Below are 143,152 nucleotides of genomic sequence, written 5' to 3'. Positions count from 1 at the left end.
AGATGTCCTCGATGCCTGTCAGAAGGTGGTCCAGGAACTGAAATGGGCCCAGGGCCAGGTCAAGCCTCACTACTGGGCTCCTTCCCTACGGAGACTTCTGAATGGGCCCCCCCCCCCCCCCGCCCGCCCCACCTTCCACTCTAGTGTAGCTCTGCTCAGCCCAGCCCTGTAGTTCCAGGAGCAGCCAGGAGGTGGCACCAACACCTCACTCATCCTGAACCCATGGCACCTCAAACCCTCTGCCTCTGGGGCCTGGCTGAGCCCTCTTCCCTGAACCCACCTGTGCCCAATGCCTGCAATAGGTTCCCAGTAGAGGTAGAGATAGCATGACCCCCCCCCCCCCCCCGGCGCTCCTGGCTGCCCACACCACACCTGCCTATGGCACAATATGGTGACCTCAAGGGGCTGAAAGATGACCCAACACTGGGATGAGGGACGAAGGAGCTGAGTGAGGCAACGGACATGAGGCCTGGCTGCTCCCCAGCTCCCTGAGCCTTTTGCAACCGAGCGCCAAGGCCCAGCTTCCAGTACCTGTGTGTGGATTTCCTCGTTGATAGAACGCTTTGTTTCTTGCTTTTTCTTCACAGCCAACAGGTCTACCAGGGGCCGAATGGTCATGCCCTGGGGGGCAGGTAGGTGTCAGGCACTCCAGTTCTGCTACCCTGGCAGGGAGGCCCAGCCTCCCCTGCCCCCACCTGCAGAGCTCCTGAGGCTGGTATGCCCTCTGCTCTGAGGTCCCCAATCTCCCAACCTCCGTGCCAGCCATCGTATAAAGGCAGGTCCTTAAGGGCTGCTTCTTCCTGAAGACATGAGCCCATCCAGGGGAATGACTCCCTTAGCCCGGGCGAGGGGTTGGAGGGCCTGGGTTCAAATGTGGGCTCCGCCACAGGCATACTTTGCAAGCCCAGAGAAGTCAGGCCTGGCTGATAGGGAAAACTACTTCTGCTCTGCCTCCCTCACAGGACTGCCACTGATAACCTAGTAAGAGTGACAGCAAATTTAACTGCATGTTTTCCAGGTGCCAGAGCCAGCTGTGATTTACTAGTATTAGTTCGTGAATACCCACAATGACCCTAAGAGGTAGATCTTTCCATTGTCCCCATTTTACAGACAAGGAAACTGACATAGAGGGTAAGTAACTTTCTAAGGTCTCTCAGGAGTAGTAACGCTGGATTCAGACCCAAGCAGGAAGGCCCTCCCTCAATGCTGACTTCATTGAAAATGGGCTTGGTAAACCATTACCATATACAACTGCAAAGTTAAGGTCATAAAATATTTTTGAAGATGGAAACAGGGCAAGCGGGTGAAAGAGGCAGCCCCCTATCCTTATTAAGGACAGAAGGTAAATCTAGCCCCAGGAGGATGCCGCCATATCTTTTTCTTTTGAGAAGGCAATGCTGTTTCCCAGCTAAGGCTTTGCCACGATTTATATCTAGGAAAGACAGAGGGGATAGAAATGGAGGCCTAGACAGACCATTTCTCACTTGCCCAAAGTCACAGGTCAGGTAAGGTGGAGCAAATTTCCGCCATCCAGGCTGGGTTTCCTTGGGGATTCTGAGGGGTTTGGGGGGACTCTCAGCTAAGCCAGGTTCATTTAAATGCACAGAAAATAGACCAGCAAGGCTGGAAGGACTCTGGGATCATCTAAGCTGATGCCCTCACTTCACAGATGGGGAACTGAACCCAGAAACGGGAGGAGGGTCTTTCCCAGGGTCACACAGGGGCAGCACAGCTCGGGCTGACTCCAGACCTCCTGCTGCCCAACTCAACAACCTTTCTAGCTCCCCCCGTTGTGCTATGATTATCCCATTTTACAGGCGCAGAAACTGAGATCCTAGGACATTAAATCACTTCCCCAAAGCCCTGTAAAGAGCCTGTGGGCCTGCTGACCGCACCCACTTCTCTCAATGCCGTCTGGATCTCTAACTAAGTTAGGCAGCATTCTGGCTGCTCTACTTTCTGATCGGTTGCTCACTATCATAATTCCCCCTTCACAATTAAGGAAACTGAGGCCCAGAAAGGGGGAGTGGCTTGCCCAAGATTGCACAGCAAGTGATCAGTGGACTAGAACCCGTGGCCCCCTCTCACTGGCAGACCCAGGGTCCCCAGGCAGGGCTGCTCCGCCCTGTCCAGCACCTGCACAAAGACGGTGAAGAAGATGACAGTGATGATGGCAGTGAGGAACAGGTCACACATGGGGAAGTGCTTCTTGTCCAGGAGGTAGCCCAAGGAGAAGGCGATGGCCCCTCGCAGGCCTCCGTAGGCAATGATGAACTGGTCTTTGGGGGTCAGCTTCACGATTCGGAACTTGTTGATGAACCAGGTCAGGCCCAGCACACCTGCCAGGGAAGGGCAGGAAGAGTGTCAAACTGTCCCCAGCCCCTCCCGGCTTCCCCGCAACCGCTCTGTCTGGAGGAAGCCTCTGCGAGTACATCCACCCAGCGCGCTCACTTCCTGGGTCCCTCAGCCAACAGCTGGGTGGATCCCTCAGAGGGTTTCCCAACCTGGATGTGCTTTAGAGATATCACAAGGCCTCCGGTGGCTGGATGTCAGAAGGGGGGTGGGAGAAGAGCTGAAACAAGGCTGGCCACATGTTGGTATCTATTAATTATAATGGGTTCATGGGCTCAAATTTTCTGTGTGCTTCAAATTTTCCATAATAAAAAAGTTTTCTTAATTTCTTTTTTTTTTAATGCTTCTTTATTTATTTTATTTTTTTTTTAAATTTTTTTTTTTCAACGTTTTTTTTTAATTTATTTTTGGGACAGAGAGAGACAGAGCATGAACGGGGGAGGGGCAGAGAGAGAGGGAGACACAGAATCGGAAACAGGCTCCAGGCTCCGAGCCATCAGCCCAGAGCCTGACGCGGGGCTCGAACTCACGGACCGCGAGATCGTGACCTGGCTGAAGTCGGACGCTTAACCGACTGCGCCACCCAGGCGCCCCATATGCTTCTTTATTTTTGAGAGGGAGAGACAGAGTGCAAGTGGGGGAGGGGCAGAGAGAGGGAGACACAGAATCTGAAGCAGGCTCCAGCTGTGCTGACAGCTCAGAGCCCAATGCCGGGCTCGAACTCAAGAACTGCGAGATCACGCATGACCTGAACCAAAGGTGGACGCTCAACCGACTGAGCCACCCAGGCGCCCCTAAAACGTTGTGGGTATTTTGGGGTTTTTTGTTTTTTAAATGCAAAGACTTGGATGCAACCTCAAGCATAGAACCACAATCTCTGGAGGATGAGGCCCTGGAAGAAAGGGGATTTAGAACAGTGTACCAAGTGGATGTGACACCCAGTCAGGCTTGGGGACCAAAGACCGAGTCTCAGAGGAGAGGTGAGTGAGACCCAGAGGGGGAAGTGATACAGTCTCTGCGGTGAGGCGTGTCCGGAAGGTATAAGCAGGACCCAAGGACTGGAGGCCTGGTCCCTGGGTGTGGCCCTGGGCTGGCGGCGCGGCCAGATTTGGAGGAGCCGTCCCCAGCTTTCCAAGGGCTCGAGTCACCAGCGCCACAGGACCACGCAGAAAACATTCACAGATCCGAGCTCTGGGGCACAGGCTCCCCGAGGCCCCTCTGTGCACTCACACACGACTGTCTTCCCAGAGGTCACAGACTCACCGTGAGCATGGGCTCCTCTCGAGGACCCATCGTGGTCTCAGCGTGGCAGAGAGGGGCAGGGGAGCACCTGCTGCACAGCCAAGCAGGGGCTCTCCACACAGGGCACCCTTCCCTCCCCCCCAGCCGACCCCCTGCCCCCACCGTGCACGCTCGCACACACACCTCCACCCGGCTCCAGCCCAGGACCTCACCCAGCACTCGGGCGATGAGGCAGAAGAGCAGGGTGCTGATGACAAAGGTCCAGTTCCAGTGGTGGGAGCCAGCCACCGTGGAGACGCCGAGGAAGATAAAGATGAGGGTCTCACTGACACTGCTCCACATCTTCAGGAAATATTTGATGGTCGTGTGGGACTTGTGGGAGATGTTGGCCTCCACGTAGGGGCGCATCACCACTCCCGAGGCAATGAGTCTGGGGTCAGAAAAGAGCAGAGTTCGGGGCTCAGGCGAGCTGCACCTTCCCAAAGCCCTTCCACTGCCAGGGAGGCTGAGCGATACCCATTTGCTGAGCTCCTCTGACGGGTCGGGCACTCACGGTGGGCTTCACGCGACTTTTCCAGCTCAATCCTCTCACTCAACCCTCAGACACCGTCATGTTTTTGCATTTTTCAGCTGAGGGACCTGAGAGTTAAGAGACACTTCACCCTTCCACTGTTACCCAGCCAGTGAGTGGCAGAGCTAAGATGCAAACTGAGGTCTGCCCGACTCCAAGGCCTGTGCCTCCTCCCCAAGGCCGTGCTGCCTCTCTGCCTAACAGGAGTCAATTACACATGTCCGTGGCCTTGGCTTATTACCCTGGAGTGCGCTGTCTCACAGATGGGGGTCTCCACAGTAGCTGCCCAAGCTCTCCTGGCCTGGGGTCCATACCTGAGCTCTGCTCCTGCTGGCCTGGCCTCCTCAAGGTCACCCTGAATCCTGTGATCGAACCCGGCCTCTCCACTTCCAATGTCCTGCTCTACCGGGCACACCTCACTGCTTCTCCACCTTACCCTGACTGCAAGGCCCAGCTGAGGCCTCAGGATCTCTACGACTCCTCACAGCAGTGGAAGCCCCAAGCCTCCTCGCTAGGGCTACAGAAGGGCACAGTGAATGCAGGAGCCTGTGTCTAGCTACAACCAAGGAACCCCCTTGGAGGCCAATGAAGGGAAGAAGTAGCAGGGCTGAGGCTTTCCAGAACTTTAAACTCAGTGCTTCCGGGGGCAGTCCCAGGACCTGGAGCCTGGTGCGTGAATCTTATCCCTGGAGCTGGAGGCTGGGCGATGGGGAGCTCCCTTGTGTTGGCAGGCCGTGCCCCCCACCCCCCCCCATGCCACGCCCAGACTCACGCCATGATACCCGACAGGTGGAAGAGCTCGGCTGATAGGTAGGCCATGTAGCTGTAGAGGAAGACGAAGAGCGGCTCGATGACACGGATGTGGGAGGTGAATCGGGACGTGAAGGCTGCGATGACCCCGTAGACCACGCCCACAAACACCCCGCCCAGGGACACCACGAAGAAGCTCAGGAAGCCAAGGACGATGTCCACGATGCCCACTCGGTCGTAGTTTGCAAACTCCTCAAAGAGATGATACAGGACCTGGGGAGGACGTGCAGGCTGGTTGGCAGGAGGGCAGGGCCCTGGCCCTCCAGCTCTCTGGGGTCCACCCCAGGGTGATCATGTGCCTTCCACTGACCACGGCCACAAGAAGAGGCCACGTGATAGCGGAGACACGCTAGTGCCAAGCAGGTGGTCCAAACCACTGGGCCAGGGGCTCGAGGGCCTCGCTTCCGGCAGGCAGCGTGCCATGTTGATCAAGAGCACAAACTCTGAACCCAAACTGTCTGGGTTGAACAGTGGCTCTGCCGTGTTCTAGCTGTGTGCATGGGGCAGATTACTGTCTCCCTGTGCTGCAATCTTCCTAGCCATAAAATGGGATTACAGTACCAACCTTACAGGACTATTGTGAGGACTAGTTAATAAAGGCAAAGTGCCCAGGACCATGCCTATCACAGTGTTGGCTATTCCTGGCACTAAGGGGCCTCTCTCACTGTCTGACTTGGGCAGGTCATGTCCCTGTCTGGATTTCAGTCTCTTCTTCAGCCTAAATCAGGGAGAATTCAGACAATGAACTAGAACAGGACTTCTTAACCTGTGAAAATTTCTGAAAATATACACAGGCAGGCCATACCCGCCTTGGATTCTCTGGAGGTGGGGCCCAGAAATCTCTACTCAACAAGCTCTTCAGGGGGTTACCGTGAACGGCCAAATTCAGATACTATGGAACTAGAGGCTTTCTAAGGCTTCCCCACCTCCTGGACTGGGAAAGAAACAGTCACTGTAATGCTATTGTCAGATGTTTAAATGGGACTTCATATATTGTAAAGCCCTTGGACAACGGTCACCCTGCTTGACACACAGCAGCCTCATGAGGTAAGCAAGCCAAGGATGCCCACTCCTTTGCTCAACTGGAGCCCACAGTGGGGGAGCGACTTGACACAGGGCCCCCAGACCCCATCAGCAAAGCCAGGCCCAGAACTTACTCCCTGACAGCAGTGGGCAGGCCCTCCCCAGCAGGTACAGCTCTGAGGATCCACCCCCACTCAGGTGCCAGCTCCCTGGCTACCAGGCCTTCTCCTAGACAGCTGTGCCAGGAAACCAGCTGGAGTTTTCAGGCCTGGGGGTGCTGAGGGAGAGGGAAAAGGACCTGAGGGTTACTGAAAGGGGACTCTCCAAAGCCCCCAGTACCTAGAGACAAGGAGGCCTAGGTAGGAGTGGTGACTGTTCCAGGGCAAAAGCCTGAGACCATGGGACTCAGGGGGAGCCTTCAGCTTTAATGTCGGGAACAGGGCACTCACGTTTGTGGCCAGAGCTCCAGAAAGGGTCTGACTTGGGGCAGACAGAAGGGGAGATGCCAAGCACTGGCCAGTCTGCAGTGCTGCCTGGACCATAGCTGTCTGGGAGACAGGCAGGGCTCCTGCAGTGGACAGCAGGTGCATTCTTAGCCCTCGGCTACCTAAACTCACTCCTGGCCTGAGGAGGTTCATGGGTCCTCACAGTGCACTACCTGGGCCAGTGGGGCAGGTGAAGGGCGAGGTCCTCCTCTCCCATCTGGCTATAGACTAGAGAGGCAGTGTAGCATAGTGGTAAGTGTGTGGGCTCAGGGCTCCGACTGTGTAGATCTGAACCCCAGCTACCTCATTTATCAGCTAACATGACCCTGGATGAGCTCCTTAACCTCTCAGTATCTCAGTTTCCTCACTTGGAAAAACGGGATAGTTACAGTGCCAACCTCCCAGAGTTTCTGTGTGGATCAGATGAGGCAAATACATATTCAGACAGGAAGTACTCACATAGGAAGTGAGCTTACTACCAGCACTGCCACCACCTTGGGAGGCATGGCCAGATGCCCAAGTTGGCCAGACTGCGGTATCCACTTGACATAAGCAGGCCCCACTGCTCCCCGATAATGCCAACCTGAACCCCAACACCCAGATCCAACTGGGGAGGGCTTTGACTTTGGTACTTGCTGGTAAGCGTGCCTTCTGTAAGAACCCTGGGAGGATGACAGGCTGGGTACTGCAATCCTTGTTACAGATGGAGAAACTGAGGCAAGAGCTGGTGCCAGAAGACCCAGCACTGAGGCCTGCCTGCTTAGACCAGACTGCTGCTCCCCCAGCCCCACAAGGACCCGATGAAGGCAGCAGGGGAGGAAGAGGAAGCTGAGGCTGCCGGGCCCCCCCCACCCCGCTGCTGTCTGTCTCTTCTTTGAAGTGCGGCTTCCTGAGGGGCTGGGGTGGGTGAAGAGGGAGCGTGTGTGTGAGCATGCACTGGCGTGCAGGTGTCCTTGTGTTTTCCCGTGTGTGCAGTGCTCTCTGAGGGGGCCAGCTAGGAGAATTGGAGTGTTTTCACAATATGTGAGTGTGCACATACACATACCTGTTTCCTGAGGAAACCAGCTGGGAGGAAGGGCATGTGTGACCACATACAGCACAGCCATGTGCCAGACTCTGTGTTGGGGGTGTCTGTTCTTTACTAGATCCTGGGAGGAAAGCAGTATCTGCTCTGCCACTTTGCAGCTATCAAAGGTGAGGCCCAGAGAGGTATGGTGATTTGCCTAAGGTCAGGTAATAAGCAAGTGGCCAACCCCAGACAATCTATTTTACTTATCACCTTCTGGAGGGTTCTTTTTTTTTTTTTTTTTTTTGATAAATTTTATTTTTTATGTTTTTAAAGTAGGCTCCATGCCCAATGTGGGACTTGAACTCGTGACCCTGAAATGAAGAGTTGCATGCTCCGCTAACTGAGCCAGCCAGGTGCCCTTTCTGGAGGTTTTGAGGGCAGGGTCCCTTTCCACCACTGCTGCCCCCAAACTGCACACACCTAATTATAACTTAAGACCCAGCCAACATAAAGCTGAAATGGCCCTCATAGACTAAATGGCCTATAAAGGACAAACTGAAGTCTCAAGAGGATATGTAATTTAACCAAGATCACATCACGATCTGAGTCAGGGACAGAGAATATGCCCCGGGAAGGCCAAGAGCTCAGGTCCGGACGTCTGACAGACCTGACTTCTAACCTTGGTTCTATCATATGTTAGCCAGTTGTTTAACTTCAGCGAGCCTGATGCTTCTTCGTTTGTAAAGTAAGAAGCACCTCCGAAGATCATCATCAGGATTAAATGAGATAATCCACACTGAGTGCTCAGAGTGATGCCTGGCACAGAGTAAGCAGGAATGGACATTAGCTGTTTGGCTACTGTGATTAGCGGGTGGATGTGGGATTCACTCTGGACCTGGATTCATGTCTGTGCCCAATGTGCACGTGTGTGTGGCCACTGCCCCTCACCACAGTGACGGCGTCATTGAGCAGGGACTCCCCAAAGACAAGGATATGCAGCAGCTCATTGATGTGAATTTCCTCAAAGACGGCCAGCACGGCCACGGGGTCCACGGCTGAGATGATGCTGCCAAAGAGCAGGTTGTCCAGAAGGCCAATGTTGTTGATCTGCTCGCCGCCCACCAGGCACACGGCGTACATGAGGCCGCCCAGGAAGAAGGCATTCCACAGTGTGCCCACCACGGCGAAGATCAGGATGGTGCCCAGGTTCTCTGTGAACTGCCGCAGCGGCAGGAAGTAGCCCGCGTCCAGGATGATGGGCGGCAGCAGGAAGAGGAAGAAGACGTCGGATTGCAGGAAGGGGGGCGTCTCGCCCACGCCCTTGATCAGGCCCCCCACCAGCAGCCCCACCACGATCAGCAGGCAGCTCTCCGGGACGATGCTGGAGATAGTGGGGATCACATGGAAACCTGCGGAGGGTGAGAGAACAGGAGGCCATGGTCTTGCGGCGAGCCAGGACGGAAGGTTGGGGACAGGGCTGGGGACAGAGGAGCAGCTGGTGAGAGGGGCACAGGCTTGGTCTCGGAGGGCCGCTCTGTTAACTCTCTGAGCCTTGGCTTCATCATCCGTAAAATGGAAGCAGTAATACCAGCTTCACTGGGTTTGCCGTATAAACTGACAATGTTTTTAAAGTGTTTTTTCCAAAGGATATACAAGATGCTATCTCTGGCTCTGTCATAAAATAGTGGAAAGAAGCAGCTCTGTATGCCTCCGGAAGACAGAAATCATACATTGATTACCGAGGCTCCAAGTATCTAAGGGCATTAGCTACACCTGAACCCAAGTCAGCTTTCTAGGTACAAGTTCAGGGTGGCAGATGTGAGCTCGAGACCAGGCACAACAATCTAATGATTCTGTCTGAGGGAAGGATGTGAGTTCCCCATCACGAAGGTGTTTAAGCAGAAAGCAGACAACCGGTTGGTCAAGAAATAACACAGGAGATAGAAGGAAGCACAGAAGAATCAAAGAACATCAGCACAGAAAGGAACTTGGGAATCAAACCACCTGACGTCTGCAAACCTACAGAATGTACACAGTGACCCCTAACTCCAGATTCGTGTGCTTTCCTGCTAAGCCCAGAGAGCTGCTCAAGAAGCCAATGGTGATCAGTCCATTTTGCATGTGAGACAAAACCTATATGCCATCCTGTTTTCTAGCCTAATCCCATCCACTTTTTTTTTTTTTTTTAATTTTTTTTTCAACGTTTTTTATTTATTTCTGGGACAGAGAGAGACAGAGCATGAATGGGGGAGGGGCAGAGAGAGAGGGAGACACAGAATCGGAAACAGGCTCCAGGCTCCGAGCCATCAGCCCAGAGCCTGACGCGGGGCTCGAACTCACAGACTGCGAGATCGTGACCTGGCTGAAGTCGGACGCTCAACCGACTGCACCACCCAGGCGCCCCCCCATCCACTTTAAAGATAGAGCAACCGAGGCCCAGAAAGGGGAAGGGACTTGCATGAGGGCACACGGCAAATCAGTAGCAGAACCAGGACAGAACCCAGGTCTGACCCCCGTAGCTCCCATCAAACTCCTAAGTTCTAGAAGTCAATCCTCACTCTCCCTCCTCCTCATCAAGGCATGAACATGCCCCTCTGCCTGTCACCCTCTCCCCAAGCTAGCAGCAGTGGTCCACACTGAGGCTCCAAACCCAGAGCTAGGAAGTAGCAAAAATCCCCTTCTGAGAGGTGCTCCTTCAATGCCAGGTTTGGTCCCAAGCTCCCTAAGGGTTTTGGGTTTATTTTTGGGTGGGGAGGTGGGTGGAGAAGACCCAGGCATCTAACCCCATGTTGAGTACCATAAAACCCAGGGTAAGCTTGGTTAAGAGAGTATGACGGTTTGTTTAAGGTGAAAGTTCTTGCTCCCGTCCCCTCCCTAGCCTGTAATCTGTGCAGGCAGATTCCCTATCCATTTATAATGAGATCCCCAGGGCTAGGGACATAGTAGGAACTCAGCAAGTATCTACTGATTTGAAAATGCACAGGGCTAGGCCATTACTGACATAATTCCTGACAACCCATCTGGCCAAGCTTTGGCTCTCATTACCCCTGAGATCCGTGGGAAGGAGAAGAAACATCCCTCCTCATGCCCAAAGCCCCTTCTGCTCTCCAATACCGATCTGGGTAGTGCCAGTGTAGCTACAAGTCAAGACTCATCCTCAAAACACTAGCTAGGCCCAGAACCGTTGGTACAGTGCCAAGCACCCAGGAGACACTCAAAACATGTTAGAAAAAAACACGTCTCCATTGTAGGTGAGGAGAGAACCCCAAAGCCACCAGTACAATTCTCTTGACTTCAAAACAGACCTGACCAAACTCACCTCTTGCTGAAAAATTCCCCAGTCTTTGTAGTGTCTAGGAGTAACACCCGGTGTTCAGTTGGCTGGTGCAATGGAAGGGGCATTTCGCCCAAATGAACCACATCCTCTCTTGTCTATAGATCTTTGCCTGGTCTAGTCTGTCTCTCCAGAACGCCATTCCTGTACCTCTATCCCCATGTGTGTGGCTGATGCCACATGCTTCTATCCTCCTGCGGCTCCAGGAAGCATTCCCTGACCATCCCTGTCTGTTCACATTAGGGCAGGAGTCCCTCTCTGGTGCCTCCCCTTCTCGAACCTTCAACCCACAGACCCTGTCCAGATTTCTCTCTCTCCCCGGCACCCAGCAAGGTCAGACAACCCAGGCAGGAGCAGTGGAGACGGGACAATGGTACCACACCCAGAGACCTGCACTGCCCTGGAGGGGAGATAGGATGGCATGGGACTTTGGGGGAGCAGAGCTCCTGCCGGCCACCAGGAAGCTGCTCCTCAAGGCCAGGAGTCCAGCTCCAAGTCTAGCCAGCTGACCTTGACATCCTGCCCTGGAACTGAGCACCAACAGCTAGCTGCCTTAGGAGAAGGCATAGTCTAAAGAGACAGCCCAGGCAAGCAGACGACAGCCTCCACCTCCATCTAGCACATTAGGCTTTGAAAATTCCTCCCTGCCCCCCCCCCCCCCCCCCAATGCTATCAGTCCGTTCCACAAATCTTTCCTGGGACCAGGAAGTGCCACACCATGCATTGGAAACCCAGAGAGGAGTACCACATGGGAGGACGGGGTAGGGGGACATGCAAAACAAGCCAAGAGCAGTAACGTGAAGAATGTTCCTTGTTCCTAAAGATGCACTGTGAGCCAGGCGCTGTGCTGGGAGCCTGGCATATAGCATCTCTTTAGTCCTCACGACAGCCCTGTGGGATAAGTATTGTCCCCATTTTGCAGAAGAGAAAGGTGGGGCCTGGCAAGATTCGGTGGCTTCCCCAGAGTCTAAGGGAAGAATTCTACTCTAGCTTAGAATATCTGTAGCAGAGAGAGCTAATTAATCTTGTACTGAAACATGGGTATTTTCTCTGAGCCCAGGCTGGTGCTGTGCACTGGGGACGCTGAGGTTACTGAAAGTCAGAACCTTCATGAAGAACTTGTGGGAATGGCCATGCTTTACTCACCCTTGGGACTTTTAGGCCATCAGGCCTCCCTTGCTAGGCTAGGAGACAACTGGCACTCCTATTTGATGGAAGAAAAGCTAGAGCTCAGAGGAGGCAGGACAGGTCCCAGCTACCCAGGATCACTAAGTCTCAGGCCTCCTGACTTGAGTGCAATGCACTTTCTTCCACATAAGCTTGCTCCCGGAGTACCTGGGACTGGAGCCATGTTCCCAGAGTGAGTCTCCCCGGGTCTTCCTGTGCTGGCCTTGCCTCTTGGTGAGCAGACCCTGATGGGCAAGGACAGGGAAGGGCCAAGCCCAGACTGAAGAGGAAGGTCTGGGATCCACACTTGGCTCCTTACCCCTGGTAGGTGGTACATTACTGGAAAGCAGTTTCCAGTGGGGAGGGCGCAGTAGTACGGTGTGGGGAGGGGCATGAAGGCCTGTTCTGGCTTGTCCCTCTCCCAAGGCCCTGACTCTACCAGCTGTCCCCACCCTGTAGCCCTAGAGATCTCCTCAAGGTGCGGGAAGTTTGCTGACACCACGTGTGGTGAAAGGGAAATAGTCAGGCCCCAATCCCCTGACAAAGGCCCAGCACTGAGGGGAGATCCCAAGATGCCAGGAAATGAGGCTGGACTTCCAGGGACCAAACTCTGTGGCAGCAGTGATATCACCAGGATGGAATCTGGGGTGGGGCAGAGGCGGCTGGAATCAGATCCAGAGCCAGGAGAGTGGAACAGACCCTGGAGACCATCCAAACCCTCTGCCACATGGTCAGGGAAACTGAGACTCAAAGACAGCCAGTGACCTGTCAGTGTCACGTGACCATTCCACGGTGAGAAGCCAGGAAGCTCCAGGCCCAGTGATCTCTCAAACCACGTGGCCTCCCATGAGGGTGTGGAAATTCCACATCCCTGGGCCACAGGGCAAACCCACGGACATAGTTCTGACCATGGGAGGGGAGAGATGTTTCCCACTCTGTCCAGTGTAGGTGGCAGATGGGCAACTGCGGGGACTGGGGGGCACACACACTCACCCACACTCTTGCTCTCCTACACTCTTACAAACTCCCTCTTACACACTCACCTGCACACAGTCTCTCACACTCACCCACAAGCTCTTGCACTCTTACACACTCCCTTTTACACATACTCATCCTCACTCGAGCTCTTATACACACTCCTCACACTCACTCCTTCTTACACATACCCCCTTACTCTCACCCACGCTCTCTTACACACGTATCCACACTCCCTTACAGCTCTCACACACATTTACTCCCTCTTACACACTCACCCACACTCTAACTCTCTCTCATAACACACTCTTACACACATTCACACACTCTAGTTCTCTCTCATACACACACACACGCACACTGAGCAGACACTGACCGAACTTCAAAGTGGTGAGGGGCTCCCGGTGCCTCTGCAACCTCCACGAGAACATTTGATTTACATCTCCTGGGACGGTCCCCATCTGCTGAGACTGGTGCAGTGGAGCAGCAGGCAACGCTGTTGTACGTCACCCTCGGTTGCCAGGGTGACCGGACACCCCTGATCCCGCTTCCCGCATCTCGCCCCTGGCCTGGCCAGTCAGAGGGGAGTGCCGGGAAGAGGGGCCTCCTTGGGCCACCAGTGCTGGTCACCAGGGACCCAGGGGTGTGCGAGGGGCTCTGCCGCCCTAGTTCCGGGCCTGAGGCCTGCTCTGGGGCTGCAACTCGGCCAGGTCCCGAGGGATTCCTGGTTGCACACGACTCCGTTTCTCTAACTCCCTCTTCAACTGCCCCAGCAACCAGTCTCAACTCCCGTCCTGAAAGGTAATACCTCCCAATGAAAGCCTGGCGCTCTACAGTTTACAGCGGTGTGCTCTCATACTTTCCATCTCGTTTGCACCTCACCACAGCTCCGGGAGGTCACAATGACCATCCCCTCATTTTACAGATGAGGAGACCGAGGCACAGAAAGGTTAAGCAACTTGCTCAAAGTCAAGTAGCTGATAACTGACTCAAACCCAGGCAGCGTGGCTCCAGGGTTTGTGTTCTTAGCCACTCAACACATTATCTCTGGTTTTATTCTTATTGTGTTTCTAAGGGGAGCATCAGCACCCAGGCCCAAAGAGGCCCGAAGTGGCCCTGAGAAGGCCAGAGACGGTATTCTCTTCACGAGCTCTCCTCCAGGGAAGTCTTACCACTGCTCCCCTTTCACTCCAGTGGCCTCGTAAAGACCTTGGGAAATCCTTTCTATCGTCTAGGTCTGTTGCCTCCAGGAAGCCCTCCCCGTGTTAACTCAGCCAGAAGGGCTCAGTCTTACCCACTAAACTCCTAAGGTAGGAGGTGGGAATTTTCAGACTGCTCAGCCCCTGCCTGCCTGATCTGTATTCAGCTCCGGTCTCCGCTGGGGCTGGAGGCTCCTTTGGGGTAGGAGGGGCTCTGATTCTTCTTTAATCTGATTCTTTCCACCTACAATGTCAGCTATGAGGACCAAGGAAAAAGGTAAACAGACCAGAACACACTCCCCACTGCCCCAGCTGCTTCACAGCCAGACCAGCAGAGACAAAGATATGTGGCACTAGTCTCTCCTCCCTGGGTTCCAATCAGGGCTCCCAGCTGGGCAGCCTTGGGCATTTATGTTTTATCTCCTATTCTCAGTTTCCCCATCTGTGTAAAAGCCTATTTCAGAGGGTTTATGGAGTACAAGAGGAAATAATCCAGGCAGAGAATGCCAAACAGTGCTTGGCACTCACCGTTAGCAAAAAGTAGTGACTGCTTTTACTATTATAATTTTCTTCAAAACCCAAGTATAATGTGAATCGCTCTACATTATCATGACGTGTCAGTGTAAACTTGTCCATCACTGGGCCTTAAGCTCCCCGAGGGTGGAAATTCTCTAGAGTCATCTGGGACTCCAGCTTCCAGCATATAGTAGGCATTAACTACTTGTGAACTGAGATAAAACTGACTTTTAGATGTCAGGAAAGAGGAAAGAGGAAGAAGGTGGGGATGGCTACATTTGATTTAGGGTAGGTGTTGCTCCCAGGGCAGGGACCATTTGGATTGGGCTTTGAAGGATCAACACAAGTCTGCCAGAGAGTGAGAGAGAAGCAGAAGGAATGTCACTCTAGGATCTGTATCCTCTAAAGAGCCCAGGACAAGTATCCTGCACATAGCAAATAAATATACAGGTAATGAATAAATGAAACATGAGGAAAGAGAAAGACAAAGGGGAAGGCAGGCTGACTTCAACGAGCCTCTGCCAATATCCAAGTATGAGTGTCGTTGTGAAGGTTAAATGTTACACGGTACACGTTACATGTGTCTCTGAATCTTGGTCCTTCCTCTGTAACTGGGGTGATGATGCCACCCTCAGGGTAGCTGTAAGGGTCACTGAGATCATTTATTTATAGCTCCTGGCCTATAGGAGTCACCCAATGAATGACAACTTATAAACATGTCAATCAATAGTGCCCACTCAATAATACTGTATTTGATCATGATTCACTTTAAGATACAATCTCTACACGGAGAAGAAAAAAAACACTCACTAGATAGACGCACTTAGAGTGTCTGATGCAAGGTGTGGGGCTGGAGCCTTTACGTATCTCCTTTCATTTCCCCTCTTTAAAAAAATTTTTTTTAATGTTTATTTATTCTTGAGAGGGAGAGACACACACACAGAGCGTGAGCAGGAGAGGCGCAGAGAGAGAGGGAGACACAGAATCCTAAACAGGCTTCAGGCTCTGAGCTGTCAGCACACAGCCTGACGCAGGGCCCGAACCCATGAGCTGTGAGATCATAACCTGAGCTGAAGTCGGACACTTAACCGACTGAGCCACCCAGGCACCTCTCATTTCCCTCTCTTGTATCCTGACCCTCATTTGATAGATGAAGAAACTGAGGCAAGGAGAGGTGAACTGACTTGTCCAAGGCCACCTAGAGCTGGCAAGTGACAGACTAAAAATTAGAACCCAGCTCTCCTAATTGCCAGTTTTTTGTGTGTCGTGCTGCATCAGTGAAAACAAAGCTTGTCAGGACCAATGGGAAGAAGATTCAAGTTTGCCATATGCCTCCACTGTGGAGGGAGCCATAAGTAAGTCTGTTCCAAGGGTGATACTCAGGAAAAGGGGGTTCAGGGAATGATGGAAGTTTCCTAAAGGATGTGGGACTGAACCTGGGCCTCATGGGCAGGAGACTGGAGGGGGAAGAGTGTGAACAGAGGAGAGAGGGGATCTCAAAAGTCTTTCCAAGGGCCCTGAAACCTCCAGCCGGCCTGGAGATGAGACTGTGCAGGGAAGGAGACAACACTGGCTCACAGCTGGAGTGGGCAGGTCACAAGGGAATAGAGTCAAGGGGCCCCAGCTGATGCCGCAGGCCTCAGAGGGTCCCCTGACCCTTTAGGTCTGGCCCCCAATGACCATGACCCGGCCTTGAGCCAGGTTATACTTCTACCCTGCTTTTCATTCCCACTAGCCTTTTCCCGGGTCTCAGGGACACACATCAGCAGCCCCTACCCCACCTCACCCCACTAGGGCAGTACTTCTTGGTACCCAGCCCAGCCTCCCCAATCACCTAAGCGCCCCATAAACATTTGTGGGATGCATTTCACTCCAGCAGATTCTCCCCATCCCCCACAGGAAAGCTCGGGATTGAGAGTCCCTGTGCAGTGAGGTAGAGGATGAGTCACACGGCAGCGGCAGCGGCGCCGCGCCGGAGGTGGGGGGGAGGGGGATAGGGACAGGGACCAGGGACTGGCAATAAACAGTCGTGTGTGTTGACAAGATATAGAGCTCCAGCAGGCAGCAATAGGACCTGGCAAGCCAGAGGTTCCCAGGCAGCCAGTAAGGATAGCAGCTCAGGGGGGTGGGGTAAGACCTCAGGCTCCAAAGACCTGTGGCTGGTTTGGGTCCTTGGCAGGTATGTGTTACACATACTGTTTCTTTTGATTTTTTTCCAAAATGGAAATCTATTGCTTTGGTGATTTTAAACAGAACGCTTGGTCAATGAAAACTTTTCCCCAACAGGATATAAGTGCATTAAACAGGAAGAGGATGATCTCCCAGTGATTCTCCTCCTTTCCCTTTCCCTGCTGTACAAGACCCCTCCCCCTTAAACCCACACTGTTAACAGTTCAGTGTGCAAAATTCCAAACTTTTCGGTACCTATAGTTTTAGAATTTAGTATAAATGGTATTCTGTATACTGTGCTAGAACTGCTTTTATGGGGCAGGGACCGCACCAAGCACTTTACTGAAGCATCATCTCCCCCTAATGCAGTAGGCACTACTATTATCCCCATTTTAAGATAAAGAAAGAGAACATCAGAAGGATGACTGCTTACAGGCCCCAAGGTCACGGAGCCAGGGCCATGGAGCAGTGTTTCAGACCCAAGATTACCTTACCTCCTCCCCAGCCATCCCATGGAGCCGTCTCATCATATACATGGCCTTGCCTGTGCCACAGTATATTGAACAGTCCCTCCCTGATGGCATTGGGGTGGAGGCTGGCTTCCATACTGAGATCCTCCTTAAGAGCCCCAGGCAGGCCTTGCCCCTGCGGCCGGCAGTGAAACCAGAGGGCCTCTGCTTCCATTTCCTCTGTACCTTCCCCTGATCCCATTGTATCACTGGCACCAGAAACATCTAAACTGTGTCCCTTGCAGAGGACGCCCTCTGGGCTCCCTGAAATTTCAATCATGCGGGGTGGGGGAAGCAAAAGCACAGAATGCTTTAGCTGGAGAAGAATCTGGGCTCAGTCTGGATTCAAGCCACCCTCCCATTCCTTTCCGGGTGCCCAGGTGTGCGTCTTCCACTCCCCCACCCATCCGCATCCCTCCTCCTGCCAGACTGCTCTCAGGACCTGCAGGCCCTACTCGCAGAAGCTCCTAGCACCGGTCTGCCCACACCAGAGGCAGGCGAAGAAACAAGAAGCTCGATAAGAGAGGTTCCATTTCCAGAAACTTTAGACCTTGGGAAAACTGGATTTCTCTTTTCTTTTCCTTTAGTGAGGGTAGGGTAGGGTTTGCAAAATGCAAATTTAGGAGAAAAACTGAAATCGAGTATAGCAAATACCTGTTGTTCTTAGTGTCCCTTCCAGTTGAGAGTCCCTTAGCTTAGAAGCTTAACAATTAGATCCGTTATATAGAACTTGAACTTGCTCACAAGATCATCAAAGCAACATAAAGAGAAATTCTGCCATTTCCAGGACAACAGCCCTGCGGAAAGCGAGGCCCAGCGTCCCATTTTCAGCTGCTCCAGGGGAGGGGGGGCAGCTGTGAAGGGAGAACAAGACAAGACTTCAGAGGCGCCGTGGGAGAGAACAGCACCCAGGGAGGCATCTGGGGCCCCTTCTACCCCTCCCAGCTCAATCAGTGCTTCACAGCCTCTCGGGGTGGTGATGAAGAAGGGGTGTTGGGCACCCCTCAACTTGGGCTTTTTGGGGACCTTTCAGAAAGGCCAGAAAGACACTGATGAAAGAACATGACCCTCAGAAGACTGAGCTTGGAATAGGCCTGAGAGGATGAGGAGGTTTCCCAAAGGGGTGGGCATGGGTGACCCTTAGGCCGGTGTGTCCATGTGCACGTGGGGTGGACTCTGAGTGGCAGGGGCACAGGAGCTGAACTCTCTCATTCCTCCACCTCCAAACACGCTCCTCCTACACTGTTCCCCACCGCTCCAGTATCATTCAGTTGCTTGGCCCCCAAACCCTAGAATCATCCTGACACATCTCACACCCCACATCCAACCCAAACTCTTGTCTGGCTCTGTGGCCTCCTTGCTTTTCCTTGAGCACGAGAACAGTTCCACCCCAGGGCCTTTGCATTTGCTCTTCCTTCCTCCTGAACCACTCTGTGCCACATAGTTGAACAGCAGATTCCTTCCCTCTTTCAGGTCCTTGCTCAACTGCCACCTCCTCAGGGAGGTCTTCCCCAGGCCTCTCTATCCACTCACCCTGCTTTATCTTTCTCTACAGCACCCGTCACTTCCTGACGTCTGCATGTGCTCACTGATGGGTCCCCCACCCAGAACACAAGGTCCGCTGTTGAATCTCTAGCACCTGGAGTTGCGCCCGTCACACAGTAGGTTCACAATCAGTATTTACTCATCGAGATCATCTCCTGACTCAATGACCTAACAAGGGTGTTGTGGGGACCACGTGAGCTCACAGATATGAGAGCACTGAGCAAACCATAGGCTTTGTCAGGTGGGTTACTGGAGAAATACTCTAGCTCCTCCAGCAGCTTTCCCTAAATACCCCACCAGGGAGGAAGCTTGTCACTTTAGAGTCTGGAATCTTGTAGCCCTCCACACTGTGTGGTTGGCGGGGCGTCTACGCCTCCAGACTGCTCTCAAGGACAGGACCCTGTCCTAGTCATCTTTGACCCACCAGCACTTAGCACAGAGCCCGGCACATGGCAAAGACCAAAACTTGTTTGTTGAGCCTGTGTGACTGTCCAAGGGCAGAATTCAGGTCTGATTGAACCTCACCTCCAGGTTGTGGCACTAAGCTCCAGTGCACCAAACGCTGGCTGAACTGGCCTGAGCCTGAAGGCAGGGCTGGGGTTGGGAAGGCACTGGGAGAGCCTTCTGGGCAAAGCAGCAGCATATGGAAAGACAGAAGGTGTGGGGAACAAACATGGTGTAAGTAGTGGGTTTCTATCGGGCACAGGGGACAGTGAAGACTGGAAAGGAAGTGATGACTTAGGTAGGCACAAAGCAGCCATTTGTCTGGGCAGCAGACAACAGGTGAGGAAACAGAAGGTCAGTGAGATCCAGACACTCTCAAGATCACATGGGTAGCAGCAGAGCCAGGTCACAAATGTGGGACTGCTGCCTCCCAATCCAGTGTTCAGCCAGGGTCACTGAAAGGCTCTGGTCTGGGACGGTGTGAAAGTCCTGCCTGCAAGCACCTCAGGGAAGAAGGGATGGGAGACGGGCCTGGCAGTCTAGGCTTAGCACCCTGGGGTGGGGAGAGCTGTCCAACTGCAGGGTTGCTAAGTCTAGGTTCCAGGAGCGGCTTCCACTGTCTCCTGCAGACGCCAGCAGGATGGGTGAGCTCACCCCCAGGTGCCCCAAGAGACCAGAAAGCGACATTTGGGGGAGGAAGAGCCCAAGCCGCAGGAGACCTGGGTTCCGGCCCAGACCCTGTCACCAACCCACTAAGTGCTTTGAACAAGCCCGTGCCTTACTCTGGCCTTAGTTACCCCATTCTCAGAGGCATGTTGAGAGCCTTTCCAGCTCTGACATCTGACCGATGAGCTCTGCTGCTGGACAAAGCACTTCACACTCACCATCTCTGTCCATATGCCAACAAGCACGGTGTCTGGGCCCAGGACAGTCTTCATGCGGAGTAAGATAGCACGAAGCACGGGCTGGTGTAAAGGGCCCTGGTCTGCCAACACAGGAGCTGGCTTCTGTCCCAGTTCTAAACCCGAACTTCTCTGCGATCTCTGGCAAATCACAGTATTGCCCTGCGCCTCACTTCCTTCCTCTCCGGCATGGGGATAAGCAACGCTCATGGCGCTGGGTGGCTGTGAGAAAGAGAAAGACCTGTCTTGGACGGAGGGGCGGGATGGCAAGGGGCCTCCCTGTTCCCGGGAAGCAGAGCATGTCTGCCCTCCAGGGCTCAGCCCGCTCTGCGGCCCAGCACGGTTGCCTCCTAGACATGGGTTCCATGGGAGAGCACAGTAGAAATATCAAGACACCAGAGGGGCTGGGGGCCCTCTGCTGGAACAGAAGTCACTCACTGGCTCACACTGGAGCCAGGCCTTAGTAAGAGGAGGACCCAGCAGTCAAGTGACAGCCATAGCTCTGGAGGACTGAGGCCGAGCAACTGGGCCCGGGCCAGGGGAAGCTGTCCCACACGTAGGCCGGAAGATCCTCAGTGAGATGGCTGGGAAGGGTGACATCTGGAAAAACAAGCAGGGGTCCAGTCGCCTCAGGGATCTGTCCAAGGTTTCAACCCAAACTCAGCCAGCAGTGAGCCTGTGGTTAAGAGCGAACATGGTCAAGGGGCGCCTGGGTGGCTCAGTCGGTTGAGCGTCCGACTTCAGCTCAGGTCACGATCTCGCCGGTCCCAAGTTCAAGCCCCGCGTCGGGCTCTGTGCTGACAGCGCAGAGCCTGGAGCCTGCTTCAGATTCTGTGTCTCCCTCTCTCTCTGCCCCTTCCTCACTCGCGCTCTATTTCTCTCAAAAGTAAATAAACATTAAAAAAAATAAACAAGAAAAAGAGGGAGCATGGTCTTGAGAACCGGCAGCCTGGTTTCCTGGCTCTGCCATCTCCTAGCCAGGTCTCCCTGGCAGGCACTCAACCTCTGAGAGTTAGGTGAAACTCAGTTTCTTCATCTGAAAAGCGGGCTCATAACCACTTGTCTCACAGGGCTGTTCTGAGGATCCAATGAGATTATGTGTCGGAGCAAACAACTGCCAAAGAAAGCACTCAGTGGAAGGCACGGCTCCAATCTCCGAGCCCCTAGTCCCCAGGCCCAGAGAGGGCCTTCTGGCACCAGAGCACACCTGCCAGGGAGGGAGCTGGACTCAGGAGACGGGGCCACACTCTGAGAGAGCCCCTCTGAAACAGGGCTTCGTACCCTGTCCCTGTCATCATTGGTTCCAGGCTGAGCCAAGCTGGCAGAAGCCTGCAGGGGTGCTGAGGGGAAGTGGAGAAGAGGTGGGGCGGGAGGAGGGGGGGGAGGCAGAGGGAGGCTGAGAGGAGGCAGAAACCCTCTGGATCCCCACTGAACCTGTTTCTTATCCCCTATAAAATCTATAAAACTGCCTTCTAGGGCACCTGGGTACAGGTCGCAGGAGCTGTGGATGTGGCTGAGCCAGGCAGCAGCAGGTCCCAGAGGCAGGTTGGCAGGGTGGGGGGTCAGAGCTTCCCCTGAGCAGGTGCCCAGGGGATGCCCTGAAAGGCTCCCACACACTTCTGAAAACAGCCCAGCTGGCTGAGCATCATGAGGAGGGAGACACAGAGGGCACACTTGGAGGGCCTCTCCCTGCCCACTGGGACAGTTTGTCACCTCAGGCCTCTAAGAGCCAGGAGATATACTGAGTGGATGGGAGAGCTGAGCATGCTCAGAGGAGGCTGCCCTTTAGAGGACACTGCAGAGAAAAGATGAGGACATGGCTGGCTGCAGGCCTTGGTCCTGGTGCCAGGAAGGCCCAGGGCTCCAGGAACAGCAAAGGGAGGTCAGGCCTCTCCCGGGGCTCAAGAAGAACCTCAGCATGAAGCCACAGGAGGTTAGAGGAGACAGGGCCTTCCGAGACCATTCCAATCCAACCCCTTCATTTCCTAGATGCAAAGAATAATACCCAGAGAGGGCAGGAACTCGGCAAGGTCACATGGCGAGGTGTTGGCAGAGTCGGGATTTATTCACACCGAGGACTCATACTCCAAAGCCAGTCCTCACTTAGAACACAGTGCCGCCCCTCATCACTCCCACCTTTTCTTTACAACTACCTTTTACCGGGCACTTCAGTGTGATGTGTCTGCACACCTTAAGCTGCATGAGTCCCCGAAAATCTCTGGTATCACATCCTTATTCTGAAGCTGAGGAAACCGAGCCAGGGAGAGGTGGAGAGACTTAACCAAGGCCCTACTGTGGGGTCTTTCTGACTCCAGAGCCACGGCCCGGCATGCTTCCTCCAGCTCTGAGCCCTGGCTTTCTGTCCTGCCGTGCTCGGAACAGGAGGCACGTGTCGCTTCGGCTGTCATTTGCTTGCTACGTGACCTTGGGAGTGAGACACTCACCCACCCTAAACTCCTGGTTCCCTCTAAGACCCACCCCCAGCAGTACCAATATGCTCTGGTTCTGTGTGTGCTCTGCCAGAGGAGGGAGGACCAGGACCTGTCTGTTACCCTGGGGAAGAGGAACAGAAATTTCCAGAGGCACCTCTCAGGCCTGGGGTGAGGCCTACGAGGCCCCTGCTTAACACCTGTGTGCACTGCCTTGGGGGACACAGTGCAGCCCACTAGTCACATGCCAGCATGGGAAGGGAGAATTGTCATCAAGCCCCGTGCTTTCTCATTTGGCCCCAGCGATGCCACGAAGTAGGCACTGTTTCTATTTTCCAGAGGAGAAACTGAGGCTCGGAGTTTAAAGAACTTGCCCAAGCAGCACACAGCCAGTAAGCAACAAGACTGGTACTTGATCCCAGGACTGCTTCATCCCAGAGGCTGAGCTCTGCCCTCACACCAGGCTGCTGGATAGGAAATGGCCCATAACTGCTTCCTGCTGCCACTCTCATCCGCAGGCACAGGTTCCGGAGTCCAGCCCCCACGTGGCTATGCGGTGAGGGCCTGGATGACGGCAGGCGCCCATCCGTGACGAGCCGAGCACAGAGAGGCAAGATACAGGCAGGCTGAGAGGCGGTCGGCCTGCCTACTTGCCTGCCATCGGTGTGCTCCATATAAGTCACTGTCCCATGCCCAGGAAGAAGCAAAAAAGGCTTCCAACAGCACCTGCTTCCACCTAAGCTGGGCCCATCATATGACTCTGCACACGGCACAGAGGTGGGGATTCCTGTGGCAGCAGGAACCAGGAAGCAGCACTGCAGGGCAGAACAAGAAAGGCCCAGAACTCAGGCTGGAGCCCTGGTTCTGATCAGCTCAGTCGCCGGCTTCTTCATGAGATGGGGACATTGATGATCATAGCACTCACTGAGGGCTCCTTAATCCTCAAACCGTCCAGTGAGGGAGGCACTATGACACTCACATCACAGATGAGGAACCTGAGGCTCAGAGAGGCCGGGCTACTTGGCCAAGGCCACCAAGCTGGTAAGTGGTAAGGCCGAGCAGGAGTCAAGTCCAGGAAGCTGACTCCAGAGCTGACAGGTACTTGTCCTCCAGGGCATTTCTCAACCAGGTTCCTCACCTGAGCCACAGGAAAAATAAGGTGGATAATCATCTTCTCGACTCTCCAAAGGATGGGCCTAACCGGACTGTTTCAGAATGTTCAAAGGAGCAGGCTGGGGGTCTTACTATGGTACTAACTGTGGTTGTTATCAATGGAAAGGAAAGAATACTAGCCCTGAGTGCCAGTCCCCATGTGCCCTAACTCTGGGCCTTGGGTTTGCTCAACCATGAGGAGAGAGGGCCAGGTAACCTCAAATGACTCTCTCACCCTGGTTTCCTAGGATTCAAGGTTGCTCGGTTCCACCACTTTCTTGTGCATGTGACCCTGGGCGAGTTAGTTAACTCTCCAGACCTCAGGGTCCTCATTTATAAAATGAGGGTCACCTCCCCTCACCTCACAGGGTCAGATGAGGCCCACCCAAGATGCTGAAGGCAGAGGGCCCAGAACGGTGACATGCAAGGCAAGAGCTCTGGCACATGGTGGCGGTGCCTCCTATTCTCTGTGCAGGACGTCTGTGATATCACCATTCACTGCCATTTGAACATGTGTCCCTCTACAACCTCGCCCTGAAAGTGGATACAAGGGCTCACACTCCACCCTGGACCAACAGGGCACTCCCAGTGGCCCTGCCCAGCAACCTGATATCACTGCCATGGGTGCTTTCATAATGAGCTGTGGCTCCAAAAGAGGCGGGAGACGGAGCACAAGGAGCCACTTCCGCCTCTGTGTGCCTGGTACCGAGTGTGGTGGCCAAATACGGGGGAGAGTGGGGCCCACCTGGGCCGGTACAAATCTTATCATGCCAATTCTTCCGTGGGAGGAGCAGGGTGAATGAGGCACAGGCCCCAGCCCATACTGGTCAGGGTTTTGTTTCCAGATTCCTGACCTCAGCCTGGGCCATCGGCTCACAGGCCTGGGGGAGCCCTCTCTATCCGTTTATAAAGGCTGGGAGGGTGAAGGCTCAGGAGATCCAAACACCAAACTACAAGAAGTCTCAGAGACTACTCACCTCCAGGCTGTCACCTGCAGGAAGGAAGAGCAGGGGTGCTTCTTAGCGGGAGGCAGTGAGCTCTGTGGGAATGGACAGAGGTCCGGGTTTGGGGGCAAAGTTAGGATAGAAAAAGTGCTGTAGCTTGGACTGGGACAGCATCTCCTCTGCCCCACCTGCCTGTTTCCCCACCCTCCTGGACCAGAGGATGGTGGACACCCCCTCCACTGGGAAGCTGCAGGGCTGATGTCCCCCTTGGTTTGATTCTGGCGCTGCAGCCTTCCCTGGGCCACGGTTTCCTCACATGTAAGGCAGCGGGCTGGGTTAGCCTCTCAGAGGCTCCTCTGGTTCTGACAGCCCGTGATTTTGCAGAATAAGCAGCATACGTGCGTCACCTCCCACCTTGTACTTTCTACCTTACACTTTCCACTTTGTACTTTGCTATATGTTATCTCCTACCCTGATATTGATCTTTCCTATATGTTATCGAATTTAGAATTAGACTTCATGGCATCCTTTTATGAGGCAGGTGTGGGTTCTCCTGCGTTAAAGAGGAGAAAACAAAAGCTCAGGACATTTAAGCCCAAGAACACACCCAGGCAGGGCACAACAGAGCCTGCACTTTATACCCAGGGTTCCAGAATCCAAACCCTGGGTTCCACACGGAGGAAAGCCTGCACTTCACGCCCAGGGTTCCAGAATCCAAACCCTGGGTTCCACACGGAGGAAAGCCTGAGGGCAGCCCTGCCAGGCCTGAGTGGAAGGCCCCGAGCGACTGATGCAGGAGCTCATTCCAGCCTGTCCCTCTCGATATTGCTCCTTTAACGCAGATAAGGAGACTCTTAAAAAGTCAGACTTAATAAAAAAAAAAAAAAGTAAGTTGCAAAAGAGTATAAACAGTATGATTACCACTTTAAAATGATTTTTATTAAAAAGAACTTCACACAAAGCTAGGGAAAAGTCCAGGCAGACGCTCAGAACTGTGAAGTGATCAGCTCTAAGGAGCAGGTGAATAAAAGGGATAGGACTTGCACTTGGTTCTTTACATACTTAGGTCGCGTTTGAATTTTGTTTCCTTTTTATGAACAACAAGACCTGGGAGGAAATTTGTCTGAGCATCTGCTCTGAGTCCAAGCTCAGTATTAAACACTTTATTATAGGGGGCACCCAGGTGGCTCTGTCAGTTAAGTGTCTGACTCTAGGTTTCGGCTCAGGTCAGGATCTCGTGGTTTCGTGGGTTTGAGCCCCGCGTTGGGCTCTGCGCTGACAATGCAGGGCCTGCCTGGGACACTCTCTCCCCCCCCTCTCTGCTCTTCCCTCACTCAGGTGCGCTTGGTCTCTCTCTCAAAATAAATAAATAAACTTAAAAAAAAGAAACACTTTACTGTAATAAATTATTTCATTTAATTTTCACAAAACCCCATGGAGTATAAGAATGTTCATAGCAGCTTTATTCATAACTGTCAAAAACGGGAACCAACCCAAATGACCATTAGCAGAAGAGTGAACCACCATGGCTTATTCATAGAAGGCAATGCTGTACGGCAACAGAGAGAACAAACTCTCATTCATGTGACGACAAAGAGGAACATCCCGAATAAGGTGAGCAAAAGAAGCCAGACACAAAAGAACACCTGTTGTCTGACTCCAGTCATATCAAGGTCAGGAACAGGTACCACAAACTGATGATGACAGGAGTCACAACAGCGGTTACCTCAGAGGAATGTGGGGGTACAGACTGGGAAGGGCAGGAGGGGACCTTAGGAGGGTACACAGATATCCTCTATCTTGATTTGTTAACATGGTCGCAAACATTTATAAGTAATCACTGAGCCATTCACTTTAAGAGTAGTGCACTCTACTGTATTCATATATGTATGTTATTCCTCAATTAAATAGAGGGAGGAAAAGGTTTAAAAAAAGACATGCAAGGGAGAATTATCTACAGAAAAATGATGTTCACAGGTCAGGTACTCAGCCTAACATCCCACAGCTAGCAGTAGTGCAGCTGGGATTCAAAGCCAGGTCTGCTGGACTCTGAAAACCTTAAGCCACCAGACTCTACTGACCCTGACTGCACCAAAGGATGCCCTGAATCTCCACCATCCGGGCCCCTGCACAGGCAACCTTGTCTCTGCTTGCTCCTCACTGCTGATCAATGGTGGCTGTGGTTTAGTCACCTGCTCACACTGAGTGGAACCTAGCTCCCTGGAAGCCTCAGCATACTGAGAGCTGCTGTTGAACCAGCAAGGCCGATGGGGAGCAGAGGCCAGGCCTACAACTAAAACTTCGGGCCTGCAGGGAGCTGAGATAGGAGGTGTGCTGTGTGCCTGGAGAGGGTGTCCGGTGCACCCACTCGCCATAACAGGCCCTGGCCCACAATGATGGAATTTCAGATGTGGAAGGACAGCTGAGCAGCAGAGCTGAGCCTGGACTTGGCTCTGACACTTGGACCAGTGCTGAGGCTGCTGGGCCACATTGCCTCACAAGGACTCAGAAAAGCTGATCCCGCCAGTCAACATCACCCCTCTTTCCCACCAGGGGAGCAGAAGAACTTTGAGGAACCTGGCTCCCCGGGAGACACCCACTCTGATTTAAATTCCTAGCCTGCTCAGGCTCCCCTCCCTCCTCCTTCCAAGGGAGCCACCTCCTGCTGCTAGGCATGGATCCCGCCTCCTGCTACATCCTTTTCATTCTCCCCCCAACTCCTACACAATCCTTGTCCCAAACCATTTCCTGCAGTTTCCCATCTGATCAGTTTCTTAGGAAGGATAATTATCTATGGAGGGAGGAGGCGGAAAATTCCCAGAGCCAAGAACACTGTGAGAAACTTCATCTAGTCCATTCTCCACCTGCTGGGAGAACCTTCATCCTAAACACAGGCTGGTCGTGGTCATGCCTCACCCCAAACTCTCTGCAATTCCCATCACGAGAAAAGTGTCCACACTCCTCTACGCCGAATCAGAGCCCTTCTCAATCTTTCCCAATTTCGACTCGGGCCCTCGTCACCACTACATTCTAAGTGGCAGTGCCAGAACCGAGACCCGTCTGCCACCAGGGCCCACACTGCATTGTGCTGCCTGCCTGTGTCACTTCAGCCTGTCTTGTATTGTAGCTGTTTACACGTCTGTCTCCCACACACAGCTGTCAGTGCCACAAGGGTGGGAGCCACTGCCCACACTGCTGACACACAGTAGGTGCTCAGAGGCGAGCTGAAGAGCAGGTGGGAGCCAGGGGCAGCCGCCTCACCTGCAGAGGGAACAGGGGGCCGTCCCGGAGGGAATGGTGGAGGAAAGAAGACCCACACTTATACCATCACAGAGGGGCTCCGGACTAGGGGTTGGGAGACCTGAACTAACCCCAGCTCTGTCACCTCCCACTGCGGCCTATGGGCAAGTCATTTCCTCTCTGGCTCTCTGCTTCCTCCTCTGTGAGATGAGGGGGTTGGGCCCGGCTCCGTTACTGCTGGGTGCTCGCCACAGCACTGTCAATGACCGTCCCCAGGTCTACGTGCCAGGCCCCACCCCCACTGCTGCAAGAGCTGGCATCCCAGTCTAAGCCTCTTGACCCCCAACCCCCTTCCTTATCTTTCTCTGTCTCACCTCCTGGATCCCTCACTCTGTCCCTAGATCCCTCCCGACAATAAAGTCTACTTCTCTGATTCTAGGCCTGGTGTTTCCGGACCCGGCAGTCCCCCAGGCCGCGTGGGATCATAGGATTCGGCAGGGAACAGGCACGTCACAGCCCTGGTGCTCAGCCGTGCCAAGGCTCGCACGGGACAGGTCCGGTGACGGCCTGCCTGTGGGCACCGGGGTGCGGCAGGGGAGGAGAGGGCAGGAGTCCAGCAGGGCCTCGCGTCCCCACAGCCCCTCCCTTCCTCACGTGCCTTCATCCCCCCCTGCTCTGCCCTGCTCCCTATTCACCCCTCCCTGGCAATGACTCTCCCAGGCTGGAGCTTCCATCCCACCGCTGGCCCGGCCACAGGAGCCTGTTTCAAAGCTTCACACCTGCTGCTCTCACAGACCTGGGCCGAGTGGCTGTGGGCCAGGGACCTGCTTTGCTTGGTTTACTGTGGCCAGCCCGAAGCCGGAGCCAACCCTCTATCTCTAGCTCCCAGGCTGCTCTGCGCATCCCTCCCCAGGTCAGACCATGTCACCCTGATCAAAAGCCTTCAGTGGCTCCACATAGCACCTAGATTCTCACACCACACCTCCTTCCCTCCCTCTCTCTCTACTCCAGGTTCCTCAAATGTGCCCTCTCCAGGGACGCTGGTCTTTGAAAGGCAAGCTCCTTCTTGTCATTTGCTCAGCTCAGAAGCCACCTCCTCAGAGAGGCCTTAGCTAACCATCCAAAGTAGCACATCTCTCTCCTATCTATTTTCTCCAGGATACTTATCACTGCCTGACACTGTTGTGTCTACTGTCCAACACCCCACACTGCCCTGTGAACCCCCTGACACCAGAAGCCTCCTTGTCTTGCTCCTGGCTATGTCTTCAGTACCCAGAATAGTGTCTGGCATGAGAGGAGGGGGGGGTTCTACACATTAGACTCGGTGGCCAGGGAGGCCTCTCTGAAGAGAGGACACCTGATCCAGGACCTGGGCAGGGAGCTGGCCTGCGGCAGCCTTCCAGGCTGGGGAGAGCAAGTGCGGAGGAACAGGCCTGGAGAGGCTCGTGCACTTGAGAAACCCAGGAAGACTGGAGTGAGTGAGGTCAGGAGAAGAGCAGCAAGGAGTGAAGCTGAGAGAGCTGAACACCACACCTCTCCTGGATTGGATTTCACCCCAAGTTCATCAGGAAGCAACTGAAAAGTTTGAAGCAGGGGAATGGTGAGTTCTGGTTTACATTTCTGAACGATGCCCCTGGCTGCTCTGTGGAGAGCTGATTACAGGCAGAGGGGAGTGCAGCCAGGAGACAATTCAGGGGGCCCCTGGAGTCACCCGGTTAGAGATGCTCGTGGCTTGGACAGGGAAAGCAGAGGTGGAAATGGAGTGAAGGGTGTGTGATCGATGTGTGCGATCGAGCTTTCCAGAGGGCTGACCAGCCCTCTGCTCTGGCTGGAGTTCTAAATGCCTGGGAATCTAGCCTAGCCCACCCACCCAATCTTATTTCTCACTGACCCCCAGCCCAGACGTCCCCCGCAGCTGGTGGGCCTTCCTCTCTAGCCCCTTCTTTCCCCTTCCTCAGCCGGGTGCCCGCTCACACCCACTGTTCGGAGCCTCGGCTGGTGCCACGACCCTTGCCTGACCCGCTGCTTCCCCTCCCCTTGTCAAGGCCTTGTGAACGCACCTGCACAAAGGCCTCTGCCCCCTCATTCCGGCCACATCTCTTCTCTCCCTGAAGTCCTCCTGGGCTTTGAGGCAGTGGCACAGCTTCACTGGGCACTTTTATTTGCTCTTTCACTCCCGGAGGTGGCTGTAAGCTGGATAAAGGCAGACACCGGGACTCGTACCCTTCAGGGTTGCCGTGACACTCAGACAACCATGTACCACGTGGAGCCCTTAGCACAAGGCCAGGCGCTCGGCGGGTCTCAAACAACCCAGCTGCTTACTCAACAACCTGCTTACTGCCTCCATACGGCAACATCCAACACTGGTGCTCACGGCCCCGCAGGGTGGCTCAGCTTCTCTGCCCAGCCGGCCAGGCAGGTGAAGTATGTGTGGGGCTGAGGTTAAGGGGGTGAAAAATGCCCCAATGGGTTTCACAAGCAAAGGTCAATGGCTCCGCATTATCTACGGCTCTGCATTATTCACGTCTCCGTGCCTTTCTCCAGCTCCACCCTCCATATGAGCAAACTCCTGCCCAACCTTCAAGGCTCAGCTCAAAGCTCTGGCATGTTCTCTGATCCACCACCCACCCAAAGCCTCCTGTGCACCCACAGCCCTGTGGGGCCCTGCTGTGGCACTTCTCAGCACATCCCAAGTGCTTGTTTAGACCTCAGCCTCTCCCGTGAGGCTGGGATTATATTTATTCCTCTTTCCGTCTTCATTCAGCACAGCCTTTATGAGGCATGAATCAGTGTTTGCTGAATGTGTCTCCCCCTCCCAACTAAAGACCAAACCTCAGACATTTCAGCTCAAGATCTCATCTACATGCCCACCCCAGTCCTGGTGACATTCAGCATTGCCCGGTGCCCCCTGGCTCTCATGACTGAAACCACCTTCCAACCATAGTGGCAACTCCCATTTCGGAGCGCTTCCGGTGTGCCTGGAGCTTTACACACATTATCCGTTTCACTGGAGAAACTGAGGCTCGGCCAGGGCGGCGCAGTTACAAAAGTGGCAGCACCTTCTGCCCTGCACACTGGCACAGTTCACCTGGTACCTCATCAGAGCTGGGCCTATTTTAAAAACCATCATCTGTTCTGCAAAATTTAGTGCTTTTATAGCTACATATCAAGTTGTCATACAAAATCGTGCTTTGCTCATTAAATGCTTCAAGTGATAAGTCTTGCTACTACAGCTACATGGTGAAATGACTGTTTTATAGGAGAAATTGCACAGGACTTGGAATGAGAAACCGTGGGTCTGGCTTCGGCTGTGCCATAGTCAGGCCATCCGCTTCTAGGCAAGGCACCTAACCTCTTGGGACCTCAGTGTCCTCATTCATAAAAAGGAGAAGAACAGCATCTCCCCAAAAGGTTTCCTGCTGCATCTGGAAAGTGCTCTCGCCACCTTAGGAGTGTGCTCATTAAAAGGATAAACATTATTTATCCATAGCTGCCTCACCCCTGCGCTTAGCACAGCACTGGACACACAGCAGGGCATCAGTAAGTCTTGCTGAGTGATTATTCAGTTGCTGGGCGATTCAGGAGTCAGAGAAAACAAGCCAGCATCTCTCTCCCTCCCGATCCTAGAGGGACTCCCAAGTGCCATCATTTATCGCGTGTTCGGGATGTGCCAAACTCTGTGACAACCATCTTACACGGGTACTCTCCCCAAATCCTTCCGACATCCTGCCATGTGTTACACCATCACGGTTGCAGGTGATCAAACTGAGACTCAAAGAGGGGAAGTGACTTACCCAAAATCATGGTGCCATGAAGTGGGAGAGCCGAGATTTGAACTCGAGTCTGTGGCGCTTCAAAGCCTGTGTTCCCAACCACCATGTTTCCAAAGGGAACTGCTCTAGGATACTCCTCTGTAATCCCCAGGTAGAAGCTTCCGGATGTGCCCAGTAAAACCTGTTTCGCTCAAGCATCTCATCTAAATCCTACTTATCCTTCAAGGGTTAGTTCAACTGTTACCTCCACACAACCCCTTCCCCCCACCCCCCACCGCCGTCCTCAGGTGGGAGGGTCTTTCTGCTTCCTCTAAACCCTCATAATTCCATCTGCACCTCAAATCACACCCACTTTCTATTGCCTGAGTGTGCTGTATCTATATGGCCTTTCTCAGACCAGCCCCTGATTCCTCAAAAGAAGTAGTTCTCGTGCATCCTTGCTTGGTCCACCAGCCAGGCTGGCCAGGTGAGGCTGGGCCACTCCTGCTGCCTGCTCCCCTCCTCCACTGAGCCGTAACGGGAGTCTCGGTCTGTGCTCAGCGAGGTGAGCTGGCTCTGCCTCAAGCAGGCGTCCTGCCTACCTGGTATAGCATCCGGATTCCTGTAGGCCCTGGCCCAGGTCCCAAAAGATAAGATCTTGATGCCTGGCTTGATGGCAAAGATGCCCTAAAAGCACAGCACGCAGGCTCAACGCTGGCTTGGTTCTCCTGCAAGGGCCCGTGTGGCCAAGGCCAAGTAGCTTCCCTGCCAGGAACAGCTCTCGGACAGATACTCCAGCAGGAAGTTGCCCTTCTTAGGCTTAAACGGCCCATCAGAGTTACCAGTGCTTAGGAACCAAGAACCAAGCCAAAGACCACAGCCCCTCCTCTTGGTCCAGCTCTTACTGCCCAGAGCCCCCCGGGTTATTAGTTAACAGAACGGGGAAAGCCCTCCCTCAGCCATTAACTCATGTGTGGCTCTGGGCACAGCCTCTCTGGGCCTCAATTGGAAAATGAGAGGATGGGACCAAAACATCTCCATCTCCCCTCGGGGCCCGGGGGCCACAGGTCACTTTCTACCTCTAGTATTCTACAGGCAGAAAAATTTCTCTACTTTACTCCCAGAAACAGGGTGAGAGCAGGAGATAAGGGATCCTCAGTCCCGGCAAGAGCAGAGGCCAACAGGGGCCACCTAGCACTGTGCCCTCAAAGCCTAGCACTGCGTCCCCTTCAGAGGGGATCCCTTGCTTCTGCTGCTTCCCCTAACAGAGGCTCAGAGGTATGTTTGGGCCCTAGCCACTTTAGGACAAAGGGCCAGAGGCCTGAATTACCTCCTGGGGTGTGAACTGGACTTACCACGGAAACCTAGCGGACTCCAGGGGCAGAAGGAGCCCAGCACCTTCCCCACCTACACAGGAGGGCAGCTACATCTGCTTTGATGCCCAACCCAGAAAAGCTTTCTTCAACTTTACAGGGTCAATTTCCTTTCTCTTCTCCCAGGACACAGCTTACTCATTCTGACTGGGTTCATTCCCCTTGCCTAGGAGTTCTGCGGTCCCCCAGGCAAACTCCACTCATCCCAGGGTTAAGTATGACACTTTGCCCAAGGAAAATCCTTTACCCTTCTTCCAATTTGCACAAAGTGCCAAAGCTCTTCAACTTTGTGGGGCCACACACCCCTCGGAAAAGCTGTGGCTACTACTACTACTCCTCTGATAAAAATACACATATACAATGTCTGCAGACTATTTGAGGGGTCCCCAAACGCCATCATAGACTCAGAAAGAATTTTAGGGGCTCCTCGCTGGCTCAGTCAGTGGAGCATGCGACTCTTGATCTCAGGGTTGTAAGTTCAAGCCCCATGTTGGGTGTAGAGATTACTTTAATAAAAATTTAAAAAAAGGAATCTTAGAAATCTAGATCCTAGAAGAAAAGCCAGTCATCCAGTCCATTCTCCCACCTAAGCCAGAATCCCTTCCAACAGCAGCCTTACCAAATGATGTTCCTCTTCTCTGCCTGGCTCATTCCTCAGAACTACCTCCTTCAGGAAACCTTCCCTCATGTTTCCTCCTCCCATCCAATGTCCCCAGCATCTCAGGCTGAGCCACGTACTTTCCCACTTGTGATTTCTCCCTTTCTCCAACAACACAGCTGGCTCTCTGCGAACCCATTCATTTAGTCCCATAACCCTGAGCTGGAGTTGCAGGAGACCATGACCCTGTACTTGAGAATTCTGTACTCTTGAAGCCAGGGCTAATAACAGTAGTGGCCTATCTCCCAAAGGATGGGCTGTGGAGATCCCCCTCCCAGGGCCTCACGGTCTGCCCAGGGCTCACCACACCAGGGACACCCCTGGGATGACTGCCTTTCCTGCTGGAAAGTCCTGAAGAGCCTCTTAACAACTGAAATCGACGGACAGGAAAACTAAGGCCCAGGAAGGCAAAATGACTTACCATAGGTCAACATGCATGAAAGAGGCAGAGCTGGACCTAGGACCCAGGTCCCAGCCTAGAACTCTTTTCTTTTACACACGTGGCTTTATGAAAACTAAATCTGCCCTCACACTCCCACACTCATATGTGTATAGAGAATTTATGAAAACATACACAAGAAAGTTAACTCTAGAGAGCATGACAGTCCAGTAATCAGAGAAGTGAGGAGGGAAATTTTTACTTTTTACCTTAGTACCCTTCTGTCCTGTTTTATTTTTGTTTGCTTTGTTTTGACCACAAACATGTTTTATTTATTCATATTTTAAAAATAAATCTGCCACAGAAAGGAGATTCTGGCCCCAGCCCACTCCCAACACACATAAAACAAAGAGAAGCCATAAGTCAACCTGTCTAGGCATAACCATAAATTAATGAGATTGCCTTCTTGCATGGTTTATGGCCACTGGTCTCATCCATTCACAGTCACAGAGCAGTTGATGGCTTGAAGAATCTTCCCAGGAAAAGCTTAATTCAATTAGGGCTCTTGACAACTCCCTGAGGAAGCTCTGGTATCTTGCTTTTACTTACACAAATCAAGGGCAGATGAACAGACCCACACTCTCCTGGAGAGACCCCACCCAGCCCACAGAGGTTGCCCTTGCAAGACCCTGCATTAGAGCCAAGCCCATGGAGGTGACAAGGGAGGGAGGGAGGTGGCCTTGAAAGCACCACTCACACACAGGCTGATGCCTAAAAGCGCTCTGAGTGTCACTTTCGGAGCTCAGTTAAACTCCTGGCCTGGCATTTGGTCTGATAACTAGCCTCTCCAACCCTTGCTCTCCTTCCCCTCTGAGCAAACTGGTTTCCTGTCTGTCCCATGCTTCAGTCACATGGACCCCATCTCTACATGGAAGTCAATCATGCACTCCTCCATTCTCCAGATATTCAGGAGCCCTTAGTCTGTGCCAGGTACAGATGAGAAAGCAAACAAAGGCCCTGTCCTCAAGGGGCTTACATTCTTACGGGGATCATGCTAAGAATAACTCTCTTGGTCCCACATCTTTATCTCGTTCCTCTCCATCCTTCAAGACTGGCCCAAGTTCCACTTTGCCTGAGAAGCCTCCCCTACTCACTCCTGCCCCCAGAGACTGGTTGTTCCCTGAACTCTGCCTGCCCAGAGTCTGCCCATCCCTCGGCATGGACTGACCATTCTCTCCTGAGCACACTGGAAGCCCTAATGAGCAGGGCCCGGGGTTTCACTCTTCTTGGTTCCCTGATGGGCCACAAGCTAAACGCCTGGTGGCTGATTTTGGCCGACCTGCTTCTTCCATCCCGGCTTGAAGAGACAAATTAATTAGCTGCTCTCAGTCCTGGCTGACCAGTACAAAGACACAGCCTTTGTGAGCTTTGCTTGGCATACGGCAAGTGCTATGTAAGTGTTAGCTATTTATTATTTTGGTGAGCTCGTGGGCTCTGCCTGACACACAGCTGTGAGGTCACTGCTCTGCTTTCAGTGGCCTGGTCTCAAATAGGCTGAGTTCTCTGGAAGTGCCAGACTGGGCTTAGGGGCAAGTGTCCCCCCCAAGGGACTGAGAAGGGGGCCTGGGAAGGAACAGAACCGCTTATCCTGGACCTCACTCCAAGCTGCTTAAGGACATATCTTTTCAGAAAAGAACTCGCTGGGGGTAATTTGGGGAACTCCAAATTCTCAGCAAGTCAGTATCAAAACTCAGGGGTCAGGTCTGGCCTAATAGACCCCCAAACTGGCCCTGCCTGTTAGATGAGCTTTAGGGGGGAAGAAAATGAAGTCAGCATGGAAGGGGGGAGAGCCCACTGATCCAGGCCCAACTCAAAACTTAGTTCAGTTAAAATTAGATTAGCCCATAAGATTAAAAATACCCACATATAATCACGGGCTGTCTAAAAGTATCAGTTGATGTTTATCGGCATCTAAAGAGATGGTTTGGCCCAGGGCGGTGTGTGCAGACAACCTTGGGGAGACATGTCTGACTCAGACGTTTGCAGGGGGTGTGAGTTCTGCAAAATGAGGCCCACACAGGTGACGGATGACTCAGGAATAACCCAGGTCCTGGGTTTGCTGAGTGAGCCTTCTCTCCCCACCACAGAAGGAAAGGGGGCAGGTGAGGGGATGATGGAAGGAGGCAGGCCAGCCAGCTCAGTACAGGCTGGCATTCCCAAGGGAGCCTGAGGCCTCTCCACTCCAGTTCCCTGCCTCTCCTGTGTTTCTGAATGCCAACACCCCAGAGAAGGGCTATTTAATTCATGGTGGGGCTTGGGGGAGAGGAGTGTCACAGTCTTTCCCTAAACCCAAGAAATGATCCACAGATTGCAGCCAAGACTCAAACTCTTCCTTGTTCAAAATGATTATGAGAAAAATAAAACTTCGGAGTTGAAAGGGAGTCGGGGCATAATGAAGAACACGGGTTCTAGAGTCAGAAAGATCTGGGCTTAAACCCCAATATTTTCTAGCTGTGCAAGTACCTGACACAGCTTCTGAAACAGGAGCTTAATAAGTGGCAGCTAACGTAATTAACAAATACTTGACAAAACTGTTTACGTGTATTTCCTAACAGGAGCTCAGAGAGGTTGTGTCTTGCCTAAGGTCACACAGCTCAGCAAAGAGCTAAGACCAGATCGCAGGTTTCTTAACTGCCTCATTCCTGCCTATTTATTCAGCATGTTTTCGGTTGTAATTCACTTCCCTGCCTCTCCTTTCTCCTCCAGGAGGGCCTACAACACTTCAAGGAAAAGGAAAAGCCCTCCATTTCAAAGGTTTGCTGTTCCACTGACCAGGGCTCTGAGAATGACAGGTCCCAAGGCTGAGTTCAGCTCTTACACTCTCCATAAGAACTTGGAGCTGATCTGGCCTGAGCTCCAGACTACCCCAGACTTCCCTGCTCCTTCAGCTCTTCCCTCCTACTGAGGGAACTGGTGTCTCTCCTGGCAACCATTCAGATTACCAATATGGATATGCCTACGAAACCCCTTTGGATCTCTGGTCTCCCTTGATCTTTATAATGACCCAGTGTGTTGGCCAGGCAGAAAAGAGGATGGGCCTTGGGTTAGAAGTCCAGGGACTGTGTTCTTTGCCACTTACTTGCTAAGTGACCTCAGGGTCCTTAGATGTTCAATGGGCAACATCAATACCACCTGCTAACCCACTGAGACGATCAGAATTAAATACTATATATGCAGTGCTTTGGAAACAAGTTACAGTAGTGATGATAATTACTACCAAATACTGCCTGCCTTACAGGGCTAAAAAAATGTGTGCCACCTGCTCCCAATACAGAGGATGCCTCTCAGGGGATCCTGCCAGGCCCTGAGGGTAACTGAAAGCAGCCCAGAGGCAGAAGATCACAATCACAAGGTTAGCCTCCCCCTGCTGGCTAACCCCCCTTCCACTGGCACTCCCCTCCCCAAGCAGGGAAGAAGTAAGCTCTGGTCAGACCACGGAGAGGGCAACGCCAAAGAGATGGCAGGTGGGGCCACTACCAAAGGACCAGGGAAAGGCCCAGCCTCACTGCAGGATTCAGTTGTATCTGCGCAACTCAGAGGGACAGGGGATAGGCCCGATGCCAGGCACAGAACCCCAACAGCAGAGAGGGCTCCCACCACTGACGCCTGCCCCAACCCTAGAGGGAGTCCTAAAATTCCTGAGTGCCCCGCGCAGCAAGCTGGGCCCCTAGTCAGTGGAAGGCTGTGTGCCCCTGTGGATGTGACTGTGAGGGACAGGAGACAGAGTTGCTGTAATCCTCCAACTTCACAGCACCCCTCTAAGAGGCTATGCCAAGTCTCAAACAGAAAATAAATAGCAATTCAACATCACAGAAGATAACCTCTATGAGCTGTTTCCTCATCTGTAAAACAGATAGCCTTTATTTCATATGATTTTAGTAGGAATTAAATGAGACCACTTTTATAAAGTGCCTAACACTACTCTGTAGATACTCAATAAATGGTAATTCTGATTAAAATACAAACACACCCAACAGAAGAGATGTCACAGGGCAGGCTAGGCCTCATGCCAAAGTTGTGGATAAACAATAAGGGAAACGGGTTCAGGGGGAGAAGTCAGAGCTGCTGCCGTGGACTGGAGTGGGCTGGGAAGACCGCCCAAGGGGTGGAGTCTGAACAGGCCCTAGAAGCTGCCTCATCAGCAGGGCACTGGGCTGGGCATTCCCACGTTTGTCCTCTATACCCGTCTTAGAAGGCAGATACAGTATCTTCGCCTTACAAGTGAGGCAAGTCAGGTACAGAGAAATGAGGCACCTGGCCAAGGTCACTGGTACCAAGGGGCAGGGACAGGGCCCAGGATTTCTGACCCTGTCTTTGCTTTCCCAGAGCTGCAGGAGCAGGGGTGGGAGCTCAGCTGAACGAAGTCCAGCAACATGACCAGTCGAGGCCCTCCAAGTGTCCTGATGCTTCTGGAGACACATATTCAATACCTGAAGGCTTCCTCCCAGCCCCCAGCTGGCCCTCCCCTCCCACTGCCCTGCCGTCAGGCAGCTGTTTTCCCAAAGAGAAAAAGATCACCCCTTTCTTTTTAGAGAGTGCCATCTGGGCTTCTTGAGACAGTTTCAAGGTGACCTTTAAAGTTGTATCTCTCTCCTGAGAAGTGGGAGAGGGAAGTTCTTGTCTTATTTTTACAGGAAACCGGTTGTTGGGGCTGATATCCAGGTGTGTGAAGTGGGCAGTAGTGACCCCTACCTCCTCTATGCACAACTTGTTTAAGGAGGAAATGGCAGGATACACCTTGCAAAGACCAAAACCAAAAAAATTGTTATAACATGTGAAGAGACAAAGGAAGGCTTTTTTTTTTTTTTTTTTTTTTTTTGTCTCTGGTCCAGAGACAAGATGAATACCTGCCTTATGGGCTCTCGGGCCTCTGCCAGGAGTTCCAGGTCAGGGATATGGGCAAACAAACGCAGGGGGTGCCAGTGGTGAGTTGTGTTACCGTGAGGCTTTCCCTTGGAAAAAGGCTAGACTGGGAGTCCGGTGAACCGGGGACAAAGTGGAATTCACACAGGGTCCAGATCACAAGGTGGGGAGGGGGCCAGCGGCAGACACAGCCTAAGGCTTCTTGGGGGTCATTCTCACAAGACTCCCAATTGTCTAAACTCCCCCCTGCCACACCACCAGCCCCTCCCTACCAAGGAAAAGTCAAGAATCCCTGACTGTTGGAAGGAGCAAAGAGGCCCAGAGACGGGCCAGATGTCACCCCCTGAGCCAGTTAGAAAAGAACCCAGAGGCATTGCTCTAGAACTTCAGCGCTGGCCAATCCCACCCTCCCACAACCATCTCCAACGGGGTCTACTTGAGGCTCTGCTCAATGATCAGGGCAGGAAGGAGAACTGCACACGGCACTTTCTAATCTTAAAGGAGGGGTACCTTGCAAGGGAAGCAGCTGCCAGAGATGACAGAATGAGGGCTCCAACACAGCTCCTACCCACACTGCGGTGCTGGGAGAACAGGCAAGACCCCAGAATGAACTCCTAGGTGCTTGGGGATCTGGGCGTGCAGAGGGAGTGTGGCCTCAGCCCCCACCCCCATCCCCTAAGTCAGTAGGTGCTATCTCCCTTCCCCCCAGGACCAGCCGGGAGGCAGCTGAAGTGAAAAGAAGAACAGTGGGTAGGACACACCCAAAACCCTGAAACCTTAAGGAAGGACACCCAGTGGCAGCCTAGGGTTGAGAGATTTGTAATCCTCCAACTTCACAGGAAGACAGCACGGCACATGGGTGGCTGAAGTAGGGATGCACTTGCCTTCGGTGGTTAAAATACCAACAGGGGCAGCTGCCACTCACTGAGTGCTTCCTGTAGGTACCCAGTTGACTGTACATGCATGAATTTATGTCACTGTCACATCAGCAGCACTATAACTAGGTACTATTACTTCCCCCATTTTTATATATGAGGAAACTGAAGCTCAGACAGGCTAAGTGGCAGAGTGGTGGAGACTTTATCTAACCGGAACTCTACCCTGCAAAGGGAAAGGGAAAAAATGGGCGCTCACTTTTGCCACCTGAACAGGGACCCTTGAGATTCTTTGGTCGTTAATTCTATCGACTCTCTTCCCCAGAATGGCCAGGTGCTAGGGCCCCTCTGTTTTCAGAACGCCCTTCCAAGCCAGAGACAGAGACTTTTGGAACTGCAAACGCCCTCGGAGATCATATCCAGCCTCCTCGTTTTACAATGGGAAAACTGAGGCCCAAGGCGGAATGACGTGCCAGGGTTACCCGAGTCAGTGGAATGGCAGAAATGTCGGTCCTGGAAGGGGCCAAAGATCAGCTGACAGATGGGGAGGCATGACTGGCCCAAGGTCACAGAGGGAGGTGGGATGAGAAGCCAAGTCCTAACTTTCTAGACTGATGCCCTTGCCATGGCATCATCTCTGTTCTCCAGCTGCTCAGGGTCCCTGGCACAGGTTCCGGTGGGGACAAAGCAGGCCAAGCCTGACCCCATTAAAAACAGATATCAGGCCTGCAGGGACAAACTCCTTACTGCCCTGAGTAGGATCTCTGTGGTCATACTGTCGTCCCAATAGAAGGCACTGAGACTGGCAGTGTGTGTACCAGCTCCCAGCGCCCTAACACAATCCCAGATGTCGTTGGGAGGTGAGGGAGATGGAGAGAGAAGGGCAATTTATAAACAGTGACTGTGATCAGGTCTCCTCCTGATCTTACACAGACAAATGACACATCATGGTCACCGGTTTCTTACAAAAAATTCAGACACTGGTTTCATGACTCAATTGATATGGTCACATTTAGAGATTCTTGCCAGTTTCACGGCTGGGCAAGACCTGCAGAAAAAGGCCCCAGCTTGTTCAAGGTCATGTTGTTGTCAGAATCAGTACACATAGCTCCTCTTGCCCAGTCCTTGACTTTTACCGGGAAGCTGGCTGCCATCAGGGCATAGGTGCTGGTGGCCCAGCTCCATATACAGGCCCTGCTACCGTCACAGCACCAAAGCTACACGCCAGCAACCGGATCTGTCAAAACAGAGTGTCCTCCTGCAGCATGTCCCAGAGCCTGCCTCACACAAGCCTGGCATCACCACTCAGCTCCTACACGCCCTTGGAAAAGCTGCAAGGCTTCCTACCAAGAGTCACCAACTCCCCAAACCCAAATCTGCAGCATCCCCGATCCTCATGCCTTCCACAGCTAGCTGAGGCTAAAAACTCAAAGGCAGCTTCCAAAGCCCCCCGGACACACACTTCCAGGGACTTCTGGGCTATTCAGGCTCCGGTGAATTCCATCAATCACCCAGCAGAACAGAGTGTTCAGGCCTAGGAGGGAGGGAGCCCAGGGAGGGGAGGGAACAACTTTTCTAGTTCCTTCTCCCAAAAAGAACATTTCAAAGTCTCTTCAGACCGGAGCATCCCAAGCCAATCCACGTGTCCCTCTCCCACTTGGTTGAGTGGGTGGCCAGCATGACTAGCCAGCCCATACGGCACCTTGAGACACAGCCGGGTGCCAACCTGGAGGTGAGCAGGGGCCAGACCAGGCTTCAACCTCCTCCACTCCCCTTCCACCTCCAAAACAGACTTCAGAAATTTCCAGGGCCCCAGTCCCATAAACTGTATAAGGGATGGCATTCCTGGGCCGGAAACTGACTCAGGGGCTCCCAGCCAGCCTGGGCAGGCAGAGCTGACAGATAACATTCTGGGAAAAAGGGAAGGTGATACTATGGGGATCCCTCATGTTCCGCCACACTTCTAGGTCTCCAGCACACGGGTCCCCTGCTATACTTAAACTCCTCAGACAGGCCAAGTAGATATACACTCCATCCTGGAACGCCCTCCCATGAAGCATGTAATTGCACTGGTTGTTGTTGACAGAGCAGGCTGTGCCACTTGCTGGAAGACACTCCTCTGGCTCACACACAGCTAGGTGCCTGGCTCCCCTCGGGGTCTGGCCCAGCCAGAGGAGACCTGCAGGCCTGGAGCCCTTGCTCAAAGTACCCAGTACCAGAAGCATCCCATGCTCTAATCCTGCTTTCTCCCATGCACAAAGCTGGCTCCGATCTCGGGAAGGCTCAGACCACAGAGTTCAAGTTTGAGAAGAACAAAGATGGCTGGATGGAGGTTGGAGTGGTCCAGACCCCTTTCCCGGGCAGCCTCAAGGGGTAAGGATGGGACAAGAGGCTCACCAATTTGGTGTTATCAGAAGTGTCGGAGCAAACTGGACTTACCTATCTTCATGAGGCAGGCCAGCAGGATCCAGAGCGAGATCTCGAAGGGTGTGCGCACATGTGTGTAGTCGATGCCCAGGACTGGAAAGGCCTTTCGAGTCTTCATGCTGTGTTCAGTGACGGAATGATTAACAGGCCGGCTCTCGGGGGGAATCTCCGGTGGGGCGGTGGTGACATCCCCAATAGAGCGTTCCCGTGGTGGCTCTGAACCTCGGATGGTGCTGGCAGTAGGACTGGGCTGGAGGCCATGGCTCCTGAGAACCGGAAGCAACCCCACCAAGGCTACCACCATGAGCAATGAAGGGAAGATTCGTGGGGGAGAGCGGCCACAGATGCCCGCCCACAGAGGCATCATGCTGATCCCTTGGCTCAACAGGCCTTGACCGTCAGCAAAGTGAGAGTAAGACCTGGGACATAGGTAGCAAGCGGTCAGCAGGTAGGAGACAGTCTGGGGCAGTTCCTAGGAAAAGTTCATGTTTTAGAGAGGTAATTGTGTGGAAGCAGATCTCTGGGAATGGAGGGAGGCTGGGTTTGCAATGGAGAACTCCAAACTAGGGAAAGGGGACAAGGACCCAGAAAGGACCACAGGAAGAGACTAAAAGGTCTGGAACTCCAGGCCTGGAAAAAGGGGTGGGGGAAGAGACTGCACCCTAGAGACAGAGGAAGGGACAGGATAGGCTGGACCCCAGGCAAGGAAAAGGAGGAGGGAAGGCTGGGACCCTTGGCTGAGGAAAGTGACTGAGGAGCTGGGGCTCAGCTAAGGGAAGGGGCAGGGAGCCCGAGCTAAAGGAAGGGGAACGAAAGGGGTGGGAGCCAATCCAGGAAAAGAAGAGAGGGGGCTGGGAGCCCAGCCTGCGAGGAAGGAGTGAAGCCGGAAAGCGGCCCGGAGCTTCCCCACCCAGAGAAGGGCCGGGGTGCAGGCGCGCCGGGCTGAAATTCCGGGGAAATGGAGGGAGGCGGAAGGCGGAGGCAGGCGGCCTGGCAGGAGGGCACCTCGGCGCGGGCTGGGGGCGGCTCGCGGTGGGCCGGCAGCAACACACCCCTCCTTGCGGCCCCGGCGCAGCGCGGCGCTCCGCCCCGGCCCAGCTTCAGGTCCGCCGCGTCCAGTTCCAATGACAGGTCCAGCCCCGGCCCCAGCCCCGGCGGCGGTGCACTGATGCCTCGCTAAGCCCGGGGCTGCAATTTATAGGCACCAGCGAGCAGCCAGCGCAGCAGGCTAGAGAGACCTGTCAGCGCCCTCTCGTCGCAGCGACCCCTGTCGCCAAGGGAAGGAAGTACGCGTAAGAAGAGGAAGAGTCAGAAATGGCAAAAAAAGGGACTGAAGAGAAAGTCTAACTAACAGGGGTGAAATGCTTTACCATTTGCAAAATGCTTTCACATGACATCTGCAGTCTCATGAAGAGTTCCTAACAGTCTTGTGAAGGATATATTATTACCTTATGTATTTAGTTATTATATAACCTTGAGCAAGTTACTTAACTTCTCGGTTCCCTAGCTTTCTCATCTGTAAAGTGGAAATAGTAGCAGTACCTATTTTGGAGGGATGCCATGATGACTAAATGAGATAATCTACATGAAGTATTTAGAATACAGCACAGCATATAGAACCATTATTATGATTCCAGCTTTGCAGATCAGAAAACTTAGTATATAGTTACATTCATTTGGTAGGGCTGCTGTAACAAAGTACCACAAACTGTGTGGCTTAAAGAACAGAAATTTGGGGTGTCTGAATGGCTCAGTCGGGGGGCGCCTGTGTGGCTCAGTCGGTTAAGCGGCCGACTTCGGCCCAGGTCATGATCTCTCAGTCCGTGAGTTCGAGCCCCGCGTCGGGCTCTGTGCTGACAGCTCAGAGCCTGGAGCCTGTTTCAGATTCTGTGTCTCCCTCTCTCTGACCCTCCCCCGTTCATGCTTTGTCTCTCTCTGTCTCAAAAATAAATAAACGTTAAAAAAAAAAAATTGAATGGCTCAGTCGGTTAAGGGTCTGACTCTTGATTTTGGCTTAGGTCATGATCTCATAGTTTGTGAGATTGAGCCCCAAATTGGGCTCTTAGCTGAGTGTGGAGCCTACTTGGGATTTTTCTCTCTGCTCCCCACCCCCTCAAAATAAAATAAATAAAACATTCTTTAAAAATAAAGAGGGACGCCTGAGTGAATCAGTCAGTTAAGCATCCTTACTTCGGCTCAGGTCATGATCTCCTGGTTCATGGGTTCGAGCCCCACTTTGGGCTCTCTGCTGTCAGCACAGAGCCCATTTGGGATTCTCTGTCCCCCTCTCTCTCTGCTCTTCCCCAGCTCTCTCTCTCTTTCAAGAATAAATAACATTGTTTAAAAAAAATAAAGAAAGAACAGAAATTTGTCTCATACTCTGGAGACTAGAGGTCTAAAATCAAGGTGTCAGCTGAGTTGTTTTTCTCTGGGGCTGTGAGGGAGAATCAGTTCCCTGCCCCTTTCCTAGCTTGTTTGTTGACAGTCTTTGGTGTTCATTGATTGTGGCACCATAAATCCAGTCTTCACATGGTGATCTCCTTGGGTCTCTGTCTTTGGGTCTAAATTTCCTTTTTTATTTTTTTATTTATTTTGAGAGAAAGGCAGAGAGAGAGGGAAACAAAATCCCAAGCAGGCTCTGCTCTGTCAGTGTAGAGCCTGATGCGGGGCTTGAATCCACGAACCACGAGATCATGACCTGAGCAGAAATCAAGAGTCAGCTGCTCAACTGACTGAGCCACCTAAGGGGAATCAGCCCCCAAATTTCCCCTTTTTACAAGGCCCACCAGTCAGATGGATGGGAGCCCACCTTAATGACTTCATCTTAACTTGATCATCTTCAATAATCCTATTTCCAAATACATTCGCAGGTACTGAGGGTTAGAATTTCAACATCTTTTATGAGGGTACAATTCAACCCACAGCAGTAGTGGAACTGAGATTTGAATGTATGGCGTCCATTGGAACTGTAAGATTCAAGAGGTCATGGTTGTACACAGGAATCGTTGGAAAGCTTAGAGCAGCACCTAGCAACACCACATATATTTATCATTATCATTCTTTGTGTGTCCTGAGGGCCTCAGATGTAGACTTTTGGTGTTAAGACTACATGAAGTTACACATTCAGTCACAAAGAATCATTGGTAGTCTAGAAGGAAGGCCTTCACATCTGCGAAATTGGTTCCATCATGAGACCACCCCACCTATATACTGTGCTATGAATTTAAGACTTTCAGATAAATCATATCACTGTGTATTATGCATGTTAAAAGCATGATCTTATTAGAGCTAAGTATTAAATATACTGTAATATTCATAACCCTGTTTTGGCAAGTCCTCGGTTTTTAACCATTCAAGGCCCATACTTCTCTTGACTCAGAGAGTCACATTTGGGCAGGCCCTTCCCCCTGCAGATCTAGGGCAGTCTCAGGATGCTTGGACCCTGGGTGGCATCTCCCCCTGCCAAGGCCATGTCTGCTCCTCTGTCCCCTCATTGAATCTTTTCACTAAAAGTGATGGGAATTTTACAGAATTGCTGTAGCTATGACATCAACAGATATGTGGTAAATAATGTGTGGTATTAGGAAAGAATATGCTGGGTCACTTAATAGTTGTACATCATGACCAGGTCACATTTTGTTTCTGTCACTCAGTTTGTTCATGTGTATAAGAGGTGGGTGGGTGAAGGGGCATCCTGGCTGGCTCATTCAGTAGAACATGTGACTCTAGATCTCAGGGTCATGAGTTCAAGCCCCACATTGGACGTAGAGTTCACATTTTTAAAAAGTGGTGGGGGGTACCTGGATGGCTCTTAAGTTAAGCATCTGACTCATGGTTTTGGCTCAGGTCATAATCTCACAGTTGTGAGATTGAGCCCCTCATCAGGCTCTGAGCTGGGCATAGAGCAATTAAGATTCTCTCGCTCCCTCTCCCTCTGCCCTTCCTCTATGCACATGCTCTCTCTCTCTCTCTCTCTCAAAAAAAAAAGAGGTGGGTACAACCATAATACAGACATGCCTCAGAGATGTTGCAAGTTCATTTCTAGACCACTGCAATAAAGTGAATATTACAGTAAAGCAAGTCAGATAGATTTTTTTGTTTCCCAGTACATACCAAAGTTATATTTATAGTATAGTGCAGTCTAGTAAGTGTGCAATAGCATTATATCTAAAAACAAAACAAAACAAAACAAAAAAACATTGTGCCTACCTTTTTTTTTTTTTTAAGTAAGTTCTACACCTAATGTGGGGCTTGAGCTCACAACCTGACATCAAAAGTCACATGTTCTACTGACTGAGCCAGCCAGGCCCCCCTGTGCATAACTTTATTAAAAAATACTTTATGGTTTTTTTGGCTTTCACCTTGCAGGAGGTGAAGGTGCAACTGTTTTTGGTCATCTCGAGTCCGGATTAATCCGACACCAGGTGCCTCCGCCATGCAACCTCAGTTCAACCCCAACAAGATCAAAGTCATATACCTGAGGTGCACCATTGGGGAAGTTGTCTGCCCTGGACCTGTCGGCCCCCTAGGTCTATCTCCAGAAAAGGCTGGTGATGACATTGCCAAGGCAACCAGTGATCGGAAGGGTGTGAGGATTACAGTGAAACTGACCATTCAGAACAGACAGGCCCAGATTGAAGAGCTACCTTCTGCCTCGGCCCTAATTATCAAAGCCCTCAGGGAACCACCAAGAGACAGAAAGAAGCAGAAAAACATTAAACACAGTGGAAATATCACTTTTGATGAGATTGTCAACACTGGCCATCATATGCAGCACAGATCTTTAGCCAGAGAACTCTCTGGAACCATTAAAGGGATCCTGGGACTGCCCAATCTGTGGGCTGCAATGTTGATGGCTGCCACTCTGATGACGTCAATGGTGGTGCAGTGGAATGCCCAGCTCGTTAAGAACTACGAGCGAAAATATTTCAATAAAGGATTATTTGGGACTTGTGGCTGGCTCAGTCGGTAGAACAATATGACTCTTGATCTCAGGGTCATGAGTTTGAGCCCCATGTGGGGTGTAGAGATTACTTAAAAATAAAAAGTAAGTTAAATAAATTTTTTTTTAAAAAGGAGTATTTGAAAACCCACAAAAGGAAACTTTATAGCTAAAAAATGCTAACCATCATCTGAGTTTTCAGCAAGTCATAACCTTTTTGCTGGTAGAGGGTCTGACCTTGATGTTAATGGCTGCTGACTGATGTTAGTAGGTGCTGAAGGCTGGGGTGGCTGGGGCAATTTCTTAAAATAAGACAACAATGAAGTTTGCTGCATCAGTTGACTCTTCCCTTCACAAATGATTTCTCTGCTATGCTGTCTGATAGCATGTTACTCACAGTAGAACTTCTTTCAAAGTTGGACACAATCCTCTCAAACCCTGCCATTGTTTTATCAACTCAGTTTATGTAATGTTCCAAATCCTTTGTTGCCATTTCAACAATCTTCACAGCATCTTCACCAGGAGGAGATTCCATTTCAAGAAACTACTTTTTTACTCATCTTTAAGAAAACAATCTTTCATCCATTCAAGCTTTATCATGAGATCGCAGCCATTCAGTCCCATCTCAAGGCTCTACTTCTCATTCTAGTTCTCTTGCTGTTTCCACCCCATCTGCAGTTACTTCCTCCAGTGAAGTCTTGAACCTCACAAGTCATCCATGAGGGTGGGAATCAACTTTCTCCAAACTCCTGTTTTAAATTTTTTTTTTTTAACATTTATTTATTTTTGAGACAGAGAGAGACAGAGCATGAACGGGGGAGGGTCAGAGAGAGAGGGAGACACAGAATCTGAAACGGGCTCCAGGCTCTGAGCAGTCAGCACAGAGCCCGATGCGGGGCTCGAACTCACATACCGCGAGATCGTGACCTGAGCCGAAGTCGGCGCTCAACCGACTGAGCCACCCAGGCGCCCCATCCAAACTCCTGTTTTAATGTTGATATTTGGACCCCTTCCCATGAATCACAAATGTTCTTAATGGCATCTAGCATGGTGAATCCTTTCCAGAAGGTTTTCAATTTACTTTGCCCAGACCCATCAGTGGAATCACTATCTAAAGCAGCTGTAGCCATATGAAATGTATTTTTTAAGTGTCTTTCTGTTTTTTTAATTTTTTCAATGTTTATTTATTTTTGAGGGAGAGAGAAAGAGAGAGAGAGAGCATGAGCAGGGGAGGGGCAGAGAGAGGGGGAGACATAAAATCTGAAGCAGGCTCCAGGCTCTGGGCCATCAGCACAGAGCCCACTGCAGGGCTCGAACTCACGTGCTGTGAGATCATGACCTGAGCCGAAGTTGGACGCTTAACCAACTGAGCCACCCAGGCGCCCTCAAATGTCTTTCTTAAATAATAAGACTCAAAAGTCAAAATGGCTCCCGGATTCATGGGCTGTAGAATGGACATTGTATCAGCAGACATGAAAACAACATTCATCTCAACGTACATCTCCATCAGAGCTCATGAGTGACCAGGTGCATTGTCAATGAGCCATAATGTTTTGAAACGAATCCTTTTTTTCTGAGCAGAAGGTCTCAGTAGTGGACTTAAAACGCTCAGTAAACCATGTTGTGAACAGATGTGCTGACATCCAGGCTTTGTTGTTCCACTGATTGACCACGGGCAGAGTAGATTTAGTATAATTCTTATGGACCCTAAGATTTTCAGAACAGTAAATAAGCATTGGCTTCAACTTAAAGTCACCAGCTGCATTAGCCCCTAAGAAGACAGTTGGCCTGTCCTCTGAAGCTTTGAAGCCAGCCATCAAGCTCTCCCCGGCTATAAAAGTCCTGGATGCCATCTTCTTCCAGCAGAGGGCTGTTTCTTCTCCGTTGAGAACGTGTTGCTTAGTGGAGCCACCTTCGTGAGTTATCATCGCTAGATCTCCTGGAGAATTTTCTGCAGCTTCTACATCAGCACTTGCTGCTTCACCTCGCACTTCTATGTTCCGAAGATGGCTTCTTTCCCTAAACCTCATGAACCAACTTCTGCCAGCGTCAGACTTTTCTTCTGCAGCTTCCTCCCCTCTTTCAGCCTTCACCGAATTGAAGAGAGTCAGGGCCTTGCTCTGGATTAGGCTTTGGCTTAAGGGAATGTTGTGGCAGGTTTGATCTTCCAGCCAGACCACTCAGACTTTCTCCATATCAGCATTAATGCGATTTCACTTTCTTATCATTTTGTGTGTTCACTGGAATAGCACTTTTAATTTCTTTCAAGAACTTTACCTTTGCATTCACAACTTGGCTAACTGGCACAAGAGGCCTAGCTCATGGCCTATCCTGGCTTTCGATGTGCCTTCCTCACTAAGCTTAATCATTTCAAACTTTTGAATTAAAGTGAATGAGGTGTGGGTGCAAGGTGGCTCAGTCGGTTACGTGTCCGACTTCGGTTCAGGTCATGATCTCAAGGTCCATGAGTTCAAGCCCCGCATGGGGCTTTGTGCTGACAGCTCAGAGCCTGGAATCTGCTTCGGATTCTGTGTCTCCCTCTCTCTCTGCCCCTCCCCTGATCATGCTCTGTCTCTGTCTCAAAAATAAACATTAAAAAATTTTTTTAAAATATATATAAAATATATAAAAATAAAGTGAATGAAGTGTGTCTCCCTTTCATTTTAACACGTAGAGGCCACTGTAGGGTTATTAATTGGCCTAATTTCAATATTGCTGTATCTCAGGGAAAAAGGGGGCCCAAGGAAAGGGAGAGAGATGGAGTGGGGCAGTCAAAACACACACATTTATCACTTAAATTTGCCATCCTATACAGGTGCCGTGCATGCCTCCCCAAAACAATTATAACAGTAAGATCAAAGATCACTGATCATAGATCACTATAACAAAGCTAATAATGAAGAAGTCTGAAATATTGTGAGAATTACCAAAATGTGACACAGGGACATAGAGTGAGCAAATGCTGTTAGAAAAAATGGCACCAATAAACTTGCTCAATGCAGAGTTGCCACAAACCTTCAATTTGTAAAAAACGCAACATCCACAAAGCGCAATAAAATGAGGTATGCCTGCACCTGCCTTGCAAGGTTATAGTGAGGATTAAATGACTGAACTATGTCAATCTCTGTTCCCGGCAATAGTTAGCACTCAGTACCTGTTTACGTCTTTCCTTTGTTATGTAATCTCACACCCCTGCAAGGTTCTTTTTTCCACTCTCCCTTCACTTGCACCACTCCAACCACACTCCCTCTTGGTTATTTCGCAGACACTGTCAGTCACACTTCTGCCTCAGGGCCTTAAGCGTTTGCTGTGTCTTCTGCCTGGAACACACTTCCCCAGATATCCACTTGGCTCACTCCCTCACATCCCTCAAGCCTTCCCATAAATCTCCCTTCTGCACATGGCCTACTGCCTGATAACTCTATTTAGTAGCGATGCTCTCCCTGCCCAACCACCACCACTACCCTCCAGTCTCAGCCCTTACTCTGCTCCTTTTTTCCCCCATAGCACATTCTCCCATACGGTCTAATTTACCTATCTGCTATATTTATTGTTTATTGCCATTCCCCCCCCCCCCCCACACACACACAGGATGTCAGCTCCAGGCAGGAGAACCCTAATGAGTGAGTGAATGAATGAAAGAATGAATGCATGACAGGATATATTATTTGCACAAGGCTCTGGGGCACCTGAGTGGCTCAGTTGGTTAAGTGGCCGACTTCGGCTCAGGTCATGACCTCACCGTTTGTGAGTTCAAGTCCCGCAGGGGGGCTCTGTGCTGACAGCTCAGAGCCTGGAGCCTGCTTCAGATTCTGTGTCTGCCTCTCTCTCTGCTCCTCCCCCACTAACGCTCTGTCTCTGTCTCTCAAAAATAAATAAACATCCTCTCCGCCCAGAGGAAAAATAAATAAATAAATAAACATTAAAAAAAATTTTTTTAATAAAAAAAAAAAAGAAAATCAAGGCTCCAAGAGGAGAGCTGTTTGTGCCCAGCAAGCTGGGGGGAAAAGGGGCCAGGTGTGGATCCAAGTCTGTCTAACACTGAATCATAAGCTTATCTCTAGGCTGATAGCCAGTGTGAAAGCACACACACCCTGGGCAAGTAGAAGAGAGTTGGAAGGAAGGTCAGGAATTAGAATTTGGAATTCAGCGAGGGAGCTTTTAAGCTAATTCATCGTAATTCACTCAATAAACATTTAGTACCTACTATGTGCAAGTCCCTGTGTTTCTTGCAATGGGAGCTTGATGATGAAGCTGATAAACACCTGTCGGTGAACTTGATACTCACATCCACTCCCCCCCATGGACATCCCATGGGCACTTCCATCTCCAGGTACAAAACACAGCCTCCCATAGTCGCCTGAACTTGCTGCCGCTCTGTGTTCCACATACAGATTGCTTGGCCCTGCTGGACAGGTTAGAATTTAGCAGGCTGGAAGGGAAGGGTCCAGGGCTGGAAATTTTATTAAGTGTTTCGGGAGGTTTTGAAGCCGATGGTCCCATCCTCACTCTGGAAAACTCCGGCCTGATCCACTAAAGTAGACTTTGTATCACTCCCACCTCCAATCTGCTGTACACAAGCTGGCCACACACACAGCTTTCAGGGAGAACTTTCTGAGCCGTGGTCATCCTCTGTTTAGACAGCTGGATACCCCCATTCTCGGCATGGCACACAAGGTGCTTCATACGTTCGGGCCCATAAACTTTTTTCCCCCTAGTGATTTATAAGACAATTTGAAAGTAAAAAGATAATATAACAAACACCAAAATTTTCACCTCTCTGAATTATTAGCTGTTAGTTTCTTTAAGAAAATTTTTTTTTAATGTTTATTTATTTTTGAGAGAGAGAGAGAGACAGACAGACAGAGCACAAGGGAGGGAGGGGCAAGAGAGAGAGGGAGACACAGAATCCAAAGCAGGCTCTAGGCCCTGAGCTGTCAGCACAGAGCCCGATGGGGGTGTTCAAACCCACGAACCATGAGATCATGACCTGAGCCAAAGTCAGATGCTTAACCGACCGAGCCACCCAGGCATCCCTTACAGTTTCTTATATTTGCTTTCAACATGTATATATGTATATATACATATACATGTATGTGTGTGCGTGTGTGTGTGTGTGTGTATATATATATATATATATATATATATATATATATATCAGATATATGTACTATTTTATCAAATCTTAAAAAGTCTCTGAATTTTTATTGACATCAACCTCTCTCATGAATGTTATATACATCAACTTCTATCAATGGCAGGCAACTTCTACTGTGGGGTAATGTATTATTTTGACACTTGAACACACACATCTCTGTAGCCCACACACCCTCCAGCTACTGCCACGAGCGAGAGAGCTGTCTGTACTGTCTGCATCATCTCACCTCCCATTCTCCCCAATCCAGTCCAGTTAGGTTTTCACCCCCATACGCCATACCCAAACCCTCCTGTCAATGTAACTAATGGCCTCTGTTGGAGAGGAAAAAAATCTCGCCCTCCACCCCTCTTGGGTTCTCCAGCTGAGGCCCTGTAAATGAGACTGGCCAAAGACAGGTTAACAAAGGAAAAGCAAACAATAGTTCCCGAACACATGGATCACGCACCCAGCAATGAGAGACTCAAAGGTTTAGTTGGAGCTTGGGCTTATATATCATCTTAGCAAAGGACAATACATTTTTAGGGAAGTGACAAGACAATGGAAAAGAACCTGTCTCCAGGGGCAGCAAATTGTAGGAAGGCAAACATATGGGAAACTAACGATAGAGAAAGGTTCATTAGTGATGTTTGTTATACAGACTCCTCTGGTGCTATCTCCAGGCTAAGGGTCTAAGGCTGTCTCGGGGATTAACTCTTGTCCTTCCTGGTAGAGAAGGAGCAGGGACACGTTTGGAAATCTGCGTCCTCCTTTCATCCAAAGAGGGGGAGGGCAGAGAGCCTTCCTTGCATCTGCTTCTTCTCAGTTACCTTCAGATCAAAATAATCCTTTTGGGGCACCTGGGTGTCCCAGTGAGTTGAGTGTCCCACTTCAGCTCAGGTCATGATCTCATGGCTGTGAGCTCAAGCCCCGTGTTGTGCTCTGTGCTGACAGCCCAGAGCCCGGAGCCGGCTTTGCATTCTGTCTCTGACTCTCTCTGCCCCTCCCCCACTTGCACTGTGTCTCTCTTTCTCTCTTTCTCTCTCTCAAAAAAATGAATACATATTAAAAAAAAAAAAAAAAACCTTTTACCGAAGTGATATCTTTTGGGGAGGCCTACTACTTCCCCTCCACACTTCCACGTTGCTCAAACAGCCACTCCTCAATTCTCTTCTTGGTTTACCTATAAGAGCCTTCAATGCTTGTGATCACTTGTTCCTTCTTGAACTCATTTCTTCAATTAGCTGATGAAACTCTGCTCTCTCCTGGTCCCCCCCCCCCCCCGCCCTTCCTCCTCCGCCCCACTGGCCTTTCGGTCTTGTTGCTGAATCCTCCCCTTCTCCACTCTCTCCTCCTTAGCCTCCTACACAGACTCTGCATATCCTGGGGCCCCAGGGCTTGGTTCCCACCTTTGCACTGCTCTGCATTGATACTCATTTCTCTGGTGATCTCACCCTTTCCTGAGGTTTCGAATAACATCTAAGTACATATCATACACAGATTTTTATCTCATCTGATCTAAACTCCAGGCTACGGTGTCCAACTGAATACTCCACATGTCCACCTGGTTGTTGGATGGAAACCTCAAACTCAGCACGTCCAAAAGGGAATTTCAAGGCCTTCTCCCCACCACCTTGGCCCCAAGCCTGCTTTTCATACTGTCTTCCCCATCCAGGGAACAGTCACTCCATCTTTCCACTTACTCAGGCCAAAAACCTGAGTCATCCGTTCTTTCTTTCATGTCAATCCTCAGTCAGACTTCACTAGTGAACCTTTTTCATGTCAATACTGCCAATTAGATCTGCAAAATATGTCCAGGACCCAAGCACTCCTTAGCACCTCCACCGCCATCATTCTGGACCAAACCACGACCATTTCCTGCCCAAGTTATTACAAAAGCCCCTGAGCAGTCTCATCTCAACAAAGCAACCAGAGGGAGCCCTCTAAAGCCCAAGTCATATGCTGCCTCCCTCTGCTCAGGACCTTCCAAAGTCCTCATTATGATTTCTAAGACCCCCCATCCACTGTAGCACCCACATCTCTCTGGCCTCATCTCTGACCATTTCCCCTCTCTCTGCTCTAGCCCTCCTGGCTTCCTTGCTATTTATTTTTCAAACACTCCATCCAAGTTTAATGGACATTGAAGTTGCTCTAATTTTATGGTATTGTGAACAATGCCATGCCATATCAATTGCCCTTAACACATGCGTCTTGGTGCACATGCTTAAGAATTCCTCTCCCTAAGGGCTCCTGAATGGTTCAGTCATGAAGTGTCTGACTTTGGCTCAGGTCACGATCTCTCGGTTTGTGAGTTCAAGTCCCACATCGAGGGAGCTCGAGCCCCGCTTCAGGTGAGCACAAGCCCTGCTTCGGGTGACCCCCACTTCTCTCTTTCTCTGACTTTTGCTCACTTGTGCCCTCTCTCTCTCTCTCAAAAAAAAAAAAAAAAAAAAAAAAAAGAATTCCTCTCCTATATACTTGAAAATGATTTCTGGATTTTAGGGTTTGTATATTCTCTGCTTTACTAGACAAAAGTGTTTTCCTAACGTATCTTTTTTTCTTTAATCTCTACACCCAATGTGGGGTTCAAACTCACAACCTTGAGAGCAAGAGTCACATGCTCTACTGACTGAGCCAGCCAGGCACCCCTTCCTAAGGCGTCTTTTGCCCTCCCACCTGTAAGTATAAGAGACCCACCTTTCCCATATCTTCCTCAATACTTGTTTGAGTCAGACTTTCTATCCTTCGTTAATTTGATGGGTATAAAATAGTGTCTCAGCATTTTTTTAAATAAACTTTTTACATTGGAATATCTTTAAATCAAAAGAGAAGTTGCAAACAAGTCAAGAGAATTCCCACATACCCCTCACTCAATTTCCTCTAATACTAACATTTTATATTACCATGACAGATTTGTCAAAACTAAGAAACCAACATTGGCTTATTACTTGTTTTTTTTTTTTTCAAAGCAATCTCTATACCCAATGTGAGGCTCAAACTCAACCCTGTGATCAAGAGTGCTTCAGATTATTACTATTAATTAAACTCCAGATTAATTCAGATTTCATAACGTCCTTTTTCTAGTCCAAGATCCCATCTAGGAGACTGCATTGTATTTATTCCTCACGTCTCCTTAGTCTCTTCAAGTCTGTGACAGCTTCTCAGCCTTTCCTGGCCCTATGACCTGGATAGTCTTCAGAAACACTGATCAGATATTTTACAGAATGTCCTTAATTTGGGCTTATCTATGTTTTCCTCATGATCATGGGTGTAGAGGAAGGATAGCATGGAGGTGAAGTGCCCTTCTCATCACATCCTATCAGGGGGCACGTGCTACCCACGCGACTTACTACTGGTGACATGATTACCCTCAACCACATGGTTCATGTGGTGCTTCCAGGTTTCTCCACTGGAAAGTTATTATTTTTCCCTTTTCTACACTTGTTCTTTGGAAGTGCTATCTAATCGTGTTGATCTGCATTTCTCCGCCTTCGGGAGTTCCTCTTACAGAAATGTCTGTTCCTGTCCTTTGCTTATGTTTCAACTTGCTTGCTTATCTTTAGTTCTTACCGATTTCTAGGTGTTCTTTATACATGAATTGCAATTATCTTCTTCCTGGGAGCCATTTAGTATTTTAACTTTGTTTATAATGCCTTTTGCCATGTAGAAGTTCTTTATTTTAACCTAATCATACTTACATATTATTTCCTTTATTCTTTGTGCTTTTTGAACCACCTTTGGAAACACAGCCATGACTCAGCAATCCTTTGATAACCATTGGTTCTCTATTCACGTTGCCCCTTTGCCTTGAATGCCCTTTCTCCCTTTTCCATCCAGCAAGCTCTTACTTACTTAACTTTGCGGCCATAAAACAAATGAAACCACCCCGTGAAGTTATCCCCAGTTCCCCCAGGTAGAATTAGGGCTCCCACAACTTATTGTCCATACTTTTATTTTTTTAATTTTTTTTTTTAAGTAGGCTTCACACCCAGTGTGGGGCCCAACGCGGAGCTTGAACTCATGATCCTGAGATCAAGACCTGAGCTGAGATCAAGAGTCGGATGCTTAACCCACTGAGCCACCCAGGCACCCCTTGCCCATATCTTTATTAAAGCACATATCAGGGCACCTGGGTGGCTCAGTGGGTTAAGCATCTGACTCTTGATCTCAGCTCAGGTCTTGATCTCAGGGTCGTGAGTTCAAGCTCTGTGTTGGACTCTGCGTTGGGCTGCGGGTTGGGTATGAAGCTTACTTAAAAAAATAAAAAATAAATTAAAAAATAAAGCACATATCATTCTCCTTTATGTTGCCTTTTGCTTAATTATGTGTGTGTCTTCTGTCCCACTCAATTATTATTACCTGAGGAGAGGGACCCCATGTAATTCATCTCTGTACTGGAGCACTAGGTATGATGCAGTTAATGTTTATTGAATGACTGGATGAGGCTATAGGGTGGATCAGTGGTCTTCAGAATTTTTGCTTTTTTTGGCTCCCTTAAGAGATTTTTAATTTTTTTTAAGTTTATTTATTTTAATTTTGAGAAAGAGAGCACGTGTGCATGAGAGAGGGTGCACAATCAGGGGAGGGACAGAGAGAAAGAGCGAGAGAGAGAATCCCAAGCAGGCTCTGCACTGAGTCTGACATGGGGCTCAATCTCACAAAGAGTGAAATCATGACCTGAGCCAAAATCAAAAGTTGGATGCTTAACCAACTCAGCCACCCAGGCGCCCCAGGGGATTTTTTTCAAATTCTGCATCCCTTCTGCATTTGTGAGAATTCTAACAGAAAATGAATGGCACGCTCAAATTAAGACAATTCAAGACAGTTATACCATATACAAAGGGGTAATTTAGAAGGTGTGGTCGAGGTAGAGAAAAATCACAAGGGATCCTGCAGGAAGCTGGGATAGGCAGCAGCCAGGCTGTTACCACCTGAGGCCTAGAGGGACAAGTCCTTTGCTTGAGAGAAGCACTAACTTTCTGTCCAGGGGCAGGGTCAGATAAACTAGACCTCCAGAGAGTAGGAACTAGAGCCATAGAGTCACTGACCTCACTTTGTTTTCCCCCTCTGTCTCCTGCTAAGGCTCCGCATTGGCCCAACCCAAACCAAGACTGGAAGACACAGAGCCATTGATGTCCTCCATCAAAATCAGACAACTAGGGGAATAGAGGTGGGGGGGAGGGCAAAGAATGGGTCTGCAGGAGCACAGGCTGGATATCTGGCTTTTTTTTTTTTTAAGAGAGAGAGAGAGGAAACAGCGTGAGCAAGGGAGGGGGCAGAGAGAGAGAGAGAGAGAGAGAGTCTTAAGCAGGCTCCATGCTCAGTGTGGATCCCAGCCCATGACCCTGGGATCATGACCTGAGCCAAATCAAGTGTCCGATGCTCAACTGACTGAGCCACCCAGGTGCCCCTGGCATAGTTTTTAATTGACAACTAAAATGTTCATCTTAAATGTAAATCATTGTAAAGAATATACTTCCTAGAATACTGTAAATATCAATATTTTAAATAAAACTGTCCCATCATCAATATACTATCATTCATTTTGAGAACATACTGGAACAAACTCTACTTTAACGGACAGAAATGCTATATCATTATTTTTTTCTTCTTGAATGTATAGTTACGTTTTGCTTCCTCTCACACATTGTTATCCAAGGATGATGTATTTTATGCTTGAAAGTCTGTTATTGATTACCTAATTCATACTTCAAGAGAAATTTACATATAAATTACAATTTGAAAATTTTTGAAATTTAAATAATACAAAGATTACCGGTATTATTATTATTATTATTATGTGTATTATTACACAACTGATCAAAGCAACGTAATATATATCTTTTGATACATGTTAAAAAGAAAACCACAGGGGCGCCTGGGTGGCTCAGTTGGTTAAGCATCTGACTTCGTCTCAGGTCATGATCTCGCGGCCCGTGAGTTTGAGCCCCACGTCGGGCTCTGTGTTGACAGCTCAGAGCCTGGAGCCTGTTACGGATTCTGTGTCTCCCTCTCTCTCTGACCCTCTCCTGTTCATGCTCTGTCTCTCTCTGTCTCAAAAATAAATAAATGTTAAAAAAAAAAAAAGGAAAGAAAACCACAGGGGCGCCTGGATGTCTCAGTCAGTTGAGCATCTGACTCTTAATTTTGGCTCAGGTCATGATCTCATGGTTTGTGGGATCAAGCCCAGCCCTGGGCTCTGCACTGACAGTGAGGAGCCTGCTTAGGGTTCTCTCTCTCCCTCCCTCCCTCTCTCTCTCTCTTTCTGCCCCTTCCCTGTGCGTGTGTGCAAGCTTTCTCTCTCTCTCTCTCTCTCTCTCTCCCCCCCAAATAAATAAATAAACATTAAAGAAGAAGAAGAAGAAGAAGAAGAAGAAGAAGAAGAAGAAAAGAAAAGAAAAGAAAAGAAAAGAAAAGAAAAGAAAAGAAAAGAAAAGAAAAGAAAAGAAAAGAAAAGAAAAGAAAAGAAAACCACAGGTCCCACAAGGCATTACTTGAGCCAGACCAAGTCACCAAACCAGGGCTTAATATCTAATCGAAATGCTCTTTCAACCTCCCTAAGAAATGTAAAATCCTAATCAGTCAATCAGGAATTTTCTGATAAGCACCCTTGGGGTAATCCATGCATAGGCCTTCTCTATCCCATAAAGGAAGAGGAAGTAGTCTGCATATCAAGACCTTTTCCCCAAAAGGAAAAAGATCTTGCCTGCAACAAGGAAGGTGGTCTTGCCTTTCTTTTTTGTTTGTTTTTTTATAAGCTTTCATGGCCTGTGCTCCTTCCTATAAAAACCTTCCATTTCATACAACTCCTCCAAGCACCTCTCTACTTGCGAGATGGGATCCTACCTGATTCATGATCATCAAATTTATTCAGTTGAATTTTGTTTTTTAACCTAAGTAATTATTAAGCCAACAGGAAAATAATATTGGAAATGCATCTTTTACTGAAATAGACTTTTTGTAACTAGTACATGTATTTCTGTGTTTTTTAAAAATTTTTATTTATTAAAAAAAATTTTTTTTTGAAAGAGAGTACATGTGCATGTGCAAGCGGGGGAGGGGCAAAGAGAGAGGGAAAGAGCATCTTAAGTAGATTCCACGCCTGCCTGCGGGGCTTGATCTCATGACTGGGAGATCATGACCTGAGCTGAAATGGAGAGTGGGACGCTTAACTGACTGAGCCACCCAGGCTCCCCAGTTCATATATTTCTGGATAAATATTATTATTGTTGGAGTAAAGCTGGGTTCAACTACAATTTTATGTCTATTTTTTATGTTTATAAATAGAATCACTGAGAAACCATATTCACATAAATAAGCAGAAGAGAATGGAGAGAACTTCGTTACAATAATATAATCATGTCACCTAATTATTTGAATTCCTTCTGGGTTACAAGACAAAAATCACATAGTGGTCTGTTATCAAAAGTTATTTTTAATGACAACAAAATTAGAACCTCTTTCACCTTTATTGAAAGCAAAGAACTAGCAACTGCCCAATTTGCAAAATGCCTATTATTCAGTCATTAGAATCCTTCATCTTTAGTTGGTGCCCTGAAGTGCAACATCTCCACCCCCCAATGCTGTGGGTAAAAACTTGGGTGAGTGGCTTTTGTAAAGTGTAAGCAGGGGAGATGGGAAAGAAAATGGCCCTGGACCTCAGCGTGTGTTCTCCAAAAGGTGGGTCTTCAGAAAGAGCATAAGTAAAGTTTCAGGATCTGGACATTGGTTCTTACAAGTATCTGTGCCATCTACCCCTGCCCTCAACGTGCTTGCAATCTAGTAGGGGGATGGAAGTCAGCAAATTGCCAAAGTACAGAATGTATGGAGGTGGTGGTGGATAGTGGAGCTGGAGATGTTTAGAATTTACTTCTGGCTGTGAGGGGCCATGAAAGGCTTCATGGATGAGGTGGCATGTAAGTTGCCTTTCAGGTTTGGTAGGATTCTGACAGAAGAGATAGTAGAGAAGACATTCTAGATGGAGCATACCGGGTAAACAAAGGCTCAGAAACAACCAAAGGGAATGTTTGGGGAATAAGAACACTTTGGTTCTCTCTCTCTTTCTCTCTCTGCCCCTCCCCCACTTGCTCTCACTCTCTCAAAAATAAATAAATAGACATTTTTTAAAAAAGAGAACAATTTGGTACAAGCAGAGTGTAGGTATAGTCAAAGAGTGGGAGAATGACTAGAGGAATAGAATCATAAGCTCTCAAGGATAAAATCTACTTTAAAGATCAAGTAACCCTAGGGGTGCCCAGGTGGCTCAGTTGGTTAAGCATCTGACTTCAGCTCAGGTCATGATCTCACAGTTCGTGAATTTGAGTCCCTGGCCGAACTCTGTGCTGACAGCTCAGAGCCTGGGGCCTACTTGGGATTCTGTGTCTCCCTATCTCTCTCCTTCTCCCCTGCTCGTGCTCTGTCTCTCAAAAATAAATAAACATTAAAAAAGGGTTTTTTAATACATAAAATAAAAAAGATCAGATAATGCCAAAGATATATAAATAAATAAAAATAAAGATCACATAATCATGGAGTCCCTGACTGGCTCAGTCGAAAGAGTGTGCACTCTTGATCTCAGGGTTGTGAGTTCAATCTCTGGGTGCGGAGATTACATAAAAATAAACAGACAAATAAATAAAACCTATTAAAAAAAGATCATGTAATCCTGACGAAATAAATTGAAGATGACACAAAGAAATGGAAAGATATTCCATGCTCATGGATTGGAAGAACCAATATTGTCAAACTGTCCATACTGCCTAGACAATCTACAGATTTAAATGCAATCCCTATTAAAATACCAACAACATTTTTCACAGAACTAGAACAAATAATACTAAAAATTGTGTGGAACCACAAAAGACCCCAAGTAGCCAAAGCAATCTTAAGAAAGAAGAACCAAGCTGGAGGTGTCATAATCCCAACACATACTACAAAGCTGTAGTAATCAAAAACAGTGTGGTACCGGCACAAAGACAGACACATAGATCGGTAGAACAGAGTAGCGGCCCAGTAGTAGCTTATATGGTCAATTAACCTATGACAAAGGAGGCAAGGATACACAATGTGGAAAAGCAAGTCTTTTCAATAAATGGTATGGGAAAAACTGGACAGCTATATGCAAAAGAATGAAACTGGACCACTGTCTTACACCAATCACAAAAATAAATTCAAAATGGATTAAAGACATAAACGTGAGACCTGAAACCATAAAACTCCTAGAAGAAAATGTGGACAGTAATTGCTTTGACATCAGCCATAGAAACATTTTTCTAGATGTGTAGGTCACCTGAAGCAAGGGAAACAAAAGCAAATTAAGCTATTGGGACTACACCAAAATAAAAAGCTTTTGCAGAGCTAAGAAAACCATCAACAAAACAAAATGGCAACCTGCTGAATGGAAGATGATATTTGCAAATGATATATCTGACAAGGAGCTAATATTCAAAATATATAAAGAACTTAGACAACTCAACACCAAAAACAAAAACAAAAATAAAAACAATCTGATTAAAAGTGGGCAGAGGACTGAATGGACATTTTTCCAAAGAAGACATACAGATGGTCAACAGATACATGAAAAGATGCTCATCTCCACTGATCACCAGTGACATGCAAATCATAAGTCACAAATCAGCACATTATACCTGTCAGAATGGCTAAAATGAAAGACAAGAAATAACAGGTGTTGACGAGGATGTGGAGAAAAAGGAACTCTTGTGCGCTGTTTGTGGGAAAGTAGATTGGTGTAGCCACTGTGGAAAACAGCATGAAAGTTCCTCAAAAAATTAAAAACCGAGGGGCGCCTGGGTGGCGCAGTCGGTTAAGCGTCCGACTTCAGCCAGGTCACGATCTCGCGGTCTGTGAGTTCGAGCCCCGCGTCGGGCTCTGGGCTGACGGCTCGGAGCCTGGAGCCTGTTTCCGATTCTGTGTCTCCCTCTCTCTCTGCCCCTCCCCTGTTCATGCTCTGTCTCTCTCTGTCCCAAAAATAAAAAATAAATAAATAAATAAATAAAAATTAAAAAAAAAAAAAAATTAAAACCCGAATTGCCATATGACCCAGTAGTTCTATTACTGGGTATTTACCTGAGGAAAACAAAAACATGAATTTTAAAAGACATTTGCACTCCTATGTTCATGCAGCATTATTTACAATTGCCAAGGTATGCAAGTAAACCCCAACTGTCCATCTATAGATGAATGGATAAAGAAAAAAAAAAAAAAAATATATATATATATACATGCAACAAAATGGATGGACCTAGAGGGTATCATGCCAAGTGAAATAAATCAGAGAAAGACAAATACCCTATAATCTCTTTCATATGTGGAATCTAAGAAACAAAACGAAGAAAAAAAGAAACAAACAGACAAAAAAACAGAATCTTAAGTACAGAGAACAGTTAATAGTTGCCAGAGGAGAGGTGGGGAGGGGGAAGGGAGAAATAGGAAAAGGGATCAAGGGCACTATCTTAATGAGCACTGAGTAATGCATAGAGCTGTTGACTTATTATATACCTGAAACTAGTAGGACATTATATATTAATTATACTTCAATACAAAAATAATAAACAAACAAATAAATAAATGTCACCTAATCCAACCTCCACTGCTGCCATCAACACTCTACCAAAATCCACTCAGTGCTCAAATACATCTGGTCAAGGGGCACCCCTGTCTGACAGAAATATAATGTAGGCCACACATATAATTTAAATTTTTCTGTTAAATACCAGATAATAAAAGAAGAAGGAGGAGGAGGAGGAGGAAGAGGTCAACAGAAACAGGTGAAATTAATTTTAATAATGTTTTCTTTATTTTTTAAAAAATTTTAATTTATTTTTGAGACAGAGACAGAGTGTGAGCAGGGGAGGGGCAGAGAGAGAGGGAGACACAGAATCCGAAGCAGGCTCCAGGCTCTGAGCTGCCAGCACAGAGCCCGACGCGGGGCTCGAACTCACGGACTGTGAGATCATGACCTGAGCTGAAGTCAGTCAGATGCTTAACCGGCTGAGCCACCCAAGCGCCCCAATAACGTTTTCTTTAATTCAACGTACTCAAGACATTATCCTTTTAGCATATAATCAATATAAAAAGCTGTTAATGAGGTATTTTACATTCTTTTTTGGTACTAAATCATCCCGACTCCGATCCAGCCACAGTTCATGTGCTCACTGGCCCCATGTGGCTAGTGAATGAAGCACAAATCTGAAAGAGAACCCATTATATTCTCATACCACTGTGGTCATTAGACAGTTTTCCCCTGGACCGTGGAAATGCTAGCTTGATTTCTTCCTTAAACATCTGCATCTTCTAACTTGTTTTCCATGGACATGCATTAATATAGAATCCGGACAGGAAAAAGTACTAGGTGCTACAAATGCTCATATGAGGGGCACCCAATCCGGGCCTTGCAGGTCAGGGGAAGGTTTCAGGAGGAAGATACAAAGGAATGAATATAATTAATGATTTTATCCTGTGGCAGTGGGGTTACAGCTCAAAAAACAAAACGATGAAGGTGTGGCAAAGGACACAAGAGTCATCCTGACAGCGCTCCCAGTGGTAAAGCTGGGAGCCACAATTTGAGCAACAAAATAAATAACATAGTATTGAGGGAGGGGTGCCTGGCTGGCTCAGTCGGAGGAGCATGTGATTCTTGATCTTGGGGATGTAAATTCGAGCCCCACTCTGGTGTAGAGATTACTTAAAAAAATAAAATCTTTAAAAAAAAACCACGACAGCATAGTATTGGATTTTAATCCAAAATATAATATAAATATATATGAGCTGAGTTCATTAGGACATAAATAAGTGATTGAATGAATGAATAGGGGAGAAGAGACAGATCTTTAAAGAATTACAAATAAGTAGACCTTAGTCCCGCTCTCTACTCCTTGAGTGTGGGCTGGTCTTGGTGAGTTGCTTAAGAATAGAGTATGGAAATAGCAGAGGGAGGGGAGGGAGTAGGGTGTGCGGGTGGGTGTAAGTATCTTTACAGCGGAGGAACCTGGCAGATATCACGGAGTGATCCAGGGTGACGTCACCAGTAATAATTCACATGGGTAGCACGTGCACTCTGATAGGGGGATATGATGAGAAGGGCATTTCACCTCCGTGCTATTCTTCCTCTAAACCCATAGTCATCAGATAAACCCAAATTAAGGACATTCTGCAAAAGATCTGATCAGTGCTTCTGAAGACTATCCAGGTCATAGGGACAGGAAAGACTGAGAAGCTGTCACAGACTTGAAGAGATTAAAGAGACATGAGGAGTAAATGCAACATAGTATCCTACAAGATGGGATCTTGGACCAGAAAAAGGACATTTGTGGAAAAACTAGTGAAATCTGAGTATGTCTGGAGTTTAGTTAATGAAATGTATCAATGTCGAGTTCTTAGTTTTAACAAATACACCTCAGTAATACAAGATGTTAATATTAGGGGAAGCTGGGTAAATCGTATATAGAAACTCTCTTGACTATCTCTGTACCTTTTCTTTATTTCTTTTTTTATTTGAGAGAGAGAGAGAGAGAGAGAGAGTGCAAGTGGGGTAGAGAGCAGAGGGAGAGAGAGAGAGAAAGAATCCTAAGCAGGCTCTATCTACACTCAACGCAGAGCCTGAAGCGGGGCTCGATCCCACGACCCTGGGATCATAACCTGAGATGAAATCAAGAGTCGGACGCTCAACAGACTGAGCCACCCAGGCTGCACCTTTGGGGCTGCCCCTACATCTTTCTTTAAATCTGAAATGGTTCTGGGGCGCCTGGGTAGCTCAGTCCATTGGGCATCTGACTTAGGCTCCGGTCATAATCTCACGGTTCATGAGTTCAAGCCCTGCATTGGGCTCTCTGCTGTCAGAGCAGAGCCGCTTCGGGTCCCCTGACCCCCTGTCTCTCTGCCCCTCCCCCATGTGCACTGTGCACTCTGTCTCTGAAATAAACATTAAAAATTTTTAAATCTAAAATTATTCTAAAGGAAAAGTTTGGTTTTATATACCCTATATATATGATGTGTGAGTGTGTGTGTATATATGTGTGCATACTGAAATATAGACACATATACAACTACACATATATATGAAATGGAGAAAAGCATCAGAAAAAAAAAAAGACAGTCTTGCTTATTCTAAGCAGAAAGCATTGTAGGAAGCATGTGAAGGGGTAGAGTAGCAGGCCCGCCTGAGACTGTAGGCTGGGTTCTGGTTGAGCCTTTAGGACTTTATCCTGTGGCAATGGGGAACCATTGAAGGCTATTGAGCAAGGGTGTAACTGATTACACAATGACTCAGCCATGGTCACACAGATCAGCTTCCTGAGGCCCCCTACAATCCTCCCCTTCTGATGCCGCTTCCTTCCACATGCTCTTCCTTCTTTGCCTGCAGAGGCCAAGCTCTGGCATGAATCCAAGTCACTAGCACAGAGATGGCCACCTCCAAGATCCACCCTGCCACCCCTACTCGGTGCTGGTTCAGTGGTCCTTGGAGGTTCAGGATTTAGAATCTCAACATGTCACACCTGGTAAGGGTTGGAGCCACCCACCTAGCACAGAGACCCCTGGGCAGGGTGGAGCTTTCTTGTAAAAATCACCAAGCTCTGGGTTGAGTCATTTTTTCCACCACACCCTCTCTGTTTATTCCTTCCTCCCAGAGTAAACTGAAACCAGTCATCGGTTGGGACAGGGGGCTCGGGTGCAAAAGAGGGACTTCTAGATTGAACCTAGGATACCGTGCCGTCAGGAGAATTGTCCAATATCAGTCTCTCTTCAGCAGGCTTGCTTGGAAACAAATACATCAAGGTCAGAAGCTGGGAGAGGAAAAGAAGGGAGAGGAAAAGGAAGTGACAGAACATATTGGTGTGCACCAGCCAGTCGTAGCCATGAGAGTTCAATGACAGAATTTATCAGATTCTCACCTCAGCTCAATGAAATCGGTTTTCTCCATCCTATAACTTTTAATCCCTCCACGGAAAAAGAAAACAAAAGGCTACAGTTACTGAGAAATCTGTTCTGTGCCAGGCACTATGCATAACCTTGTTTGGTCCTCCTAGAAACTCTGTAGTAGTATACCCATTTTGTAGATGAGAACGCTGAGGCTCAGAGAAGGTAAGTGACGCGCCCAAGATCATGCAGCTGGTAAGTGGCAGAACAGGGAGAAAGCAAAACCAGTTTCCGAACTCACCCCCTGCCATGGTTAGCGTGGCCCCAGCATACAGAGAACCTCTCCCTTTAAGCCCTGCCCTTCTTTCTACCCAGAAGGGTGAACCGCTGCTCCCCATATCACTGCCTCGCTTTGTTCAAATCTCTGCCTAAAAGTCAGAGAAGCCTTTCCTGATCACCCCATCCAAATGGCAGCCTCCATCACCCACCTCCCTTTACTCTTCGTCATTCATAGCAACTGCCCTACCTTAACATATTTACTTATTTATCTGCTTCTTGTCTGTCTCTACCCACTAGAATGTAAACTTCATGAGGACAAGGACCTGGTCTGTTTGGTTCACTGCTGCATTCCTGGTGTCTGACACATAGTAGGTCCCTAATGTATTGAATGAATAAAAAGAGGAAATTCTGCTTTCTTCCACTAAGAGTACCCCCTCATCCCCATCTGCTGCTAAATCCCCTCACCCTTCAAAGCCCCTCCCCTTTGCTCTCCCTGCAAGGGACTGCTTCTCCCTCTTCTTCCCCAGCCCAGGGATAAACCCAGCCGCCCACGCAACTGCTCCAGCTAGAAACCAGAAGTCACCCTCACCTCCTCTCTTTCTGCCTGACTCTCCCCGCCCCCCCCCCCAACACACCAGCAGTTTCCAATCAATCAGCAACTCCAGTCCATTCTGCCTCTTAAATTGTCTCCCAAATCTGTAAGATCTTCAGTCCCTGCTATGCTCTCTCCACCAGGCAGCCCTCCTTTCTTGCCTGGGTGCTGCGTCAGCCTCCTTACCAGTCTTTGTCTCCAGTTTGTCCCCTGCCATTCAGTCTCCACATTGCAATCAGAGTGATTTGTCTAAAGCTCAAATTACCTGGATAAACATCCCATTGATTCCTCAGTGGCCTGAAAGAAAAGTTTAAGATCTTAATGTGGCTTACAAGGCTCTGCCCATCTGGCCACAGCTTCACTTTTAACACACTCTGCTCCTGCCTGGTTGAACCAATTCCAGTTCCCCAAATGCGCTCATATTTCTTCTCCCTGGGAGGTCTAGCCAACACCTGTTCATCATTCAGGTCTCAGCCTAGATGCCACTTTCTCCGGGAAGCCCTCTCCAACCTCTTCTGCCCCACCAGGCTGGGTTAGGAATCCTTAGTGTATAGAATCAGGGCTTTCTCCCCACTCAGAGGGATCCTGGTGTTCATCTGGGCCAATTTCATACTCTCTTCCCCTGAATCCCCAATCCGTATCCCTGCTTGAAGAACCTCCATTGTTTCTCTGATGCCTGTCAACTTTTAAGACCATCCCAAGTCCAGACTTACCCAGAAAACCTTCTGGGGAGTGGAAAGAAGGATGTGACTGAGTCAGGATGCCTCTAGCTCAAGTCCCCTCTTTGCTCAGAGCCTCAGTTCCTTCTGTAAAATGGGGATGACAACATTAATATCCACTTCACAGCTGTTATAAGTAAAATTATAGATGTTAAAGAACAGTGTAAACACTGAAGTGTGATGAGACATGAGGATGATTATTATCTTTCCTGGCTCTGTGTTCCTGCAGCACTCTCAGGCCATGACCCACCATTTTGCACTTAATTATACCCTGCCTTCAATTATCTATTCTTGCTTCCGCGTGGCAGGCTGCTGTTTACAACTGCTGTGGCAGCCTCCTGGGATCACATCTTCTACAACTCTTCTGCATCCCCTAGAGTTCAGATATCAGTCCCAACCAAACAGAAGGTGTATATTATTACTGTGATTATAACCAACTGCCATTTATGGATCACCTATTATGCACTAAGTACATACTGTTTCTGATTCTCAAAACTACCCAAGAAATAGATATTTTTTTTATTTCTACTGTGCAAACTAAGGCTCAGAAAAATTAAATAACTTGTTCAAGGTCACATGATCCTGGGGGTAAGAACCTTGAGAATCTTTCTTGCACTGGTCTCCAGATTGATGTTAAGGGCCTCATGGATTTCCACCTGCTTGGCTCTTTTCTTGGTCATCAGTTGAGCTGTGTCCAGAGAGAGAGAAAAAATCAAACCGGGGGCTTGGCAGAGGAGGTGGCTGCCATGCCACGGACCAGACACAGGGACTTTTGACATGTAAGTTGGGTATGGCTTCACCAAGAACAAAGCCACAAAGCTTGTTCCTGTGGTTGAAGGGTGTGGGAGGTGGTCAGGAAAAGCCCTGGGACATCTAGCAGTGCCAGCACCGAACTGCTGCCCAAGTCTGTGAGGAGAGTAGACTGGAGTGGGATCTGATGGCCAAATCACTCACAGTAAGGGAGTGGTCAACTCACAAGAGTTTCCATCCTCCATCAAGAAATTGATGGAGGAGGAGATGCAGGGTTCATAGAGCGCCACTAGGTGGCACTGTGCAAGGAGGGCACAAAAAGAGCCCTTTGGAACGTTTCAACGCGAACAATTAGAAGGGATTTTAGAGCAAGCAAATGCAACGTAAAAGCCTCCTTTTACAGAAGAGTTGTGAGGCCCAGAGAAGTTATTTGAGTTGCCCAGTTTCTTGGGCCTGAAACCACTACCAGAGACCTAGACCTGTCTCTTTCTAAGCTCTGTGCGCTTCACCTTCGGTGCTCATCAAATCACATCAAGGTGCCCATCTACTCGCGGGGTGAGCTTACTCAAGTCACTGATATATTTTTTTTAAGCCTCAGTCTTCCTGTCCATTGAACAAAGGATTTGTCTAGGCCTGTGATGACAATGTGGTAGCCACTAGTCACGTGTGACTAAATTTAAATTAATTAAAACTACAACCTAAAATTCAGTTCTCATACTAACCAACGTTTCAAGCTCTCAATAGACAGTTGTGGGTAGCTGCTATCATATTTGACAGCACAGATATAGAGCACCCCCCCCCCACCCCGTTGTTGCAGGTAGTTTGAACAGACAGCATTGGCTGGTAACTGAGGTCCTCCCAGCTTCAGTATTCTATGGATCCTCTGTGAGAGCACTGGAGAGTGTAACACTAAGTGCATAAGGTTTCCTAGCTCTCAGCTTGGGTTTTTAATCATATGCAAGCACTGCGGGATACAGAAGAGAATAAGGTGGGTAAAAATCCTCCCTTCACGGAGCTGACATTTGAATGCGTGTAAGGTACTAAGTCCAAAAATTACAGCTTCTGCAATCAAGGTACAGTGCCTTAAGCTTTGATGTGTTTATTTATCTAGATAAAACACAGTATCTGGGGCACCTGGGTGGCTCAGTTGGATAAGCGTCCCACTCTTGATTTTGGCTCAGGTCATGATCTCACAATTCGTCAATTCAAGCCCCGCATCAGGCTCTGTGCTGACAGCATGGAGCCTGCTTGGAATTCTCTCTCTCCGCCCCGCCCCTCCTCTGTCCCTCCCTGCTCGCTCTCTCTCTCTCTCTCTAAAAAAAAAAAAAAAACTAAAAAACTAAAAAGTAGGTCTGGGGTGAAGCCCATGAACTTGCATTTTTCTAACAAGCTCCTTGGTGATACCATTGTGGTCAGTCCCAGAGCCCATTTTAAGTAGCAAGGATTTGGAGAATTTTGTGGCAGGACAAGATGGGCATGTGTGATTCAACTAAAACGTTGTGTGTTCATATTGTGGATCTTCCTGGGAAGCCTGGGTTCAAATCTCACTCCCGGGTAGCGCATTCTTCCTGATCCTCAAAACTAGAGTAGGAAGGCTCTTCTGGCCTCTATCATTCCTCACACTTCCCTAGCTTGGCGCTGCTCACACTACCTTGCCTTTCTTTCTAAAATCTTTGTCCCAGCCTCCCTCATGCAGCTGCAACCTGTCACTGGTCTCATTTAGTTCTATATCCATTAATTCCCTCAATAAGTACTGAGAGCCCCTGTGTGCAGGTATCCACCAGGCTAGCTGCTGGAAATCCTGCAGGCAGACACGGTCCTGGCCCTCAGAGGGCTCACAGAATAGGAAAAGCCGACAGTGAAAAAAAAAATCATGGCAGGTGAAATAAGAGTCACAAAAGAGGAAGTAGAAGATGCTATGGGAGATTATGACCAGGGACCTACCCCAGTTTTGCTCAAGGAAGACCTTCTAGAAGAAGAGGCATTTCATCTGAGAGCTGAACAAGTAGGAGTGAGCCAGGAAAAGAGAGGAGGTGTTCTAGTTACTATGGGCACAAATCAAATTCCCCCAAACCTTACTGGCATAGAATAACCATGGGACAAAAAAGACCACTGTGGCCAGTTTTGAAAAACACACTCTGCCCCCATGGGAAGAGTGTGACAGTGTAGAGAATGCTCGGGCAAAAATCTTCCAATGAGAGAAACAGAGCCCATCCGAGGACATAAACACAACTTAGTAAGACTGGCATGTAGCCAAGAGAAAGAGACTGGTATAAAGATGAAACATAAGAGGTCAAAACCCCAAAACCCTCATCCCTGCCCTTGGGGAGTTAGTCATCTCAACAGCTATCGTACCTCCCTGTGTTTCATGATTTACAATCAACAAAGCAGTGCCTAAGTTATTTCCTCGTTTTTTTTAAAGCTTACTTATTTACCTTGAGAAAGAGAGAGAGAGCAAGCAGAAGACGGGCAAAGAGAGAGGGGAAGAGAGAGAATCCCAAGGAGGCGCCAAACTGTCAGTGCAGAGTCAGATCTCGCGAACTGATATCATGACCTGAGCTGAAGTCAAGAGTCAGACGCTCAACCGTCTGACCTACCCAGGCGCCCCTTCCTCATCTGTTTTAAACCACAATCCTGTGAGGGATTTATTAGCCCTAGTTAACAGATGAAGACACAAAGTATCAGTGAGGGAAGTGGGAGGCAGTACAGGAAGAGCAGGGGTACTCAGCGATTTTAGTTGACGCATGGATAAACATCTTACGTGTTGATAAACATCTCACATGTTGATAGTTAACATGTGTTTTTCATAGAAAGATAGGTCTAGGGCATCAAGCTCATGATGCCACTGACATTATGGCTTGGGACAAATCAAAGAAGTGAATTGATTTAAAGTGAACTTAGGGGAAACTATTAAATGCAGAATAGTATAGAGGGTCTGTGACTATGGTACTGATGAGAAAATTGGAGGTAGACGAGGAGAACTTGAAAACTACGGCCAAAGGAGTAAGTGTGGGATCTGTCTGGAGTCAGGTCAAATCGTGGCCAGGTTCTAAGGACAAACATCCCAAGAGAGAGCCAGCCAAGTTGTTTAGCTATCCCATGCCTCTGTTTTCTCATGTTTAAAATGAAAATACTCTATTACCTGCCTTCATAGGGTTGTCACAAAGAGTAAACTAGTTAATATTTGTAGAGCTCTTAGACTAGTTCCTGGCATTTATTAAGTGCTTGTTAAATAACTAAATTAAATTAACTGACTTAAGAATAAAAGGGAATGTTTTGGCTCTTGCAACTGAAAAGTCCCCGGGTATTTGTCTGTCTTCAGGCTGGATCCGGCAGCTCTCTCTCTCTTCCTCTTCCTCCCTCTGTCTCCCTCCAACTCACTTCTACTCTTCTCCGTGTTGATCCATCCTCAGATGACCAACCTCTCACCCAGTGCTGGTCACTGCAGCTCCAGGGTTAGAGGACCTGGACACAGCTACCAGTCGAGAACAAACAGACACCCCCTTGCCATCATTGTAGGAAAAGCCCCTGAATTAGCTCTGATTGGTCCTACCTGAGTTTATTCATTTATTTTTGAGAGAGAGAAGGAGAGCATAAGAAGGGGAGGGGCAGATAGAGGGGGGGGGGGGAGAGAGAGAGAATCCGAAGCAGGCTCCAGGCTCTGAGCTGTCAGCCCAGAGCCCAACGCAGGGCTCGAACCCATGGACGGCAAGATCATGACCTGAGCTGAAGTAGGACGCTACACCCACTGAGCTACCCAGATGCCCCTAAAGTTTATTTATTCATTTTGAGAGAGAGAAAGCACAGCAGGGGAGGGACAGAGAGAGAGAGGGGGAGAGAGAGAGAGAATCTCAAGTAGGCTCTGCACTGTCAGCATAGAACCCGATGTGGGACTAGAACTCACAGTCTAGAACTCACTCATGTGAAATCATGACCTGGGCTGAAATCAAGAGTCAGACGCTTAACCAACTGAGCCACACAGGTACCCCACTAATTTCTTTTTATCATTGATTAATATTCTGTTGTGTGGATGTACCATGGCTTATTTATCCACTCACTTTTTGAAGGCCATTTTGGGTGCTTCCAGTATTGGGCAGTTATGAATAAAGCTGCTGTAAATCTGTGTGTGCAGGTTTTTGTGTAGATGTAAGTTTTCAACTCATTTGAGTGAATGCCTAGGAGTGCAATCACAGGATCATATGGTAAGACTACATTTAGCTTTATAGGAAACTGCCAGGCTGTCTTCCAAAGTGGCTGTACCATTTTACATCCCCACCAGCAATGAATGAAAGTTGCTGTCGCTCCACATCCTTGCCAGCATTTGGCATTGTTAGTTTTTTGGATTTTAGACATTCTTATAAGCGTATAGTGGTACGTTGTTTTGAGCTGCAGTTCTCTAATGACATCTGATGCTGAGCATCTTGAAACATCTTTTCATACGCTTATTTGCTACCTGTACATCTTCTTTGGTGAGATGTCCAGATCTTTGTCCATTTTTTAATTGGGTTGTTTTTGTTGTTGTTGTTGTTGAGGTTTTTAAAAAAATTTTTTTCGGAATGTTTATTTTTGAGAGAGAGAGACAGAGCATGACCAGGGGAGGGGCAGAGAGAGAGAGGGAGACACGGAATCCGAAGCAGACTCCAGGCTCTGAGCTGTCAGCACAGAGCCCAACGCGGGGCTCGAACTCATGAGCTGTGAGATCATGACCTAAGCCGAAGTTGGACGCTCAACCGACTGAGCCACCCAGGCACCCCTGTTGTTGTTGAGTTTTAAGAGGTCTTTATATATTTTGAATACAAGTCCATTAGCTGATATGTGTTTTGCAAATCCACACTCCCCCACACACTCTGTAGGTTGTCTTTTTATCCTCTTAACAGTGTCTTTTGCAGAACAGAAGTTTTTAATTTTAATAAAATCCAGGTTTCCATGTTTTTCTTTCACGGATCTAAAAACTCATCACCCCACTCATGGTTACCTAAATTTTCCCCTGAGTTATCTTCAAGAAGTTTTATAGTTGTGTGCTTTACATTTAGGTATATTATCCATATGAGTTAATTTTTGTGAAAGATGTAAGTAAGGGCAGTATCTAGATTTTTTTTTTTTTGTTATGTGGATGTCCAGTTATTCCAACACCATTTACTGAGAAGACTACCTTTTCTCCATTGAATAGTCTTTGCTTCGTTGTCAATAATCAGTTCATTATATTTGCGTGGGTCTCCTTTGGGGTTCTCTATTCTGTTCCATTAACGTACTTGTCTGTGCTTTTGCCAATACTGCACTGACTTGATTATTATAGCTTTATAATAAGTCTTGACGTTGTGTAGTGTCAGTCCTCCAATTCACTGGTGTTTTAAAATTTGAATTTCATAATTTCAGTGTGTCCCACATACATACTGCTAATTTCTATTTATAACTCTTGTCAAGTAGATAGCGGCATATGGTATACTCTATTTACAGAGGCATAAAGAGGCTAAATAACCTGTTCTTCCAACAGGTAACAGAGTCTTGGCTTTTTAGTGCCTTGATGCACTAACCCGGTCCCTGGGGAAGGAAACTTGATCTATTGCCTGCAAGGTTAACTATTCCTCATGTACATTAAAACACTGGAATTCTATTTGATCTGTTTTTTTTTTCTGAGTTTAAGTATCAGAAGTTATCTCCCTGATTTCTTATAAAAATTTTTAATGTTTTTTAAAAATGTTTATTTATTTTTGAGAGAGAGAGAGAGTGGGGGAGGGGCAGACACACACACACACACACACACACACACACACACACACACACACAATCCAAAATAGGCTCCAGGCTCTGAGCTGTCAGTCCAGAGCCTAACATGGGGCTTGAACTCACAAACCGCAAGATCATGACCTGGGCCCAAGTCAGACGCTTAACAGACTGAGCCAACCAGGTGCCCCTCATGTTTGTTTTTTTTTTTTTTTTTTTAAGTTTATTTATTTGCGGAGAGAGAGCACAAGCAGAGGAGGGGCAGAGAGAGAAGGGGAGAGAGAATTCCAAGCAGGCTCCAAACTGTCAGCGCAGAGTCTGATCTCACGAACTGTGATATGACCTGCGCTGAAGTCAAGAGTCAGATGCTCAACCGTCTGAGCTACCCAGGCGCCCCTTCCTCGTCTGTTTTAAACCACAATCCTGTGAGGGATTTATTAGCCCTAGTTACAGATGAAGACACAAAGTATCAGTGAGGGAAGTGGGAGGCAGTACAGGAAGAGCAGGGGTACTCAGCGATTTTAGTTGACGCATGGATAAACATCTTACGTGTTGATAGTTAACGTGTGTTTTTCGTAGAAAAATATGGTTGTGTAGTGCTTCACTGTATGAATAAACCATGATTCATCCATCCATTCCCCTATAGGTTAGGTTTTTTTTTTTACTTTTTTTGCTATCATAACGGGCCAGAAGTAGTGTTCCTTGCCGTGTTTTCTTGTGCACACATGTAATGTTTCCTCTAAACTCTTAGAAGTAAAATTTCTGGGTTGTAGAATAAGAGAATCTTCAATTTTAGGTTGAATATACCCACTTTTTCCCAGGAGTCCAATCAGGAAATGAAAATGGTTGTATCAGTGACTGCCTCTGCAGAGCTGCTCAGTTGGGGCATTATCTAGTGCACCTAGGAGAGAAAAAGGAGCTACATTCATTGTCACAAGCCTTATTTGAATAATCCTTGTCTGCTTCCAAAAGCCAAACAAGAGAATATTGGAAGTATCACTTAAATATCTACCCAATAGAATAACTGCTTCTGCAGTATCTGAACTATCCTATCCTTGAATACTATCAAAGACAGAGAGCTTACCACCTCCCAAAGTAGCCCAGCTCTCTTGATTAGAAAGTTCTCAAACATCTATGGCTGGAAGCGAGAATGAGAAGTTTCCATTCTAAGAGATGACAATATCTTCTTTTTTGAATCTGTTTTTTTCTATGTAAAAATGGGAGTGGGGGGGGCACCTGGGTGGCTCAGTCAGTTAAGTGTCCAACTCTTGATTTCGCCTCAGGTCATGATCTCACAGGTTCCTGAGATCAAGTCCTGCATTGGGCTCTGTGCTGACAGCTTGGAACCTGTTTGGGATTCTCTCTCTCCCTGTCTCTCTGCCCCTCCCCTGTTCATGCTCTGCCCCTCCCCGGTTCGTGCTCGCACTCTCTCAAAATAAACATATTTTTAAAAATGGGAGTAGAGGGGCGCCTGGGTGGCTCAGTCGGTTAAGTGGCCGACTTCAGCTCAGGTCATGATCTCGCGGTCCATGAGTTCAAGTCCCGCGTCAGGCTCTGTGCTGACAGCTCAGAGCCTGGAGCCTGTTTCAGATTCTGTGTCTCCCTCTCTCTGACCCTCCGCCATTCATGCTCTGTCTCTCTCTGTCTCAAAAATAAATAAACGTTAAAAAAAATTTTTCTAAAAAATGGGAGTAGGAATAATACCTAAATCATAAGGTGGTTGTGGGAATCAAATGAGATAGTGTGTGAATGTATGTGTGTATACATAGATAAATATATACACTTGTACATACATATATGCATATACATGTATAGATATGCAATATACTCATATATGCATATATATGAGTATATGTAGAAAAGAGAAAGAGAGTGCATGAGAGGGCAAACGAGCTCTTGGCAGAAAATAATCAATTAATTGTAGCTGCAGCTATTATTAATATTTTTCATCCTATCATCCATTCCGTAACAACAAAGTTCATTCTGCTAAACAAGTATTTACTGAGTGTCTACTATGTGTCAAACAAAGACTGTGCTAGTAATCACAGAAACATCACCCACACTTCTCTGTATTTATTTTTTTAAGTTTTGTTTATTTTTGAGAGAGAGAGGGAGAGTATGCACACATGTGCATGAGTAGGGAAGGGGCAGAGAGAGAGGGAGAGAGAATTCCAAGCAGGCTCTGGGCTTCAAGGGCAGAACCTGACTCAGGTCTCAATCTCATGAACCATGAGATCATGACCTGAGCTGAAATTAAGTGTCCCATGCCTAAACTGACTGAGCCACCCACGTGCCCCTGTCAGTATTTCTAAGAGTCTCTGTGACATTGCCAGCATAGAGCAATGGTTTAAAATGGAAGTTCTGGATTCAAATAATCTGGGTTTTAATCCCAACTGTATCAACTATGTGATTTGTGGGAGTATTGCTTAATTCGCTGATAAGAACTTATCTCTCATGGTAAATGTTCAATACATGTTAGCTATTATTCAATTTAATTGAGCCAGTGACCTTAGCCAGGGTTTCAGCCTGAGCCTGGAGAGCTACGGATAGATAATCTTAAAGCTCTCTTTTAGTCCTAAAGTTTATGATTTTTTATATTCAGTGGAACATCTGTGGGGGAGAAATGAGGAAGAATGACCCACATTTATAGGCATTTCACAAAGCTGAATTTGCAAGTAGGTTCTAACTCCTCCAAATGGGAAGAAATCACCCTTTGGGAGCTCACAGACTAATTTATACACTTGATGTGAGCAGAAGCAGGAAAAAAACAAGCAAGTCATGGAGTGATAAACATGGGACCAACACTATAAATGCTAAATATGTATATTCCTTTCTGAGAGTGGGTACTGCCTGGTTCTCACTGGAGGGACAGGTAGTGTTCAAAAGCTCAGACTCTGGTGTAATACAGATCTAGGTTTGAATCCCTATTTGGTTCCTTGTCAGCTATGTGACCTTGGGCAAGCAGCTTTTAACCTTTGTGTCTCAGCTTTCTTTTCTGCAAAACCCAGATAGTAAGAGTATCTAAAAATTATACTCAGTACAGTGGTGACATAGTAAATGCTCAATAAAAGTGAATTATTTTTATCTGACAAATGGCACCCTACAGGTGAGTGACAAGTTTCCATTCTCAAGAGATGACAATATCTTTTTCTGACTTTAGGCGCTTCATGGGTGGGGCCCGGTCTCTGCCTTCATAAGTTAGGCACGATGCCTCCCTTGTCACCTTGGCAACTTCCTTAGAGAGGAGGGTGTCTCCTCTGTCAGACTTGGCACTCCACTAGGCTGGAACTTCCTCTTCCTTCGAGGTGGGAACAGTAGTGCCTCCACCAGTTAGTCTCAGATGGACCTTGTCTCTGTCAGCCTGAGGGTTTCCAGAGTTGTGTGTGGTTGGCTCCCCTCCAAGCCACTCTGCGTAGAACTGACTGATTACCTTTTCTCCTCTTCCTTGAGGCCCAGGAACAAGAGTGAGGAATGCGCCTCTTCAGTAGCCACCCAGGTCAGGGAGGAGTTAAGATGAAGGTCGGCTTTAGGGGGTGGGAGTCGGAGGCGGGGGGGGGGGGGGGGGGGGGGGGGCACTGGGGCCCCAGCCTGAAAGTCTCGCAATTCAGGGGATCTGAGGAAGTCTCGGTAAGGCTCTTAGGAGACTGCGCCGGGCTCTGAGGAGCATTTGGGTGAGTGTGAGAAGTGCCCCAGAAGCAACGCGAAGGAGCATTTTACGTGGATGTGGGGTGGGCGGTGCGTCAGGGTAACTAATGGCAACTGGGCGGGGTGAACCCGCCCGGCAGGAGCTCTTCGACGGAGAGAAACTACGACTCCCAGGATGCGCCGGGGCTCAGCCCGGCTTTCCCGCCTGCCCACTGGCTGCCGGTCCGGAGAGCGCAAGAGCGGATTGGTCGCGGCGGTGCGGGTCTCCCCCACTAGCAGGTTAGTAGGCACCGCCGGCAGCAGACGTTGACCAGGCGCGCGAGGGGGGAGGGGCCCGTCTAGCTATTCTGGAAACCGCCGGACGCTCTCTCCGTAGCGTAGCCGCCGGCTGTGAGGTGCGGGGCGGGGGCGGAGACTGCGTGGCGCAGGCGCAGTGCTGGGCTTCTCCCGGGTCCCCAGACAGCTGGAGGAGATAAACAGAGGAGGAGGAGGGAGGGGAGTGCGTGTGTGAGAGCGCGCGAGGGAGTGTGAGTGTGTGTGAGCGCGGGTGTGAGGCGGTGCGCAGGGGCGGGCGGAGGCGCTGTCCGGCCCGGGCCAGGCGCCGGGCGGGGAGCATGGGAAGGGGCTAGAGCTGCCCGGGCCCCCAGCCCCCTCCCCGGGATCCGCGCCCCCCCTTCCCGGGAGAGGGGCCGGGCCCCCCGGACGGACATGGGCTCCTGAAGTTGCGCCGCCGCCGGTCCTGGGAAGAGGCCTGACAGGTACGGGTAGCCACCGCCCCCTGCCCTCGCCGGGCGCCGAAGCAAGAACAGGCTCCCGCAGCCCCGGCACACGGGCCGCTCGCTCTGGGCCGGCCGCAGCCCTGCCGGCCCGGGGGCCTGAGCCCGCCTGCCTCGGGGCTCCGGGGTGTCCCGAGAGGGGGCAGGCCTCGCTGGGGCGAAGGGCACAGTGGGCCGGGGGCGGGGTGGGGATGGAGGGCTGGCCGGGACGTGGGTGGTGCGGGAGGCTCAGGGAGGCTCTGCCAAGGGAGGGGTGGAAGTCGTCCCATCACGGGACTTTTTTGCGGACTTTTTTGTTTGACATCTGATCTGGCGCGGGTCTCAGGAAGAAGGGGGCAGGTGGAAGTGCTGGGAGGGCTACGTTGACCTGACCTGCTCTCTTAGTTTCCTGCTCTCCTGCTCTCGCTCTGTCTCGCTCGCTCTCGCGCTCGCTCTTTCTCGCTCTGTGTGTGTGTGTGTGTGTGTGTGTGTGTGTCCGTCCGTCCGTCCGTCCCGTGTGTCCGTCCGTGGTCAGGCTTCTTGCAGCTGCAGATGCCTTCAGTGGCCCATCCTGGCACCAAGCTGAAGTCTGCCAAGGTGTTTCCACCAGGCGACTGTAACGCCCATACAGAGGGCCTTTACTTGGGAACGGGCTCTTCAGTACCCACCTCAAAGGGAAATAGGAAGTGTGGAAAAGAAGAGAGGTTGAACCAGTAGGATCCGTGATTCTTGTAGGATTCAGTGATTCTTGTCACTGAAAGCTGCAGTGGGTCGTACCCCCCTTCCCCCTTGCCAGCCAGGTTGAATTTGCTTAGTGACCTCTGACTCTCCTCTGCAGGTGTACTACCAGGGTCTCTAGAAAAGACGTGTCAGGACTTATGACTAAAGTCTGACTGCCTAATTTGACTGTTTTCCTCAAAGTCCTTTTTTTCAGTGACTTCCCTTAACTTCCTGAGGTAGTGGTAGAGCAACTTTAAAGTTTTCCTCTTAGGTTTGTGAGTTTAGAAGCCTGATCGGGTGGCTGTAACTTCCCCATTCTTTGCAAGGATGGGGTAGATGATCAGAGTAAAGTGGCAGTTAAGTGTTCCCTTTTAACAGAGCCTGGAACAGTTTTGAGAAGAAAACTATTCGGAAGACACCTCCTGACTCAAAAACATTATGAAATCTCTACCTAGGACACAGATATGCTCAGTGGTCTGAACAAAGCTTTTCTATACCTTAAAGTCCCTCCGGAGTGGCCAGTCTCTTCGCTAAGTGAAGGAACTACTTAAGGCTATTTCTGGTTTGAGTTTTGGCCTATTCTTCCTTGTAATTCTTATATTTTTAAAGAGATTGAATTGAATCTTGGCTGTTGAGTATAATAATTTGATCCTTTATCACAGACCAAAGAGTAACTGGTAAGGCTCATTTGGGCTAACTCTGAGACTAACAGTGAATCATCATTACAGGTTGTTGGATTTCATTGGCAGATGGGAAACAACCTTTTCTGCCATAGTCTGTGATCCTGCTGCTTTAATACTGGGGTCCTGCTATCCTTCCCTCTTTTGACCTATTGGGGGGCACTTATGTTCAAGCCACATCTCAATTTGTAGAAGCAGTGCTTTGGGTCACCTCTGAAGAATAATTGAACAACAACTCATATGTCTGCCCGAGACTCTTTACCTTGGAGTTACTGAAAGAAAGAGAATATGTGTAATGATTGTGGTGATGGTATTAACATTGGCAATTTGCCACTTTTGGGTTTTAGAGTTGTCATGCAGCTGACAAATTTCCTAGCTTAAAGGAACTCAATAGTGACTCATGGGACATCATATTAGGGTTTTTTTTCACACATGTAGACTTTAGGATCTGGAAGTATACGACTGAAGATCTTAAAGCCCTCTGCTAAACATCTTTGGATTTTGAGGGGCCAATTGCTACGAAGACCCCGAACTGTGACTTTTAATTATTTTTTAATTATTTTCTTCTCTTCTTTTTAAGTTAGGGAATGTGGCCTACGTGTGCAGTCCTGGGTCTCAGAGAGGGAATCCTAGACAACATGTAATATGGTGATACTTATCTTTCTTTTGGGTCACTGAGTGATCCTGACTCCTTTCTTCTTTCATCCTTACCTTTCTGGATTCCACTGCATCTTTGGGCCGCCATTGCAGAGGGACTCCCATAACTCCTGAGTTTCAAAACTCCTGATGGTTTTCATCAGAAACCAATCCCTTGGTGGTACATTTAATTATGAATAACTTACTTTAAGAGGTATTTGCCAGTTAGAATACATTCAAAAATGTGACTGACATTTATTGAGGGCCTGGTATGTTGGACTGTGTGCTAGGTGGTGTTTTTACTTTATCTAATTTAGCCCTCATCACTGCTCTGGTAGGCAGAAATCATTTTCCCTATTATACATGTGAAGATACAAGTTCAGAGAGATTAAATAACTTGTCTAAGGTCACACAGCTAATAAAGGAAATGTTCAGAATTCAAACCAGGGTGTAGCACTAGGATCAAGGGATGGAAATTCGAAGAGGGTGCATATTGGCTGGATAGGAGAGAATTTGTTTTCTAAAAACAAAATGGGCCACCTTGTGGGGGAGTGAGTTACCCATCGTTGTAGGTATTCAAGCAGAGGCTTCGCCACTTCTTATCCAGGATATACTAGAGGAGTTCATACTTATTTAGGTAACTTGACTGAGTAGTCTTTCAGTATTTTAAACCCTATTATTATATGGAAATGGAGTCAAACTCCTGTTTTTGTGATCTGTAAAAAAACTAACGCATATTGCATACATACTGTGTGCCAGGCACTTGTTAGACACTTTTCCTACAATCCTGCATTTAATCCTCAAATCCCCTATGAAGTGGGAATTATTATTATTCCCACTTTACAAATGAGGCAGTGGAGCCTCCAGAAAGTTAAAAAAAACATGCTAGAGGTTACGCAGTTAGTAGTAGTAGGGCTGATATTTGAACCTTTGTACCATCTTCGCTGTGTAACATAGGGTAAGTTGTGTGTCTTCTCTGAGCTATAGTTTTCTCATCTGTGAAACGAGATGACAGTACCTTCCTTACGATGGGTTTATGAGTACTAAATGATATAACATACACTTTTCACTAAATGTCACTGACTGCCCTTGAGAGCTTGGGTTTGGGATAAAAAGGTACCACTTTATTTCTTTAGGGTGAATTCAGGCCTGAGAATTTTGGGGTTCATTCTTTGTGCTATTTGTAATAGCTGCTAACCCCTTCAAGGGCTTTGTGGCATTAGTGACTAATACCTTAAAAACTTGAGGCCTGAATGAGAGGAGGATTCAGCCAACACATTGGAGTATAGGAGGAAGTGTCAAAGGCCTTGTAGGGAAAAAAAGTCCTTACCCCACTATACGGTCAGATTCAGAGATCACTGTTTGCATTTTTACATTTAATGTCTTATTTTAGAATGGACAAGGTCACAATTGCTAGAGCTGTGATAGAGCTGGATGCCAAGAATAATAACCCTTAATCCTCCCTGTAGCCATCTGGGGAGGTATTAACCCCATTTCCTTGGGGAGTGGGGCAGAGCAGGATCTGACCTTACCCAGGTAGCTGTCTAGGGGCTCTCCGGAGGCAGTGTTAGGATCAGGAAGGTGGCAAAATTTTATCCTTGTTCGTAACCCCAAGATTCTATTTTCAGAAAGCTCTAAACTGTGCTTATCCATGAACCTTTAGGGAGCCTTTCTCAGAATGGGAATCAGGCATTTCTGGTCTTGGAACTTCACCAGTTGAGACCTGAGTGTTTGGGTGCCAGTGGCTTACCTGGTTCCTTCTTGAGTCAGACATCTGGATGTAACACAGCTGCAATTGAATTGGAAAGGAAGCATTTCCACATTGATTGGCTTACTTTTCCTTAACCTTTTTGCTAGGAGGAAAGTTAGAGGGTAAAACTTCAAAGGCTTCCCTATGAGGCATACTTTGAATCAGGCAGAGTTCGGAAAGATGCAAGTTAAGGGCAAAATCCAAGACTGCAGATGCTCATAAATACAGTGAGAGAAGACAGCATTATCCAAATATGCTCTCTTTTCTCTTTCTGTTCCCTTCCACTATCTTAAGGTAATGGTGGCCCTAGGAGAAGGCAGATAAATTAGCTATAATCACTGCAAAGCAAAGTTCTGAAAACATCAAGAAAGATTTTTCACAAAGCTTGAATGGCAGTACAGAGCCCATTCATGCAGAGAAGCCATTGAGGTGAGTTTTCATCCAGAGTTTCCTACAAAGTGAAGCATTTATTTTTTTTTAAGTTTATTTATTTTGAGAGAGAGAGAGGGAGAGCAGGGAAAGGGCAGAGAGAAAGGGAGAGAGAGAGAATCCCAAGCAGACTCTGTACTGTCCGCACAGAACCCAATGTGGGGCTCAAACGCACAAACCATGAAATCATGACCTGAACCAAAACCAAGAGTCGGACGCTTAACCGACTGAGTCGCCTAGGCGCCCAAAGTGAAGCATTTCTTAGGATGGACTTCACAGAGAAGGCTTTAGTCAACTCCGTATAGAATCATTTGAGCCAGGATCCTCGAAGATGACAAAGAACTTTTCCAAAGACATTTTGCTGATGGGCCTGTTCCACCAACCAAACCTTTCCCAGATGCTGTCCTTGCGCCAACTTAGTCCATGACCTTGAAATATACTTTTGAAATTTGTGTCTGAGACCGTCAGAGTCTAGGTGATTTTGCTTCCTTAGTTAAACCCTAAATGCTAAGTTAAATGCTTAGTTAAAACCTAAATGCTAAGAGATGGTGTCTTTTAGGTAAGACTGCTTACACATGATCTAATTAAAGACAATAACTATTTTTCAGTGGCCAGTGACCTGGTCTTAGGGTCGAACTATTTAGTTTGACTCTCCATTTAATAACTAACTTTAGGGAAATTAACTTCTCTGTGCCTTAGATCCTTCATCTGTAAAGTGAGGATAATAATAGTACCTACCTTCATTGGTTTATGAGGAATCTGTTGGATAACACTTATGAAGTGATTTGAATGTTCACTAAATATTTTTTACCAGGTGGGGCACCTGGGTGACTCAGTCGGTTGGGTATCCAGCTTCAGCTCGGGTCATGATCTTGTGATTCATGGGTTCAAGCCCCATGTCAGTCTCTGTGCTGACTGCTCAGAGCCTGAAGCCTGCTTCATATTCTGTGTCTCCCTCTCTCTCTGGCCCTCCCCTCCTCATGCTCTGTTTGTCTGTCTCTCTCTCTCTCAAAAATGAATAAACATTAAAAAAAATTTTTTTTTAAATTTTTACCAGGCTTGATATCAGGCATTTTATGTGTGTGGCTCTTCACTCTGTGAAGATAGGCATTATCATCCTGTTTTGCAGATTAGAAAGCTGAGATTTAGAAATGTTGTCACACAGAAGATAGTTGGCAGAACTGGGATTTGAACTTTAGGTCTGCCAGACTCCAGTACCCAACTCTTTACTTTATTATGCCACCTCCAGTGACCTTTTTGCTTTGAAAGTGCATGTTTTTCTCTTCTGTAGGATTGCTCCAGTAGGTAAACCACTGCAAATAGAGTGAAAGGAAACTTGCATACATCCTTTGCATAATTCATAATGTTGGAATGGGGTGGGGGCCAGTGGTCTCTCTAGCTGGGGACATCTCTGTACAGTGGGAGGCACTGTCCAGAGGAAAAAGAATACAGATGACTTGGGTTCCATCTCCACTCTACTGCTACCTGGCAGTGTGTCCTTAGGATCACAGGATAGTGGAAGGGATTTTGTAGCTCATCTTAGAGTCTGCCTCTCACTTTGCAGATGGGGAAATAGGCTGAGAGAGTGAAGCGCCTCACTCAGGGTGTTTAAGAACTTAGAGGCAGAGCCTGGCCTGGAGCACGAGACCCTAGATTCCGGTCCAGTGTTTCTTCCTCAGTAGCATTGTGCTTCAGTTCTCCCTTGTTAAACGGGGGTGAAAATAGCTTTCTAGCTTCCTCACTGGATTGTTACGAAGTTCAAGTTAAAAGCATGAGCAAAAGTACTCTGATAGTTACAAAGTGCTGTACATATGCAAGACAGTCCACGCTGTCATTCATTCAGCAAGTACTCATTGGCACCTGCTAAGCCCACATCACTCCTTGGAGACCTAGGAGGTTCAGTAGATGAATCAGATGAAGAGCTGGCCTTCAGGATGCTTTTAGTCTTATAAAGAAGAGAAGCCACAAAATAATTATAGTTCAAGGCAGGAGACAGACGAAGGAAACGGTGAGAGCTAAATTTTTGTAAGTTCTGATTTTGAGGCAGAGAAAAGAAGAAAAGAGTTTGAGGACTTTTCTTCTTATAGTTGAGATATAATTCTTGTAACATAAAGTCTACCCTTTTAATTCTGCACTTTTTAATATATCCACAAAGTTGTGCACCCATCACCACTAACTCCAGAACATTTTCATCATGCCCCAAAGAAACCCATACCCTTTAGCTGTCACCACCACCCCAGTCACTCCCATCTTCCTCAGTTCCAAGAAACCACTAATCTTTCTTTCTCTGTAGATTTTGCTGTTCTTGATGTTTCATGTAAATGGATTCATACAATATGTGGCCTTTTGTGACTGGCTTCTTTCAAGTAACATTATGTTTTCAAGTTTCATCCATGTTGTCACATGAATCAGTGGTTCATTCCTTTTTATGGCTGATTGATACTCCATTATATGGATATATCACATTTTGTCCATTTATGGACATTTATCCATTGATAGACATTTGAGTTGTTTCTACCTTGGGGCTGAGAACATTCATGTACAAGTTTTTGTGTAGACATTTGTTTTTATTTCTCTTGGGTTATACCTAGGAGTGGAATTTCTAGGTCATATGGTAACTCTATGTTTAATTTTTTGAGAGGAGACTTTTCTTAATTTTTCTTTTTTTTTTTTTTTTTCAACGTTTTTTATTCATTTCTGGGACAGAGAGAGACAGAGCATGAACGGGGGAGGGGCAGAGAGAGAGGGAGACACAGAATCGGAAACAGGCTCCAGGCTCTGAGCCATCAGCCCAGAGCCTGACGCGGGGCTCGAACTCACGGGCCGCGAGATCGTGACCTGGCTGAAGTCGGACGCTTAACCGACTGCGCCACCCAGGCGCCCCTCTTAATTTTTCTTATTGCAAATAATACTGTCACTCATGGTTAATAAGTATTTCCAGTGTGCCAGTTATCGCATATAATCCTCACAACAACCCTGAGGTAGGTGCTATTATTATCTTTGTGTAACAAATGAAAAGTAGCCAGTGTTTCTTGAGCACTTACCATATGCCAGGTATTGTGCTAAGTGTTTTGCAATGCATTGTCTTATTAATGTTCCCAGTGACCCTATGATGTAGATATTACTTCATATACCTACATGGCAGGTAAAAAACAAACAAACAGACCAACAAAACCCGGGAGCTTAAAGGTAAATAATTTTACCCAAGATCACACAACCTAGTATATAGTAGAGCCAGATTTAGACTCAGGTTTCTTTCAGTCCAAAGCTGGTTCCTAATGGCTATTTCTATATTAACTATAAGAACAATAAATGTTCACAATAGAATACTTGGAAAATACAGAGAAACAGAAAGAAAAAATATATATATTTTTTTCATAAGTTCTGATTTTGAGGCAGGAAAAAAATGTATGTAACACACACACACACACACACACACACACACACGTGTGTGTGTGTGTGTGTGTGTATTACCTGTTGTCTTACCAGGGAGAAGACCACTGGCATATTTTTAATGCCTGGCCTTCTTTTTTTTTTTTTTAATTTTTAAAAATGTTTTTATTTATTTTTGAGACAGAGCATGAGCAGGGGAAGGGCAGAGAGAGAGGGAGACACAGAATCCAAAGCAGGTTCCAGGCTTTGAGCTGTCAGTACAGAGCCCGATGTGGGGCTCGAACTTGTGAACCATGAGATCATGACCTGAGCCAAAGTTGGATGCACAACTGACTGAGCCACCCAGGCACCCCAAACACATATCCTTCTTGTTATAGCATTGTAGATATGTACACTTCTGGTTTGTCTTTTTTTTCCCTTCAAGGCTGAGATGGTCACATATATGTCTTGAACGTGATTTTTTAACTATATATGATTAACAGTTTTCTGTTTCATTAATCAGTCTTCCATGTTTTGAATGACTCTTAATAGGAAAGATTTTTAAAAGGACTTGATAAGAGAGGATTCCAAATATATATGAAGTAAACAGAATAGAACAGAATAATGAACCCCCATTTATCTGTCATCCTATTTCAATAACTGTCAACATTCTGCCATTCTTATTTTATCTATACCTCCTTTGCTTTCCACTTCCATTCTATTTTTTTAAGTGTTTATTATTGACAGAGAGAGAGAGGGCATGAACGGGGAAGGGGCAGAGAGAGGGTGGGGACAGAAGATCCAAAGTGGTCTTTGTGCTGACAGCAGAGAGCCCCATGCGGGGCTAGAACTCACAAACCCTGAGATCATGATCTGAGCCAAAGTGGGACGCTTAACCGACTGAGCCACCCAGGCGCCCCTCCTCCATTGTATTTTTTAAGTAAAATTTACCAACATTAAAATTCACTAATCTGGATTATACAGTTTTGACAAATGGATATACTCATGTCACCCATACCCCCAGTACCTATATAGCCATATTCCCCTCATATATAGAACTTTTCTGTCACTTAGAAAGTTCTCAGGGCTCCTTTTCTCATTAATCTGTATGCACTCAGGCAACACTTTTTTTTTTTTTTAACTGTATTTGTGCCTATTCTAGAACTTCATATATAGTTGACTCTTGAACAGTGTGGGGGTTAGGGGCACCCACTCTGCCCAACCCCCTCCACGCAGTCAAAAATTGGCATATAACTTTTGACTCCTGAAAAACTTAACTACTAATAGCCTACTGTTGATCAGAAGCCTTACTGATAACAAATAATTAACCCATATTTTGTATGTTATATGTATTATATCTGTATTCTTAAAGTAAGCTAGAGAAAATAAAGTTTTATTAAGAAAATCATAAGAGAAAATATATTTACAGTACTATACTGTATTTATCGAAAAGAATTCACATATAAATGAACCCACACGGTTCAAACTTGTGTTGTTCAAGAGTCAACTGTAAATGGAATCATACAGTATATACTTTTTTTTTTTAATGTTTACTTATTTTTGAAAGGGAGGCGGTACTGAGGGACAGAGAGAGAGGAAGACATAGAATCTGAAGCACGCTCCAGGCTCTGAGCCATCAGCACAGAGCCCAACATGGGGCTCAAATCCAGGAACCGCGAGATCATGACCTGAGCCAAAGTCAAACGCTTAACCAACTGAGCTACCCAGGCCCCCCAGTATGTACTTTCTTAAGTCTGGCTTCTTTTGCTCAGAATCTGTGAGATTTATCCATATTGTTGCTGGTATCAATAGTTCCTTTTTAAAAATATAATAACTTCATTGGGATATAATTCACATACCATACAATTCACTCATTTAAAGTGTATAATTCAGTGGTTTTTAGTATTCTCACAGATATGTGCAACAATCACCAGTCAAATTTAGAACATATTCATCACCTCAAAAAGAAACATCAAACCACAATGAAGTACTGCTTCATACCCGTGAGGATGGCTATAAATACATTTTTTTAAAAAGCAAGTATTGGTAAGGATGTGGAGAAATTGGAACCTTTTACATTGCTGGTGAAATTGTAAAATGGTGCAGCTGCTATGGAGAACAGTTTGGCAATTCCTCAAAAAGTTAAATATAGAATTACCATATGACTCAGCAATTCCACGCCAAGGTATATACGCAAAAGAATTGAAAACAGGTAGTCAAACAGATGCTTGTACGTGGACATTGGTAGCAGCACTATTCATAACAACCAACAGATAGATGAATGAATGGATAAATACGATGTGATATAGCAGTGCAATGGAATAGTATTCAGCCATAAAAAGGAATGAAGTACCGATGCATGCTACAACATGGATAGACCTCAAAATAGTATGCTAAGTGAAAGAGGCCAGTCGCAAAGGTCACATATTGTAGGATTTCATTTATATGAAAAATCTAGAATAGGTAAATTGACAGGTGCAGAAAGTAAATTGGTGGTTGCCAGATACTAGAGGGAGGAAGGAAGAGGGACTGACTACTTAATAGGTATGGGATTTTCTTTCGGTGTGATGTAAGTGTTTTGGAACTACCTAGAGGTGATGGTTGTATAACATGGTGAGTGTACTAAATACCACTGGATTATACACTTTAAAGTCCTCTCTAGCCCCAGGAAACCATAAATCTACTTTCTATTTCTATAGATTGGCCTATTCTGGCCTTTGCATATAAATGCAATTATAGATATCCCTCGATTCTTGAAAGTTCATGTTATGCCACTTCACTTTTACGAAAGATCTACATCAGTACCTCTTACACTAACCGAAGAGAATCCAAAGGGGATTTTTGCTTTTATGAAAAGGGTGAAAATCAAATATAGTGCTCAGCATTTGTTTTGCGGTGAGCCTATTATAGTGGCAGTGCGCACCCTGAGTGGCGAGAGTGGCTCCTCCCAGCTTCCACCCTGGGAACTACACTCAGCAGCCAACCACCATAGCTTTGAACTGTGTCTGTGAGCATCTGTGCTTTATAAAATAAAGTGTGCTTTATTTATTTATTTTGCTCATCCTTTAGCAAGATGGTAGCGGAAAAGCCTAAGAGAAGTTATTTTTGGGGTCTGGAAATGCCAAAAAATTTTTTCCATTTAATAAACTGATGGTAATTGCTTCTTCGCTTTATGCCCTTGCAGCTTAGGATAGGTTTCATAGGAACACTTTGCTTTTGGATAGCAGGAGAAACCTATATACGACATGTGGCTTTCTTTCACTTAGCATAATGTCTTCAGGGTTCATCCATGTTGTAACACGAATCAGCACTTCATTGCTTCTTATGGCCAAATAACATTGCATTGTATAGACACAATAAACACCACATTTTGTTTGTCCATTCATCAGTTGATGGGCATTTGGGTTTCTACCTTTTAGCTGTTATGAATAATCCTGCCCTAACCATTCTTGTACAGACTGTTGAATGGAGTTTCTTTGTTTTTAGCAAAGTCACCATTTGCCTCCTGATCTTGCAATTCAAAGCTAGCAGAGGTGAGAAAGATCCCATTCTCTGTGCCCCACCATCCTACAATGGAATCCCCAATGTCAGCTTTGTCTCTCTGGTAGGGAAGGAAGTAAGAGAGAAATGTTGTAACCATGCCACTGAGCATAGATCAGGAGCTATCAAGTCTTACTAGAATTCAGATTTGGCTAATAACATCTGTTGAGCACCTGCTGTAATCCAGGTCCTATTTTGTACCTTCATATATATTTCATCATTTATTCCTCACAACAACTAATTGAAGTAAATGAGTATCCCCGTTTTACAAATGAGGAAATTGAAACTCAGAAAGGTTGAATAACTGCCTAAGTAGGTACTAATGGGTACAGTGAGGGGGCTGGACTGCAGGCCCAAGTGCCTAAGTATTTTAAGTCCACTTCCCTTTCTGCTACATTAACTCAAACAAGGACTGTGGCACACCTGAAATGGGTGTTTCCTCATGTTTATTTGGATGTTACTGTTCAATCTTTGGTTCCAGATGAGTAACATTTGCCAGGCGTACTTTGTTCTAAGGCCTGTTAACCTCAGGCTATTATATTACTGGTACCCTTTGCATTATGGAGTAGATTAATTCCTCCGAATTGAGCTGTTAATTGAATTTTCTTATTAGCTTCCTTTGTAATAGCAGAGATGCCCGTGGAAAAAAGTTTCCCAGTAGCCCGAGTTAAAGGTCTGTGGAAGGGATAGGGTTAAGTGGAGACATGCTAGACATTCTAGGCTCTAGGAATGGAATACCTTTTGGGCAGTGTATCGATATACATGGCAGTTCATGTTTTCTTTATAACATTATGTCATATATTTTCCTCGGTGTCATAGGCATTTTATATTTTTCACATTCCCAACTCCCAGAAACTGGCTTCCTTCTTCCTCCTTATCATCGAGTATCAACTAGAGCTGGCCTGTAATGACAGAAGATGCCATGTTCAACCCTTTGTACTTTAGCTGGAGAGATTTTTTTATTGAACTTTCATGTTCTGCAAAATTAGCCCTCAATATTACTAGAGCTTTAAGTGCAAACATAAGGGTATACTCAGTTCACTGTGCTACCTTTAGAATGAAGAATACACATTTAAAGTTGCTTGGGTCTGTTACAGTTCTAGTTTTTTGTTAGCGATTTCCAAGTCACCTTTCTTACTCTACTGCCCTATGTTTAGTTTGTTTCCCCCACCCCCACTGTCATTTTGTTCTTTCTTCTAAGGTGTGTGAATAAATGAGTATAAATAAGATTTAATTTATTATTCCTTGTTGCTCCTTCTGAATTTACTGTCTTGGCTGTTCATTTTGGTCATTCAGTTAAATTAGCCTTTTTCAGTCCCTCTGAGGAGCCCTAGTTACAATAGTCTTGGTACCATTGGTATTCAATTCATGACAACTATATTGTGTGCTCTTGAAGAGAAGGGTCTGTGTTTGGCTTGTTCTTTGCTGGATTTTCAAAGTCTAGTGCAGTGCCTAGCATACTAGGCATTGAAAATTTTATCTTATGGATTCTTGAAGTCACTTATTTCAGTCTTTTTGCATCTCGGCAGAACTGAACATACAATTTGCATACTGCACCAGAGAGAAATCCCCTTGATGTAGTCTTTTCTGGTGTTTAATCATAAATATATAACTTCCTTTCTTCAATTCCAAATGTCTCCATCATGTCATTCTATATCCGTGAGTTCTTTTTGCTCCATAGAATTGACTATTCCAGGATATTCCTTAAAATAATGCTTTTAAAATTTGACCATAATTAAATCTCCTCATATTCAAATAACTATTCATTTATTGATCTAATTATTTATATTTGAGAAATTTTTGAAGTCTGAAACTAATTATACTTCTTGCAGATTTAGGGGTATTTCCCTCCTGATGTGAACCTTTAGAATAATCTCTACTTAGAAATGTTTTTTCAGTTACACATGCCTGCCTTAAAAAGTTTGTGGAAGATGCTGAATCCCTGTTTCCTGGGAGGGGGTGGTGAAGGTGGGCTGTGCTTCAGAATGAGCTATCGGCCAGTGTGCTGTCATTTCTTCTCAGGATGGGAACAGAAATGTTTACCACAATGCTAACTGAGCAGCAGTTATATTAAATTTGACATTTTGGTTTTTTAACCTCTACCTATTAGTCTGATACTGTTTTTTTTTTTTTTAATATTTATTTTTGATAGAGAGAGAGAGAGACAGAGCATGAGTGGGGGAGGGGCAGAGAAAGAGGGAGACAGAGAATCAGAAGCAGGCTCCAGACTCCGAGCTGTCAGCACAGAGCTCAACGCAGGGCCCGAACTCACAGACCAAGAGATCATGACCCGAGCCAAAGTCGGACGCTCAACTGACTGAGCCACCCAGGCGCCCCCTAGTCTGATACTGTTTTGAATCCCACTCTCTGTTTTACCATTTACCTGAATTGTAGTATGGGTTTTTTTTATCTGCTTTCTCTGCTTTTTCCCTCTTTTATTCCTTTTCGTTTTTTCAAGCACACACCAATCTTAGCTTAAGTCCCTTGCCTTTGATTCTCTGCTTTTTAGGTGCTGTGTTTTTCATCCTAGTCAGTATTCCTCCACGTCTAGCACAGTGCCTGGTATTTGGTAAAAACCCAGTTAACGTTTTAAGAAAATTAAAGAGTGAGTAGTAACAGATTAGTTGACCCTTATGGGTGGTCATAGTGATATTACTCTGGGAAATTATGTACCATAGTAATTTATTCATACATACAAAATGGTTAAGAGTGTGCATACAGCTCTCCCTGCTCCACCTCCATTTATTACCTGTGTGACATTTATTATCTATTCCCTCCTGCTAGAATGTTAGTACTGTGAGAGTAAGGAACTTGCCTGTTTTGTTCACTGCTGTATCCCCTGGGTCTGCAATAGTACCTGACGTAGAGGAGATCCTTCTTGCACTCATTTGTTGAACGAATAACTATATAAAGCTCTTAGCACAATTCCTAGTACGTAATAAGTGTATATTTGGCAATTTACTATTTCTTAGCAGATAAAAGTACTTACATTCTTTTAAAAATAAAATTAAAGAAAAAACTTTATACCTACATTATTTCATTTGACCTTTCTAGTAGTCTTCCAAGAATAATGCCGTTGGGGGTGAAGAATGAGCCATTTTCTGGTGAGGCATCTGTGGCCCCTTCAGTGTTTATTCCACTTCTTCCTGTGCCTATGAGACACAGGAATGAGAACCTACTTGGGGAGATTGAGAGTTTACCAAGGCCACATAGCTGGTCCTACTTAATACCAGGTATACTCCATGACTTTGGTGTTCTTTCCATTATGATAAGTCTCACTCTATATTCTTGGTGATTGTGGGGGAAATTACTGTTGTTTTGGGGGGGGGCAGGGAGGCTTGACCAGTATATCACAAACCAGAGCCATAAACATAATTGCAGGCCAGTGTTTAGTTTATGCCAGTTTGTCCAAATTCACATTTTTAATTTGATGGCCAGAGGCCCCTGGAAAAGTCCTCATGAAACCATAGTTGTTTACAGTTGGCATCCCTACCTGTTCTTCATGTTCACAGGTTTTGTGATCCTAAACAGTGCCAGTGGCTTCCGTATCTCCCTGGTAATGCTCACAAAGATGCAATGCTGGATGGTTTCCACATTGTGAGGGAAGGCTCTTGCCCTTTTAAGAGCTTATGATCCCCAAATCAATCATGGAGGCATAAGCCCCAAAGTACTCAGGCTGCATGAGAGCATCTAATTAGATAGCAAGATTTTTATTGTCCTACTCTGTGCCTAGCACTAAAGAAAAAAATCTGTGATAACATAGTGTTTATATAGAGAGTTTCTTTTTGTGATTAAATGCCAAAGGAAAAGAAGGAGTCTGCTCACAGAACAGGTGGAGAGAGTGTGATTTCAGGAGGGTGTGCTAGGAGTCTGTAGGAGGGCAACTGATGGAAAAGCAGGGCCAGGAGATCCAGAAGTGGTCTTGGGAATCCTGCTGGCTTGGGAGAGGTGGCAGGGAGGTCTGGTGGGCCCTGAGAGCCATCATCACAGCACAAAGGGCCAAATGGGGAGGAAAGACTAGACCTCCTGCATGCCTTCAGAGGTGGAACCAGGACCAAAGGTTGGAAATAACAGGAGGTAGAACTTTCTTTTAAAAGCTTTGGAGTTTTTTTCTGCATTTATTTTCTTTCTCAAGCATTTTTTTTTTTCTGATTGCAATATTAATGTGCTTTTGTAGAAAAAAAAATTGAAAACCTCAAAGAGCAGAAGGTAAAAAATCAGTCACACTACTGTTTAAAGATGGCTATTATTATTTTTTATGTTTCCTTTTTAAAAAAAAATTGTAACATTTATTTATTTTTGAGAGACAGAGCACAAGTGGGGGAGGGGCAGAGAGAGAGGGAGACACAGAATCCGTAGCAGGCTCCAGCTCTGAGCTGTCAGCACGGAGCCCAACGCGGGGCTCAAACCCGTGAGCCGCAAGACCATGACCTGAGCCAAAGGCAGACACTTAATGGACTGAGCCACTCAGGTGCCCCTTGTAATTCCTTTTTAAACACAGCTTTGATAATAGTATTTATTGAAAAAGCATCATGTTATCTTGGAAACATTTGGTATAATGTAAGGATTTTTCCTTCATAAGTAACATTTCTAATGCTGCTTAATATCATATGGCTATACATTGTTTAGCCATTCCTCTATCATTGAAAAATTTGGTACTTTCAGTTTTTTTGTTTTTACAAAATCTGTGATGAATATGCTTGGGTATAGACTTTTGTATTTCTTATATTTTGTAATTTCTTATGTAAGTTATCAGAAATGAGATTAGTAGGTCTTTCTAACCATCAGAGTTTATAACAAAGGAATAAGTTGCTTCAGGAGATGAGACTGAAAGCCTACCTATCAGGATATTGAAGAGGAATATCTTTATTAGATTGGAGTGTGGACATGATCACCTTTACGTTCCCGGTCCACTCTTTGATTCTATCAATTTGTTAAAGGGTTGAGTGCTCTGTCTGTGATACTGATTTGGTTTTGGAGAGAGCCAAGCTGAGCAGCAAGGATTCAAAATATAATTAAAAGACTGGTTGCCATGTTGCATATTGAGCAAGTGGAAGTTGACATCTTTCTTGCTTGCCTTGTTCTTACTTTTAGGATCTTCCTTCATACTCCTATCCAACCCCCCACTTTCTGGTGAAGCATGCATGACTCTTTCAATGTTTGTTCCAATACTTCCTGTAGCTCTGAGTCATTGTCTCCCCCCTCCCACCCTCTTTACCTTCCAAAAGTTCTTCAACACTATGGAGCAGAGCCAGCCCACCATGTCATAAATCACAGGCAATAGCCAGTTCACTGGGTAGGCTGGTGGGATGTTTTAGGGGTGGAACCAGGACTCTGAAGCCACCTTATTCCGTCCCCCAAGGTTTGATGATTTTTTTTTCCCCCCAGGTAATTAAATGTGTGTCTTGTGGACCTGGGCTTGGCTGGAATGCTCAAGGGTCCTGAAGATCCTTCTATAGCTTCCTGCTGTTGAATTCATTAAGAGAAGATGGCAAAAGTCAACATAACTAGAGACCTCATCCGTAGGCAGATCAAGGTAAGCAGCTCAGCCCTTTGAACCAGAGCATGAAGTCCTTTCTTCCTAACAGATTCATTTTACAGCTGAAGAAACTGAGGTCTGGAGTTGGTGACTTGCCTGAAGTCACATAGCTAATTAGTGGCAGACCTAGGACTAAAATCAAGGTCTCTTGACTCCCATCTTCTTTGCCCAAGAATATGGAATTCATGGAGACTCCTCTAGCCCAGTGCTTTGTACTTGGGCTGCTGAAATTAATGGAGGTCGGTGGGGAGGGGAGCTATCAGTGTACTGTGCATGTGTGTTGTGCATGTGTGTACACAACTGTGTGTACATATGTAGGTGTGTGGGGGGGTGTGGGTGTAGCAGAAGAAAATATGACATCTTCATGTTGCTCCAGCTGCTAAGCTGTGCATATAACAGACCCTAGAAGAATCTTAGTCCCGGTTCAGCTTAGACTCTTTTTTCTTTTCTTTAAGGGTCTTCTGCACCTGTCCTGTGCAGTTTGTACATTCTGTGAGATGAATGGATGATGGGGCTGTCACGTTCATTTAGCAAGATAGCCCAGGCTTTGTCAGGGGAACCTGCAGTAAAGGAACACAGAGATTTAATGGAAGAAATTCTACCAGGACTTGATGTGCTCCTATAGTAAGAACCCCAAGCTGGGTCAGGAGCTTAATCTTACCACTGCCCTAATTACCTATAAGACTTGAATCATTTTACCTCCCTGTGTTTTCTGTTGTTAAATGATAATAGTGTCTGCCTTTAGGCTGATCATAGAGAATGAAATCTGAAAGAACACAGGAAGTTCTTTGAAAAGGTTAAGTGCTAAAAATGTTTTTAATTAAAAATCTTTAAAAAATTAAGTGGCATGCAGCATAAGCTATGATCATCAAAAAGGATTGAGTGTATACATGAGCTATGTGCTTAGTGCACGGAGCACATCAATCTGTGTTTTGTATATTTTTCCCTTCATCCCTGAATCCTTTAGGGGCTTTGTCCATTTGTGGGAGGTTTTGTTTGTAATTTTTTTAGACTGGGTGGCCCTCAAGGGCAAGGACCATTTCCTAGAGGCACAGAATCATAGAGTTGGAGGGACCATGCAAATTATTTTTTTCCTTTGAATACCCCCCACATTATGTGTCCTAAAGGTGATGCCCACCCTCTCTCTCTAACCTAAAGATGGAAACTCCTTTATTTGTTGTTTTCAATTTTTTTTTCATTCTTTTCTTTCTTTCTTTCTTTCTTTCTTTCTTTCTTTCTTTCTTTCTTTCTTTCTTTCTTTCTTTCTGCCTTTTGTAACCCAACAAGCACAATTTAATGCTTATGTTTTTAATGTTTATTTATTTATTTTGAGAGAGAGAGAGAGAGAGCAAGCATGCATGGAGTAGGGGCAGAGAGAGAGAGAGAGAGAGAGAATATCCCAGGCAGGCTCCACATTGTCAGCGCAGAGCCTGACGCAGGGCTCGATCTCATGGACTGTGAGATCATGACCTGACCCAAAATCAAGAGTCAGACACTCAACCGTCTGAGCCACCCAGGCACCCTATGCTTAATTTTATACTCTTTTATTATTCTCTAATCCCTGCCCAAGTATAGTGCAGGCTCCTGCAGCCCAATTTCTTACTACCTTTTGTAGCTCCTGCAGTGCCCAGGACAGTGCTGGATATATAATAGGCACGTAGTAAATCATATTGAATTGAATCAATGAAACTGAGTTTGTTTCTGTCCCGCAGGAGCGGGGTGCTCTGAGCTTTGAGCGTCGCTACCATGTCACTGACCCCTTTATCAGACGACTGGGCCTGGAAGCAGAGCTACAGGTAAGAAATCAAGTTTGCACCTTACATGCAGATGGCTGGCTCTTAATTCTCTGCCTGTAGAGAACCCTTCTGGCATTATTCAAGGCAAAAACAAGTTTTTCTCTGCAGGTCATACCTAATGGTTTCCTGTCCTTTCTAGCAGTTTTATTAAGCAGGTAAACATAGGCAGGTAAATCAAGGTTAGTGATTGACATGGTCACACAGAAATTGTTTTTTGGTCATATTATTTGCTTTGTGTTTGGAAAAATATTGTTGAGGTGCATACCACTGTTTTTACTATTGACTTGGATAGTAATTATTCTTACCTTTGCAAAGGAAGTTAAAGTTTACAAAGTGTTTTTACATAGTGTTTTCTCATTTTAGTTTCAAAGAAATGCTGTGGGAAGGTATATAGGGAATGGGTATTTTCTTAAAAAGGGTTTAGTAAGGCCAAGCATCTTGTCCAGTGTTGTCCTGTCCAGTCCGTGGAGAGCCAGGCATTTAATCCAGAAGTTCAACTCTTTCGTTGTGTCCAACAGAGAGACTCCATAGTGTTAATTCCAGGCCCTTTCCTTCCTCCAGATCATGTTTTGAATCCAACATTTAGCTGTCCTGTCCAATTTCGCATTACCTGCAGGTTGAGTAAGAATTCTCTTTGGTTCCTTCAAGTTAGTATATATAAGTGATCCTGTTGATCTTAGAAAAAGACTAGAAAGAAATTTATTGAATGTTCACAGTGTTATCTTAGGGTAGTGAGATTACAGATGGTTGTTACTGCTTTTTTAAATTATAAACTATTATCCATTTTAAAATATAACTACATTATGGGGCGGCTGGGTGGGTCAGTCAGTTAGGTATGTGACTTTGGCTCAGGTCATGATCTCACAGTTCATGAGTTTGAGCCCTGTGTCAGGCTCTGTGCTGACAGCTCAGAGCCTGGAGCCTGCTTCAGATCCTGTGTCTCCCTCTCTCTCTGCCCCCTCCCCCATGGGTGCACATGCGCTTTCTCTCTCTCTCTCTCTCTCAAAATTAAATAAACATTAAAAATTTTTTAAAAATAAAATATAACTACATTAATGGTAATATGGAAAAGATAAGTAAAAATTACTTCTTAGTCCCATCTCCCTAAAACAATTATTATTAGCTTTTTGTGTACTTCCTTTTATCTCCTGCATATTTTCACATAATTGTAATCCTACTTTACATTGAATTTTGTATCTTAAATTAAGATACATATTAACATATGATTAACATATAATAAGTCTTTTCTCCATGTTACCAAGTAGTCTTCACAATTTTTACTTAAAATTTTTCTTTTTTCTTTTAAATGTTTATTTATTTTTGAGGGCGGGGGGACAATGTTGGCAGCAGAGAGAGAGAGAGAGAGAGAATCCGAAGCAGGCTCCACACTGTCAGTGCAGAGCCCAAGGCAGGGCTCAAACTCAAATCGTGAGATCATGACCTGAGCCAAAGTCAGACACTTAACTGACTGAGCCACCCAGGTGCCCCCCAATTTTTCTGATTATAGAAGTAATAAATATTACCATAGTTGAAAATATGGAATAGACAGGAAAATATAGAAAAGAAAACAAAATTACCTTAAATTCTATCATCTAGAGATAAACATTGTTAACCTTTGGTATACTGCCTTTGTGTATTATGAAGCAGAATACTAGTTAAGAAATGGGTATTAGAGCTGCATAAATTTAGTTTTAAAACCTATCTCTTGGGGCGCCTGGGTGGCTCAGTCGGTTAAGCGGCCGACTTCGGCTCAGGTCATGATCTCGCGGTCCGTGAGTTCGAGCCCTGCGTCGGGCTCTGTGCTGACAGCTCAGAGCCTGGAGCCTGTTTCAGATTCTGTGTCTCCCTCTCTCTGACCCTCCCCCGTTCATGCTCTGTCTCTCTCTGTCTCAAAAATAAATAAACATTAAAAAAAACAAAAACAAAAACCTATCTCTTCCCCAGCTATATACCCTTGTGCATGTTACCCCTAGTTTCCCAATCTGTAAACTAGAACAATAACTGAGCATAGCTGTAATGATTTTATGAGTTTTGTGTGAAGGACTAACACAGTGCCTGGATTATAGCAAACTAGTTCAATAAATAACAATTATTATTCTTAAGTCTTCCAGTTTTTTTCCATGCTTATATAAATTTTCCCCCCACAAAATTGGGCTCATACCATTTACACAGTTGGGTAAACTGCGTTATACTTTTTATATCTTGATTGCTTTCCCATATTTCTAAAAATTCTTTGAAGGCATAATTTCTACTAATTTGTTTATCCTTTATTGTTCTGTAGTTTCTTTCTATATTTCCTTTGGAATATAAGTCAAAGTACTTCCCTCTAGTGCAGTTGGGGGTAGGGCATGGATGATTTTACCTACAAAGGGATTTTTAGCAACGTCTGAAAAAAATTTTGGTTGTCCAAACTCGAAGGGTACTACTGGCATATAGCGGAAAGGGGATAGGGATGCTGCTAAACCTCCTACAGTGCACAGGACAGCAGAGAGTGCGCAGCAGAGAAATATGCAGCCCCAGTGCCAACAGTGCCGTGGTTGAGAAGCCCTGCTCTGGTGGATGCTGAGTAGACAGTGATCACTGACTGGCTCAGCCGTTTCTTTTAGCTGTACCTCCATCCAACCCATATTCTGTTCCATCTCTTCGTAGTTAAATAACTTTGTTCAGAATAGACTTGGAAACTTCTATGAACACAAAAAAGGATCCCATCTATTGTTTCCCAAAGGTTGGAACTCAAATACAAAATTACATTAAGGTGAATTATTTCAATTTTCACTTCCCTAACCTATGTAGCAGTGCATAGTATGAAAGAATGTCCAGATGTACAGATTTTTTTGAGAGAGAGAGAGAGAGAGAGCGCGAGCATGAGCAGGGGAGGGGTAGAGAGAGAATCCCAAGCAGGCTCTATGCCCAGCGCGGAGGTATGGAGCCTGACATGGGGCTCAATTCCACAACCGTGAGATCGTGACTTGAGCCGAAATCAAGAGTTAGACACTTAACCAGCTGAGCCACCCAGGTGCCCAGGAATGCACAGATTCAGATGTAAAAAACAAACAAAACAAAAAAGAAACAAAAACTCTAGTTTAAATCCCAGCTTTGCCACTTGTGAGACTTAGAGAAGTGAGAGCAGATGGAAAGAAGAGGACTGGGAGAAAAATAGGTTTGGGAAAGATTCAGGGGTTGGACATTTTAAATTTGGAAGCCTGTTGGATAGCTTTGTGGAGATGTCAAGTAGGAAGTGATGGTACTAATTGGGAGAGAGAGCTGTGGACTGTAGGGAGAAATCCGGAGACTCAAATGTCTATGGACCTCTAGAGAATAGGGCCCAAGACCTGGCTGTGGAGACACTCCAGCTTTCAGGAGTTGATTACCAGCTACCCAAGAAAGTTACCCAAGAAGGGGTGGTCAGTGAAGTAGAAAGGAAATAAAACCAGGAGAGTGGAAAGCCCACATAATGAGAATATTACAAGAAAGGAATGGTCGCTTCTGCTCAATGCTTTTGAAAGGTTCAGTAAGATGAGGATAGAACAGTGACTGTGGTCTTTACTGGAGCAGTTTTAATGCAATGGTGGGAGTAGATGCTAGACTGGAGGGGTTGTGAGAGTGAATTGGAGGTAAAAAAGTGGCAACCACAGTGTAGAGAACTCTCTTTTGTCTCTCTTGTTTTTAAAATTATTTTATTATACTTTTTAATTTACATCCAAATTAGCATATAGTGCAACAATGATTTCAGGAGTAGATTCCTTAATGCCCCTTCCCCATTTAGCCCATCCCCCCTCCCACACCCTCCTCCAGGAACCCTCTGTTTGTTCTCCATATATAAGAGTCTCTTATGGTTTGCCCCCTCCCTGTTTTTATATTATTTTTGTTTCCCTTCCCTTATGTTCATCTGTTTTGTCTCTTAAAAATGTTTTTTTAATGTTTGTTTATTTATTTCTGAGAGAGAGAGAGAGAGAGAGAGAGAGAGGCAGAGACAGAGCATAAGCAGGGAAGGGGCAGAGACAGAAGGAGACACAGAATCGAAGCAGGCTCCAGGCTCTGAGCTGTCAGCACAGAGCCTGATGTGGGGCTAGAACCCACGAGCCGCGAAATCATGACCTGAGCCGAAGTCAGATACTTAAATGACTGAGCCACCCAGACGCCCCTGTTTTGTCTCTTAAAGTCCTCATATGAGTGAAGTCATATGATATTTGTCTTTCTCTGACTGACTAATTTTGTTTGGCATAATACCCTCCATTTCCATCCACATAGTTGCAAATGGCAAGATTTCTTTCCTTTTGATTGCAGAATAATACTCCATTATATACATATACCACATCTTTGTCCATTCATCCATCGATGGACATTTGGGCTCTTTCCATACTTTGGCTATTGTTGATAGTGCTTGGTATAAACATTGGGATGCATGTGTCCCTTTGAAACAGCACACCTGTATCCCTTGGATAAATACCTATTTGTGCAATTGCTGAGTCTTAGGGTAGTTCTATCTTTAGTTTTTTGAGGAACCTCCATACTATTTTCCCGAGTGGTTGCACCAGCTTGCATTCCCACCAACAATGCAAAAGAGATCCTCTTTCTCCGCATCCTCACCAACATCTGTTGTTGCCTGAGCTGTTAATGTTAACCATTCTGACAGGTGTAAGGTGGTATCTCATTGTGGTTTTGATTTATGTTTTCCCTGATGATGAGTGATGTTGAGCATTTTTTCATGTGTCGGTTGGCCAGCTGGATATCTTCTTTGGAGAAGTGTCTATTCATGTCTTTTGCCCATTTCTTCACTGGATTATTTGTTTTTTGGGTGTTGAGTTTGATAAGTTCTTTATAGATTGTGGATACTAACCCTTTATCTGATATGTCATTTGCAAATATCTTCTTCCATTCTGTCGGTTGCCGTTTAGTTTTGATGCTTGTTTCCTTCACTGTGCAGAAGCTTTTTATTTTGATGAGGTCCCAATTTCTCTCTCTTTTTTTTTAAGAAGGTGATGGATGGGCGCCTGGGTGGCGCAGTCGGTTAAGCGTCCGACTTCAGCCAGGTCACGATCTCGCGGTCCGTGAGTTCGAGCCCCGCGTCAGGCTCTGGGCTGATGGCTCGGAGCCTGGAGCCTGTTTCCGATTCTGTGTCTCCCTCTCTCTCTGCCCCTCCCCCGTTCATGCTCTGTCTCTCTCTGTCCCAAAAATAAATTAAAAAAAAAAAAATGTTGAAAAAAAAAAAGAAGGTGATGGAAATTTATTTATTACAAAATTGCCCCTAGGTGAAAGGAGACAGGATGTAGACAGTAAAAAGGATAAACCGTAAAAGATAGTTTCTTCTCTTGCCCCTCTGTGTCTACTATTCAGCTTTCTTTTCTTCAGCTCTCTGTCCTCCGTCTTCGGGTTGGCTTTAACCAATGGGGAGTCATTTCAGAAAATTGGAGGAAGAATGACATCTTTTTTATCCCCCTCACTTCTTTCCTTCAAAGTCATTTTGTTTTTGTTTTCAGCTTTACTGAGTTGTGTAGACAACTCTTGAAGAAATTTATTTACAAAAGGAAGCAGAGAACTAGAGATGTGGCTAGGAGGGTCTGTGGGATTAAGGGAGGGATTCATAAGAATGGGAAGAAATACTAGCACATGATTGTATGTTGATGGCAGGAGAAAGTTTGCTGATTTAGGAGGACAGAATAATTGAAGGAACAAAGTCCTGGGGAATGCTGGAGGGGATAGGATTCAGAGTTCAAGCAGTTCGGGCCTTGGTAACAGCAAAGATATCTATCATTTTTACAGGGTCCAGTGGGTCTGGGATCAGGAGAGAGGCATAGACTGGAATAAACACTAGAGAGTGACTGACAGAGAGAGAGTCTATAGTAGCATCTTTCAGTGTGGTCTGCAGGCCCCTGGGGATCCTCATTGACCTTTCAGGGGAATCTCTGAGGCCCAAACTACTTTCATAGTATTATTAAGAAATTGTTTGCAAAACAAAAGCAAAAACAAAAATTAGCTCATTTAAAATTTGCGAAAAAAAAAAAAAGTGATGCACCGTTGCATGAATCAAGGCAAATATTGCATCAAACTCGATGACTTATTAACGCCATGCATTTGCAGTAACCAAAAAAAACCAAAAAACAAACAACAAATTTTACTTAAAACGTCCTTGATGTGAAGCAATAGAAGGTAGTAGTTTTATTAAATTTCAACCTTTAAGTACACATCTCTTTCGTATTCTGTATTCTGGGATGGGAAGTACTGCACCATGGTGGTTGTCTTGAGGAAAAAGCACTTGTGCTGTTGTTTGAGTTGCAAGCCCTACTAGCCACTTTTTTCATGAAGTGCCATCTTAAATAACGACTACCAGACAAAAACTGGGGTTATTCAAATATGAGTATTTGGGCAGACATTTTCTCTTTTTTTACATTTTTATTTATTTATTTACTTTTAAGTTTATTTATTTTGAAAGAGAGTGTGAGCAAGTGGGGAGGGGCAGAGAGAGGAAGAGAGAGAATTGCAAGCAAGCTCCATGCTGTCGGCACAGAGCCCAACTTGAGGCTCCATCCCATGAACCAAGAGTTGGATGCTTAACTGACTGAGCCACTCAGGTGCCCCAATATTTTATTTTTTTAAAGTAGGCTCCACACCCAACATGGTGCTTGAACTCACGACCCCGAGATCAAGAGTTGCATGCAGAGGGCACTTGGAATTCTCTCTCTCTGCCCACCCCCCTCCAATAAATAAATAAACTTTAAAAAGTAATGATTAGGGGCACCTGGTGGCTCAGTGGGTTGAGCATCCAACCCTGGATTTCTGATCTGGTCATGATCTCTTGGTGTATGATATTGAGCCCCTTGTTGGGCTTTGTGCTGACAGCACAGACCCTGCTTTGAGAATCTCTGTCTCCCTCTCTCTCTTCCCTTCCCCCACTTGTGTGTGCATGCTCTCTCCCAAAATGAATAAATAAATAAATAAATAAATAAATTTTTTAAAATAATTTTTAAAAAGAGTCACATGCTCTACCAACTGAGTCAGCCAGGAGCCCCATGGCAGACATTTTCTTAAGAATGAATGAACTGAGGGGCACCTGGGTGGCTCAGTCGGTTGAGCATCTGACTCTTGATTTTGGCTCAGGTCATGATCCTACAGTTGGTGAGTTTGAGCCCCACATCAGTCTCTGCACTGATAGCGTGGAGCCTGCTTAGGATTCTCTCTCTCTCAAAATAATAAATAAAATAATTAAAAAAAAATTTTTTTTTAATGAAATGAGCTGTCACTTTAAGAAAAACAACTGACAATATTTGTTGCCGAGGATAAAACTTGAACTTTTAGGCAAAATAAGAGAGAGAGAGAGAGAGAGAGAGAGAGAGAGAGAGAGAGAGAGAGAGAATGAATGAGAATATAGGAAAACTTGTATCTGCCACCATGAGCGTGGTAACTTCTCAATACTTAAAAGGCTTTTTCCATCCGTGGTGATACAAACAAATGTCAACAATATTGTATAATGAATATTAGCATTGAAGATCTTTAAATTCAGTGAGTCACTGTTGTCAAAATGACCAACATATGATGTAACAGACTCATACATGCATAAAAGAGCTATGCATAATGCAAACTAGACCAATGCACTTGAATGTAGGAGGGTACCAATAGTTCATTTATGTGGTTTCAGATCCTACATTGTAATATAAGAACTCATTACTTGTGGAGTTTTGGTGCAATATCAAAGAATGATATCTACAGTTATCTGAAAAGGGAATTAAAATACTCCTTCCTACTGCAACTACATATCTTTGTGAGGATGTATTTTTGTTATATACTTCAACCAAAATAACATATTGCAACAGACTGAATACAAAAGTAGGTATGAGAACCCAGTTATCTTCCATTAAGCTAGACATTATGTAAAGCAATACCACTCTTCTCATTAAATTGTTTTGTCTTAGAAAATATATTTACTTTTCATTTAAAATGTATTAATTATCATTTTTGTTATTTTTAAATGAAATCATACGAACGATTTCCATTTTAATTTCTAATAGGGTAAATATCAATAAATATAACCCAGGGCACCTGGATGGCTCAGTCAGTTAAGCATTCAACTCTTGGTTTTGGCTCACGTCATGATCTCACAGCTTCGTGGATTCGAGGCTTGAATCAGGCTGTGTGCTGGACAGCTCAGAGCCTGCTTGGGATTTTCTCTCTCTCCTCTCTCTCTGCCCCTCTCCCTCTCACTCTGTCTTTGTCTCTCTCAAATAAATAAACTTAAAAAAAAAAATTAAATAAGTAAATACGTAAAGCAAGCCCATATAAACAAAAGCTCTTTGAGAGCCTCAGTAATTTTTTTTTAATGTTTATTTATTTTTGAGAGAAAGAGAGAGTGAGCAGAGGAGGGGCAGAGAGAGAGAGAGAGAGAGAGGGGGGAAGATAGAGGATCAGAAGCAGGCTTTGTGCCTGACAGCAGAGAGCCCAATGTGGGGCTTGAAATCAACCGTGAGATCATGACCTGAGCTGAAGTCAGATGCTTAACCAAATGAGCCACCCAGGCCCCCTATCAGTAATTTTTAACAATGTAAAGGGCATTAAGACAAAAGTTCAAGAACCACCAGTCTATAAGAGCCATGAAACAAGATGACTGGATAATGTCTCCTGGGGATAAAGTAGGAAGTGAGAGAGGAGAGCTCAAAATCAAGAGCCAAGGTGTCTCAACATACAGAGATTATCCATTCCTGCTCTTCCTCTAGCCACAGGAAATAGAAAGAATAGGCATAGAGGTGGGAGAACGTGTGGTATGATGGAAGCCATGATGAGTTTTAGAATCTTAACTCCTAAAAGGCTGTCTTTCCCACCCCCCACCCCCAAAAAAAGGCTATCTTATTTCCTTCTTTCCTAGTTTGAGGTTGGAAGTGTATCTTTTTGTGAGTATCTCACACCTCCCCTTGGCCAAATAGTAATTGAAATGCCATTGTGAGTCATATGACCTTGAGTAAGTCTATCTTCTAGCACACATTTCTTCATCAATAAAATAATACACATATCCTGTTAGGTTTATGAGGAGGAGTAAACAAGTTAATTTATCTAAAGTACTTAGTACAATGCCTAGCATATTGTAAAGTCATGTTATATAGCCCTCAAATATTAGCTGATATTGTTGTTGTTATTTGTAGAAAGCTCTTAAAGTTTCCTGAGATGCCAGTTTGATGGCATCTAACTTTTTAAAACACTTGACAGTCGTTTCCTTTCCTTGTTTTATTTCCCACCCATTGTCATATATGGACTGCACATTGGTTAACAGCAGTTTATTTTTAGCATTAAAAAGAGGGGATTATTGGAGACTGGAGATGGGATAAAAGAGGTAAAATCTCCTTTTTGTGGTTATTGATTATAATGTTTTCTTCTTTATTATCTGAGGAAGATTTTTTTCCCCTGGATTTCCTAACTTGCTACTTTGTATGCTTTTGAAAAATGCAGAAGGAAATGCAAAAAAATACTTTTAGGACATATAGCGCTGAACAGTTAGTGGATGTTCACTAAAAACCTCTTGGTTTGATTGGCTTTTTAAATTTTCTGTAGTAAAATTCACTTTTTAAATCTTATCCCTGTTCACCCATACTATTTCTCTACCTTCCAGTTTAGTAACCTGGCCCTATTTTTATTTTTTGACTTTGTTGTTTGCATTGTGAGTTACTTGAAATTTCAGAGTTCAGCCACTCTGGTGTCTGAATCCAAGGGGCGCCCTAAAGGTTCCACCACCTGAGTGTCTGACTCTTGATTTTGGCTCAGGTCACGATCCTAGGTCATGATGCTCAGCGTGGAGTCTGATCCCAAGGGCAACGGAGAACCATTGAATAGTTTTTACGGTGGGAGCAATGTGATCAGAATTAAGTTTTAAAGAAAATGATCTTGGCTTCAAAATTAATATTGCATAGGTCTAAATATACCAGACCAGTTAAGGGGCTGTGGCAGTGATTCAAGAAGACGTGATGGGTTACCTGAACCAAGATAATGGTAATTTGGATAGAGTGAAGTCAGTGAATTTGAAAGACATTTAAGAGATAAAATAAATAGAATTCTTGGTGACTTGATATGAAACGTTAGGAAAAGAGGAATCAAGAGTGAAGGTCAAATTTCTGCCTTAGGGAGCACTGGAAAAGGAATAGGTTTGAGGGGAAAGATAACAAGCTCAGTATGAAAGCTCTGGAGCTGTATGTTATGTGTTGTCTAGCACTTTCTGGATAGGTAGTTGGAATACTTGGGTCTGAGCTTAAGATAGAGGTACACACTGGAGGTGTTGATTTGGGAGCAGTGAGCAGTATAGAGATTGGAGCAATGAAAGTGAGTTGTGATTGCCTTTGGGGAATGTGTAGAGCGGGAGGAAAGCCTAGGATAGAGCCATAAAGAAGACAAACATAAGGGCCATGTGAACAAAAAAGAATATGGCAAGGATACCAAGAAAGACTAGCTAGAAGAGTAGGAAGGGAAAACAGAGAGACGGTGATGCTACTGAACCCTGAAGAAGAAAGTTTCATTGAGGAGGAAGTGGTCAGCACCATCAAATACTACCAGGGGCCAAGTAAGGTAAGGATTAAGAAGTGTCCATTGATTTAGATCAGGGAAGCTACATTGATTTAGGGCAAGGGTAACCTTGGCAAGCACCATTTTTGTGGTGTGTGGTATAGATAATAGGAATTACTGGAAGTGAGGAAGTGAAAATACTGAGTATAGACTACTCTTTCATTCTTCTCTGTGAAGGGGAAGAGAAATGGAAGGCATAGCTCAACATGGATTTGGCATCAAGGAAGTACTTTTCTAGATTAGAGAAACTTGGGCATGTATAATTCCAAGGGAAAAGAATCAGTAGAGAAAGGGAAAGTTGAAGATACAGGAGAATATCATCCAGGGTTGGGGTTTTGTCAGATGAATGTTGCAAGAGAATGATTTTAGTAATGAGTCATGAATTCTTAAGGGAATAGGAAGGCAAGTAAAGACATAAAGGCAGCATGTGAAGAGAGAATAGAGGGAATGACTAGACGTGGAGGACTTGATGATGAAGAATGAGTGAAACATGACTTGAGATATATATATATTCTCTCTTTTCACTTACCAATATATCTTGGAAATCACTTGTATAAGTTCATAGAGTCCTTTTCATAGGTGCATAGACCTCTTATTACAACTCTATTATGTAGATGAACCAATATTTATTCAATGAATTTCCCATGTATGGACTCTTATAGTTGTTTCTAATCGTTCATAATTACAATAGTACCATAATGAATAACCTTAGGTACATGTATTGCTGGAAATGTATCTTTAGGGTAAAAACCTAGAGGTTTGAGTGCTAACCAAAAGGCAAATATATATGTGGTTTTGTTAGATATTGCCAAATTTCCCTCCATGAGAGTTGCACCATTTTGCCTTCCCAGTAGCAATACATGAAAGTGCCTGTTTCTCCACAACTCAGCAATGGACTGTGTGGTTAAGCTTTTGAATTTTACCATTCTAACAGATGAAAAATGGTATCTCAATATAGTTTTAAGTCACATTTCTCTTATGAGAGAAATTGAATATCTTTTCCATATGTTTAAGGGATATTTTAATATAATTTTTGCCAATTTTGGTTTAACGAAGAGTTTATATGGATACCTGCATATTTTTGCAAACACAAGCCCAGATGGGTAAGCAGAAACTAATGAAACCTCTAGGGAGTGGAAGATATAGGGTAGAGAGGTAGAGAAAAGGGAGTAACCTTTTTCTGGACGTTTTTGCAGAGTTTTACTTTTAGAACCATGTTGAGGTTTTGCACATTCAAAAAAGTAAAATAAAATGAACAAAGTTGGGGAGAAGGATGCCAACTAATCCAAGTAATTTCTGAACACAGTACTTTGTATTCTTTGACCATATGTATTTTAAAGACAAACTTTAAAGAAATCTTGATTGAACTCTAGATAGATTTGTCAATTGCAGTGGTATCGCCGTAGCAATTACATAACTATTTTGTATTGGAGAATTGGGCAAATGAGTAAATATATCAGTGTTGTTGAGATAAATATATTAATGTTAATAATAAATGTAATATTGATATAATAGATATTTGAGTGTTGTTCCCTTCTCAATGTGGGAGAAGGGAGATTCAGATATGGAATATGGAAAGGCAAAGAATAGCTCTGAGGTATTCGATTGGAATTAGCAGTATCAGTATGATCTCATGGTTTAACAAATACATATATATTCATATATATTTATACATTATTTCCAACTCTGTCTTTGATAGGGTCCAGAAGTAATAATACCTCAATGGCTCTAAGTTACTGGTTTCTCAAATAGCATTCCCCACTAAAAAGAACCAGGAGTCCTTGAAAAAATAACTGATTCCAGCTCTGGGACAAGGAGTGTACAAGATGAGCCTACAACATCTTAAAGCAGAAGATAAACAAAAAGTAAAAAAATATATGAAAAATGAAAGAAACGTACCATTAAGGACACAGAACCTAGCTCAAAAGACATGCTACTGGCCAAATCTGTGACAATTTGAACATCAGGATGAATAGTGACAATAATGAATTAAAACCCACTGAGTAAAAAATATCTGAGTTGGGGGGCTTAGTAGGTTGAGTGTCTGACTCTTGATTTCAGCTCAAATCATGATCCCAGGGTCATGGGATTGAGCTCTGTGTCACGCTCCACATTGAGCGTGAGATCCTGTCTCTCTACCTCTGTCCGTCTCCCCTAGTCATGCTCTCTCTCTCTCTCTCTTAAAAAAAAAAAAATCTGAGTTTACACTAGTGAGAGAGGGGCGGCAGGGGAGAGAGACAGAGAAAAGCCCTTTATTCCAGTAGATTGCCAGTTCCTAAATGAAGAAATGATAGAGCTGGACAAATTGCCATTTTATAACCATCATACCACGTCATCCTAGTAATTAATTCAGGCAAGAATAATCAGTGAATGAAACTATTGAGTGGAAATGTGAATGGAAGACATTTATTTGCACAATGGAAAAGTATTCCCTCACAGATAACAAAAGGAAAATAGTAACATTATAGTGGAAAAACTTGTCAGATACCACCTTAAACAAGACAAATTGTACACATATGTCACCTAATAGTGTACACTGAGGAAGATACAAGATTACTTAGGTAGTATTTCTGTCAAAATGCATTACTTAAATCTAATCATGAGAAAATAATCAGACAAATCCAAACTGTGAAGCATTTCTCCAGAATAGCTTCTGTCTTCTTTAAAAATGTCAATGTCATAAAAAACAAGAAGGACTGAGGAACTGTTCCAGATTAAAAGAGACCAGGGGTGCCTGGGTGGCTCAGTTGGTTAAGCGTCCAACTTCACCTCAGGTCATGATCTCATAGCTCATGAGTTCAAGCCCTGCATCGGGCTCTGTGCTGACAGCTTGGAGCCGGGAGCCTGCTTCAGATTCTGTGTCTCCCTCTTTCTCTCTGTGCCTCCCCCGCTCATGCTCTGTCTCTCTCTGTCTCTCAAAACTAAATAAACATTAAAATTTTTTTCAATAAAATAAAAAAATAAAAGAGACGAAAAGAAGCTGACCACTGTGTCATCCCAGTGTTTGATCCTGTATTGGATCCTGGATCAGGAAAATCAAAGAGACATAATTGGACACTTGGTGAAATTTTAATATGGACTATATATTAAATTATAGTATTATATCATTGTCAAATTTCTCAATTTTGATAGATGTGCTCTGGTGAAATATAAGAATGATCTTCTTCTTAGAAATACATACTGAAGTAGTTAAGTGTGTAAGGGGCCCTGAAGTCTGCAACTTTTTCTCGAATGGTTCAGGAAAAAATTTGTGTGTGTGTGTGTTCATGTTTGTGTGTGTAGAGAAAGAGGAGAGGAAGGGAGAGGGAGTAAGCAAATATGGCAATATTAGCAATTAATGAATTAGGGGACAGGTATATATGCTTGTTTTTGTCCTATTCTTGTACCTTTTTTATGTTTGAAATTGTTTCAAAATAGAAAGTTAAAAATGTTCATTGAGAAAATACAAAGAACTGATGTGTTGGCAGCAACTGAGTAAGATAGGCAGAAAAGAAATTGAGATTAGAGGATTTAAATTTAATATTAACTAGGATTAATTCTAAGATGTTCTGCTATATATTTCCCTTGGACATCTTTGCTAACTCATCTTGTCTTAATGATTTTTAATCTCATAACTAGACAGGAGCCAAATATTCAGTTTATAGCCTGCAGGCCTCACTTTTGGGGGGCCACTTTCATTTTTGGTTGCATCACCAGGATCTTCTAAGGCCACTTTAAAGTTTTGGTTTTTTGGGGTTTTTTAAAGTTCTATTTATTTATTTTGAGAGAGAGAAAGAGAGCACGAGCAGGGAAGAGCAGAGAGAGAGGGAGAGAATCCCAAGCAGGTTCCACACTGTCAGCACAGAGCCTGACGTGGGGCCCAAACCCATGAACTGCGAGATTATGACCTGAGCCAAGATCAAGAGCAAGATGCTTTAACTGACTGAGCCACCCAGGCACCCCCCACCTTAGAGTTTTGAACACACTTTGATCCATTCTATTTCTTTTACTTGTGGGTTTTCTTGGCAATTGTGGAACATTGTTCCACATGTGGTAGACAGAGGGAGAGGAAAGGATTCTCACTTTACAAATAAGGGGAGTAAAATTGAGCATTTCCAAGGTCACAAAAGTGGTAGAAATAAGATTAATAAGATTTATGTCAGGCCTGTCTGGCCGCACAGTTCATAATTCTTTCTACCTCAGTCTTGTGTCTCCTTACTTACTTTTTTATTTTAAATGTTTTTTTTTTTTTTTTTTTTTTTTTGAGAGAGCGCAAGCAGGGAAGGGGGGGAGGGAGGGGACAGAGGATCTGAAGCAGGCTCCGCACTGACACCAGCGAGCCTGATGGGGGCTCAAACTCACAAACCGCAAGATCATGACCTGAGCCAAAGTCGGACACTCAGCCACCTGAGCCACCCAGGTGCCTCATGTGTCTACTTTTTTAAAAGGGCTTAGCAGCACCTGGCTGGCTTAGTTGGTACAGTGTGTGACTCTTGACCTCAGCGTCGTGAGGTTAAGCCCCATGGTGGGGATATAGCTTACTTTAAAAAGATAGGTAGATGATAGATAGATAGATAGATAGATAGATAGATAGATAGATAGATAGATAGATAGATAATAGATAATAAATAGATTTAACAAATAGTTCTTGGCTTGGTGGATTTATTTTCTTTATTAATTTTCTTAATATTTTCCTTAAATAAGTTACAAACATGTATCTCACCTTCATGGTCTGGCTTGATTGCTTTTCTGTTTCTGTTTTGTTTCTTACATAATTTGAGCATAAATTCACTAGAAGCAAATCATATCAAATTAGATTGGTTTTTTTTTTAATATAGTTAGGAGACCAGGGAAGTTTCATAACATAACCTTATTCTAACAAAGACTTGTTAGAGTTTTTTTACAGTGTTGTCTTTGAGAAGTAAGTTGTATGCCAACTTTATTAGTTACCCACAAAGAAAAAGATGGAAGTAAGACCTGACTTTGGGAGAGATTTCAAGGAATATCCTTTATTATTTTTAATGTTTATTTAGTTTGGAGAGAGAGCACGCACATGAGCTGGGGAGGGGCAGGGAGAGGGAGACAGAGGATCCGAAGCAGGGTCTACACTGTCAGTGCACAGCCCAATGCAGGGCTTGAACTCACAAACCATGAGATCATGACCTGAGCCCAAGTCAGATGCTTAACTGAGCCACCCAGGCACCCTCAAAGAATATACTTTAGATCAGGGGTTAGCAAATTATGGCCTGTGGGCCAAATGCAGCTTGCCGCTAGTTTGTAGGCTTGTTTTTAGTTTATTTTTTATTTTATCGAAGGTTACAGTTTACTGGGTTTTTTTTTTCTTTTAGTATATTCGCAAAGTTGTGCAACTATTGGGGTACCCAGGTGGCTCAGTCAGTTAAGCGCCAGACTCTTGATTTTAGCTCAAGTCACAATCTCATGGTTTCATGGGATAGAGTCCTGCGTTGGGCTTTGTGCTGACAGCGTGGATCCTGCTTGGCATTCTCTCTTTCTCCCTCTCTCTCTGCCCCTTGTCTGTGCACTCTCTCTCTCTCAAAAATAAGTAAATAGAAACTTTTAAAGAAAGTTGTGCAACTATCACCACTATAAAATTCAAGACATTTTTATCACCCCCAAAGGAAACCTTTTACCCATATTAGCAGTTATTCCACATCCCTGGCAGCCATTAGTCTACTTTCTGCGTCTGTGGATTTTCTTATTCTGGACATCTTACAAAAATGGAATCATACAATATATGGCTTTTGTGTATGTGGCTTCTTTCACTTAACATGATGTTTTCAAGATTCCTCCATGTTGTGGCATGAATCAGGACTTCATTCCTTTTTATGGCCAAATAACCTTCCATTATATGGACATACCACATTTTGTTTATGCATTCGTAGTTGGTAGACATTTTGGTTGTTTCTACTTTTTGTCTATTATGAATCATGCTGCTGTGAACATTTCTGTACAAGATTTTGTGTGGGTGTACATTTTTAGTTTTCTCATGGATCATACGGTTTTTGTTTATTTTTATGTTTAATTGTTTGAGGAACTATCAAACTCTCAAAGTGGCAGCATCATTTTACATTCCCAGCAGAAATGTGTGAGGATTCTGGTTTCTTCATATCCTCACCAAAACTTACCCATCTTTTTTGTAATAACCATCCTATTGGATGTAATGTGGTATTTCATTGTGGTTTGATTTGCATTTCCCTAATGACTAATGATTTTGAACATCTTTTCATGTGCTTATTGGCCATTTGAATATTTTATTTGGAGAAATGTCTATTCAGATCCTTTGCCCATTTCTTAATTGAATTTTTTTTGTCTTTTTGTTGAGCTGTAAAAATTCTTTATATATCCTGGATACTGGGCCCTTATCAGATATGTGATTTAAAATGTTTTCTCCCATTTGGGGGTTGTCTTTTCACTTTTTTGATAGTGACTTTGACACAAAAAAGTTTTTAATTTTAATGAAGCCCAAATTATTTTTTTCCCTTTTATCACTTGTGCTTTTGGTGTCATGTTTAAGAAACCATTAGTCATCATTTACAGCGCACACACACACACACACACACACACACAAAAGGAAGAAAAGAAATAATTGCTTAATCCAGAGTCACAAAGATTTATACCCATGTTTCCTTCTAAGAGTTTCATACTTTTAGATCTCATATGTAGGTCCTTGATCCATTTTGAGTTATTTTTTGTATATGATGTGATGTAGGGGTCCAACTTCATCCTTTTGCATGTGGATGTGCAAGCTGGTATCCTCAAAAATCCTTTAAGCTTGTTCCTAAAGCCTGATGCTCCTATCTTCTTCTAGGTTTTGGGGTATTTCTCTCCTTTATTATGGTAGATCTTTGTCTCATGTTGCCATGGACATGGACCTGTTTTTGTTCATCTTCCAGTTTATTCCCTTCTCTCTCAGTACCCTATATGTAATGGGTATTGAATAAATGAATTTTCTGTTTGGTCATAGTTTAGGGTAGCAACTTAATAGCTGCAGAAATAAACCCTTTTGGAAAAGTAAGTAGATAGGAGAGAATCCAGTTGTTCAAGGTGTGTACCCATGTGAGTATCCTAGCTGTGTGGGAGGGGTCTTTGAAAGTAGCATCTGGAAGGTACACACACAGATTGGTGAGAGAATATACCTGAGGACTAGTTCCAGGGATGGGAGCCAGCATTTACCCAAGTGTGCTTGCATGTATTATACCACGTGATTTTCACAATGATCTCGTCAGGTTTACATTATCATCATCCCCATCTCCAAATGAAAACTCAGAGGTTCTGGGAATCTTAAGTGACTACCCATATACCTAGGAAGAGGTCAAGCCAGAGTTGAACCCAGACAACTCACTTTACAATTCTGATTCTCACTAACCAGTCTCAGTCAGCTTCTTGTAAAAAGTAAACTTAGACAAAAGGCTCCCTAGTCCTTTTGGCTATACCAGTATACACACTGATTTGCAGACTTCCTAGCTCTTTGCTTCTCTCTCTTTTTTTTATTATTCCCATGTATGGTGGGTCCCATTTTTTTCCCTCTAGAACTGAATGACTAGAATGACTTTTATTATTTTTCCCCTGTGGATCCCACATCTTGATAGATTGCTGTCTACTAACTTGTATTTATTAATAATGTTTTCCATTTAAGTACACTTTGCCACACCACGACTGCTCATCAGGCTCCTAAGTAGCATGGGCTATATCTAGCATTACAACACAGATTTTATATATTTCCAGCCACATGCAAAAAATAAAAATAAAAAACATGACATTATGCCTACTCTGGGCTGACCAGTCACCTGTAAATGTTCTTTTCCCACTGGAATTTTAAAATACATCAACTCACCAAATTTGGAACTAACCTAAATGTACAACACTAAGGTAGAGGTGAGTACAGTTTAACTTTTGGAGGAATATTCTATAGCCATTTGAAGTGATGCTTATGAGGAGTTTATAATAACATGGGGAAAGGCTAATGTTATATATTTAGTGTAGAGGAAGAGAAAACAAAACTCATCAGCTCTGTGAGGACAGGAGACGCGTCTGTCTGACTCAGTTATGTCTCTCTGAGCCCGGTATAATACTGGCAGGCACATAGCAAGCATTTAAGTTTTAGGAGAGACAGTTTAGAATTTAAAAAGGCAGTCTAACATCATGGTTAACAGCCGAGTTCTGGAATCTGTCAGACATGGGTTCATCGTTTGGCTACACTATTTATACAATATGGGGTCGGGTATTAACCTTTTCCTCCTCTGAAAAATGAGAATAGTAATGATGTTTCCATCATAAGACAGTTGTAAAAATTAAAATTATATATGAAGGGCACAATAGTGTCCCTGGTACATGGTGAGATAGTGCTCAGTATATATCAGCTGCTACTGTTGCTATTATTATTATTACCTTTTTTCTCTCTTTATTGATGTATGCTTTACACAAAAATAAAGTGCATAGGTCTCAAGTATTGAGTTAAATGAGTTTGACACTTGTGTAACAACCATCTGTAACAAGTTAGAAAATACCATCACTGGAGCACCTGGGTGGCTCTGCTCAGTCAGTTGAGAGTCCAACTTTGGCTCAGGTCATGATCTCACAGTTCATGGGTTCTAGCCCCATATCGGGCTCTGTGCTGACAGCTCTGTCTCTCTGTCTCTCTCTCTTAAATATAAATAAACATTTTTTAAAAATTATATTAAAAAAAAAAAAAAGAAAGTACCATCATGGTAGAAAGTTCTCACAGTACCCTTTCCAGTCAACCCTCCTACCTCAGAACAACCACCTTGTGGCTTTTGTCTTCAGAGATTAGTTTTGCTTATTCTGAGGCTTACTGTAAATGGAATTAGATAGTATATTTTTGTATGTGTTTGGCTTCTCTTGCTTAGCATAATGGTTTTTGAGTTTCATCCATGTTGTTGCATGTATCTGCGGTCCGTTCCTTTTTATTGCTGAGTAGTACTCCATTGTGTGGATAGACTACATTTTATTTATCCATTTTCCTGTTGACCATTTGGGTTATTTCCAGTTTGGAGCCTTTGTTTTTTAAATTTTGAGATTTTTTTTAAGATAATAAAATCTTTTTTTTTTTTTTTTTTTTTAAGTAATTTAAGTAATCTCTACACTCAATGTGGGGTTTGAACTCACAGCTCTGAGATCAAGAGTCACATGCTGTACTGACAGAGCCAGCCAGCTGCCTCTGGAGCTTTTAAAACTAAAGCATCTATGGATATTCTTATGTCAGTCTTTATGTGGACAAATGTTTTAATTTCTTTCAAGTGATTACCTAGGAATGGAATTGCTAGGTCATAGGGTAAATATAAGCTTAACTTTACATGGAACTGCCAGTCTTTAAGGTGATGGTAGCAATGAGATTTTTTTTTTTTTAATTTTAGAAAGAGCACAAGCAGTGGGGAGGGGCAGAGGGAGAATGCAGGAGAATCCCAAGCAGGCTCCACACTTCAGAGCGGAGCCTGACACGAGGCTTGATCCCACGAACCTGGGATCATGACTTGAGCCAACATCAAGAGTCAGACACTCAACTGACTGAGCCACCCGGGTGCCCCGAGATCTCTTCTTAATACAGGCAGTAATAAACGTGGTGTCTGAGGTAGTCCAGCATAGAGAAATACTTTGGAGTTATGTTGACCTGGGTTCCCATCTGGGCTTTGGTATTTATAATTTGTGCAACCCTGGGTAAGTTATCTCTGAGACTTGGTCTTACCTGTGAAAAGGGAGTAATAATGAGATTGTGTATACTACTAACTAGCATTCTAGGGGCGCCTGGGTGGCGCAGTCGGTTAAGCGTCCGACTTCAGCCAGGTCACGATCTCGCGGTCCGGTCCGTGAGTTCGAGCCCCGCGTCAGGCTCTGGGCTGATGGCTCGGAGCCTGGAGCCTGTTTCGGATTCTGTGTCTCCCTCTCTCTCTGCCCCTCCCCCGTTCATGCTCTGTCTCTCTCTGTCCCAAAAATAAATAAAAAACGTTGAAAAAAAAAAATTAAAACTAGCATTCTACCTAGTAGTGGCATACCAAGGTGGGGACTGCAGTGCAGGCTATAAGGGGTACATAGTCTGTAAAGAATTTTAAAGCAGTAATAAAACCCACTAAAAGTCCATTTGCTTTTTATCATCATTATGCACCTAAAATTCTGAGCAGTGTCAGTGATAAAATACTTCTTCCTGCCTCCTCCTCCTCCTCTTATACACCATGCTACTCAGCAAATTATAGGGACTTACAACAAATAGTAATTGTAATCAATATTTAACAAAGTTAAGCAGGATCTAAAAGGTTGGAACTTAAGTGAGACTTAAAAGTTTTATTACAGGTTCTATCTCTGTGCACTTTCTGTTTCCTCTAGGTCCCCAGTGTGCAAAGCTTACCCTAAACAGCAGTATTTCCAAGGGTCCAGGGAGGCACACAAAGGTCTGTTCCTCTCTAGGAGTCATCTCTAAACATCCTTGCTCCCAGTTTCTTAAAAGTTTAAGGTTTTTTCTCTTCATTTTTTACCCACTTTTTAATTCTGATAGATCATAGGCATATCTCCTTCCATTGTATTTTACAACATAATTATAGATTGTGACCCAGTATCTAAGCCAGTCTTAGTTATCAAGCCCAAAGTAACCCCCCCTTACTCTGCTCCCTATTAAGTAGCTTCCCAAACATGTGTTCTAACTTATAAAGCTCTTTATTAATATTTTTTGTCAATAGTTACTTTGTATTTTTGTTAGAATCTGGTTTGAGCTTTTTCTCTATACTCTCTTCAACTTACCTACCTCTAAACTAACTTCTACCATGTGAAAATTAGTCATAAGTATCATATTTGTCTACTGTGGCCCTGTCTTCCATACTTTGGATGGATTACTGATTTGCGGACAAGACAATAATTCTAGAAGCATTCATCCATTTTCTCAGACAATACGTAAGAGCTCAGGCTCTCAAGTTAAAATCCTGCTTCGTGTCACCACTGTTAGCGGTGCCACACTTGGCAGGTCCGATATGTGCGGGGTTTTGTTTATTTTTACACACTAAGCAATTCTCCAACACCTAATGGCTGCCCTACAATTTAACTCAATTCTGACACTATCAATATGGAGACAGCATTACATTGTACAGGCTAAGGGTTTAGTCCTATGACTGCCCTGCCACCCCCTACACCCCCCACTTCAGACACCAATCACAAGTCCATGTTGTCACCTGTGCTTCTGACCAACCATCTGTAGATTGGAGGGTCCAACAACCTCTTCCTTGGATTTGATTAATTTGCTAGAATGGCTCACAGAACTCAAACATATTTTACTTACTAGACTACCCATTTATTCTAAAAGGATATAGTTCAGGAACAGCCCAGATAGAAGAGATACCTAAACAGTATGTAGGAAGGGGCATAGAGCTTCCATGCCCTCTTGGAGTGTACTGCTCTCCCCCAAATCTCCACATGTTTCCTAATGCATAAGCTCTCTAAACCTCTTCTTTTGGGTTTTTGTGGAGGCTTCAATAGATAGGCACAATTGACTAAATCATTGGCTGTTGGTGAACTATTCAACCTCCAGCCCCTTTCCCCTCCCCAGAGGTCAGGAGGGTGGGACTGAAAGTTCTAACCCTCCAGTCATATGGTTGGTTCCTTTAGCAACTTGACCCCATCCTTAGGCGCTTTCCAAAAATCACTTCATTAACATAAACTCAGGTGTTGTTGAAAGGGGTTTGTTACAGATATCAAGACATCTTTTTCACTCTTATCACTTAGGAAATTCCAAGGTCTTTAGGGGTTCAGATATGGGAAGAAGACCAATTACATATTTCTTATTATAAATTACAGTATCACAGCAGGTTACCGAATCTCTCTCAGTGCTGTCTTTCTTATATGTGAAATGAGTAGTGATACCTGTTTCTTAAACAAGACAACAGATATAGAGTGCTGGATTAGTGTCCTATTGCTGCCATAACAAGTTACCACAGACTTAATGGCTCAAAACGACACAAATTATTATCTCACAGTTCTGTGGATCAGAAGTCTGACCTGGGTTTCACCAAGCTAAAAGCAAGATCTGGACAGGGCTGTGTTCCTCCTGGAGGCTGTAGGGTAGAATTCGTTTCTTTGCAATTCCCAACTTCTAGAGGCTACTGCATTTCTTGACCCGTAATCCCCTTCTTCCATCTTCAGAGCCAGCAATAACAAGACAAATCCCTTTCACACCTACATCTCTCTAGTTCTCTGCAGCCAGGAAAGGTTCTGTGATTTTAAGAACTTACATGATCATAATGGGGCCACCTGGATAATCTAGAATACTCTCCCTGTCTCAAGGACCTTAACCTTAATCACATCTGCAAAGTCTCCTTGGCCACCAAACATTACATATTCATAGGTTGCAGAGGATCAGGACACAGACATCTGGGGGCCATTTTTCTGGCTACCACAAGTACTTAGCACTGTGTCCAGCTCTTTGTAAGCTCTCGGTAAGTGGCAATCATTCAAAGCTCTTGGTATTGCAAGGGAGATTGCAAGCTATAGATGTGACACCCCCGCCCTCACCACCACCACCCCCTCACCACCACCACCCCGGCCCAGGCACAAGTAATTTACATCCTGGTGAGAAAAATGAAAGAGCTGAGGACAGAAATGATTCTGACCCTAAAAGAGTGATCAGAGCCATGTGTGGGGTTTCAACCAAGTGCCATGGGAGAGTGAGAGGCTCAGGTCAACAAGTAGTCTGACAAGTCTGAACAGAGTGAATGCACGTTAAGTGCAGAACCTGGAAAGAAATGTGGTTCAACCTAGCTAAGAATCTTTATAGGACAAAGGGTAAGAGGGAAGGAGAAGGCAGAGGAAAAGCCGTTCTAACTAGACAGTTGGGGAATTAGATTTGTTCATATCCCTCGATTCTTCCCACTAGTCTCACTGGACTCATTTGTTCATTCAGGCAACTGATATATGCCGGGCTCTGTATCTGACCTTGAGGATGCAGTGAATATAAGACACAAAGCCTGCTTTCTCGGGGCTCAGTCTGGTGAAGCAGACTACCATGTCCACACAGAGTCATAATCCAGTGTGACAGTAGGAGCCCACAGGAAGGGTATGCCTCCTTCCCAAATTTACAGGATAGGAAAGGCACCTTGAAGAAAGTGCCTCTAAACTGAGACCTGAAGAATGAGTTGGGAGTTTATCAGCATGTTTTGGGCCACAAGTAACAGCCCAAGTCAAATGACCTTAAACAGTAAAGAACTGATTGTCTCGCTTAACTGGAAGTCCATAAGTAGAGTAGGCAGTAGTATTGGTCACTCCTCTGTATATTGACCTCACTCTCAGGCTGACTTCCCTTGTGGTGCCAATTCCAAGTGTCACATTGGTATACGCAACATCTGAAAGAAGAAAGGTATCTCTTTCATAGACTGTCTCCTGAGAATGAGAAAACTCCTTTTCAGGAAGCCTCCCAGCCACTGTGCCCCCTGCATCTGATTGGGGTCACAGGCTTATTTCTGAGCCAATCCCTGTGCCCAAGTAAATGCCACGTCCAATTTGGCTTATGCCTAAGTTCCTAAACCTATCAGTGTGTCAAGGACAATGGATTTACACTTGCTGAAACCCATGGTCTAATTTGGAACATAGAGATAAATAAATGAAAATCTAGGTATCATTAGGAATGAAGGAGGGTGAGAGAACAGAAACCAGTATATAGGAATGCCTAGTGACTTGTTCTTTCCTTCCCCCACGTAAGACTTGGTTCTGCCACTTTATACCTTCTGCTTTTCATGGATTCTGTTTCCTCATAGCTCTAGCTTTACCATGGTTTCTCTCTGTGCATGCTTTCAACCTCAGTGTCTATTGATAACTGCCTCACTCTCTCCATGTTTCTCATTTCACATCCCCAAGCTTAAGACTCTGGCCCAGTTAACCTTACTATACCAGGCTCTACCTACTTGAAGTAAGCTCCAGAAGATCGGGGACTTTGTTTTGTATACTGCTGTATCCCCAGTGTCCGAACGGCACCTGGTATGCAATGGGTGCTTGATAAATTAAGTATATGCCAAATGAATAAAAGATCAACTTTCTAGTTAATTGGCTTCCTTTGGGTTAGATATTCTCTGGGCAAATTTTCTGTGGCTGAGGGGATGTCCCTTGAAGGGACAGTGGTAGGAGCAGAAATTTGTTTGGATCTCACTTCTACTTACTTTCATCTGAACTTCAGTTTACTTTTCTGCAAAATAGGATCAATGAAACCTGCCCTTTAGGGCTCAGTTGTTCAGTATCAAGTGAGATCATAATATGAAAGTACTTTATATATTGTAAGGTACCAGGCAGTTTAATTCAATTCTGGTCACTCACATGCACCTGGAAAACACTGATGATGGAAAGGCTGGTTCACCTGTTCAGTTCCACTTCTCAGTATTGAGTTCCCCAAGAGAACCTCTAACTGGCTGTCTTCTTGTCCCTTTCCATTTACTCCCCAGGGTCACTCAGGGTGTGTCAACTGTCTGGAGTGGAACGAGAAAGGAGAGTGAGTATGAACTAGAGTACCGAAGAGGGTGCTGGAGAGGGGAGTGGAGAGGCTGGGAGAGGGGACTTTCCTCCTTCTTGGTAGATCTAGGGAAAAGAGACTACTGCTCGTTTCTGTGCAGAGAAGTTTAGTCCAGCACTATCAACGCACTGTCGAACAATAAATTGGATGACCATCCAAACCCTGTGGTTTTGATAATCTAATGTGTTTAAGGAATAATGGGAAATCTTTAGGACAAAGTAGAAGAGAATCAACTGATGTTTACAAGATATGCTTGAATTCTGTGACATCTCCTGTTCCTCACGCTCTGTGTGGCCTCACTCCCTATCAGTGGGAAACGTGGGGCTTGGGGGGGCGGGGCCGGAAGAGGAGAGGTAGAACCCCTTATTCTGCTTGCAGCTTGCTGGCCTCTGGTTCCGATGACCAGCACACAATTGTGTGGGACCCGCTGCACCACAAGAAGCTGCTCTCCATGCACACAGGACACACTGCAAATATCTTCTCTGTCAAGGTGAGCTGGATAAGGCACAGAGCAAGTGAAAGGCATGCATGACTGGTCTGCGTGCATGGTTGTATCTGCACATATGTGTTCCATGTACTCCCTGGGGTCGCAGACACCTTTGTGATCTGAGTATCTGATGGTGATTCCTGAAACCCCGTCTCTTTTCCATGTTCTGCTTCCTCACTTACAGCATCTAGGCCAGCTCTAGATGAAATGCTGTTTATATTTATTTGAGTGGTGATGGTGGGTGGTATGGTTCCAACCATGAACTTAGATAGCAGGGAGACCTGTGTTTGACTCCCTGATCTGCCTCTTGGAAGCTGTGTGACCTAGGCAAGTCACCTGACCTCCCTGAACCTCTTTACTCATCTGTAAATAGGAAGTAGCTTAGGAAAATCCCCTGGACCCATGAATAAATGAGTAAATAGATCATTTAATTTTAAAAGGGAAGCAGCCATCCACAGGCTTGATATTATAGTTCAGTAAGATGATTTGTAAAAAGGCACCTGGCCACAGGTGTTTTAGCTCTTCTGTGTTTGAGCTGCTGATTTGTTGGTGGAACAGAGTTGAGCTGAGGAGAGGTGGGAAGGGGACTTACAAGTGTCTTCAGGCCTCTGAAGTCCTCGAAATGGAAGTGACATGAAACTTTGTGCCTTCTGGTCCCAGGCAACAGACTTGGGATTAGTGGCTCCGAGTCCATAGAAGCAAATGTGGACCTCATGAAGTAAAGAACTGTGTAATGCTTAGAGCAATTTGGAGAAGGTAGAATAGGCCCTTTGAGACCATAGCAAGTGTCCTAGCACTGAGGTACTCTCGACACTGGGAACTTTATTTGCCAGGTTGAAGTTTGGAGGAAATGACCTTTAAGGACCTTTCCAGCCCTGTAATTCTATAATGGATGTATGTGAGAGTGAGACTGTCCTTTAGAAAGCCTCACTAATCTAAGAAATATTTTCCTAATTAATATCAAGAAGAATTACAAGATACATGAAGAAAGTAGATTTGAGAGCCAAGAACCTACTTACTTCCCTAAACCCCGCCTCCTTCCCAAGCTCTGATTTTCACCTCCTGCTCCAGGGACCAATCCTAGATGATTTTCTGCAATTTTAGAGACAGAACAATGCCTCTTCACCTCTTGCATGGCAAACAGATGGTTTCTGCCCCATGAAAAGTGTTAGGTCCAATCTGAATCTTTGGGGTGGGATCTGGGAAAGGGACCTAAGCCATCACTTTGGCATTATAGAGCACAAAATGTTGAGTTCAGAAACCAGAATTTGACAATGGTCTTGTAACTTCCTAATAGTATGATTTGGGGCAAGGCATTTACATTTACAGACCCTCAGCCTCCTCTTGTGAAAGTGTAGAAAAGGATTCTTCTCTCTTCAGATAGTAACATTCCACAGATATTTATTTAGCCCTCAAGCTCCCCCTGGTGGCAACTACAGAGTGTGGTGAGTGTGGCAGTAGCCCTCAAGGGCTCGCCTATTTATTACTGTTGTGCATGAAGTATATTCTGTCTCCAGACAGGGTTAAAGACTACTGGTTGCCCCTAAAAATGATCAAATTTCATTTGTTTCATCTAGCCCTTGTCCTGGTGATCCAATAGAGAATGGTATGTAGAAAGTGAATTATTGCTCTTTTGTGAACATTTAAGTCCAGTAGGACTTGAGCTGTTTAAATGCGGAATAATGCCCCACCCCCAGCACCCATTCAGCCTTGTTGTGGATTGGGAGAAACTTTTCAATTAAGAGAAAAGGTAATTAAATCTTTTGAACTCAAGAAAGAGAAAAAGTGAACTAAATATTTTTCTTCCTTAAAGCTAGGTGATAGAATGACATGCTTTTAAAAATTACTGTTTAAAGCTATGTTTATGGCTGTTTTCCTCTTACCATATGTCATCTGGAATATTTTCTCAATTTCGTCAGAATGGTGGGATTCTCATTCTTTATGATAACTGTAGGGAGATGTTTCTTCCTGATGCTCAGCCCTTCCCCAAGGGTCAACATTTGAGCCATTTCTAGTATTTGCTATTATGAAGAGTGCTGCTCTGAGCATTTCTGCACAGGTCTCTTTTTTCTAATAAAATTATTTCTCAGAAGTGGAAGTTTGGGGTCAAAAGATAGAAGCAGTTTTTACTTTGTTACCTATTGCCAGAGTGTTCTCCAGAAATATTTGAACCAATTTAAAATACTACTTTCTCCTTAAAACACTGGAAGTCCTTTTCACCTTAAGACTAATTTATTAGGTAATCCTCAGGCTATCAGACAGTCCTCATGAGGCAGTATGCATTTGGGGAGTCAGACTTGAGTTTGAACACAATCCTGCTGAACTTCAATTTTTATTTTAAGTATCAATAAGATAAGATACCTACCCAGATGGCAGCCAGATGGTAAATGCTTAGTGAATGGTAGCAACTATGATTATCATCCACTCAACCCTTATCTGGGGAAGAATCAGAGGAAGATTTCTTAGGTAGTCCGGTTTGGCACAAGTCAGGACCACTCCGGCAAAGTAAAGGCGTATGTCCCAACTTTGACCTTTAGGCCTATGGGCTGATGCTTGAGATCCAAAGTTTTCTTAGTGGACTGCCTTGGATGAGTTCATTTCCTGCTTGATATGGAGAAGGAAAGAGGGTGCTAACATCCATGCTAGTCTTCTTCCGTGGCCAACCCTACCCCCACTGCCTGCCAATCTCTTCTTCAATCTCTCTGGAGCAGTTCCTGCCTCATGCTGGGGACCGCATCTTAATCACGGGGGCAGCCGACTCCAAAGTGCATGTCCACGACCTGACAGTAAAGGAAACAATCCACATGTTTGGAGACCACACAAACCGGGTGAAACGCATCGCCACAGCGCCCATGTGGCCCAACACATTCTGGAGTGCTGCTGAAGATGGGCTTATCCGGTAAGGGCCTGAGGCATCAAGTGGGGCCTGCGCCTCCCCTGCTCCCACTGCATGTTGGCTCCCCCGCCCCATCTTCCCATACCGCTTCCTTCCACAGGCCTGGCTCCTTCCCTCCAGCAGAGTTCCAGCCTCATTTGTCTGCCCAGGGCACTTGTCTGGGACATACAGCTGGGAACATTTGTTTGTCTGCTCTCGGCTTCCCCACTCTTTACCCTCTCCTGCACTACATCCGGGCCTGTCAGCCTGCTCTCACCAGTGCATAATGTCGGCCTCCTCTGGGCTTTCACTCCTGCTGTTTGCTCCGCCTGGTTTTCTCTGTCCCCAGTTCTTTCCATGCTTGACTCTTTCTTACCCTAAGATCAGCTCAAGACTCACCTCTTCATAAGCACCTTCTCTGACTATCCTGTCCAAAGTAGACCCCCCCCATCATTCTGTCTCAGCACCCTAATTGTATCCTCTGTAACTGTAATCACCCTCTGTAGTTCTTTTATTTTATTTTCTTCTTGGTTTACCTTTTTGTCTGTATCACTCACTGAATAGTGAACTGTCAGAGCACCTCCATCTCTACCTTGTTCCTAGTTGTGTCCCTAGAGCCCAGCACAGTGCCCAGCACATAGTGGTGCTTGATACATTTCTCTCGAACAATTGATCAGTGGGCATATGTGTGGGAAGGGAATAGTCAGTCAGAAATGGGAAAGCGGACTTTCCCCTTCTCCGTTGGCCTGGATTGTCATATCTTTGCTCTAGTTTTCTTCATCCTAAAATGGTCTCATTGCTCTTTAACTCCTTTCTTCAGAGGTGACCTTATCTCCCCAACCTGCTTTAATGCCTCCTTTGAGATCTTACAGGATTCGCTCTTCCCTGTTACAAAGGAGGAGAGATATCTAAGTCATGCACGAACTATAAAACAGCAGTTAGAAGCAGGGCACTGATGTCAGACAGACCTGGAATCAAGTCCTACCTCTGTCACTCAGTGTTTGGGGCAAGTAACTTTACCCCTGAACTTTAGTTTCTTCACCTGTAAAATGAGAATTATCATAATATCTCCCTTGTTGGCCTGAGCATCAAAATGAGGTAGTGCCTGTGAAACCTTGGATGGTACTTGGAAGACAGAAAGCACTTGGTCGGTGACAGGTAAAACTCTGTGTTACTCTTATTGACCTTACCTAACCAGACTGTGCCAGGGCAGCAGGTAGAGGCCAAGCATCTAGGTAGGATTGGAGCCTAAGCAGTTAGACACAGGCACAGTCAGGGAAGGTGTTCTAGCAGAGGGTGAGCATAAGCTGGGCCTTCCAGGATAGACAGGATTTGGATGGGCAAGGAAAAGCAGAGTGGACTCTCCAGCTTGAACAGTTTGTGAAGGCAGGGGTAAATGTGCCACATGGGGGATAGACAGTTCTGTCTGTCATCGTAAGTGAGGCAGTTAGAAAACTGAGGAACAAGTTTAGTGGCAGTCAGGTCTTGGGAACCAGACTGAGGGGTTTGGTAAAAGTAAATTAACAGTAAACTCATGCTAAAAATATTGAGGAATTTGTGCAGGTTTTTGAGCAGGAGACTGATGGAACAAAGACAGTATTCTAGGAAGAGCAGTCTGGTGAGGACGGCTTAGAAAGGTGAGGCAGACAGGGTAGAGATCATTGCCGATATCTGGGCAAGAAGTGGGTGACCACATGGGGACACCCTCCTCATTCTCTGTGCCTGTGGAGTGGCAGCACAACAGTCCCCCAGACTGCTTTGAGGGATGTGCTACTGCCAGGGATGTCTGGCATGACATTTACTACCTGAGTGGGACTCAGGCTTGTCTTGGTGCTTAGTGTTTCTAGATAACTCTTGGCGACCTCTAGATTCTCTTTTATATCACCTCCGTACTTCTGTCTCCTGCAAGAAATTAGATTAAAAGTTGGAGTTAAGGAGCAAAGCCAAGTGGTTAAAGGCTGTCTCTCCAGTTCCGCACTATTCCAGCTTCACACTGGAAGCTGTGTCACCCCAGACAGGTTCTTTACTTGCCTTTAGCCTCAGCGTTCTAATGATACCTGGGGCTGGTGTGAGGATTTAATTAGATAATCCATGTACAACACTTAGGGACACAAGACACAAATCATTTTCTCAATGTTAGAATCAGTAGAAATAGTACTTAATGGCAATATCACTGATCTCTGTAAAAAAAAAAATACAGTAGTATTCACCTTAAGTAGTTATATGAAAAATAAAACAGATTGTGTGAGAAGCCTATTTCAGGTGCCTGGCACACAGTGAGCACTCAGGAAATGGGAGTGGTTTTTTTACATTCTTATTATTTATGAACAGGTCAAAGCCCTTCCCAGTTCCTTTGTATAACAAAGCCTTGGCTTCTCCCCTGCCTCACAGGAGGACCCAATCCCCATCCCCTAACACTGTCCTCTCTCACAGCCAGTATGACCTTCGGGAGAACAGCAAACACTCGGAGGTGCTGATTGACCTGACAGAGTACTGTGGCCAGCTGGTGGAGGCCAAGTGCCTCACCGTCAACCCCCAGGACAACAACTGCCTGGCAGTAGGGGCCAGTGGGCCTTTTGTGAGGCTCTATGACATTCGCATGATCCATAACCACAGGTATGAATAGTTCAGCCTCCTGTGGGCAAGTCCCTGGGAACTTGCTGCCCCTGTCCCTCATTGCCATGACCTCTTCTTTTTTGAAGTGGGTTTTTAAAATTCTGTTATTTTTTTTAATGTTTATTTTTGAGAGAGAGAGTGCGGGAGGAGCGGGGCGGGGGGGCGGGGGGGACAGAGGATCTGAAGCGGGCTCTGGGCTGACAGCAGAGAGCCCAACTCAGGGGCTCGAACTCACAAACCGTGAGATCATGACCTGAGCTGAAGTCAGATGCTTAACTGACTGAGCCACCAGGTGCCCCTTAAATTTTGTGATTAAAAAAAAATTTAATCCATGCTTGTTTTGGAAAATACGGAAAGTATAATAAACTACAAATAATCCAGTACCTAAAAGAAATCACTGTGTATATTTTCTGCTTGTTCTTTTACTATGAGTATTTGTACAGAGTTATAATCGTGTACATGTAATTTCTTTTTTGCACATGTAATTTTATTCTTTTTTTTTTTTTTTTTTTAAACAAAAGTAGAATATACCCCGAACCTCCACAGAAGTCCCAGACCTGAACAGCTCCACCAGCGTGGGTTTTCAATGGACTTCTGGGACAGGGGCAGGGACATCTGGCCTGCTTTACTTTCATTTGTGGGTTTGGGCAACCACTGCTGCTCCTCACACACTACCTGACTTGGAGTGGGACTTAAACCTTAGCTTCCTTAGCTATAAAATGAGGATGATAGGGTGGTCATGAGGACCAAGACAATGGACAGAACCTACTTGTAAAGCACTGTAATGTATGTGTGCATGGCTATCTAGCTGATGGACCTTTAGGGTTGCTGAGGTGAGGAAGCTAAGGGTACCTCCTTTCAGTGATACAAATTTAGGTTTTCCTATAGGGAGTATGGTCTGGTCTAGCCAGGGGTATGCCTAGGGCTTATAACCTATATGGTTTGTCTTCCCACCAGGAAGAGCATGAAGCAGAGCCCTTCAGCAGGTGTCCACACCTTCTGTGACCGACAGAAGCCCCTTCCGGATGGCGCAGCCCAGTATTACGTGGCAGGTAGGGCTCAGCCCAGCTCTGGCCCCAAGTTCTTGGCCGGGTGCTGACTCTTTCTGGGGTGGGGCAAAGAGACAACATGGCATGGTGGTCAAGAGCATGGGTTTTAGAGTAAGGCAGATTCAGGCTTTAATCCTGACTGCCATTTACCAGCCATCCTGTGACCTTTGGCAAATTACTTACCCTTGATGAGTCTTCATTTCTTTTCCATAGAATGGGGCCATAATGATTAAATGAGATAAAGTATATAAAGTAGTTGGCCTAGTGCATATAGTAAATGCTCAACACATGGAGCTGCTTTTATGGTGAAGATAATTGCTATCGTTATTGACATGTTGGCCTCACACAACTCCCTGCTCCTCTTGGGGGAGACGAGGAGTCTCACATTGGGGTGACTGAGCTTTTCCCACAGGTCACCTGCCAGTGAAGCTGCCTGATTACAACAACCGTCTGAGAGTGCTGGTTGCCACCTATGTGACCTTCAGCCCCAATGGCACAGAGCTGCTGGTCAATATGGGAGGGGAGCAGGTATGTGTGGCTGCCCAAGCTGGCTCTGCCCCCACCAACCCAAATTCAGCATCCAGGGCTTGTACCTCACTTCTACTGCCATGAGGCAGACAAGAAGCACCAACCTTATGGTAAATGGCTTTACAGTGAAATATAGGAGCAGCGTGGCATCATTGGAATTCCCAGGAGGTGCCCTGGCTTTGTCTTTTTCTTGAGCATAGCTTTAGAACTGACAGACCCGTCTTCAAATGCTGGCCTTCTGTGTGCTATGACTTTGAACAAGTCTCTTCATTTTTCTGAGCCTCAGTTTCCTCATCCTCTTATTTTCCTAGGAGGAAACCCTGGGGCTGAGAGCATGCAGCCAGGCTGTGGTTTAAGGCCAGCTTTAGGAGTGTTTTTTGATAATGGCAGGTTACTAAACCCTCTATTTGCATGTTCTCAATCAGGATATTTAGTAAGCCTTGCATAAATCCACTTATTCTACAAATACTCACTGAGCACTTACTCTGAGACCGGCATTATTATAAACATGAAGGAGACAAATGTGAAATATGATCCATCCCAAGTTGACAAGGCAGACATAGCACGTGAACCAGCTAATGACATTACAAGGCAAGGTGGATTATGTACAAGAGAAATGGGATGGAGAATAGACGAGCACCTGAGCTCAGAATACGGCTCTGACTTCAGACTGCTGAGCCATCACCTGGCCTAAAGGTAGCATAAGGATGAGTAGAGAGGCATCTAGCAGAGTGGTTTGGAGCCAGACAGACTTGGTTTTATGTCCTGACTATGCCACTTACTGCTTTTATGGCCCTGGGTAAATAAACTTAGAGCCCATATTTCTTCATCTATAAAGGGGGTGATAATAATAGTACTTCTTAGGGCGCCTGGCTGGCTCAGTGGGAAGAGCACGTGACTCTTGATCCTCAGGGTCATGAGTTCAAGTCTCATGTTGAGTGTAGAGATCACTAAAAAAAATAAACACACTTTAAAAAGTAATAGTACCTCTTTAGGGGGTTGTTTCTAGGATGAAATGAGGTAAGTCATATAAAACACTTAGCAGAGCTCCTAAAGCAAAGTAAGAATTCACTAAACGTTAGATAATATAGATAATGTTTATTGAGAGAAGTAAGTAGCAGTGTTACTTTGGGCAAATGGCTTCCCTTCTCTGAGACTTCAGTTTTCCCATGTGTAAAATGAGACCTTTGGCTTTGTGACTTCTGAGAACCTTTCCAACTTAAACATGTGATTCTAATTAATGACAGTGTTTTAAGCAGTCCACCCTACAGGCCAGGAACCAGGAGAATTTTCCTGCCTGAGGTTTGCCCCATAGGAACCCCTCCAGGCCTTGCTTGATGGTTCCGTGCTCAATACTTACTATATTCCTGAGAGCCACCAACCCCCAAAGCCTTGCTTTGGTCCAGCCACATTCTTACCTCACAGCTGCCATCTCTTTTCTTAACCCTTCCACTCTAGGTCTATTTGTTTGACCTGACTTACAAGCAACGGCCATACACCTTCCTCTTGCCTAGAAAATGCCACTCCTCAGGGGGTAAGTTCTCCCTTGGGTTAGGGGTATCTCTGCTGGGGAGCTTGAATGTGTGCCACTTCTGCTGCGGAGGCTGCCCCTTCCCTTGTGCTGTGGCTGTGATCCTCCAAAAGGAGTAGTTTATCTGAAAGAACACTCTGTACAGTAAGAAGGAAGATAACAATAGGTCAGAGAGATCTGTCAAAGGGGTTTGCATCACAGTCCTTTTCACTTCTCTCTGAAAAAGTTTCTTTCCGTGGCTTTTCTCTTGAGGACATGTAGTAGTTGCCCTTCTTTCTTGTCCTGAATGAGTTTCCTCACTGACTCCTTCCTAGGGCCTCCAGCTGGTTTGGAAACCTCTTCACCCCCCACTCCCTCCAACCACCCCCAGCTAAGGGTAATGCCAAGTTGAAGCTGTGTCCCTCTCCAACCAGCAGAGGGCGCACAGGCTTTTCCCTATGCTCTTGCCTGCCTGCCTGTCTGTCAGAACTTACTTTCTGGGAATGGATCTTACCTGGGAGGATGGCCCATAGTGGAACCATCAGATTCTGTGATGGAAGCTGGAGGGCTGCTGAAAAGAAATGAGGACCTCTTCCTGAGTTGTTGCTGTTCCTTTCTCCCCACCCCTGCCAGAAGTTCAGAACGGCAAGATGTCCACCAATGGTGTATCCAACGGTGTGTCCAATGGCCTGCACCTTCACAGCAATGGCTTCCGGCTGCCAGAGAGTAGGGGACATGTCAGGTGAGTCCAGCCTGACTTGTTCAGCCCCCCAGTCCCAATTACACCTTATGGTACATACCTTACAATGTAATTTGGAGGGAGGAGCATGTCCTGTAAACCGCCCATCCAGGCACATACCTCAGAGTCTGGGAACTGAAACAAGGGATGTAATGGAGTATATCTGGAGTGTTGCTAATGGTTCCAGTACCTCTGCTACCTGGTAGGATCCCAGTCACACTCAGACTGAAGCTCCAGTCCCTGGGTATCAGTAGTTAGGTCAGGACCCAGGGGCCCAGCTACCTCTTAGTACTGAGCTCCCTCTTAAAGGTGTTAAACACAGAGGGGCCTCCCCCCATTATATTTTTCTTCATCCCATACCATCTTTTGGCCTCTGTTCACTGCCAGGCCCTATACTGGGCTTTGGATACAGGTGTGCTCAAATCCTCTAAACTTTGAAAGAAATAGAAGTCTCTGTCGAGAGATCCATGGGAGGGGCTTGGGTGGTCAGCTACTATCATGCCCAGGAGTATGATTAAGAATTACCTTTGGGGGGTGCCTGGCTAGCTCAGTTGGTAGAGAATGAAACTCTTGATCTTAAGGTTGTAAGTCTGAACCCCACATTGGGCATAGAATTTACTGAAAAATGAAATCTTAAAAAAAAGGAAAATCACTTTTGGGGCACGTGGCTGGCTTAGTCAGTGGAGCATGCAACTCTTGATCTTGGGGTCATGAGTTCGAGCCCCACATTGGGCACAGAGTTTACTTAAAAAAAAAAAAAAAGGAATTGCCTTTAACCTGTCCATGACAGCTTCATTTCTGTTTTTTCACTGGTTCAGAGTATCTGGAATTGTGCCTATTACCTATTACAGGAACCTAGGCCAAGGATAAGAGTGGTCCCCTCTTCTAGATGACAGTGCAGATCCCAGGGGTCAAGACAATATGGGTGGCCCTCAGGCAGGGCTTCAGACTTCCTGAGAGGCTGCTTGGACCCTCTTTGGCTGGCCTGACTTGGCTCTCCTTCACCACAGCCCCCAGGTAGAGCTGCCCCCATACTTGGAGCGCGTGAAACAGCAAGCCAACGAGGCCTTTGCCTGCCAGCAGTGGACCCAGGCCATTCAGCTTTACAGCAAGGCTGTGCAGAGGGCCCCTCACAATGCCATGCTCTATGGGAACCGAGCTGCTGCCTACATGAAGCGCAAGTGGTGAGTGGGCCTGAGCCAGGACGAGGGATGAAGGCAGAGGACCTGATGGAACCAAGTTCCTGAGGCCTCCAGGGAAGGTGGCAGTGGCATCCTGCTGCCCCTTAGGGCTTTTTTAGGCTGTTTTCTAACTCCCACCTCCAGACTAGAAGTCAGGAAGTCTCACAGTGACGTGAAACATGTCCACAAGTAGCTTCAATGTGGTGCTTTGTTATAAAGTGATGCGGCCACTGGGCAAGTAGAACTTGAGAGAATGGTTAATCCCAGCTGTTAGATAATTGGGCCTTGAATTGGACTATGAAGGTGCAGTAGAATCTTGCTAGATAGAAAAGAGGCATTTGGTGAATTCAGTTGGTATCAGTCTCAAATGATTCTGTAGCCCCTTGACCTTGGGCTTGCTTTCCTGTGCTCTTAGACCATTGGACCAAGACAAACAAGATACCAGGGATCTGAAGGTGGCTGTGGGTCATGTTGGGTCATAGTGGCTGGTGGTAAAGGAGTGGGTCCATATCCTGAAGAACCTGCTATCTTTGGAGACCATCAGGGCTCCCAGCCCTTCTGCCTACGGCACCAGCAGGCAAGCAGGCGGGCAGACCCCACCCCCCAGCCGGGGCCAGGACTGAAGATGGATAGAGCTGGGCCCACAGCCATTTCTGCTCCGTCTGGCATCCGTCGGCTCTGCCCAGACAGACAGGCCAGCTGGTGTGCCATCGTCTGGCTGCAACTAGGCAGGCCAGAGAGGGAAGCTTAAGAAACCCACCCAAGTCAGCAGGATGGTAGATAGGGGTTTGGGAAGATGCTACCCCCACAGGCCTTAGCCCAGGCATCAAGAGTTTGCCAAATGCTCAGATGGCAACCCAACCCAGGAGGTGATGGTTTGGGGGCCATCCTAAGGTGTTTTGCTTCTCTGTCCCAGGAACTGAGTAGAATGCGGTGTCCTCATCCAGGCTTTATGCCGAGAGCTGTTTCACTCCTACATCCTTGCTAAGGGAGGCTGATGACTTCCCAATCCATGGGTGCCCTCGACATGTTCTCTAAACTCCCACTGTGTGCTAGGTACTAGGGACACAGAGTTCCTCACTTTGAGTTCCTGTGCTCCAGAGTGCCCAGCCTCTGGACCGAGGACAAAGACATGATTATGGTTCATCATCATCGAAGAAGCAATAAGCCTTTGAGGGGTCAGGTGAAGTGCCATGGGCATTAAGACAAGTTAGGTCACTTTAGCTGGGGTCAGGGAAGTGTCAGGAAGATGAGGAGTCTGATGGGCTTTAAGTGTGGGCAGGCTTAGGCAAGGAGATGAAGAGGAGGAGGGGATTATGGGGGAAAGACATTCCCAGGGAGATGAATGGTGTGAACAAAGGCATGGGGGTGGGGGCCTGACTGAAGAGCTTGTTTGCAGAACAACAAATCCATTTGGCTGGAGCAGAGGGTTCTGGAAGGGACTGGCAGGAGATGAGTCTGTGAGGTAGCCTGGGGCCGGCCTGGGAAGAACTTGGAATGCAGAGCGGTGGCGTTTTGGCCTGGATTCAGTGGGATGATGGGCAGCTACTGAAGAGTTTTGAGCAGGAGAGGGATGTGCTGAGGGCTGTCCTTTCAGGGAGATTGATCTGGCAGTGAGTCTGGATGGGTGAGCCCTGGGGCCAGCCTGCTCTCTCCCCATCCCCACATGCCTGCCAGTGACCCCTAGAATGTCACATTCTGTCCCAGGCCAGTCTCTCCAGGGCTGCCATCTGCTCCTGGATGCAGTGGGAGCTGTCACCCTCCGGCTCCTGGTTGGTCTCTGTCTGGCTCTCTCCAGGAGCTCTGAGGGGCACTTTGCAGGTGGCAGTTGGATTTCCAAACAGTCCCTCCTCCTTCATCACAGCCAGTCGTTCTGACGCAGGCCATGCCTTCAAAGCACTTTGTCCCCTGCCTCCTCCCACACTGGTGAGCTGCTTGTTCCTGCTGCCAGGGCTGGATGCTCCCTCTGGTGCTGTAGGAGAGGAGTCAGGAGGACATTTCCCCTGTTGGGTATGCTTTGGCCCTATTCAGGCGGGTTGTGAGCTGTGCTTTGGTGGAAGGAGCATCAACTCTGGGGAGTGCTGCTAGGCCCACCTCAGCCCAGCAGAAAAAAAAAAAAAAAAAGGAAAAAAAAAAAAGCTGCCAAAGGAGAAGTGGCCCCTGTGACCAGTCTGGCTTTCCAAATGAGAGGTGGGAACAGATGAGAGGTGCTGGGAGGAGTGTACCCTATATTCTGGCATGGTGTGGGAGAGTGGGGGCTTTCTTTTGACCCGTCCCTGCTTGCTCTCCCCCCAAAACCATCCCCACTTCCCTTTATCCATGCTTTGGGAGGTGGAAGAAGTGAGTAGAGACGATTTGGAGCTCCTGGTGTGCATACCCCCCTTTACCATCAGCTTCCAGAGAGCTGACTCTGCCAGTCTGTCAGGCCCCATCCTTCAGCCCCGGGAGGTAGAGGCCACAGCTGCTGTGGATCAGTCAGCCAGGACAGAGGGGGGTCTGGCTGAGGGCTTGCTGCCTGCTGGTCAGACCCCGAGTCCCCAGCCTGGCACTTCTGGCTTCTCCAGACCACAGAACTGTCCTTGAGAGCCCCCTGCCTTGGCCATGGCTTTGAAGACCAGCCGGGGGGATTTGAGGAGGTGGTTGGAGAAAGAGAGAAGGAGGGCTTGGGGAGCCTGAGGTGGGCAAGATGCCAGGCCTTCTGCTGCAGAGCTGCGGGTGCCTGGGGTGAGCCAGTGAGCAGTTGCACTCTGTGCCCAGCAGAGGGCAGCCTGGCACTGTTTTTTTTTTTGTTTTTCTCCCCACACATACCCCCTCCCCCCTCCCCCATTCCCTTTCTCCCATCCCCCTCTTAGACTTCAGGATTCCTGACTTATCTCCTTAATATACTGTGTCTCCTGGGGAGCAAAGCCTGGGCTGAGCCAGGGTTCTCTTCATTCCCAAGTACCCTTATCCTGAGATCTGTCAGAGGTGGACTGAGGTGGCCACAGAAAGCAGGGGAGACTGAGTGGACTCCTGATTGCCATGCAGCCCCACCTCCAAGCCACACTCCCCTGCCTTCCCAGGGATGGTGACCACTACGATGCCCTGAGGGACTGCCTCAAGGCCATCTCCCTAAACCCATGCCACCTGAAGGCACACTTCCGCCTGGCCCGCTGCCTCTTTGAGCTCAAGTACGTGGCTGAGGCCCTGGAGTGCCTGGATGACTTCAAAGGGAAGTTCCCGGAGCAGGCCCACAGCAGCGCTTGTGATGCATTGGGCCGCGACATCACAGCAGCCCTCTTCTCCAAAAATGATGGTGGTGAGTGGGCACTGGGGAGAGGGTGCTGTTCCTCTATTTGAGGTGCTACATGACATCTGGAGAGGACATGGTTCTGAGATCAGAGAGGCCTGGATTCAGCTGCTAATTCAGAAACCATGTGACTGTGGGATAGTCACTTAGTCTCTTTGAGATTCAGGTTTTTCATCTGTAAAGGGAGAGTGATCGCACCTCCCATTCAGAGTTTCTGTTGAGGATTAGCAGTAGCACGTTTCGAACACACCTCGTGTGATGCCCGGGACTCAAGACAGGAGTAACTTGAGCCCAGTCAGGCCGTGTGGCTCCAGCTGGGCATTCTCACCTGCTCACAGACAGGGCCTTGGCTGTCCCGTTGGTCATCTGAGTAAGGGGCAGCAGCTGGGGCTTGCACTCGTTCCAGTTTGCATGCTTGCGGCAGAGGCAGCAGTACAGGGCGATAGAAATGCTTCACACATGGGGTGTGGAACCTCGGGCTCCAACCTCAGCTCTGCCAAGTGGTAACCATGTGATCTCGGGTGAAGCACAGCCTCTCTGAACACACTGCCTTTACCTGCACGGAGAGCATTTGAAGCCCTGCCCAGCTCACCTCAGTAGCATTGGAGAGTGAGCTGGGGATTTGTGGGATTTGTGCTCTGGAGGCAGACGTGGATCCTCACTTCTCTCCTTATGCAGTTTACTAACCGTGGGATTGATTCACTTGTTTGCATAGTTATCAAGTATCTACCTTGTGCCAGGCATTGTGCTGGGTCCTGGGAGTACAGCTGTGAACAAGTCAGATGGTATTTCTGTATTAAGGAATTCACAGCTCTAGTGAAGGAACCAAGTGATGAAGGAGAAACAGGGTGTGATATGTGCCATGGGGGCCTGATGTGGTATAGGTGTATGGGGTAGGACTTGATGGAAGGCTAGGATTCTAGGGGAGGAAACATTTAAGCTGAGATCTCAAGGATGAGGAGGAAGAGGTAACTGGATACAAAGTGTAGCTGTGGGAGGTGAAGAATTCCTGGCCTAGGGACCAGACATGCAAAGGCCCCGAGGCAGGCAGAATCAAGGCACTTTTAAGGCACGAGAAAACTGGTGTGTTTTGTGTTTTGTGTTTTGTGTTTTGTGTTTTTTTACCCAAGGCACTTAACTGATCAGTGCCTCAGCTGGGATCCATGATAACTTGTCTTCCAGTGGGGAAGGGTTTGGACCGTACTGCCTTCAGAGCTATGGATCTGTTTAGAAAAACCACCCCCTCAAGGCTCTCTCGGAAGTGCTTCACCTTCCCCTCCCTGCCTCTCACCTCCACAGAAACAGAATGCATGGGTCTATGCATTCTTGGGGCTTCTAGACATTATTCAGGGACCTGAGCCAAGGCCCTCCTAGCATCATAGGTCACCTCTTGAACATCCTCAAGGGCTGGGTCCAAAGATGCTTCTTCCTCAGAGTCATTCCCGGTTTTCCAGATAGGTTTAGGCAGGTAGCCCTACATTGCTAGCACCTGGGCTGAAAACAGGGCCGGGGTGGAGACAAATGGGGGAGTGGAGAGAGGGACAGGCTTCACCTTTCCTTGCTCTCTGCCTCCAGAAGAGAAGAAGGGAGCTGGTGGTGGCGGTGGCGGCCCCGTCCGCCTCCGCAGCACAAGCCGCAAGGACTCCATCTCGGAGGATGAGATGGTGCTGCGGGAACGAAGCTACGACTACCAGTTCCGCTACTGTGGCCACTGCAACACCACCACGGATATCAAGGAGGCCAATTTCTTTGGCAGGTCCGAGGCCCTGAAGAGAAGGAGGGCACAGCCTGGTTGGCAACAGGAGGTTGAAGGGGGCGTGGGGGCATAATGCTTTTAAAAAAAGTCTCAAATCCCAGCTCTGCCTCTATGTCCTTGATCAAATGGTTTCACAACTCTGTGGGCCTCAGCCTCTTCGTCTACAGAATGAAACCAACCATCCCCACTCATGGGGCCATAATGAGGATTAATGAGGTAATCCATAAGGTACCCAACGAGGGGCCTAGACAGTGCCTTTAGCCCCCACCTCCTCCTCCTCTGTCTCCATGTGCTGGAGCTTGGTTTCTTTATGTGGATGCTTGGTGCTTCCCTCTGCTGAGGCTATGAGGCAAGAGCCTCAGAAGCTGGTAGTCTAGGCACAGTTGTCTTCTCAGAACTGTGCCCCAGGTACTGAGGGACATAGCCCGTGTCACATCGGACCCTATCACCCCCAACCCTCCTTTTAGATGGTGTACTTTCTTAGGGTAGGTGAGACACTTGAATGTCAAGAACCTCTCCATCAAGATCCCTTCTAAGTGTCACCGGTGTGGGGGGGGCAGACGTACTGTAGGATCAGGATACTGGACCCCGAAAGCCGAGGACTGCTGAGGGAAGGCTTAGACAAGAGTGTTCCCAGAGACCTAAGAGATGCAAGATCTGATCCAGCACACGAGGAGCTTATAATGTACTTTGAGGGAGAGTATCTTAGGGGGGTCCCAAGCAGTCCCTGATCTGAGTTTAAGAGACTAGCTGGACAGCGACTGGAGCTCTGTAGTATGGAAAGGATTACCATGTGTATGGGAGTTCTAAGTCAAGTGAGGACCCCAGAGTTTGGGGGGCTCAGCAGCTCCAGACCTCCATGCTCCCCCTTGCCCTAAGCCACACAGCCTCTACTTGAGGCTGTAGGGCGGTACCCCACCTGACCTCCCTGCCCTTTGCCCCTCTGCCAGCAACGCTCAGTACATCGTCAGTGGCTCTGACGATGGCTCCTTCTTCATCTGGGAAAAGGAGACCACCAACCTGGTCCGCGTACTCCAGGGGGACGAGTCCATCGTCAACTGCCTGCAGCCACACCCCAGCTACTGCTTCCTGGCCACCAGCGGCATTGACCCTGTTGTGCGGCTCTGGAACCCCCGGCCAGAGGTGAGGGTGTAGAGAAGATGGCCAGAACTAGACAGGGAAGAAGGTTGGGTTGGAGCCTGTGCAAGGCCTTCAGCTTAGCCTGGGAGGGTTGGGAAAGAACATGAGTCACCCAAAGGCTAGAAGCTCTTACCAAAAGGCTCAACACCATGTCAAGGTGGGAGCCATCAAGTTCTGAAAGTGCTAAATGTAGTGGGCAGCTCCAGGAGCAGGAGTTGGCTCCTGGTTTCTGGGGTCATATCCCTGAATGAGCTGAGAAGATGAGACTCACAGGAAACAGTAACCAAGGACAGGGGTGCGGGAGGGTAGGGAGGGTACCAGAGCTCCGGCACCATCTCATGAGAGCAGTACCTCAGAGGCTCCCTGGGTACCCTGCCCTTCCTATACCACTGTGTTGTGTCCCCCAGAAGCTGGGCAAAGCCAGTCCCTTAGTTACATGAGAAGTGTGCGGGCTTTGGCATCTGGTGAGCCTAAGTTTGAATCCTGGTCCCTTCACTCACTGCCTGAGGGACTGAACTACCTCTGACCAGGCTTTTATCGTTTACGTTGGAATGGGAATGACAGCCCCACCTCAAAAGGTTGCTTTAAGGATAAAGTGATGCCTCCAGATGCAAAGTGTCCAGCCCACAGGAACACTTAGGATGGTGTGGTCCCCTCTACTCCCAGGGTGGGTAGTCAGGCAGGCTGGCCTGAGGCCTCTCCTGCCCTCTGTCCCACTTGCCTTCCCTTTCTAGCCAGAAAAACAGAAGTCAAGTGGTGCATCTAATTACAGAGGCAATTTACTGTGAATTTTAAAGAGAACTCTACAGGGGTTCTCCCATGAGGGGAGAGGAAAAGGATGAAGGGTTGTTGGGAGTGATGACAGACAAGAGTGGGGTGGAGGACACAGACAATGCCCCCATCCTGGGTATCTAGTATGCCCAGCAGACCCTGGTGTGAGTCCCTATTGTTTCCTGGTATGGGCCCCCCCGCAATGTGTACCCTGATATGGGTATGCCCCCCCCAGTATGTATCCCAGCATGTGCACCCCCCTCATATATATGTTGTGTCCCCTCTCAGTTGTATATATTACCATGTGGCCCCTCCATGTGTGTAACCCCCTGGTGTGTCCTCTCCCTCACATATATATCCTGGTGACCATGTGTCCTGTACTTACCCCAGTGTGTGCGTTCGCCTGCACCCATGTACACATAAGGGCGTATGTACAAATGGACACCCCTGCGCGTCTCCCCTCTCCGCATGTATTGCTGCAGCTGTGTGTGTGTGTTTCCTGACTTCCCCACACATCCATCCCAGGACTATGTGTGCCTTCCCCCCCACCCCCAGAGTGAAGACCTCACAGGCCGAGTTGTGGAGGACATGGAGGGCGCTTCCCAGGCCAACCAGCGGCGCATGAATGCTGACCCGTTGGAGGTGATGCTGCTCAACATGGGCTACCGGATCACAGGCCTGAGCAGTGGGGGTGCTGGGGCCTCCGATGATGAGGACAGCTCCGAGGGCCAGGTTCAGTGCCGGCCCAGCTAGACCCTCCTGGCCTTGGTCCCCAGCGCCCGCTGCTGGCTGGACCCTCCACCATGGGCAGGAGGTCAGGGGGTTCTGTTTTGGTTTGTCCCCCCCCCCCCCCACATTTTTTTCATTTCCCTGTTTTGTTTGTTAGTTCGGCATTGGGGGTGGGGGGTTGCTACAACTTGCTGGCTTTCAGATTGCCCCTTGACTGGACCCAGCTCTGAGCAGAAGAGCAGGAGGGGAAGCCCCTCCATATGCCCCCCACCCATATGCCCGCTTCCACATCCCTGGAGGGCTCTGACCTGCCTCGGGCTGGGTGGGAGACAAGGGCTGAAGCTGTCTTCAAGGACTGTCCTACCCTTCAGCTGGCGGCAGGAAGGGGAGTGGACTTCCAGTCTAAGGGCTAGCCTTGACCTGCTGCCACTCTTGCTCCTGCGGGCAAGGCTAGCTCCTCCATGGCTTCAGGGAAGGTTCTGAGAAAGGATGGCCCCCCCCTCCAGAGCTCCCTTCACCTGCCACCCCCGCCCCGTTTCAGGGTGGAAGCAGAAGGAAGGTGGGAGTCCTGCAGTAGGCAAGGCCAGGCCCCTGCCTGGGCACGAGCTTTCTCGCCCTTCTCCCAGTGCTAGCTCTGGACCCTGTGCCTGCTCTCACTGGCCATCTCTGGGGGCTTAGGGGGCTTAGCCTTTCCCAAGGGCCCTGGCAGAGGGTGGGGCACCGCACCATCCCCTTCTGCGCTGCACTGCAACCACTCCCACTCCTCTTTCTGGGGGCTCCTTGGCCTCACTGTGACCTTTCTGCCAGAGCTCCCAGCCAGGCCTATTCTCTCTCGCTGAGGTGGCACTCTCTGCTAAGGGCCCTTTCTGCCCTCCCTCCCACCCCATGTGCTGAGCCGCCACAAAGACCAAAGAAGTGATGGCTTTTCTCTGTCCCCTGCTGCTCTTGGGGGTGGGGGAAGGAGAGGGGGGTCTCCTGAGTCACTCAGATGGGAAAATCCGTAACTCAGCCCCCTCCCTCCTCAGCAGCCCCAAGCTTGACACTGGACAGCAGTCACCCCACCACTCACCAAGCATCTCTCTGCCCCCTTGGCTCTCAGCTGGGAGCTGCTCTCATAGTTGCTCAGCCTTCCTCCCTCTCCCTCCCTTTCCCCTCAGTGCTTACTTGGCTCCAGCCCTCCAGCTGCAGCCTCTGGGGAGCTGCAGCCTCCCTTCTTCCCTCCCTCTGTCCTTCCCTCCCTCCGCCTGGTCTCTGCCAGGTGCCTCCTCTCAGTCAGGCTTCAGATCAGCCCTGGAGACAGGAGGGCCATGTTAAAAGCTTTTTCACAGTTTTAAGAAGACAGGGTGGGGGGGGGGGGTGAGGATAGTGGTGGGGGGTCTGGCACCATCTCGTCATTGCTTTAATCCCAGCAACACAGGTGGCAGCTTCTCCCCCTTCCTCCCCACCCAGCCCCTCTCCCGCCCTTCTCTTCTAGCTTGGTAATGAAGTATATTTATTGGTGAAGGAAACAGCTGCTGCTGCTTTTCCTGCTGCTGGGACTTGCTCCCCTGTCTCTTCTCCATGACCTTTCTCCAGCCAGGGAGGGGAAAGCAGGAGTACTGGGGCTGGGCCCTGGGGCCCAAAGACCAGCAGGGGCCCCTTTGCTTTCCTGTGTTGGAGCCACCTGCCATTTCCTCTCTCCGTGCCTCCCCCCTCCCCCCCTCCCTCCCCCAGCCTGCCCAGCCTGGGCCCTGCAGCGTGGAGAGACACATTAAGCCTTACTGTCCTCTGGGGGCAGGAGCCGAGCCTTTTTGTTGCTCCGCTCCCAGGAGAGTGAGGGTGACGCAATTGATTAAAACCATTTTGTTCTAGGTGTGGCTGCTGGCATTTGTGGGGTGCGAGGGGGTCTTGGGACCAAAGTGAGGGCACCTGATCCCTCACCTGTGTAGCTATGTGACTTTGAGTAACCATACCTCTCCTGGGTAGAATGAGACCTGCCTTGGAGGATCCCTGTGAAGCAGTGGCCACTCAGCCTAGCAGGGCGAAGCGCAGCAGAGCCTGGCACTGGTGGCTGTGAATTGCAATAATCAGCTTTCACTCTCCGGGCTGTTTTCTCAACTCTAAAATAAGGAGGTGAAGTCTTAGTGGCTTTTCAGACTTCTAAAATCAGAACCCAAACCAGAAATACA

The 143,152-nt window shown here is 46.6% G+C and overlaps 2 protein-coding genes, 1 long non-coding RNA gene and 1 pseudogene across 5 annotated transcripts in view; 2 read left to right on the top strand and 2 right to left on the bottom strand.

Moving 5' to 3' along the window:
* The window catches only part of SLC9A1 (solute carrier family 9 member A1), a 48,378-nt gene extending 4,793 nt beyond the window's left edge, over positions 1–43,585 (bottom strand). The window contains exons 1-7 of the mRNA XM_058718475.1: positions 42,417–43,585; positions 8,441–8,901; positions 4,938–5,188; positions 3,807–4,024; positions 2,137–2,339; positions 532–621; positions 1–37 (exon numbers count right to left, since the gene is read on the bottom strand). The exon at positions 1–37 is cut by the window's left edge and continues 34 nt beyond it. Of these exons, the coding sequence (XP_058574458.1) occupies positions 1–37; positions 532–621; positions 2,137–2,339; positions 3,807–4,024; positions 4,938–5,188; positions 8,441–8,901; positions 42,417–42,771 (1,615 nt within the window). The 5' untranslated portion in view covers positions 42,772–43,585. The remainder of the gene's footprint in view (positions 38–531; positions 622–2,136; positions 2,340–3,806; positions 4,025–4,937; positions 5,189–8,440; positions 8,902–42,416) is intronic.
* Positions 43,586–46,790: 3,205 nt separating this feature from the next.
* On the top strand, positions 46,791–47,312 carry LOC131491289 (large ribosomal subunit protein uL11-like; annotated as a pseudogene).
* A 21,129-nt stretch (positions 47,313–68,441) lies between these two features.
* LOC131505192 (uncharacterized) lies at positions 68,442–77,967 on the bottom strand. The gene is made up of 3 exons (XR_009258299.1): positions 77,850–77,967; positions 75,231–75,320; positions 68,442–68,633 (listed from the first exon to the last, which is right to left on the bottom strand). It is a non-coding gene; the product is annotated as an uncharacterized LOC131505192 (long non-coding RNA).
* Positions 77,968–78,521: 554 nt separating this feature from the next.
* WDTC1 (WD and tetratricopeptide repeats 1) lies at positions 78,522–142,834 on the top strand. 3 transcript variants are annotated; one of them, XM_058718472.1, is made up of 16 exons: positions 78,522–78,822; positions 95,335–95,482; positions 97,198–97,281; positions 122,247–122,293; positions 122,693–122,804; positions 125,513–125,700; positions 128,110–128,292; positions 129,250–129,344; positions 129,754–129,869; positions 131,328–131,403; positions 132,013–132,121; positions 133,129–133,302; positions 136,362–136,597; positions 138,164–138,379; positions 139,295–139,487; positions 140,811–142,834. In XM_058718472.1, the coding sequence occupies exons 2-16, from the start codon at positions 95,435–95,437 to the stop codon at positions 140,878–140,880; spliced, it is 1,947 nt and encodes a 648-aa protein (XP_058574455.1). In that variant the 5' UTR covers positions 78,522–78,822; positions 95,335–95,434; the 3' UTR covers positions 140,881–142,834. The 3 variants fall into 3 exon arrangements, with proteins under 3 accessions (XP_058574455.1, XP_058574456.1, XP_058574454.1); XM_058718473.1 differs by having other exon boundaries at positions 78,523–78,822; positions 138,164–138,344; positions 139,353–139,487; XM_058718471.1 differs by having other exon boundaries at positions 78,523–78,822; positions 138,164–138,344.
* Positions 142,835–143,152: the final 318 nt, after the last annotated feature.

Source organism: Neofelis nebulosa, chromosome 2, assembly GCF_028018385.1.
Source record: "Neofelis nebulosa isolate mNeoNeb1 chromosome 2, mNeoNeb1.pri, whole genome shotgun sequence".
Classification (NCBI taxonomy): Eukaryota; Metazoa; Chordata; class Mammalia; order Carnivora; family Felidae; genus Neofelis; species Neofelis nebulosa.
The sequence above is the reverse complement of the archived record's forward strand: the minus strand, read 5'-3'. Positions and strand labels throughout refer to the sequence as shown.

Coding starts and splice junctions, on each gene's coding strand:
- WDTC1 (XM_058718471.1), top strand. CDS start 95,435: ATGGCAAAAGTCAACATAACTAGAGACCTCATCCGTAGGCAGATCAAG. Junction 125,701..128,109: donor GCTGAAGATGGGCTTATCCG/GTAAGGGCCTGA, acceptor CCTCTCTCACAG/CCAGTATGACCTTCGGGAGA. Junction 131,404..132,012: donor AAAATGCCACTCCTCAGGGG/GTAAGTTCTCCC, acceptor CACCCCTGCCAG/AAGTTCAGAACGGCAAGATG.